The 144,179-nt window shown below is 32.2% G+C and overlaps 3 protein-coding genes across 4 annotated transcripts; 2 read left to right on the forward strand and 1 right to left on the reverse strand.

Moving 5' to 3' along the window:
* Positions 1 to 17,021: 17,021 nt before the first annotated feature.
* On the forward strand, positions 17,022 to 23,180 carry LOC143072984 (solute carrier family 2, facilitated glucose transporter member 8-like). The gene has a single exon (XM_076248186.1). The coding sequence runs from the start codon at positions 17,094 to 17,096 to the stop codon at positions 18,507 to 18,509; it is 1,416 nt and encodes a 471-aa protein (XP_076104301.1). The 5' UTR covers positions 17,022 to 17,093; the 3' UTR covers positions 18,510 to 23,180.
* A 9,197-nt stretch (positions 23,181 to 32,377) lies between these two features.
* LOC143072986 (BLOC-1-related complex subunit 7-like) lies at positions 32,378 to 42,331 on the reverse strand. The gene is made up of 5 exons (XM_076248190.1): positions 42,150 to 42,331; positions 35,364 to 35,426; positions 34,491 to 34,534; positions 33,609 to 33,629; positions 32,378 to 33,124 (listed from the first exon to the last, which is right to left on the reverse strand). The coding sequence occupies exons 1-5, from the start codon at positions 42,267 to 42,269 to the stop codon at positions 33,073 to 33,075; spliced, it is 300 nt and encodes a 99-aa protein (XP_076104305.1). The 5' UTR covers positions 42,270 to 42,331; the 3' UTR covers positions 32,378 to 33,072.
* A 249-nt stretch (positions 42,332 to 42,580) lies between these two features.
* LOC143072985 (protein SFI1 homolog) lies at positions 42,581 to 80,443 on the forward strand. 2 transcript variants are annotated; one of them, XM_076248188.1, is made up of 30 exons: positions 42,581 to 42,894; positions 46,456 to 46,634; positions 47,207 to 47,234; positions 47,564 to 47,635; positions 48,619 to 48,729; positions 49,113 to 49,207; positions 51,166 to 51,283; positions 53,634 to 53,736; positions 54,071 to 54,227; positions 56,058 to 56,219; positions 56,662 to 56,732; positions 57,403 to 57,495; positions 58,200 to 58,297; positions 60,931 to 60,997; positions 61,569 to 61,699; positions 62,957 to 63,038; positions 63,592 to 63,684; positions 65,771 to 65,856; positions 66,284 to 66,359; positions 67,567 to 67,739; positions 68,518 to 68,620; positions 69,211 to 69,307; positions 71,028 to 71,188; positions 71,971 to 72,120; positions 73,513 to 73,689; positions 75,812 to 76,155; positions 77,253 to 77,348; positions 77,767 to 78,552; positions 79,355 to 79,457; positions 79,793 to 80,443. In XM_076248188.1, exons 1-30 carry the CDS (start codon positions 42,659 to 42,661, stop codon positions 79,910 to 79,912), a joined length of 4,368 nt encoding a protein of 1,455 aa, XP_076104303.1. In that variant the 5' UTR covers positions 42,581 to 42,658; the 3' UTR covers positions 79,913 to 80,443. The 2 variants fall into 2 exon arrangements, with proteins under 2 accessions (XP_076104303.1, XP_076104302.1); XM_076248187.1 differs by lacking the exon at positions 47,207 to 47,234 and having other exon boundaries at positions 46,456 to 46,662.
* Positions 80,444 to 144,179: the final 63,736 nt, after the last annotated feature.

The following is a 144,179-nucleotide window of genomic DNA, read 5'->3' on the forward strand; positions in this document are numbered from 1 at the left end:
ATTCAGATTCTTAACATGTGAAGGTAAAAAAAGAGTACCGAAATAACTGTTTACTACAAAATAAGATAAATGACAAAGCTATTTTAGAATGAAATATGTATATGATACGAATGCAAGAAAAAGACAAATAATTTTTAAACATATATAGTAATTTTTAGATGATGCAACATAAAGACGTACACGTAACATGAACATATAATTCATTCAATGCATCAAACGTATACAGTGCATTTTCATTCCATAGAGTTGAATGTGGTATACCAATGTGGTCCCTCGTGAGCTTCTCCGGTAATTAAACCTTTTCCTTAAGCGTCCGTTTAGCTCTACGGAATGTTACACATGTGTAGTCATATCTAATTCGAATGTGGTTGTTTGATCCATTGATTCGTCTAAACTGATTTACGTGTTGTTTCCCCTAAGAAGACATTAAGCGGCATATTAATAAAATATTCCAAATCAACTTCACAAATAATGCTCTATGGTCATTCTGGGTACTGAAGTTGATTATTATCTAAAAAACGTGTTATATTATTATTTTTTTTTGTCTTTGTAAATTTTGTCTTTAACATGTTTTACTTTTTAGACTATTTTGGCGATATCCATTTGACCAGGCGCGGTACTAATACATTCCATCATTATGTTATAGTGATGGGGTAAACATTTCTATTCTTGTCTTTCGTTTTTGCTTATGTGCATTGGCCGACCATGGGGGGGAGGGGTCCGGGGATTAGAACCCCTCTTTTTTTTGGCCGATCAATGCATTTGAACGGGGACATATAGTTGGAATCCACCCCCCCCCCCTTTTTTTGTCCTGGGTTGGGACACCCCCCCCTTTTTTTTAAATGACTGGATCCGCCCCTGATGTGCATTGTCTATACACCCTTTTGTTAATCTTTGTGAGAATATTTGCTTGTTTTATACTGATAAAGATTATATTTCATAGTTGACCGCTGAACCCCTATTTTTGATATTTTAATTTAGTATGTCTGTTGGTTTTATTCACAAATCAATATAATCGAATTTCATTCGATTATCATACAAGTGAAAGGTTTAGCTAGCTATAAAACCATGTTAAATCAATCATTTTCAACAAAAGGAAATGCCTGTACTAAGTCAGGAATATGGCAGTTGTAATCCATTCCTTTAATGTGTTTGAGCTTTTGATTTTGTCATTTACTTAGAGACTTTTCGGTTCGAATTTTCCTCGGAGTTCGGTATTTTTGGTATTCTGCTTTTTCAATCATATACAAAACTGCACTTTTTATCTACAATCTAAATTTTGTCAAAATTTTACTTTCTAAAGCGCTAAAAAGTCTTTTCAAGAGTTGATACCAATTGATATCTAGTTCTCGATCCTTATGAAACCTATAATTGTTTAACCATAAGACTTTAAAAAAATTGGTATTCCGTCGGTCACGTTATTGAGCAGTCAACATCTAAACAGTTTACATCCTATTTATCAAACAGATTATGAGAATATTGGGAAAAAGACTATTCCTATACCTGTACTATTATTTGTCTGTCTGTCCTTTTATGTTTAGCCATGGCGTTGTCAGTTTATTTTCAATCTATGAGTTTGACTGTCCCTTTAGTATCTTTCGTCAATCTCTTACAGTTATGAATTATGTAGAAAAAACATATAAGGTAAGAAAATTTAAAGTATTACAGCAGATTTCAGTCAGTATGTAGCTAATGGTAATATCTTTGGTTAGCTTGCTTGTTAGCTGAACCGTGAAGCTCGGGGGGGGGGGGGAGCCGTGTATTCATTGTTAGGTAAGGTAAACTTCCCTCCTTTAATAGTAGACTAGCCCAACAGATAAAAAATCTATCTCTCTGTAGGACTAAGCTACTTTAAAAGGAGGGTAGTATACCTTACCTAACAATGACTTCACGGTTCAGCTAACAAGCAAGCTAACCAAAGATATTACCATTAGCTACATACTGACTGAAATCTGCTGTAATCTTATTGCATCACATGCGCATGTCGTCAATAAAAGTCTTTCTAGTGCAGCTCGGATAAATGGTGAAGTTGTAGCACGAAATTAATGATATTATGTGCCCATTGCCTCAACAGACCTACGTTACCAGACATTAAAATGAGTTTACAACTTAGTTATATGTTAATATTATTCGATGTACTTTTTAGAAACCGGTCATTTTTAGAAACCGGAGCCGTGTATTCATTGTTAGGTAAGGTAAACTTCCCTCCTTTAATAGTAGACTAGCCCAACAGATAAAAAATCTATCTCTCTGTAGGACTAAGCTACTTTAAAAGGAGGGTAGTATACCTTACCTAACAATGACTTCACGGTTCAGCTAACAAGCAAGCTAACCAAAGATATTACCATTAGCTACATACTGACTGAAATCTGCTGTAATCTTATTGCATCACATGCGCATGTCGTCAATAAAAGTCTTTCTAGTGCAGCTCGGATAAATGGTGAAGTTGTAGCACGAAATTAATGATATTATGTGCCCATTGCCTCAACAGACCTACGTTACCAGACATTAAAATGAGTTTACAACTTAGTTATATGTTAATATTATTCGATGTACTTTTTAGAAACCGGTCATTTTTGCTTTGCATTCATTTTTAATAATCTAACATAATTAGATTGCAGGTACTTTTTAAGATTACAGATTTTTTAACTTTTGTCAGATATTCGGATCGAATCCTCTGGTCTTATCAATGTAGTTTTAATAAAATTCTGCCCACTTAAATCCACTTTTGAAAATCGTATTAAATCCTTGTTAGTTTTTCATAGTTTGTGAGAAAAAACAGGTGACAAAATACATTTTATGGAAAATATAGAGAGATTTTATTCCCGCCAAACTGTCAAAAGCTTAAATCTCGAAAACAAGCATACTTAATTTTGTTTCTGCTTTTTTAGTAAATTTATTTATATAGTATCAGTTTTTAACAGACTTTTATGAAGCTTGTTATTTTGAAACCGAGGATGAACGGATGCCTTAAAGATATCCCGATTTGATTAAGGATATATATATGACGAAGGAGTATGTCCATCACAAATAATTGTATGGTTTAAATATTTGTTATATTATTAATTTCCGACCATGTTTGTATCAAAATCGTCATTTAGGTTTGTTAGAACTTTATAGATATTACATTGTCTTCTTGACAATAACAACATATTAGTTGTTATTTCATTTACTTTTTTTTTTGGACATCTTATGTATTTGAAGATTTTTTTTCGTCAAATAATCGATCACAGATATCATTTGTTTCAAAACGTTAAACAATATCCTGAAATTCATTACATGACGTCACAAAGTATATCGGTTTTTAGATATTCTAAAAATAACAGTGCAATATGCTTTTTGCAGGTCAATATGCTTTTTGCTATCCGCCGTTTTCTCTCTACCTTCGAAAATATAGTTTAACATGACTGTGACTATCCCTAAACGAATCAAATTTGTTAAACTATACGAATTAATAATATAATGTAAGATGTGTCATAAAGTTTATATATTACATCTTATATGAGATATCTTGAAATTCGAATAAATTTTAAAACAACTTGTCATACAGTCATTCTGCTGTTCTATGGTCGGGTTGTTGTCTCTTTGACACATTCCCCTCTTCCATTCTCAATTTTATGTGTTAATTGTTCTGCGTATCTGTTCTTGTATTCATTTGTCTATACTGATATCTTTTTTCCTTTCTTGCTTTCATTTTCTTCGATTCTACATGATAAAAGGGATAACAAAAACGTAACTTTCATATAGTATATCATTTTATAATACTCTTGATTGTAAGAGTATTACGAAACATGCATTCAGTAGTAAACTGCAATATTATATTCGTTGATTCTTGTTTCTTTGGACATGCATGAGTAGATGAAAATCTGTCAGATTTTGAAAATATGTTGATCTCAGGAATCACAAATCGCTGAATAGAAAGTCTTATAAAATTCTGAAACTAACTATACGGACAAATTTTATATTTCTACGTTCAAAAAGAGAATGTTAAAAGAAAAAGGCGGGGGAAAAAAAGACAAAGCTCATATATATATACTAAATATAAAAAAAATCGAAAATGAATTATTAATAATATCACAATGCAGGATACGATATAATGACATATTTTCAAATACAAGGGGGTTCGTCCCCTTAATACGCTATTGTCCTAGCAAATACGACAAACTTGATTGAGTAACAACTTTGTACAACAATATGAAATAGAAAGTCTTTTTGATTCCTTGATTTGGGGTATTTTACATAATTTGTTTATCATGTTTTCTAACTTTAAAAAATCTTCTCCTCTGCAACTACTGAACTAATGCCAACCAAACCTAAGCTGAATAGTCCTTAGAGTATCTAGAATATATATTTTGTTTTCTTTTCTGTTTCGTCAGAAACAAAATGGTCGTCATGGCTAAAAATAGAACATACGGGTAATATGCAGTCTTTGGTTTGTACCTCAAACACTTAAAGCATTTAGAGGAAATCTGACGTGAAGTTACAGTGTTCTTTAGTCAATGCTAAAGTTTTATCAGCCCGGATATTTTCAGATGAAACTAACAACCCATTGTTGGGTTGCTGCTACTAAATTGGTAGTTTTAAGGACATTTTAAAGTTTTTGGTTATCATCATAAATATATAAAAGAGGGACGAAAGATACCAAAGGGACAGTCAAACTCATAAATCTAAAACAAACTGACAACGCCATGGCTAAAAATAAAAAAGACAAACAGAAAAACAATAGTACACACGACACAACATAGAAAACTAAAGAATAAACAACACGAACCCCACCAAAAACTAGGGGTGATCTCAGGTGCTCCGGAAGGGTAAGCAGATCCTGCTCCACATGTGGCACCCGTCGTGTTGCTTAAGTGATTACAAATCCGGTAAATAGTCTAATTCGGTAGGTCATATTCATGAAAGGGAAGGGGATTGTAGTTACGACGTAAGGAACATATCAGATATCATTTGTGAAACGGTTATTCCATAACGGTCAACCAACTCGTGATGGCGTCCGTAAAATTTACGAAGGGATGATTTCAACTTCACCATTTGGAACTCTTGGTTTAATAGCTTCCTTGTGAGCAGCAAACCTCTATCAAGAAAATCATGATAGGAAATGCAAGCACGGGAATATCGTATCAATTGGGAGATATATACCCCGTATGCAGGTGCTGCTGGAATGTTGCTACTTAGAAATGGAAAGTTCACAATTGGAAAGCTGAAATCATCTCTTTTGTCGTAAAGTTTTGTTTTCAACCGACCCTCATTGTCAATTTCTAGATGTAAGTCAAGATATGAAGCCGACTTAACTGTATCTGAAGTATCCTTTATCTCTAGTTCGATTGGATAGATGCGTTCCACATAGTCACCAAATTTTGAATTGTTTAGTGACAGAACATCATCTATATAGCGGAAAGTAGAGTTAAAGGATATTGCTAACTTCTTATCTTTCTTCCTAAGAAGTTCCTGCATGAAGTCAGCCTCATAATAATAAAGAAACAAGTCGGCGAGTACAGGGGCACAGTTTGTTCCCATTGGAATGCCGACAGTCTGTTGAAAAACACGTCCTCCGAACGTAACAAATATGTTGTCAATCAAGAAATCAAGCATCTTGATAATATCAGTTTCAGAGAATTTTTTGTTTGAATCAGAGTGATTCTTTACAAAGTAGGATTTATCCCTCCCTAAGACAAGATACTTGTATCTACGTTGGATATATAATTAATGATGAAGATAAAGTATTTACAGCAATAACGTTCAAGAATAAGATCTACAAATAAGTTTTTATGACAAAATTTGTCAATTGATCCCCGAAGGAGTTATTGCCCTTTAAGGACAATTTTACGCAATTTGTGTATCATGTTTTATAACTTAAAAACAACTTCTTTGAAACATCTATCCCAATGCAAACTCAACGTAAGCTGAATAATCCATTTAGTATCTAGAGTAAAATTTGTGTTTTATTTTCTGATTCATAAAAAGACACGACCGCCATAGCTAAAAATAGAACATATGGGTAAAATGCAGTTTTTGGCTTATATCTCGAACACTAAAGCATTTAGAGCAAATCTGATGAGAGGGAGTAAAAATTTTCATTAGGTCAAGTTCTATCAGCCTTGAAATTCCCAGATGAAAGTATAACAGCTAGCCCATTGTTTGGTTGCTGCTACTAAATTTGTAGTTTGAATGACATGTTGATATGAGATGATCATTGATATGTTCATAATAATAAATTAACTGTTGACAAAATTTTATATTTTTCAAATACTAAGGCTTTTCTACCTCAGAAATAGATTACCTTAGCTGTGTTTGGCAAAACTTTTAGGAATTTTTGGTCCTCAATGCTCTTCAACTTCGTAATTTTTTTGGCCTTTTAAACAACATTTTTTATTCGAGCGTCACTGATGAGTCTTTTGTAGACAAAACGCGTCTGGCGTAACGAAGTTAACCAGGTGCTCCGCAGGGCGCAGCTTTATACGACCGCAGAGGTCGAACCCTGAACAGTTGGGGCAAGTATGGACAAAACATTCAAGCATGATACAGCTCTGAATTTGGATTGTGATCAAATTTTTGACATTACATGGGTTTTTTTTACACAACACAAATGCCAAGATTTTACAAATCAATTAAAGATTTCTTCTTCAAACTTTTTAAATCTAAAATTAAATAGTTGACACAGCATAGGTTTCTGACACAGAATGAATGTGGTCTAATGAACTTAAAAGGTTTTTTTTGCCTTTGAGCAAATCACTATGCTGTTGAATATTAATCCTCTCAAAAAAATGTTTGAAGAAATTTTCTTTTTATTTATGAAATCTGAAATGAGAAAAATTTAACCCCCCCCCCCTTTTTTTTCACATCCCCGTTTCCCTTTTTCAAAACTGATATCAATTCAAATTTCTAATGGAGTTTGCAACAATAACTACTCATTTAAATACATCATAAAATATTAAGATCTAAAAAAACTGCTTGTTATCACTGAATGGTAAAGATTATTTAAATTTATCAGTTGGTAGTAAAAAGTGTATATACATTGTATATTGTATATAACAAAGATTTAAGTTGATTCTGGACAAAGAAAGATAACTCCAATTAAAAAAAATTCTTGCTATTGCACAAATAGGATATTTCTTGCTTACTATTCTGGACAAAGAAAGATAACTCTAATTAAAAAAAAATTTGCTATTTCACAATATTGTGCAATTAGATATTTCTTGCCATTGCACAATACTGTGCAATTGAAAAGACTTGCTATTGCACAATACTTAATATAATAATTTTAGATCCTGATTTGGACCAACTTGAAAACTGGGCCCATAATCAAAAATCTAAGTACATGTTTAGATTCAGCATATCAAAGAGGCCCAAGAATTCAATTTTTGTTAAAATCAAACTTAGTTTAATTTTGGACCCTTTGGACTTTAATGTAGAATTTGAAATTTGAAAACAGGACCAAAAATGAAGAATCTACATACACAGTTAGATTTGGCATATCAAAGAACCCCAAGGATTCAATTTTTGATGAAATCAAACAAAGTTTAATTTTGGACCCTTTGGACCTTAATGTAGACCAATTTGAAAACTGGACCAAAAAAACTTCAATAATCAAGAATCTAAGTACATTTTTAGATTCAACATATCAAAGAACCCAACCGATTCATTTTTTGTCAAAATCAAACTAAGTTTAATTTTGGACCCTTTGGACCTTAATGTAGACCAATTTGAAAACGGGACCAAAAGTTGAGAATCTACATATACAGTTAGATTGGGCATATCAAAGAACCCCAATTATTCAATTTTGATGAAATCAAACAAAGTTTAATTTTGGACCCTTTGGGCCCCTTTTTCCTAAACTGTTGGGACCAAAACTCCCAAAATCAATACCAACCTTCCTTTTATGGTCATAAGCCTTGTGTTTAAATTTCATAGATTTGTATTTACTTATACTAACATTATAGTGCGAAAACCAAGAAAAATGCTTATTTGGGTCCCTTTTTGGCCCCTAATTCCTAATCTGTTGGGTCCTAAACTCCCAAAATAAATACCAACCTTCCTTTTGTGGTCATAAACATTGTGTTTAAATTTCATAGATTTCCATTTACTTAACCTAAAGTTATAGTGCGAAAACCAAGAAAATGCTTATTTGGGCCCTTTTTGGCCCCTTATTCCTAAAATGTTGGGACCAAAACTCCCAAAATCAATACCAACCTTCCTTTTATGGTCATAAACCTTGTGTTAAAATTTCATAGATTTCTATTCACTTTTACTAAAGTTAGAGTGCGAAAACTAAAAGTATTCGGACGACGGACGACGACGACGACGACGACGACGACGACGACGACGACGACGCAGACGCCAACGTGATAGCAATATACGACGAAAATTTTTTCAAAATTTGCGGTCGTATAAAAATGTTAGTCCTGGTATCTATGATGAGTTTATTTACAACCACTGGGTCGATGTCACTGCTGGTGGAGATTTATTTCCCCGAGGGTATCACCAGCCCAATAGTCAGCACTTTTGTGTTGATTTGAATTATCATTGATATGTTCATAACAATAAATTAACTGTTGACAAAACTTTTAATTTTTGAAATACTAATGTAAGGCTTTTCTCCATCAGGAATAGATTACTAGCTTAGCTGTATTTGGTAAAACGTTTAGGAGTTTTCGGTCCTCAATGCTCTTCGACTTCGTAATCTATTCAGACTTTTAAACATTTTTTCATTCGATCGTCACTGATGAGTCTTTTGTAGACGAAACGCGCGTCTGGTGTCAGTGTAATTTTTTTAGTCCTAGTATCTATGATGTGTTTATTTGCAGTTGATGGTTATTATCTTGAATATTATTAGTAATGATGAAGATAAACTGTAAACAGCAAACATGTTCAGCAAAGTAAGATCTACAAATAATTTTATACGAGTAGTAGAGACGGATCAGTTTGAGGCACCCCAAAAACACAGGGCGCTAGGGCGCTGACGTCATATGCGCATGCCCCGCCCCCAATATGAGATATGGGCATATACTAGCCCTAATGACGTCAGCGGAAGTAAGGAAGATGAGATCAACAGAAGTCATGACCTTTCGTTTCGATTACACATAAACTTATTTGGTCATAACGATCTGTGAAAAATCTATACATTCACACGTTGTATCCAAATAAGTTCATCGGGTGAGGCTGAAAAGATAGTGTTACCTCCTCGAACAACATTTGCCTGGTCATATAATCAAATTTGGATCCAGATCGACTACGTCATCGTGTAAAAGAATAGATTGATCAAATTTGGATTCAGATCGACTTATATATATTTGAACCTCGAGATTTGAGCGTCATGTCATTATATTAGTTTTTATAACAAAAGTAAATATATGAATAATATGCGTTGCAATTAAAACAAATGATCAAATAAATAATTAAATTATACATAAATGAAAACAAACTTACTTACTTTATCCGAACGTCACTTGTAGTCATTATATTCCAATCAACAAGAAATGCACGCGTGTACGTCTTGCTGTATCATAAAGCTGGCTTCCTTTTATAATTGAAAAATCACACATATGTTAGAAGACTGACCGATACATATCGCATTAGTCTTATCTTTTGATACATTGATCAGTGTGTGTATATATATGTCTGGGGATTGAATTTCACGTCTTTGTTGATTTATAACTAAGATAACTCGAGTGACTAATTAGATACACAGAACTTTCCTGCTAAATACAATTATTGTTCAATGAAGCCTACTTTTATTTGAGATGCGTGAGTTTCTCATTTATTAAAATCGCAATGTTGTGATAAATGACATTTATTAATGTATCCCTGTAAATAATAATTATTTATTGTTATTCTTACACACACACTTTTAAATTCATACCAGATGGACATAAGTGCACAGCGAGATAATTATATCAAATCCTCAAGGAATCACTTGCATCATCAATATTATTTTACAATAAATTATCTATGATCAAATTTAAAAGTTCACGGAAAAATGGTCCCAGTCTCGTGTAATTTCCATTACGTTTTAGAACGTTTTCATTTCACCCAGTGGTCGTTTCTAATCGCTTTCATTTACCAAGAATGTGTTTTAGTCGTTCAAAAAATGGAACTACACTACTGGCTTAGACAAAAAAAAAAAAAAACGACTGTATACAAACAGAACATTTAAAATGGGAACCCAATTATCTCTTCGCTACCACATCAAATTCCCGATTTTGACATCTGTCAGTGTTGTTAAGCCAATCAAACCACACATCATCACGTGATCAAATACCCTTTATAAACAGCGTTGGAATCCAACGTTCACAGAGTCTTCATAAACTATCGAGATGGAATCAACACAAACCATAACTGAGGGTAAAGAGATTCGAATGACGATTGATATATACTTGTTCTTATATGCTAGAAAAGTGGTAGAAGAAGTCAGACTTTTAACCAGAAAACATTGTTTTGGATGTAGAAACAATCATCCCAGTCAGAGAAATCATTCCTGTCTCATGATGTCCGAGTTAGAACAACTGAATATATACTTTGACGATGCCTTGGAAAATGTTGATTGCGAAGAACTCTTAGAATTGTGGAAAAGGGACACTAAACTTACAGACATATCATTGGAGTTGAAAAATACATTTATAAACCTTTTACAAAACTGTGAATGGCGAGAAAATAATTTACCAGACAAAGATGGATTCTATGAAATGACAAAGAAAATAATCCAACTTGGTGACCGCTTTACAAATTAACATTGCTAATTATTTTATGGATTAATAATATATAGATGATGTTTCTGGGTATTTTTTTTTTTTTTTTTTTTTTTTTTTTTTTTTTTTTTTTCAATTTGTAACTAATGTTAATAAATATTTAGTGTCTAATTTGCTTTCATTCATTTCCTATTATTTATTGTAGACTGGAAAGTCGAGAACTATTTTTCGTTATGACAAGGAAGGGAGGGGAGATAACGACGAAAAGTAGTTTTCGACTTTCCATCAGGCTATTATTTATTGTAGACTGGAAAGTCGAGAACTATTTTTCGTTATGACAAGGAAGGGAGGGGAGATAACGACGAAAAGTAGTTTTCGACTTTCCATCAGGCCAGATGCACGACAATATGAAACATACACAATATACATTTTATTATACACAATATACATTTATTGTTGACAAAAAAAAAATCTTTGCATGGTGTTATGTGGTTTTAATCGAACTTCGGTACTCATTCGAGACATATGAAATGTATGGTTACTTGTATAAAAAAAAACATGGTCATGCGGCGGCGGCGGCGGCGGCGGCGGCGATGGTTATAAGAGGAAGAGGATCGAATGCTTAATCAAAACCATGGACGAGTTTTACTTATTCGTCAATAGTGGAGACTCGCTCCAACTTTTTCCCCAGAATAGGGGAGGACAGTTCAGAATACGTTTACCTAGATCACACTTAACGAATGGAACGTGGGAGTGTGCCCTATTGGAAATGACGTTCGTGCCTACTTTCGAAATACCCACGCGCAGGGTCTACCTATGTTCCGACGTGGTGAGGGAAGAATCGTACGTCAGAGACACGTATTTACCACTACTTCAATCCGTAGCAGTGCGACGGGACGAGACGATGGAAGTCGTCTTCGAGAGACCACTCTACCGCACGACGAGAGGAGGCGAGGTGACACTATTGGAAATCACCGTCAGAGACGATAGATTACGAGTGTGCCGATTCAAGGACGATCACGTATTCTGCTTGCTGCATTTTAGAAAAAAAGTTATAAGAGGATAGCGGATTCGATTTCGAAGTACATGTATAAACATGGAATGTCCTACCTGCCATAGACGGTTTTCCAGGAGAGATGTCATGTTGAGACATTATCGCAATCAGCATGGTAATGGGGATACGCCGCCGCCGCCGCCGCCACCGCCCGTGTCTGCGGTGGTAAAACAGCCGCCGCCCGTGCCTGCGGTGGTAGAACAACCGCCGTCCGGTCCGTTCCTGTTTCGACACCCGTTTACTATGATCGTTTCGGGTCCGACGTCTTGCGGCAAGACGCATTTCGTGGCGAAAGTCCTCCGAGAAGCGGAAGCGATGTGCGAACCGGCACCGCAGAGAATCGTCTGGCTGTACAAGAGGTGGCAACCCCTCTACGACGTCGTACGAGACGGCGTGCACCCGCCGGTGGAGTTTGTGAGAGGCATCCCCGCCGACCTGGAGAGCGACGACTTCTTCGATCCGAGAGTGCGCAACATGGTGGTCCTGGACGATCTGATGACCCTCGCCAGCAAAGACACCCGCATCAACGATCTCTTCACCGAAGGAAGTCACCATCGAAATCTTTCCGTGATCGCCATCTACCAGAACCTGTATTTTGGAAAGGACCCCACCCAGAGAAGAAACTGTCATTACATGGTCCTCTTTGACAATCCGATCGATCGACAGCCCGTGGCCACCCTGGCACGACAGATGTACCCGGGTCGATCCGAACATTTCCTGCGACAATTCGACGAGGCCACGAGAAGACGACACGGTTATCTCCTTGTCGACGTCAAACCGGAGACCCCCGAGACGGAGAGACTGCGCACGAACGTCCTGACGGGTGCGGGAGAGGAGGAGACGACCCAAACGGAAGAAACGACCACGAACGATCTGATCGCCTGCGAAGAATGCGGACTGGTCTTTGTACACCGCCGCGGACTGGAGGAGCATGCGTGCAGCAGGGAGGAGGAGGAAAGGATCTCCAAGGCGAGGAGGCTCGACAGCAGCAAGGATACCTCCGAATACGACACGGACGAAGACATACTTCCCATGAGCGACGCAGAACTAGAAGAAGCGTTGGAAGGGTTACCGGTGGACGTACGTTGTGCCGAAGAGTTACCCGCAGACATCTCGCACCGACCGATGACCTATGTCGTCAACACGGATACCTGCGATGGACCGGGGAAGCATTGGGTGGCGTTTCACTTTCCATCCACGGGACCGGCAGAATTCTTCGATTCACTCGGACGTTCTCCGGAGTATTATCATCGTCGCTTCAGGAACGTGCTCATCGCCAATGGACCTCAATACAGATTCAGTACGACTCAAGTGCAACCGGGATCATCCGATACGTGCGGACTCTATTGTGTACATTTCGTGAAGATGAGATATAGAAACATTAGCATGGAAGACATTGTGAAAGATTTTTCGTCTAGAGACTTGATGAGTAACGACGACAAACTGCTTGCATTGTACGAATGAATGTAATAAATGTATATGAAACTGACATCTGCGTTGGTATTTTTTCTATTTGCCCCGAACACGATACGATTAATCGGTGATTGACGTTCACACCTTGAAGAGTTGCCTCCCTTTTTTTTACCAGAGTTCTTCGATATGATCATGTGACCTTGCCTCGAACGTTGAATTGTCAATCCAAGAGAGAGATATATATACAGAGTTGCTTCCCTTGTTTTGTACCAGAGTTAACGTTCCTCGATACGATCACGTGACCTGTTGTCCATATATGGACATGTGTTTTATTTTGATGTTTGAGTGAAAATAAAGTTTTTACCAAATTTGGTCATAATTTCCATATATGGTCATAGGGTATCTGGTCGGTTTCCATATATGATCGTGTATTTTATTTTGATTTTTGAGTGAAAATAAGTTTTTTTACCAAATTTGGTCATGATTTCCATATATGGTCATAGGTTGTTTTGTCGATTTCCATATATGATCATGTATTTTATTTCGATTTTTGAGTGAAAATAAGTTTTTTTACCAAATTTGGTCATAATTTCCATATATGGTTATAGGGTATTGTGGTCGCTTTCCATATATGGGATTCATCATATGGTGGTCCAAGAGTCATAATCCGACATCAGGTGCTTCCGTTTTGATATATAGCCCGTATTATCATGTAGTGAGTCATGCCCTGATCTTGCATCCTGATGATTCATGGTTGCGTCATGACCAAATATGACCTACAAAATGTACGTCCATTCGTCGTGACTCATCTTCCTTACTTCCGCTGACGTCATTAGGGCTAGTATATGCCCATATCTCATATTGGGGGCGGGGCATGCGCATATGACGTCAGCGCCCTAGCGCCCTGTGTTTTTGGGGTGCCTCAAACTGATCCGTCTCTACTACTTATACGACTAAAATTGTCAATTGACCAATAAAGAGTTATTGCCGTTTGGAGACAATTTTACACAATTTGTTTATCATATGAACAATTTTCTAACTTAAATCTTCTCCGCAGAAACTACTGAACTATAATGCCAACCAAACATAAGCTGAATAGCCCTTATAGTATCTAGAATACAGATTTTGTTTTATGTTCTGTTTCGTCAAAAAAAATAGAACAAAGGGGTAAAATGCAGTCTTTTGTTTGTATCTCAAACACTAAAGCATTTAGAGGAAATCTGATGTGAAGTAAAAATGTTCATTAGGTTAAGTTCTATCAGCCTTGATATTTTCAGATGAAACTAACAACCGGTTGCTGCTACTATTGATAATGTTAAAGTACATTTTGCAGTTTTTGGTTATTATATTAAATATCATTGATGATGAAATAAACTGTAAACAGCAAACATGTTCAGCAAAGTCAAATCTACAAAGAAGTTTTTATATAACCAAAATTGTCGATTGACACCTTAATGAATTATTGCCCTTTCAAGACAATTTTTCTCAATTTGATCATTCAGTTTGTTCACTTAAAAAATCTTCTCTTTTGAACTGCTGAATCTATTTCAGCCAAAATTTGGCTGAATGAGTTTAATAGTATCTAGTATAAAATTTGTATTTCATTTCTTTGTACGTCAAGAAACATTACCACTATGGCTAATATGGAACATAGGGGTAAAATGCATTGTTTTGCTTTTGAAGACAGATACAAAGAGCTCATTAATATATATTGAAAAGCAAAGATAATCATTTTTGAAAGAATTAAGCCTCTCGTTTTCTTTATCGTTTAAAGTTTTTTTCAAAATATGCAATAAAAAGTAAAAAGCCTGCGCATGCAAAAAAGTCTCGCCTGCTTTAGTTGCATTTTGTGTTTGCATTTATGTTGAAAATCTGTCATATATATGAAGGTTTATTTCCTAGAAAGATCATGTCAACATAATATTCTCGATGTTCTATGAAATAACAGTAATGTATCTCTCCAGATAGACATGAACACTTTATAATCAATCCCATATACACCAAATATAATTGTCTTGACCTATGGCTGATAGTATCTGATAAAATGACAAAAACAAGAAACTTTTTATTAGTTAACGGTTTTTATTGGGGTTTTTTTCACTACAGAATTTATTTATTATTGATGAAAAAGTCTGATAATTGGTTTCCTTAAAAGCTAATCAGTGATAATTTATGAATGCGTATTGTTAGGCAAATATCTGGCCCCGGTTCCATAAAACTTTCTAAGTAAATTTGTTTTGCTCAGTCTGGGTATTTTACTAATTTTTTTTACTATTTTTTTATGCTCAGCAAAATGCACTGGCCCCGTTATATTTATACAGATTCAACAAATAGAAAGTATAAAAACTTACGGACAATTGTTGAATAAAATATGAATCGGTCTTTTATTTTACAACTTTTTGAGTTTAGGTTCAACTCACCCAATTTTGAAGAATGAATGTCGACATCAAACTTACATATATATTTTGAAAATTTTCAGCTTTATCGTACCGGTGGTTAAATTGAACAGCAAACCCACACTAGCTTCAGTTTTGAAATAACAATATTTGTCCTGTTAGAATCGAAATAATTCATTAAGGGAAATATAAAAACATGAACTTGGCCATGATATTCTTTATTTTTATCCCTCGCTAACGCTTAGGATACAATTCCAATATCACGGCCCATACCATGTGTGAAGGGGGATAGGAGGGGTCCTGATCCCGACTGAAATCCCTGACTTAAAAAAAAACGAAATCCCGGGGTCCCGAATTTGAATAAAGTAAATCCCGACGTCCCGAAATCCGAAAAAAAGGATTCCCGGATCACGAAAGGGTCAATCCCGAAATCTCGAGCTTAAAAAGACCCGATCCCGGAGTCCCGATAAAGGTCCTATCCCCCATCATGTGTTAATTTCCGACAAATCTATGGCTTACATGATCATGATTTATTTCTTAAATATTTTGTTAACCATGCATGAGCATAGACATGCCAAAAGAGTACCCACTATTTTTTTAACTATAAAATTTAATGCAGTTGGCTTGATTTTCATTTTCTTCACTGTTAAATTTAAGAAACGTGCTGTGTTAAATGCTTAGGCTACTTTGCGATTCCACTATATATAGGAAGATGAGGTATGAGTGCCGATGAGACAACTCTCCATCCAAGCCTTTACAATGTATAAAAGTAAACCATTAAATCGGTCAAGGTTTACTCTCAGGGTTTACTTAATATATATCATATAGTAGATATAAGAAGATGTGGTATAAGTGCCAATGAGACAACTCTCCATCAAACTCACATATTTTATGTACATTGAATGACTGATTCCAATATCTTTTATGTATTGAATGATTGATTCCAATATATTAAATCATTGTCAAAGGAATTTGACAGTTGTTATCCATTCGCTCAGTTGAGGTTTTGATTTTGCCATGAGTGATTTTCCGCTTTGAATTTTTCTCGGAGTTCAGTACTTTTGTGATTTTACTTTATTTGGGTTAAAGTAAACCATTATAGGTCAAAGTACTATCTTCACCATGGAGCCTTAAAAATACTGAACGGATTTTAAAAAAAAAAGGGGAAGGCTAAACAAAACTAATTGTCCTTTTCTCAAGACTAGTACCTAATTTTGAATAATATACTGAATAGCTAAGCAAACATGTACTCGCCAAGGGTCCATGGTTTGTTTAATTTTATATTATCAAATGTCTAATGTATAATGTCGATGGAGTGAGTCAAGTGACTAGGAAAATATAAAAGTGTGATAAAGCAAGTTATCAACCGGAAATTTTGTTTTCCATTTCCGACATCGGGTTTTGATAAAAAAAAAAAAAAATAGTCTGCAAAACGATTAAGAATACGAATTACTACAATAAACTTAAAAGAAAATTTTGACAGCGAGTAAAATTATTGATGACGATTTTTCCACATATTTTTAGACAAAAATATAAATAATGGACATAGATTCACTTGACAGCTCGTCTGCGCGAAGTTCGCCAAAGCTCTCTAGCACAAAGTATGAAGGTTCACCATTTAGATTATATGTCACTGTTGCATTTGTTTGTTTGGGCCCATTTGCGTTTGGCTATACCATTGGTTACAGTTCCCCTGCTCTTCCCCAGATGCAGACATCAAGAATTTTAACCAAAGAGTATGCAGCTTGGTTTGGATCATTACTACCACTAGCTGCTATGTTTGGGGGCCCACTTGGTGGATGGATGATTGAAAAATATGGACGAAAATCAACGTTATTGTTTACATCTGCACCTTATATCATTGGATGGTGGTTGATTGCTAGAGGTGGCAATGTCACTATGCTGTTGCTTGGCAGACTTTTAACAGGATTAGCTAGTGGACTGATAACTGTTTGTGCACCTGTATACATAGCAGAGGTTTCAACAAAGTCACTTCGAGGTCTCCTTGGGGCTTGTAATCAGTTATCGATAACTGTTGGGATTCTCATGGTTTATGCCCTTGGACTACACTTTAAATGGGATACCCTTGCACTTTTTGGGAGTATTCCAGCTGCGCTGACAGCAATTGCTATGTGTTTTGTTCCTGAGACACCAAGGTATTTGTTGATGAAGGAAAGACGAATTCAAGCTTTGCAATCTCTTGTCAAACTCAGAGGACCGCATACAGATGTTGAAGATGAATGTCGAGATATTGAAGAAGGAATTGATACTAAAGACACTTTCACATATTCAGAGTTTAAAAAGCCAGAATTATCAAGGCCTCTCTATATTTCACTTGCTATAATGTTCTTTCAACAGTTCAGTGGAATTAATGCCATCATGTTCTATACTGTAGCAATCTTCAAAAGTGCAGGTATTCAGAACTCAGAATTCTCAACAGTTATAATAGGAGCTGTGCAAGTGGTTTCTACTGTGGTTGCATGCTTTTTAATGGACAAAGCTGGAAGAAGAAGATTACTAATTATTGCTGGATCAATTATGACTGTCACTTGCTTTACTTTTGGTGCTTATTATTTTGCTATCAAAGCTGGGAGATCTCCAGAAACCTTAAGCTGGCTGGCTGTTGGAAGTCTCATCATATATATTATTGGATTTTCATTGGGATGGGGACCAATTCCTTTATTAGCAATGTCAGAACTGTTCCCTGCAAGAGCTAGAGGTGCTGCAAGTGGAATTGCGATATTTGTGAATTGGCTTTGTGCATTTATTGTTACTAAACAATTTTCACTTGTGCAAGACTGGTTTGGAGAAGCAGTGACCTTTTGGATTTTTGGTGCATTCTGTTTGGGTGGTGTAATGTTTGTTATCAAATATCTTCCAGAAACAAAAGGCAAATCATTAGAAGATATTGAACTGTACTTCCTTGGACGAAGTATTACATATTCTAGTGTGTAAGAAAGAAACTACTATTGAAACTATAACAAACAACATCAACAAAGGATGCATATACATTTTGTACAGTGAAATTGGGTACTGCAGTAAATGGTAAATCACACAATGCTGTATCATTGCTTTGATATATTGAGCTAAATCTTTGGTCTCATCCTTAATGTCAAAATTCAAATGCACATTTCTATGATTTTGTTTAGTCCACAATAACATATGATAACAGGTGTATGTTATTTTCTTCTAATAACCATATAGACATGATCATGATAGTAGAGTTGACTTGTGAACAAGATTTGAACAATGGAGAAAAATAGATATAATTTTTAGAAACATTCCACATACTTGTTCATGTACAGTACATGAGATTACAGTACATTTTTGTATCTCAAATTATAAGTAGTTTATGAATGAGCATATACAATGTAGTTATTAAAAATGTAAAAGATAATTATGGTAATCTGGTAATAATTTATTACAGAAAAAATGAATTTCAGCATGTGTTATATATAATTAGAAGCTTTCCAACTGCACGACTACAGTCTACATTAACAATATATATCATACATACACATGTATCATGTACACATTAGAGAGAGAAATTTAGAAGTAAACATGGTAAATGGTAGAAAATCTAATTTGAAGTTATTTTGTGTAGATCTCTTGTTTGTCAAATGTATTTGTGCATGTACAGACAAATGAAACAATCAACAATGATCAATACTTTTATGAAATCAATGATCTCTTCAGAACAAACCTTTTTTTCATTTTTGTCAGAAACAACCTTTACAGTAAACAAGCTGAGTGATGATGTTTTAGTTCCCTTTTGATCTTGTGACAGTAAAAAGGTTTGGCCCAAATTGGGGGTCATCAAATAATTTTGCAAAGTTTTCTTGCTGATTTTTTTTTACCATGCATTAGGGAAAGTCAATTATATTTGGTATGCAGTTGTATTTTCAGTAGCATATCTCATATCCAGGGATATTATTTAGCTGCACAGGTTCAGTCAAGGTTCATTGACTAAATGTTTTGAGTAAATGTAGTTTACATGCATTTACATGTTGAAGTATTTAAATTTCCATTCAAAATTCAACATTTTCTTTCACCATGACTACCTGACTGAAATGTCTGAATTATTAAAGGTCCTTTGTTTTGTAGTTTTTGTAAGTACATACTACTAGAAGATGCCCGGGGAAATTGCGGTACAATTGGGCTTATGTTGAAACAAAGTTTTTTTTAAAGGAGAAGGTTCAGTAAGACCCCTTTTTGGCCCCTAAAATATAGCAGTTTTAGAAAATTGTGAAAATGTGATCTTTAAGCTATATTTTAGAAAGTAAAATGCTTCTGCTACATAAATATGAGCTGTTTTTGACAATACAATGCACAAATATCGCGTTCTAGCAGCATTAAGTCATGCTAAATTACTGAAATCCTCAAATTTTAGCTTTTTGGTTAATTTTTAGACGGTTTCTGTCTAAAATGAAAGTGGCTGCATTCATGTTCATTCATAATATTGAAATGTAAGTTGTAGTTGATGATAATCATGATAATACAAAACATATATAAAGGTTGAGGATGAACACGGATGCGGCCACTTTCATTCTCGACAAAAACCATCTGAAAAGTGCCATTTTTTTGCATATTTGATAGGTTTTTCATATTTAAGCTTGAATCAGAGCGTTTTTAATGACTAAATCAGTTAAAATATTTCACATTAAATAATAGAATCAATTGAAATAGACACTTAAGTGTTTAAAAAGTGTCCAAAAACTTTCGTTAGAAGAACCTGAAATTTGAGGCCAAAATCGGCCCTTAACACCTACTCCTTTCATGCGCAGTACGTGGAATGCAACCATTCATGAAAGCGTTTAAGACACCGATCGATAATGGTCTCTAAATAAGGTTATTTTTTGAGAAAATGGAGTTTTTCTGTAGAAAAACAAATGTTTCTTGTAGAAGGTTAGTATAATAGCCCAGATGAAAAGAAACAAACAATTCCTTAATTGTTCTCAGAATTTGAAAAAAATAGTTGATGATTCTGCATTGAAGCATTAAAACACAAATAAAGTCTCATTGGCCATGTTGACATACTTGCTGAAAATTTCTCTATAGTTTCGACATTTTTCGACTTTTCATATTTTTCTGTAAAAAATTGTTATTTTATTTTGATAACCATGATAAACTTAGCATAATATTAACTGACTGTAGATGGCACTATACCTCTGGTCACCAAACCTAGTTTGAAATGATGTGGAGACAAGATCATGACGATGTATATCTTTAGTATCAGATTATAATATATATTTTTATCAAACGTATTGTCTTTGAGCATCTTGTTTTGCATTTATTTATTTTTTTATATGTATTTCAGTTTTGCCATATTTGTTTACCATAGTGTTAGGACTATTTATATATACACTATCATGTAATTTTAATATTTTTCTAGATTAATGTTGAATATGTTATCATGGTTATGTTTATATATTTCAATCAGACATGTCAAAATCTTCTTGGTTGTATTTACATTTTTTATTAATGAATAATAAGTTGTTAATTATTAAATATGACATGTGAAATTTCAAAATTTGCAAAATCTAAAGCATGGTCTCCACTGAAGGGGAGTTAACTGTTCTTGCAAGAGCAAGATGAAAAACATGTATATATACATATAAGACATTGTACAACTATCATGACTATGTTAATTATTGATTGATCTACAGGTACATGTGTACATTTTTATAATATGTATGTACATGCCCAAATGTAGATCATTTGGTTTTGCGCATTACCACCAAATGATGAAACATATAAATAAATTGCCAAAAACAAATAATGTTAAATTTTTACAAAATAAATATTTATGATGTTTGTGAATGTGAATCTTTAACATGTTTAATAAAAACTGGTAATTGTATGTTTTTGTGTGAATTAACCCCAAACCATTTAAGATAATTTTAGTATTATTATTTTGCTAACACAAATTCAAACTACCGGTATATGCCTCATCAAAAGTTGAAATTACACTTACATTTTATTTGAATCTCTTATGAAGATTCATCTTTAAACTTAAATATGTTACCATTTTTTGGCTTTGAAATGAAAGATTGTTTAAAATAATGTATTAAATACTGTCAAAGAATATGAATTTCCCATAAAAAGGAAATCCGTATCAACTAAACAGTGTAAAATATTATTTAGTTTGTAATGTATTTAATTGACCATTTACTTTACATTGAAATTTTTTACAATTAGTCAGGGAGAGATAATAGTTTTACAAGCCTAATTTGTATTCTTGATAATTTATTAAAGTAATATGTTTATTCTTATAACATGTATAAGTAAAGTTTTCAGAATTAAATGTTCTTTTAACATGGTTAAGGCTCGGTTAAGGTTTGAATAATCTCCTCTTATATGAAGAACTACCAAAGTTTACTTACATTATTTCATTCAAGTCAGTTGTACTTCCAGGGTTTTGATTAAAGGGGACACGCTAAGGCAAAATTAACAGTAGGACTTATAAATAGTATATGCATTAACCATCAATGTAGCTCAAGGAAGGTCCATCTTTCTAAATCTGCCTCTGCAAGTAATTTTTGTCATGCCTTGGACAAATGCTAGACATAGGTGTTGCATATCAGGCAGTGGCAAAGTCCTCAAGAATTTTATATAGAGACAATAGTATCAGAGCAATGCAGTTCAAAAAAATAAAAAAATGAAAAATGACAATCTTACAAAAATCTGATTGTCTAAGGTAAATAACTCTACATGTATCTCCAAAATAAAGCATTTTTCCCCCAACTTGTTCTTCTTATACAATTTTCCACTTGATACTCTATGTTAAATATTATTTTGTATTTGTTTATTACTTTTTATATTTGTTTTCTTTTTAATTTTTTTCTTTTGATTTTTTCCATTGGAATCAACTTGCATAACCACATAATTTTCACATAGGGATAATACATGAGGTACAATTTGGATAATTAATACACCAGGCAGGGGCATTTTTTGGATTGGATAATATTTGAGGGACAATTAAGTATCATCAGTGTTGTTGTACATTTTAAGCATGTTTTGGTTCACTATTGTTTATCACATCAATGACACATTGAATTCCTTTCACTTATTATAGTATAAAAAACATAATACTCCAAGAAATATAGTTTAGTGCTTTCTGCCAACATGTTGAGGGACATTTTAATATGAAGGTATTTTCAATTCATCAAAGCATGTTTGTGAGAGCTAAAACCAGTACCTAACACCAGACATTGAATTGTTTTACATTTGTCATTTGGGGCCTTTTATAGCTGACTATGTGGGTATGGGTTATGCTGATGGTTGAAGGCCGTACAGTGACCTATAGTTGTCAACTTCTATTTCATTTGGTTTCTGGTAAAAAAAAAATGGAAATTATACCAAATCTTCTTATGTGTATATTGAACTCAGTTGTGTTATGTTCAAATAGAACACCTTCACATGTTTCAATCAGTTCTTGGCAAAATAATCTTGTTTGGTTTTAATAGAGAATTTAAAGCAGTGGATAAGATTGAATTCTAGAAACATAAGTGATACTCTTGGTTTTTAAGATATGCTTTGTAGGTATATTATTACTGTTCTATTAATTGTTGAAATGTATAAATATATAAATTGTTACAGAGTGGGAAATAAAATATAAACACCATATTGCTTCTTTATTTATATATCACTGTCAGTCTATGACAATGTATGACATTGGAAAATGCTTATAACATGATATTTGAGAGCTTGTAATTTTACCCTTGCTTTGACTGAAAAGTAGTATCCTAGAAAAGTACCTTTCTGTACAACAAAAGCTAAGAAATACAAGCCCTCCAAACCTTTACAAAACGTACATGACAATTTAGGAATGTTTTGATTTTGTTTATTACTTTTAAAGAATCTATGAATCAAAGAGTATTTGTCTGTTTTTCTGTTGGTTTTGGTTTATGTGATTTAAAGACACAACCAATTTCATTAGTTGATGAAATCAGATTGCTTTGGTTTTTAGTCGAGCCTTTGGCTTTTGTCGCAGAAAGATGATATGGGGATATTGATCCAGTGGCTCAGCATTAGCTAACTTCTTTTAAAAAAGCTTTATATTTTAGAAGGCAGAAGACCTGGATGCTTCATACTTTGTCTATAGATGCCTCATGCTAAGAAGTTTCTGTCTGTCACATGTCCATTGTCCTCATTTTCATGGTTCAGTGACTACATGAAAAAAAAAGTTAATATTTTTTGTAATGTTAATTTCATTTAGTATGAGAAATAGGATAACTTTATTTGGTCTGTGTGTACCTTACATGGTCCTCATGCCTGTCAGACAGTTTTCACTTGACCTCAACCTCATTTCATGGATTAGTGAACAAGGTTAAGGTTTTGTGGTTAAGTCCATATTTCAGATACTATAATCAACAGGTCTAGTAAATTTGGTGTATGTAAGGATTGTAAGATGTACATGCCCAACTGGCAGATGTCATCTGACCTTGACTTCATCTATATGGTTCAGTGGTTATAGTTAAGTTTTTGTGTTTTGGTATTTTTTCTTATATACTGTATGCAGTAGGTCAGCTATATTTGGTGTATGGAATGATTGTATGGTAAAGATGTCCAACTGGCAGGTGTGATCTGACCTTGACCTCATTTTTATGGTTCAGTGGTATAAGTTTTAAGTTTTTGAGGTTTTTTTCTAATACTAAATGCTAGGTCAACTATATTAGGTGTATGGAAATATTTTATGATGTACTGGTACGGATGATGATGTCAACCTTACAGGTTTTATTTTACCTTGACCTCATTTTCAGTTCATTGCTCAGTTTTAAGTATTTATGTTTTGGTCTGTTTTTCTTAAATTACATGTAATAGGTCAACTATAAATTGTTGTATGGATAAATTGTAAGCTGTACATGTCTGCCTGGCATGGTTCATCTGACCTTGATCTCATTTTCATGGTTCATTGGTCAATGTTTAGTTTTCTTAGTTAAGTGGTTTCTAAGAAATTATAAGCAATAGGTCAACTATATCTAGTGTGTTAAATGATGTAAGATGTACATGTATTTCTTTTTTAATTTATATGAGCTTGATTTTGTCCATCTGATGAGTTTTTTCAACTGATTTTTAATAGTTCGTTCTTATGTTGTACTGTTATACCACTGTCCCAGGTTAGGGGGAGGGTTGGGATCCCGCTAACATGTTTTACCCGCCACATTATTTATGTTTGTGCCTGTACCAAGTCAGGAGCCTGTAATTCAGTGGTTGTCATTTGTTCATGTGTTACACATTTGTTTTTCATTCATTTTTTATACGAATGCAAAAATTTTAATTTTTTGGTCGTATATTGCTATCACATTGGCGTCGTTGTCGTCGTCGTCCGAATACTTTTAGTTTTCGCACTCTAACTTAAGTAAAAGTGAATAGAAATCAATGAAATTTTAACACAAGGTTTATGACCACAATAGGAAGGTTGGGATTGATTTTGGGAGTTTTGGTCCCAACATTTTAGGAATTAGGGGCCAAAAAGGGCCCAAATAAGCATTTTCTTGGTTTTCGCACTATAACTTTAGTTTAAGTGAATAGAAATCCATGAAATTTTGACACAAGGTTTATGACCACAAAAGGAAGCTTGGGATTGATTTTGGGAGTTTTGGTTCCAACAGTTTAGGAATTAAGGGCCAAAAAAGGGCCCAAATAAGCATTATTCTTGGTTTTCGCACAATAACTTTAGTATAAGTGAATAGAAATCAATGAAATTTTAACACAAGGTTTATGACCACAAAAGGACGGTTGGGATTGATTTTTGGAGTTGAGGGCACAACAGTTTATGAATTAGGGGCCAAAAAGGGGCCCAAATAAGCATTATTTTTGGTTTTTGCACCATAACTTTAGTATAAGTAAATAGAAATCTATGAAATTTAAACACAAGGTTTATGACCATAAAAGGTAGGTTGGGTTTGATTTTGGGAGTTTTGGTCCTAACAGTTTAGGAATAAGGGGCCCAAAGGGTCCAAAATTGAACTTTGTGTGATTTTATCAAAAAATTGAATAATTGGGGTTCTTTGATATGCCGAATCTAACTATGTTTGTAGATTCTTAATTTTTGGTCCCGTTTTCAAATTGGTCTACATTAAGGTCCAAAGGGTCCAAAATTAAACTTAGTTTGATTTTAACAAAAATTGAATCCTTGGGGTTCTTTGATATGCTGAATTTAAAAATGTACTTAGATTTTTAATTATTGGCCTAGTTTTCAAGTTGGTCCAAATGGGGGTCCAAAATTAAACTTTGTTTGATTTCATCAAAAATTGAATAAATGGGTTCTTTGATATGCCAAATCTAACTGTGTATGTAGATTCTTAATTTTTGGTCCAGTTTTCAAATTGGTCTACATTAAGGTCCAAAGGGTCCAAAATTAAACTAAGTTTGATTTTAACAAAAATTAAATTCTTGGGCATATTTGATATGCTTTATCTAAATATGTACTTTGATTTTTGATTATGGGCCCAGTTTTCAAGTTGGTCCACATCAGGATTCCATATCAAGTATTGTGCAATAGCAAGAAATTTTCAATTGCACAGTATTGCACAATAGCAAGAAATATCTAATTGCACAATATTGTGCAATAGCAATTAATTTTCAATTGGAGTTATCTTTCTTTGTATAGAATAGTAGTTGATAATATATGTTGGAAATTTGCCAGACATGACTATGATGTCATTTTCTATTTTTATTTGCCAATAACTTTATGTAAATAACTTCATTGGAAATTTGCCAATATAAAATGTTGCTGATGAAGCTTTTTTTCCTTATCTTATCTAAAATGTTTTTAGATAATGTATGTTGGACATTTGCCAGACATGACTATGATGTCATTTTCTATTTTTATTTGCCAATAAAAATATGTAAATAACTTCATTGGAAATTTGCCAATATAAAATGTTGCTGATGAAGTTTTTTTTATTGTTTTATACAATAAACAATGTACATGTATATTCACTTTTACTACCAACCAATCTTTACCATTCAGTGATAACAAGCACTTTATTTTACATTTTAATATTTTATGATGTATTTAAAAGAGTAGTTATTGTTGCAAACTCCATTAGAAATTTGAATTGATATCAGTTTTGGAAAAAGGGAAACGGGGATGTGAAAAAGGGGGGGGGGGGGTTAAATTTTTCTCATTTCAGATTTCATAAATAAAAAGAAAATTTCTTCAAACATTTTTTTGAGAGGATTAATATTCAACAGCATAGTGAATTGCTCAAAGGCAAAAAAACAACTTTTAAGTTCATTAGACCACATTCATTCTGTGTCAGAAACCTATGCTGTGTCAACTATTTAATTTTAGATTTAAAAAGTTTGAAGAAGAAATCTTTAATTGATTTGTAAAATCTTGACATTTGTTTTGTGTAAAAAAAAACCATGTAATGTCAAAAATTTGATCACAATCCAAATTTAGAGCTGTATCACGCTTGAATGTTTTGTCCATACTTGCCCCAACTGTTCATGGTTCGACCTCTGCAGTCGTATAAAGCTGCGCCCTGCGGAGCACCTGGTTTATATAAATAAGGCCTATTTGAATGGTGTTACATTGTCATATCATGGCCTTTTATAGCTGCCTATGCAGTATGGGCTTTGCTCATTGTTGAAGGCCGTACGGTGACCTATAGTTGGTAATGTATGTGTCATTTTAGTCTCTTGTGGACAGTTGTCTCATTGGCAATCATACCACATCTTCTGTTTTATATTGACCTCATTTTCTTGGAATTATGTTAAATTTATGTGATAGTTGTAGTAAAACTTTCAATTTAGGGCTATCAACATAATATCAATGATTAGTAAAGAAGGGGCGACATTTTGTGCACTCTTGTTTATACTAATTGTCAGCAAGAAACTGAAAAAAAATCTCAATTTACCAGAACAACTATAGAATAAAAATATTTGTTTGCAAATGGCTGGAGAATTAAACACTTGAAAACTACTGTTGTTAAGATGTGATGACATGCTGCAGTGAATACTTCCCTAATTGTTGACCGACTGCTTATACTTTTATCCACCAAGATGGCATGGGTTAGATGTTAAGAAATAGTTATCAAAGGTACCAGGATTATAATTTAGTACGCCAGACACGCGTTTCGTCTACACAAGACTCATCAGTGACGGTCATATCAAAATATTTATACAGCCAAACAAGTACAAAGAGGATCCAAAATTCCAAAAAGTTGTGCCAAATACTTAAGTTATTGATTGTTTCCTTGACATTCTGTGACAAATATTTCATATAAAAAAGATGCGGTATGATTGCCAATAAGACAACTCTCCAAAAGAGACCAAAATGACACAGAAATTAACAACTATAGGTCACCATATGGCCTTTAACAATGAGCAAAGCCCATACCGCAGTCAGCTATAGAAGGCCCCTTAATGACAATGTAAAACAAGTCAAACAAGAACCAGGTGCTCCGCAGGGCGCAGCTTTATATGACCGCAGAGGTCGAACCCTGAACAGTTGGGGCAAGTATGGACAAAACATTCAAGATTGATACAGCTCTGAATTTGGATTGTGATCAAATTTTTGACATAACATGTTTTTTTTTTTACACAAAACAAATGTCAAGATTTTACAAATCAATTAAAGATTTCTTCTTCAAACTTATTTAAATCTAAAATTAAATAGTTGACACAGCATAGGTTTCTAACACAGAATGAATGTGGTCTAAAGAACTTAAATTTTTTTTTTGCCTTTTAGCAATTCACTATGCTGTTGAATATTAATCCTCTCAAAAAAATGTTTGAAGAAATTTTCTTTTTATTTATGAAATCTGAAATGAGAAAAATTTAAACCCCCCCACACATTTTTTTTTTCACATCCCCGTTTCCCTTTTTCCAAAACTGATATCAATTCAAATTTCTAATGGAGTTTGCAACAATAACTACTCTTTTAAATACATCATAAAATATTAAAATGTGAAATAAAATGCTTGTTATCACTGAATGGTAAAGATTGGTTGGTAGTAAAAGTGAATATACATTGTTTATTGTATAAAACAATAAAAAAAACTTCATCAGCAACATTTTATATTGGCAAATTTCCAATGAAGTTATTTACATAAAGTTATTGGCAAATAAAAATAGAAAATGACATCATAGTCATGTCTGGCAAATTTCCAACATATATTATTAACTACTATTCTATACAAAGAAAGATAACTCCAATTGAAAATTTCTTGCTATTGCACAATATTGTGCAATTAGATATTTCTTGCTATTGTGCAATACTGTGCAATTGAAAATTTCTTGCTATTGCACAACACTTGATATGGAATCCTGATTTGGACCAACTTGAAAACTGGGCCCATAATCAAAAATCAAAGTACATTTTTAGATAAAGCATGATCGAATTAATCAAATAAGCCCAAGAATTTAATTTTTGTTAAAATCAAACTTAGTTTAATTTTGGACCCTTTGGACCTTAATGTAGACCAATTTGAAAACTGGACCAAAAATTAGGAATCTACATACACAGTTAGATTTGGCATATCAAAGAACCCATTTATTCAATTTTTGATGAAATCAAACAAAGTTTAATTTTGGACCCCCATTTGGACCAACTTGAAAACTAGGCCAATAATTAAAAATCTAAGTACATTTTAAGATTCAGCATATCAAAGAACCCCAAGGATTCAATTTTTGTTAAAATCAAACTAAGTTTAAATTTGGACCCTTTGGACCTTAATGTAGACCAATTTGAAAACGGGACCAAAAATTAAGAATCTACATACATAGTTAGATTCGGCATATCAAGGAACCCCAATTATTCAATTTTTAATGAAATCAAACTAAGTTCAATTTGGATCCTTTGGGCCCCTTATTCCTAAACTGTTGGGACCAAAACTCCCAAAATCAAACCCAACCTTCCTTTTATGGTCATAAATCTTGTGTTTAAATTTCATAGATTTCTATTTACTTTTACTAAAGTTATGGTGCGAAAACCAAGAATAATGCTTATTTGGGCCCTTTTTTGGCCCTTAATTCCTAAACTGTTGGAACCAAAACTCCCAAAATCAATCTCAACCGTCCTTTTGTGGTCATAAACCTTGTGTCAAAGTTTCATAGATTTCTATTCACTTAAACTAAAGTTATAGTGCGAAAACCAAGAAAATGCTTATTTGGGCCCTTTTTGGCCCCTTATTCCTAAAATATTGGGACCAAAACTCCCAAAATCAATCCCAACCTTCCTTTTGTGGTCATAAACCTTGTGTTAAAATTTCATTGATTTCTATTCACTTTTACTAAAGTTAGAGTGCGAAAACTAAAAGTATTCGAACGACGACGACGATGACGACGACGCCAACGTGATAGCAATATACGACCAAAAAATTTTAATTTTTGCGGTCGTATAAAAACTAATGGCCTGATTTATGTACAAAAAATGTACATCCCAACATCAATTAGACACTAAGTACAGATCTGAGAGTACTCACAGTTACTGACATCTAGTTCAAAGCCACTTACAACTAATAAAACCAGATGCTCCACAGTGCGCAGCTTTATGCGACCGCTAGAGGTAACCCTGAACAGTTGGGGCATGTATGGACACAACATTCACGCTTGATACAGCTCTGAATTTTGATTGTGATTAAATAGTTGACACAACAAAGGTTTATGACACAGAATGAATGTGGTCTAATGAACTTAATTTTTTTTTGCTTTTGAGAAATACACTATGCTGTTGAATATAAAAGAAAATCTTTTTAATTCTTGAAATCTGAAATGAGAAAAATTTTACCCCCCACCCCTCCCCATTTTTTCATCTCCCCAATCCCTTATTCAACCAGATACTCTGCAGGGCTCAGCTTTATATGACCGCAGTGGTCGAACCCTGAACAGTTGGAGAAAGTATGGACACAACATTCAAGATTGATACAGCTCTGAATTTGGATTGTGATTAAGTAGTTGACACATCATAGGTTTCTGACACAGAATGAATGTGGTATAATGAACTTAAAAACTAATTTTTTGTTATTGAGCAATACACTCTGCTGTTGAATATTAATCCCCTAAAAAAAAATATTTGTAGAAAATTCGTTTTAATTTCTGAAATCTGAAATGAGAAAACTTTTACCCCCCTACCCCCCACCCCTCACACATTTTTTTCACCTCCCCTGTTTCTTTAATAAAAAAATAATCTCAATTCAAATTTCTAATGGAGTTGGCAACAATAAATACTCATTTAAATACATCATAAAATATTAAAATATAAAATGACATAGTCATGGTTAAAATTAATATTAATAAACAGTAACTTCTAAAAATAAATTTACCGCTACACATCTCAAGACAATCATCATTTCTTAATACATAATTTTCAAGCAGTGTAATGGAGGTAAACAAGTAATCAAACATATATATAACAGCGTTCTTTAAATTTTAATTGGATTACCTCCCCTTCACTGCTTTTAAATTTTCTAAATTGTCCTTTGACCAGAAAAACCCTTGTTTTCCCCCTTTTTTTGTCCCTAATTGCTTGATGAGTGAACCCCCCCCCCTTTTTAACCCTTTGGGGTATGAAAACTTGTGGTATAATTTTAGAGAGATTTATACACTTAAACACAAGTTATTGACTGAAAACTAAAAAAAATGCTTATTTTGGCCCCTTTTTTGGCCCCAAATTCCTACACATTTGGGACCATAATCCCCCTAAATCAATCCAAACCTTCTACCTGTGGTATTAAACATTGTGGTACAATTTCAGAGCAATTGAAATGCTTATACACAAGTTGATATCCTGAAAGTAGAACAATGCTTCTTTTGGAACCCTTTGTCTTGAAACTAGATAAATGTATGTTTTGGGCCCCTAATTGCTAAACTGATGAGACCATTACCCCCAAATTCAATCCCAACCTTCCTTTTGTGATTATAAACATTGTTTTGATAATTTTATTGATTTCTATTTACTTATACTAAAGTTATTATCCGGAAACCATCTGTCTACGGACGACGCTGACGACGACGTGATACCAATATACGACCGCAAAAAATTTTGTTTTTGCGGTCTTCTATAAAAATTATTCATATAAGACTAAATGTTTATACAGGATGGAAACAAATAAATCTTTAATTCAATCACAAAGTTCTGTAAAGTGTGCAGGAACATAAATATTAGATACGGTACTAGTAGTGTGTCAAACAGAATGAAGGGTCAGGAATTTACAACAGTAAAATTAATAAAAAGCCCTTGATAAAGAAGATAATCATGAGCCTAAATATTGGTTTTGAAAATAACATTTCATAAATTATGTTTGTCTAATTCACTTTTCTTGATTTACCTTCAACAGGAACATTAGCTAACAACTAAAAACATTTGAAAGTCAAGAATTTATACATATGTAGAAACATGAGCAGCTATGAAACCTAAGGACCTCAAAAGAATAGCTATTTTCTTCATAAGAAGATGTGGTATGAGTGCAAATGATACAACTCTCCATCCAAGTCACAATATATAAAAGTAAACCATTATAGGTCAAATTACGGTCTTCAACACAGAGCCTTGGCTCACATCAAATTGCTAGCTATAAAGGCCTCAAAGAAGACTAGTTTTAAACTATTCAAACGAGAAAACTACTGAACATCACATTCCTGATTTAGGACATGTGCAAACAATTGCAGCGGGTTTAAACGTTTTAAAGGTACCAAATCTTCACCCTTATCTGAAACAATAGTGTAACATCACACCATAGAAAGACATTTGAACTTTGGTGGATTGTTGTCTCATTGGCAATCATACCACATCTCCAAGTATTTTCATATAAACAGAAATTAACAGTTTTGACTACTGATGCTTAGTGATTAGGGTACACCATTGACACTTTCTAAGTAACAAAAGTTTTACTCTTGTCTATAAATAATAGTATATTTTATAATAATATATTAATTTGATACAATATCACATTTGAATACTGTAAATTCACACATTATTGCGTGCATTTTTTATTGCGATTTTGTCATTTTAGATTAAAATACAATTTCAATTTTTGGGACATTGGAAAAAATCCTGTTTAAAAGAGGGACAAAAGATACCAGAGGGACAGTCAAACTCATAAATCGAAAATAAACTGACAACGCCATGGCTTAATTTATACAAATAATTTCAAAATGTCAGTTTAAATTATTGCAATTATCATGATTATAATCCTGTTGCATTTTTCGCAATAATTTCTGAATTTACAGTACATATATAAGTATTACTATTGCACATTAATTAGATATCACATACATAAAAAAATGGGAGAATTTGAACATTGAAATATGTCTATTCCATTTTGTGACAAATAAAGATGTCCATACATTGTATAATGTTCTTCATATGGCTGAAACTTCTTCTTTTTCCAAAAATAATTAAACAAAATCAGAACCTGACTGAAATAATAAAGCAAGTTATCTCCCTTCATCAGCACATATCAGTTTAGTTCTACTTCATCACAATTGTAATTGGAATGGTCAGTAAATCATGAATGTCTTGTTTTAATTCCAAATGAATTACACTTCAAAGTCCACCATAGTTTCACCTCTGTATAGTTTTCAGTTGATCTTGAATGTCATCAATAGTACTCATACTGAAACAGAAGATATATACTGCTGTTTCAAGGAGGTAAGTTACTGAGGGGTTCTTACGTACATTGATTATTTTAATTGGTAATCATTTTTTATGTTCAGAAGTTATTTAAAAGGGTTAACCCATTGTCTAGATGAAACATAAATATAACCAATATTCTCAAAGGTTGAGTTTTCAACCAACCTTATCTCATTTGAACTACCTTAATCAAAAATGGAGGAACTGACATGCTGACAAAACAGATTTTTATTTGTTCCAGAAAAATTCTACATGCAGATACTTGTGTTCTTTTAAAAAAATATTTTGTAAAGTAGAATTTCATCATTAAAATACATCAATTTCTAATACTGAGGTTTTTGATTGGCCTTACAGTATAGAGAAAAATAAACAAATAGTATAGAATAAAGGACAAAAAGAATAGAATAAAATAGGCACCAAAAATATAAATGTTAAATTGAATTAAGGACACCAGAATACAGACTTACCTTCTCTCTACTGCTGATTCTCTGAAAAGTAAAAAAAATGTCAACATGATTGTTTCTTCCCGTTCATGACATTACTGTAAGAAATCTACTTGGAAGTAAAGCGACTGATCCATGTAAGGTATGACAACAAGTATTTCATATCAGCAGGTTTATATATATAAATTCTTTGATCTTCAGCCTTCAGAAACTGACTGGTATTATTTATATTTCATTATGTTTTACTGGTATTTGTGATTTTATTTATGTTCATGTATCTGTCCCATGTCAGGAATTTTAATCTTCTTTGTAAGTGTTGAAACATGTATTACAATAATATGTGTTATTTATAACAATTTTGCTACTTCTCTATCATGTTACTAGTAATTTGTTTGGTTTTCTAATTAAACAAGAATGTGTCCTCAGTACACGAATGCCCCACTCGCACTATTATTTTCTATGTTCAGTGGACCGTGAAATTGGGGTAAAATCTCTAATTTGGCATTAAAATTAGAAAGATCATATCATAGGGAACATGTGTACCAAGTTTGAAGTTGATTGGACTTCAACTTCATCAAAAACTACCTCGACCAAAAACTTTAACCTGAAGCGGGACAGACGGACGGACGGACGAACGAACGGACGCACAGACCAGAAAACATAATGCCCCTCTACTATCTTAGGTGGGGCATAATAAAAACGGTAAAAAGGCATGATTACATACTACATGTACCAATATCCATTAACTGTTGCAAAAATATGCTACCTATGCCAAAACCAATGAAAAAATTGTGACCGAAGATATGTCAATACTTATTTTTTTTAAGGGACTAAGATCATTTAGTATGCTCAGCCATATAAATTCTTGTTTGCCTTGTAGTTATTAATTTTTAGTTTTATACTTACTGGTATTCCAACTGTGTTGTGATATTCTGCATTTTTGTTAAAGACTGAAATTTAAAACATAAAGCTGTATTATCAGATACATGATTTTTAACATATTTGTACTGAATCTGAATCTTTAAACAAAAATTGAGAATGGAAATTGGGAATATGTCAAAGAAACAACAACATGACCAAAGAGTAGACAACAGCCGAAGGCCACCAATGTGTCTTCAACACAGTGAGAAAATCCTGCACCCAATGGTGGTGACCTTTACACACTTTTGAGGGAGATTCAGGGATTCTGCAGGTTTGTCTTGGGTACTTTTCTTCAGATTTCAATGTAATTATTTATTTTTTCCAAAGATTGTATTGGTGTCTCGAACTTTATCTCCTATTGATCAGTAACTTGATGTTGTACACACATGGAGAAATGTCAGTAAACAAATGATGTTATAGTGAATATACAACAATCTAGCTAACCTATCTTCTTTAATTTGAATAGATGACGATGTGTCCAAAGATTTATCCCATTTTTTTTTAGAATTAATTAGTTGGTTAAAGGGAGATAATCATAGGTTAAACATTAATGATAAAAAAAAGTTGTCCCCTCAAAATAGCATTTCTTTTCTCTTAACCACAAAAATTTATGCCAACTGTTTTTGATGCTAAAGAACTACATTGTAAATTACATTTTTTTATTCACTAAAAGATTGTATTTTACCTATTCAAATTGTATTAATATACAAATGAAGTGTTATGTATTCCTTCTCAAATCTAACCTTTTACTTAAAAATCTTCAAAATAAACAAAAGTTAAAAAAATTTCTACTATTTGTCATTATTGACATGCCTATACATTTCTATATTGTAATGCTGAATACAAAATTTAACTTACATTTGCAGAATTCTGTATTATTTGTTCTTGGCAGGAAAAATTCTTTGCTGCTTGTGCAAGAAGCTAAAAATGAAAATAATAACACCATTGCTCTATCATCATGATCATTAGTATAAACATTTATGTCTTTTTTATAATTTTTGTGAATTTCTTAGTTGTTTTTTTTACAACATTACATGTATTAAATAAGGTTACACTAGATATATATTGCAAACCCTAGTGAGGTGACAAAATCAAGACATAAAAATCTGGCCAGAAGTTTAAGGGAGCTCGCTTCTCAGTTTCAAAGTAATTAACTTTTCAAAACACTAGTTTATATTGATAAGGAATTAATGAAGGAATCCAAAAAGCAAAAAAATATATATAGGTCACCGTGCTTGTTTTCGAGATATGAGCCATTGAAATTTTGGCGGGAAAATATTCTCTCTTGACTTTTCATAGCTTTATCATTGGCAAGTTAAAGTTCTCAAAAACTGTTAAAAAGTATTTAAAATTTTATAAGACTTTTGCAGATGGCTTATCATTATACATGTTAAAGAATTTCAAAAAGAAAAATGGGGGTCACCGGGCAAATTTTTTCATGGCATTTAAATTGATAAAACCAGAGGATTCCGAAAATCTGACAAAAACTCCAAAACATGACAAGCTAGCTTCCTTAAAAGTCTTAACTGAAATTCAATAAATATGTAATGGTTGGAAAGAATGAAAAATGTTTCCTAATTATTTTTCCTGTGATAATATAGAACTACTGTGTCACCATTGTAAAATAGAAACTGGCACATCTTCCAATATCGGAAAACATAAACTTTGTTCAGTTTTTTAAAATTCAGTCCTGAATCTTTCAAGGCTCTGTCAGCTCCATCAGTAAATTAAAAGACATGTTTTTATTTGCAACTGTTTATAAATTACACCCAGTTTTTTTGTTTATTTTTGTATTCAATTTTAAACTTGCTTTCCTGCCCGCACTAAAAAAATGTGGCAGGATATTCAATCAATTGATGGTGGCCACTTACTGGAAGATGAACATATATATAGACAATATCTAAAAAAAGTCTAATTTTTGGCAAAAACCAAAAAAAATGTCTTTAGACCCAGTATTTTTATAGCACAAATCGAAGAACACACATTGAGGATCTAGGAACTGTTGTCTGTAATTCAAACAATTGTTAAATGTGGTATCAATGGCAATTTTTAAAATGTACAAAAAAAACTAGTTCTTTCCTGCATGTTACCAAAGTGAATCAATTTAAAAAAGTTTCTAATGGGAATAAGGAATAATTTAAGACACTATTTGTGGTTTACTTGTATATATCCTGCAACAAATGCCAATTATTGATTTAAGCATTTGCAATACAAAAGGTTTAGAATTATACTAAAATATAGTTAGATATGTCAGTAACTTGAAAGAATTTTGAGTAACAGGACAGAGTTGGCAACAGAAAGGAATTTTTTCTCAAAAAAATGCTTTATTTTATAGTTTAAGAAAAATACATCATTTCAGATTGGTAACAATTGGAAGATAACAGCAAACAATGTCATTTATCCTTTGAAACTGTATTTGCTAGGTGAAAAATCTGTCTATGTAATGAAAAATTCTAAAATAAATTCCTTTCTGTTACTATCTACTATACTAGAATTGCACAATGTTCTCTGTTGTTATCAAAAGAAAAAAAACGAGTTGTTCATTCAATATACTGTATAAATTATTTTGAAATTTATTTAATATGGTGATGATAACTTATATTAAATGAAATGGTTGGCATATAGTAGATTAACGTTTTGATTCATCAGTGAAATTGTCTTGAACATCCTTCCTGTTACTGATTATGGTTATGCTGTTACTTTTTATAAAGTAACATGACAGAACGTAACAGAAAGGAATTACACAGTACTTTTTGTTCATTTACTCAAATTGTGTAGAAGTTTACGTCCATTTACATATCAATTTGATAAGATACTATAACCAGGTGCTCCGCAGGGCGCAGCTTTATACGACCGCAGAGGTCGAACCCTGAACAGTTGGGGCAAGTATGGACAAAACATTCAAGCGTGATACAGCTCTGAATTTGGATTGTGATCAAATTTTTGACATTATATGTTTTTTTTTTACACAAAACAAATGTCAAGATTTTACAAATCAATTAAAGATTTCTTCAAACTTTTTAAATCTAAAATTAAATAGTTGACACAGCATAGGTTTCTGACACAGAATGAATGTGGTCTTATGAACTTAAAAGTTTTTTTTTTGCCTTTGAGCAATTCACTATGCTGTTGAATATTAATCCTCTCAAAAAAATGTTTGAAGAAATTTTCTTTTTATTTATGAAATCTGAAATGAGAAAAATTTAAACCCCCCCCCCCCCTTTTTTTTCACATCCCCGTTTCCCTTTTTCCAAAACTGATATCAATTCAAATTTCTAATGGAGTTTGCAACAATAACTACTCTTTTAAATACATCATAAGATATTAAAATGTAAAATAAAGTGCTTGTTATCACTGAATGGTAAAGATTGGTTGGTAGTAAAAGTGAATATACATTGTTTATTGTATAAAACAATAAAAAAAACTTCATCAGCAACATTTTATATTGGCAAATTTCCAATGAAGTTATTTACATATTTTTATTGGCAAATAAAAATAGAAAATGACATCATAGTCATGTCTGGCAAATGTCCAACATACATTATCTAAAAACATTTTAGATAAGATAAGGAAAAAAAGCTTCATCAGCAACATTTTATATTGGCAAATTTCCAATGAAGTTATTTACATCAAGTTATTGGCAAATAAAAATAGAAAATGACATCATAGTCATGTCTGGCAAATTTCCAACATATATTATCAACTACTATTCTATACAAAGAAAGATAACTCCAATTGAAAATTAATTGCTATTGCACAATATTGTGCAATTAGATATTTCTTGCTATTGTGCAATACTGTGCAATTGAAAATTTCTTGCTATTGCACAATACTTGATATGGAATCCTGATTTAGACCAACTTGAAAACTGGGCCCATAATCAAAAATCAAAGTACATATTTAGATAAAGCATATCAAATAAGCCCAAGAATTTAATTTTTGTTAAAATCAAACTTAGTTTAATTTTGGACCCGTTGGACCTTAATGTAGACCAATTTGAAAACTGGACCAAAAATTAAGAATCTACATGCACAGTTAGATTTTGGCATATCAAAGAACCCATTTATTCAATTTGTGATGAAATCAAACAAAGTTTAATTTTGGACCCCCATTTGGACCAACTTGAAAACTAGGCCAATAATTAAAAATCTAAGTACATTTTTAAATTCAGCATATCAAAGAACCCCAAGGATTCAATTTTTGTTAAAATCAAACTAAGTTTAATTTTGGACCCTTTGGACCTTAATGTAGACCAATTTGAAAACGGGACCAAAAATTAAGAATCTACATACACAGTTAGATTCGGCATATCAAAGAACCCCAATTATTCAATTTTTGATAAAATCAAACAAAGTTTAAATCTGGACCCTTTGGGCCCTTTATTCCTAAACTGTTGGGACCAAAACTCCCAAAATCAATACCAACCTTCCTTTTATGGTCATAAACCTTGTGTTTAAATTTCATAGATTTCTATTTACTTATACTAAAGTTATGGTGCGAAAACCAAAAAAAAATGCTTATTTGGGTCCCTTTTTGGCCCCTAATTCCTAAACTGTTGGGACCTAAACTCCCAAAATCAATCCCAACCTTTCTTTTGTGGTCATAAACCTTATGTCAAAATTTCATAGATTTCTATTTACTTAAACTAAAGTTATAGTGCGAAAACCAAGAAAATGCTTATTTGGGCCCTTTTTGGCCCCTAATTCCTAAAATGTTGGGACTAAAACTCCCAAAATCAATCCCAACCTTCCTTTTGTGGTCATAAACCTTGTGTTAAAATTTCATAGATTTCTATTCACTTTTACTAAAGTTAGAGTGCGAAAACTAAAAGTCGTATAAAAACTCATGTACTGTTATAGTGCTGACAATGAAATATTCTCAGAAGGTACATAAAAAGGCTGTAACAGGAGAGAACAACAAAATTATTTTTCTCCAAAGTCTGATCTTTTGGGAGTTCAGATTTTTCAAACTGGCTGCTTTTCACCTAAACATATGGAGTCATACATTCAGGAAATGATGTTCTTCACATTGCATTACAAGAAATAAATTTTTGGTCTTTCAAACGTTACACCAGTGACTATGTTGACCCAGGTGGAAAATACCCAGCGGTAACAGAAGGGAAATTACCCCTGGGGACAACGTTTAAAAGACCCTTAAAAATGCAAAATTTTCTTACATGCTTTAGTTATAACAAAATCAGACCAGTAATGGAGAAGTTTTTTATATAATCTATCAGATTTGTGAAAATCAGAAGGCTGTTTACTTAATATAGATGTTCTTTGAATGATTTAATTTTCAGAAAATAACAGGGGACAACATGATTTTTTGGGGGTTGAACATTTAAATTATAATATTTTATTAGAAGAAATATTAAAGAGAATGTTTAATTGGGTGCAGTTGGTGCATTATGTACTCTAGTTAATACTGAAACTTAAAATTTTCCATAAAGATGCCTGAATAAAAAAATAATTAAGAATTGAATGCTGCTTTTTGTAACTTCATTGGGGTGTAAAAGCGTTGACCGAAGTACATTTTGTATGAAGCGCGGAAGTGCTTCATTCTAAAAATGTGTGCACGGTCAACGCTTTTACAACCCTTGGAAGTTACAAAAAGAAGCATTCAATACTTATAATTACATTTTTTAGCTTGGATCATGAAAACATGAATTTTATCATTTTTTAAAATTTAATTCACCTGTGCACTTTATTGTTGTCCAGACCTCGTGTTATCATGAATGATAAGTTTTATTGAGTAATGCAATTGCCTACGGAATAACATGTGATGTGCAGTTAGCCAATCAGAATAATGTATTATAATGAAACATACATCTTATGTAATTATTTGCTGGTGAAAGACGGGACATGGAAATTAGACTTTTTCAGATATTGTCTCGTTAATGTTTGAAAAATGTGCCAGTTATCATGTTTATGATAGTACAAATACAGATATTTTTTTTTTATATATATATATATACTTTTACGCAAAAATTTCTATTAAATGCATTTGTGTTTTAGACAAAAAATTACATACAATAATTAAATGTTGTCCCTCTATTATCCATGTAATGTGTTCAATACATCAATTTCAAGTTGTTTTTTAAAAGTGAGTTACACCAGTGACTATATGTTGACCCAAGGTCAATAGACATTGTTTACATCACAGAACAATTAATTACTGTCCTAACTGTGGTGTGATAACATAAGCATTGTTACATGGGAAATCTACAGGAAAGTGCTTGAAATTGAGTCATATATACACAATATTAAAAACAATACCTTAAGGGGGAAATTTGAAGATTTTATCCAACTTATATTATATATAAAACATCGGTAGCAACAGAAAATCAAAGTAATGGATATCACTCATGGAAAGATTGGAAGAGTAGTTTGAATAATTTCATATCAAGGTATGGTGGGGACCAAAAAAACAACACTAATAAAGCACTAATGCTGAAAATTACATAAACAGCAGGTCTTTAGAAGGAAAAAAGCTTTTCCAGTATGAAGATATAATAAGCTCAAATTATATAACATGGGTCTCAAAAAATTGCAAATATAAAATTCTTCTAGTAAATTTCACCAACAATCCTTGTAAGACATAAGACCCAACAAATAAATTTAAAACTAAGAACTTTTAAGTGTCAACAAAAATTATCTAAAAATGTTGTTTTGAGGCATTTTGTAAGTTGAAACATAGGTTATATGACATTGAAGATTGAAAGTTGTAGAGTGCATTTTGATCTATTTATGAAGCATTTTTCAGGACAGAGCATTGAAAATATACCCTTTCAATGTAAACAAATTAAAAAAAAACTATTTTTATTGAAATGTGGATTTTATCTTTCCTGATTGCAAAAATATATATTCACTTCTTCTAAATATTCAACTGACTAAAATTGTTAATAGACATTTGAGGGGAAATAAAATTTAAAAAATAAAGTGTTTTGTTATCATGCAATCAAAAGTTTTCAAATTTTACCAACTGTTTCAAGCCAATTACTGATAAAAAAAAATATCAGTGAACTAACCTAAATTGTTGATTAATTACAGATGATTATTGGAAATTTATCAAGTAAATGATAGACTTTACCATGTTTACTTGAATACCTTTTATATATTCATATTTATATTTTTATTTACAGTTTTTTTTAAAGATCTTGTTAATTCTTAAATAATCATTCATCTTTCAGACATAATTCAGAATCACTTTATGTAGTGTAGATCAAAAGTAATAGGCAATGGATAAATCTATCATCCTTATATATCAAACACCTAATATAATATGCATTTGTGTATTCAATTATGAGGTCAAATATCTGTGTATTGAGATGTATATTAAGTCTGTTAAATTAGGTAAGACTGAGGTTCATAAGTAATGTGGTCAATTTGATTGGCAGTTTAGGAGGTGGGACATTGTAATTAAAGGTCCACCTTGTCTCTGGTTGTTTGGTGATAATGACAGTTGTCAATCATACTAGTATTGTATCAATACTCAATTACTTAATCAAACTAATTTAAAAAGCCTGCACATGAACACACCTTAATGACATACATTCTTGAATGAACTGCTCCAAAAATATACCCATTTTTCACAGTTTATATGTGTCTTATTTGCTTTTCGTTAATCATGTCAACAAGCAATTACCTCATTCGATCTAGAAGATCTAACCAATTGCCTTGCCAGAGATGCCATATCCAAAATGTTTGTTGTCACTTTCTCGTTTAATTTAGTTTTTGTCTCTTGGTTCCATTGCATTGAAGACATTTTAAAATAATTTATGAAGGAAAAGAGAAAATGAAAGTAAATCCGGATGTTTCAAAATTCCACGAATAAAAAAGTCAGATGAGAAAAAATGATGAATTTATTCCGGAAAAGAGTTACTAAAATATGTATTTTTCAACTAATTTTAGTATAACTAGTAAAAAAGGGAAGGGATCTATGAAAAAATATATTCCGAGAGACTTACAGCGTGCACGGAAATTCCTTCATTAAAGAAACAATTGTCACTTTAAAAAAAAAAAGAGTCGGAATTTCACGACTCAACCGGTGGACGGTCTTGATATTATATTCCAATGTTTACAAATGGCGCCAGAAATGTGTCTTGACTTGATAACCATTAATGTTTTTTAAGAAATAAGTCGTTTTAAAGGCAGATGTCTTTGCATAAGCTACACCATGGAACAAATCAAACAGAAAGACAGGATCAACATGACAGGAATGGGGAAACAAGTCAGCCTGACACAGCAAACAAGGAAAATTTATTGTCTGATTTCAGCGCGCACCTGGCAGTTCATGCAGAAAGAATGAAATTGCTGAAAAGGGCCGAAGAAGGCTTGGAAAAATTGAGTGCTGATCCTTTCATAGTAAACACAAGTGAACATGGAAATCGGTTGGTTTGATTGATTACAGTATCAAGTTTAATTTGTTTGTTTATAAAACACTGTCTGTTCGCACCCTAGCTGTGGAACCGTAGCTCATAGACCTATGAGCTACGGTTCTGCAGCTTTTCGCACCCCAGGTCCTTTGTAGGTTCGGCATACCCTCAACTGTTTTTAAAATAAACTGTAATATGATCGGGAATGAAACGTGAAAGATACATGAATATTATGAATGCACGTTAGAAGAATAAAATTATACTGCATTTGAATAAATATATGTTAGAAAAACTTGATTGTGAAAGTTATTTTCTAATGAAATTCCAAATTTGTGTGTATCTTTCTATTTCACATTTCATTCCCAATTATATGACAATGTATTATAAGATTGGTTACCTGCAACCGATTTTATAATGAAAGATACACAAATTATCGATTATTTCCTGATTTTGTGAATTCAGTGAATAGAATGACAAACAATATTTTTTAATTTGTATTTAACATGTTTAATGTATTACATTGTATTAGTCAGATAAATGTAAATTAAACATGTTAAATGTAAATGCACATTTATTTCGTTTGAGTATACATTTAAACTGTATTTTTAGATGTTCTAAAATTATTGTTTCTGGTTCAAATTTGATTAGAATATAACTTTCACATTCAAGTTTTTTTAACATACAATGACACATATTTGTCCAAATCAGTAAAATTTTATAATTTTAACGTGCATTTATAATTTTCGTGTATGTTTCACGTTTCATTCCCAATCATATGACAGTTTATTGGAAAATGAAGCTTTCAGCTGCATGTTTCCGATACCATTGACCAGAACCGGAAGTCGATTATATCTCCGCCTACCGCACTGGGTTTCATATTTATTATTTTACATACTAACTGGAACCTGCTTGTATTACGATACACTCGAACAAAGTGCTGTAGTCGGATGGGAACTAGTTTACATACTTTATTTTATTTACAAAAAAAAATCTTGACCTGTCCATAGAAAGGCTTGTATACATGTACATGTACATGTAGTCCGCGGTTTTATTCTCCAAAATTGGACCTTCCAGAGGGGGTGCGGACTATAGAGTACATTAAGCAAGAAATAAGAGAACAGGTTCAATTTCGCGGCGAGGTAGTTTGTTTACGTTCCACCATCTTTGTTATTGATATTGTAGAGGGCGCTCTCATCAAATATACTAATAATTTTAACTCTTCCATATTAATCATGTTAATAAGTTATTTCTATTCAATATCAAATTAATACTGATAAATATAAAAACTAAAACTTTCTTTACAAATTTCTTGTTTCTTTTCAATGCATTGGTTGAAATAAACTGGTATCTGCTTGGTTGAAACGATACAAACATTGTAAAAAAGACAACCGTAAACCAGCTAAGAATTTTTACACTACAAAATGTAATCAGTTATTGTTCATTCCGTTTTGGTGTTTCATACTGACTAATATGGTTTGTATTCGCTTAAGACCCTTCAAACATTAATGTGATACAAATGTAGGTATATTAAAGACTGTTTTACTAAAAGGATGGAACTGTTTTACTTTCAATGTCATATTCTAGTGATATCTGTCATGTACATGTATGGATTTTGACTCTCACCGGTTAATTTCTCCTTTTACACATGCGTTTTAAACTTCATGTTTAACATACACAAGTTTCTAAATTGTTTTTTTAAGTGAATTAAACTTATTTTAACAATCATGAAGCGTTCTAGAATCATTTACAAGCAGTTTCAGCTTCTGTTTGATGATGGAAAACAGATTTTCCCAAGAAACGGAACTCTTCAGAAACATATATCATGTATATAGCAGAATCTTCAGTTTGTTGAAGGAGGCTATTATCCAACAGAAACAGAAATTACCGGAGTTTCATAATACCTTTTCTGACAGTAACAAAAAGTTTTTTTACCTAAAATTTCATTGGGAGAAGGGGGTTTGGACTATGTACCAGTGCAAACTATACAAACCGTTCTACAGTATTTATTTGTAAACAGCCAGTAGTCAATGGATACTGTAGATCACAGGGATCTCCATGGATGAAAATTGAACGATGGATGAACTTTCTTCATCACAAAACGTGTCTACACTGTACAGTGTAGTGTGATGGAAAGTATTTCATCCCTCCACGTAAGGAATGTTGAACATGCTAATTCATTGCTTATTTAAATTATTTTCATTAATTGCTGTTTTTTACTATTCAAATACCAAGCCTTCATAACTTTTATTTGGTATTGTTATGTGATTTTTGTAAAATACAAATGCAAGTAGTTAGATTGCATGGTAGGAGTAAAAATAATGAATATTTTAAATGAAAAAAAAATGAAAGATAATTATTTTAAAAGATCATGCAGATTGTGATGAGTTTGATAGCCTTTTGGAATCTTTTGCCTTTCTTTTACAAGTCTTAGAGACAAATGACTTAGTATTTTGTTAAGCATGACAATATTCATAATTCATTTCGTCAAAATAATTCGCAAAGATTTTTTTTTTATGTTATTAGAATATATCACTTTATTGCAAAACAATTAAAAAAAACTTATTTTCTTTATTTCATGGCAAAACATATCGAGTACACCAACTTTAGCATGATTAAAAACATATTCAACACAAAACCTTTAAAAAGGGTTCAAACAGATCCATTGTGCAAACGAAATAGGAAGCCAGTGTCAATTTTGGCAAAATTTCATTACTATCATTTGAATTGTATAGAATTTAAACCTGATCCTGAATTGTACATTGAATATAAATCCAAGTTATTCAACTTATTGTGTAGACACATAAAACCTTTATCATAGTTTTAGTCTTGCTAGTGCATATGTAGATGGAATTTTTTTTTGGTTGGGACTGAGAATACAACTGTATACATGTATGTACTCCCCATTGTATTCTTTTGTTGGGGTTCAAATTGGACCATCTATAAATTGACTTATAATGAAGACAATTTGGACCATCAATTGTATGATAAAAAATACTCTTATGATGATGAAAAAAACTGTGATTAAAGGACTTTTATATGGTTTCATGTACATGTATCATATAAGTTGTATATAATATAACAATCTTCATTTGATTTTAACTAGACTTGGACCAAGATCCTCAGAAATTGGTTTTATACTCTAAATGTTGCCAAAACAGTAATAAATAACGTATAATTACAGGATATTTGCTGTCTTGACCATACATGTAGGTACTTAGGGGCAGGAGAATCTTTTTAAGCCCTCCCCCTTTCTTTCCGAAATCCGTTATTTTTATGTTTTCTATTAATTTCATTTATTTTCACATTTTTTCTGTATTCTATGAACATAATTAAATTAATTATACATTGTACTATAAATAACTATTTACTATCAATTTCAAGTTTAATATCCACAGCAGTCACTAACATTACCTATCTGTACAAAGAGAGATACCATTTCCATGACTCATTGATTGTGATTCTCTGATTTGTATTCTTTTGTATAGTATTATCATGTAACTCTAATTGTACACTGCAGTATTGTTTTGTTTATTTATTTATGTTTATTAAATTTATACGTTTTCCTTTTTATTTTAGGAAAGATAAGTTAAGTGCAACACAAATAATTGAAATAAAGCAAGATAAAGTTGCCAATGAGCAAAAGAAATCCAAACTTCCAATATCTGCTGCAAGACAACGTAGAAGAGAACGAAAAGATGGTGGTAAAAGTAAAATTCAGATTAAAAACTACAAACCAGGTTATACTTGGAACAGAGGTGGGAGAGTAAAGGAACTAAGAATAAGGTATATGGTGTATAATTTGTTATTTTATACTTGGAACAGAGGTGGGAGAGTGAAGGAACTAAGAATAAGGTATATGGTGTATATTTTGTCATTTTATACTTGGAACAGAGGTGGGAGAGTGAAGGAACTAAGAATAAGGTATATGGTGTATATTTTGTTATTTTATACTTGGAACAGAAGTGGGAGAGTGAAGGAACTAAGAATAAGGTATATGGTGTATAATTTGTTATTTTATACTTGGAACAGAGGTGGGAGAGTAAAGGAACTAAGAACAATGAAGAATAAGGTATATGGTGTATAATTTGTTATTTTATACTTGGAACAGAGGTGGGAGAGTGAAGGAACTAAGAATAAGGTATATGGTGTATATTTTGTTATTTTATACTTGGAACAGAGGTGGGAGAGTAAAGGAACTAAGAACAATGAAGAATAAGGTATATGGTGTATATTTTGTTATTTTATACTTGGAACAGAGGTGGGAGAGTGAAGGAACTAAGAATAAGGTATATGGTGTATATTTTGTTATTTTATACTTGGAACAGAGGTGGGAGAGTGAAGGAACTAAGAATAAGGTATATGGTCTATAATTTGTTATTTTAAAGTATATAATGTATATTTGAGCTTCTTCTTCTACAAACATGTGCATCTATAAGAAATCTACTCCTAAGCTAAGCTGTTTCATCAAAATTATCATCTGTCCCAATGATATAGATAATTTATATGATACTGATAGATACAATATATCAATTTTAGAAAAATAACTACAAGTATTACAGTTTGAAAAATTCAAATATTTGGTAGCAGCAAAGTGATTTTCAGTTTAAAATATATCTTATTTTAAATATTGGACAACATTTCAATAGTTGAACTGTTCAAAGCTGACTAATATCCTTTTTTTCAGATGCTTGGCAAGGAAGTTTTCTCAGATATGGAAAAAGCAGACATTTGGAAGAGTGATGCCAAGTACAGCTAGGTTATTATCCTCGTTTTATGTATATTATAACATATATATATGATATAAGTGTATTGGATTTTATGTTTATATACAGTTTGTGGCCAAAAGATCCAGATACCTTTTTATTAAGATTGGACATTAATGGTAGTGTTTTTGAAGAGTTGCCTCAGTGACTCTTTTTACAAAATCTTTCAATCAAAAGGGATTGTAAGTTATACTGAAATGTGTAGAACTTATGAGTATTTTTACTATTAGGATTTTTGTGAAAGAGCTACACAACTGTATACTGAAATACAGTTTATTCTTCAAGCAATCAGGAATTTGATTAACTTGATTAAATTGACAGTGGCAATCTTCAAAAACATTACTGTTGTACTTATTACCATTTTTTCCTAGTTCTATTTTAGTTAAAAAGGATAAAAACATATTTTAACAAGAATGTGTCCCCACTACACAGATGCCCCATCCGCACTATCATTCTCTATGTTCAGTGGACCATGAAAATGGGGTAATAACTCTTAATTTGGCATTAAAATAAGACAGACGAACGGACGTACAAACAAAAGAACAGACGGATGCACAGACCAGAAAACATAATGCCCATTAATGGGGCATAAAAACAGGGCAGATCATTATATATATATATATAAAATGAGACACAACACTCCAGTGTAATAGGATTTGTAACTGGTTTACTCAATTGACACAAAATGCTATTTTTAAATGATGTTGTTGCATGGCAACAAAATCAGGGTAAGTTGGAAGGAAGGCAACAGGTAAATATGATTTTTTTTAGGCTACCAAAATTGGCCGAAATTGTAGCACATATCAGATCACTATTCTGTTTGAAAATTAAGTGCTCAACTTATTTCATATGGTTTACTTGTCCCAAGGGTACACAGAAATTTCAAGGATTTGAAGAAAAAAAAACACTATGAAAGTAATTTGCATTATCGTTTCTTAAATCCTGGGTTCAGTAGCTTTGTATTGGTTTATTTCAGATATCATCACCAGAAACACCTAATGAAATTAGCCTTTGATGAATGGTATGATATGTGGTGGCATGTTAGAAAAGAGTGGAGACTCATGGTTAGAGCTGAGTGCCATTTCAGGTATCTTAACAATTTCGTCAACATTGGTCAATTGTTAAACTCAGTCTTGGTTCCATTGCATTGTATGTTAAACATGATTATAATGGTTTACTTTTATAAATTGTTACTTGGATGGAAAGTTGTCTCATTGGCACTCGTACCACATCTTCCTATATCTATGGTTGCCTATATGTGGTGCCAGTTTGAAAAAAATACAATATGCATGATGAAAACTCTTGACATGTAAAAGCATGAAAATGTTGGGGTAGTGAAATATAAACATTTAAAAGCTCTGGGCTTGTGAGGTTTGGTAGAAAATTTCATAAAAATTGCAAGTGATGGCCATTTACTCTAAACATATAATAGAATAATATCCTTTAGTGTCTGCAATAATCTGTTTTCAGATACTTAGCTTGGACAAAACACTTTGAAGCATGGAAAGAATTTATAGTTTTCAAGAAGGAAGAAAAAGGGAAAGAGATAATTGCAGTTAAACATGGTAATTTTATATATGCAGTCAACTCTTGTCTCAAACTCACATGACTTGAAATTTTAGATGAGTTGAAGTTTTCTCATTGTTTTCTATAGAAACATGTATTTCAACTCCAGAATCAAGTCCTGATGAGTCAAAATTTCGGTTGACAAAAACTAAATATACTGTTTGAATGTAAACTGATGCATTCAAAGTATTATCATTATCATCGAACTAATACACGTAATGTCAAAATAAGTTTCTGGTAACTGACCACTGTATTGATTTATGAAATTCTTTTTCCAGGACTGTTTACCTGAAATTATCTTTGATGATCATGTTAAATGATCAATTATTCTCTGTTATAGTTTATGAAAAATTATTATACCCCCGCTTTAAAAAAGGGGGGGTATACTGTTTTACCTCTGTCTGTCAGTCCGTCCGTCCGTCCGTCAGTCAGTCCGTCCCATGAAACTTTCGTCACATTTTTCTCAGGAACTACACATCCACCCTTTCTGTAATTTGGTATCAACATTTATATATGTCAGCCATACCGTGTGATGCCTTTTCAGATTTATCACTTGACAACTTCCTGTTTACCGAACACTTGTCTGATTTTACACATGATAGCCAAGTTGAAAATTTTCGTCACATTTTTCTCAGGAACTACAATACAAGGATTTCTGAAATTTGGTTTCAGGATTTATATAAGTCAGCTATACCGTGTGATGCGTTTTCAGATTCATCACTCGACAACTTCCTGTTTACCGAACACTTGTATGATTTTACACATGATAGCCAAGTTGAAAATTTCCGTCACATTTTTCTCAGGAACTACAATACAAGGATTTCTGAAATTTGGTTTCAGGATTTATATAAGTCAGGTATACCGTGTGATGCGTTTTCAGATTCATCACTCGACAACTTCCTGTTTACCGAACACTTGTATGATTTTACACATGATAACCAAGTTAAAAATTTTCTTCACATTTTTCTCAGGAACTACAATACAAGGATTTCTGAAATTTGGTTTCAGGATTTATATAAGTCAGGTATACCGTGTGATGCGTTTTCAGATTCATCACTCGACAACTTCCTGTTTACCGAACACTTCCATATTTTTACACTATTAATATTATCCACTTGCGGCGGGGGTATCATCAGTGAGCAGTAGCTCGCAGTTTCACTTGTTTAATATGCTTTAAATACATCTAACCTTAATCATACACTTGTTACCTTGGTTATGTCTAAAATGGGATTAAGATTTCTGTTGTTGGTCAACTCAAACTTTTATTTACCATCTTTATTTTTTTCATATTTTCTTGTGCAGAAACAGATTAAAATGAAAGAAAATGACAAGAAATCTTTATTTTGTAAAATCTATTGTATAAGAGAATTCACTATGAAGAATTGGAAATTACTTTTTTGGCTGAAACCACATTAAAAACATGTAACTTTAGAGAGAAATAAATAAGAGACAAATATATAAAATGTTATTATAATAAAGGCCATAACATTCAAATACATCAATTTTAGACCAAAATATTGATCCCCTACGCATATTCATCCTGATTCATTTTATCCTGACCAAGTGAAGCAAAAGTTGTGTCCCTTGATCTGTCAAACTTCAGATTTTTGAGTCGAACTACTTGTATCTCAAAATATTTCTCTGTTCTGTCAACTGAGTTTTAGAACTAGCGTCCCTCGAAATATTTGCATTGTGGTATTTTCTCAATAAACTTTTAAGGTGTCTTTGAAATATTTTGATTTCAAACTAAATTTTGAGACAATGCCGCATTAGTACAGAAAGTATATATTGCGGCGAGAACTTAATAAAAGTTTATATTTTTTAAGTTAACTGGAAACAGCATCACAAATCTTAAGGTACATGCATAATAATGATTTCTTCAAATCTAATGCAACACTGTTAAATCACAGATTTAAAATAAATTACACAACTATATTTTCTTTTTCGTTGACTATAGATACTAATCAAACTCTTAAGAAGGCACTAAACTTATGGAAGGGATCTACATTGTCACAGAAACTGAAAAATAAGAAGAACATTGAAGCTACTCAGTTTTATGAAAATAGTCTTGTAAAGTAAGTACATTGTAGTATGATTGTAAGAAAAACACTTACTTCTTGTGTGTTTATCTCTTTATTTAATGATAGAATTCTGTATCTATCCAGCAGCACCTACATGCTGAGCTGAAGTTTTAACATTCTAGTTTTACAAATAAGCAGTATGCAGGACGACAAGATACCCTACCATATCACATTATTTAGACTCTATTCTCAATTTTATCTGAATACGGCCAGTCTATGGTCTTACTCATATGTGGCCCATGCTTAGCTAAGAAACAGAAAATACCAATTTTTGATTCCTTTTGATTAGACCCAGCTGTGGTGTGGGCCCATGACCTCTTACACTCCAGGAGAGCAAGCTACAATGAGATTACAGAGGCATTTTGTCTCTTTAAAAATGAACATTTATCTATATTTAGGCTACATTTAATTAATTTTCAGATTCCTTTTATAAAGATATGGTGACGTAGGTAGGATTACATTTTTAGCTCACTCGTCGTCCGTCGTCGTTAACTTTTATAAAAATCTTCTCCTCTGAAACTACTGGGCCAAATTAAACCAAACTTGGCCACAATCATCATTGGGGTATCTAGTTTAAAAAATGTGTGGTGTGACCCTGCCAACCAACCAAGATGGCCGCCATGGCTAAAAATAGAACATAGGGGTAAAATGCAGTTTTTGGCTTATAACTCAATAACCAAAGCATTTAGAGCAAATCTGACAGCAATAAAAGTGTTTATCAGGTCACGATCTATCTGTTCTGAAATTTTCAGATGAATCGGACAAACTGTTGTTGGGTTGCTGCGCCTGAATTGGTAATTTTAAGGAAATTTGGCTGTTTTTGGTTATTATCTTGAATATTATTATAGATAGAGATAAACTGCAAACAGCAATAATGTTCAGCAAAGTAAGATTTACAAATAAGTCAGCATAACCAAAATGGTCAGTTGACCCTTGAAGGAGTTATTGCCCTTTATAGTCAATTCTTAACCATTTTTTCGTAAATCTTAGTAATCTTTTACAAAAATCTTCTTCTCTGAAACTACTAGGCCAAATTAAACTAAACTTGGCCACAGTCATCATTGGGGTAACTTGTTTAAAAAATGTGTGGCGTGACCTGGCCAATCAACCAAAATGGCTGCCACGGCTAATAATAGAACATAGGGGTAAAATGCAGTTTTTGGCTTATAACTCAAAAACCGAAGCATTAAGAGAAAATCTGACAGGGTTCAATTGTTTATCAGGTCAAGATCTATCTGCCCTGATGTTTTCACATGGATCGGACAACCCGTTGTTAGGTTACTGTCCTGAATTGGTAATTTTAAGGAAATTTTGCCGTTTTTTGTTATTATCTTGAATATTATTATAGATATAGATAAACTGTATACAGCAATAATGTCAGCAAAATAAGATCTACAAATAAGTTTACATGATCAAAATAGTCAATTGACCCCTTAAGGAGTTATTGCCCTTTATAATTAATTTTTAACATTTTTCATAAATTTTTGTTAATTTTTAGAAAATATTTTCCACTGTAATTACTGGGCCAAGTTCATTATAGATAAAGATAATTGTAGCAAAAAGAATGTTCAGTAAAGTAAGATGTACAAACACATCACTATCACCAAAACACAATTATGTCATGAATTTATCCGTGTCCATTGTTTAATATGCACAAGACCAAGGTGAGCGACACAGGTTCTTTAGAGCCTCTAGTTACATTTTTGTAACCCTTGACCATCCTTCTTTCTGTCTGTTCCGTTTTTTTCCGATCTTGACGGGGGGATTTGTGTCTCAATCACATCCTTTTTTTTTTATTGAAAATAATATTCACTCATATTGCAATAGATTGAAATAAGTTATGAAAAATGTAATATAAAATTGAAGAAAAAAATGATGGAGAGAAAGGATGGGTTTTAAAGTTTGTATTTTATGTTGTTTCACTGATTTTTTAAAATCCTGTCAATATTAAGATAGAAAAGGATACATGTCAATGAGACAGCAGTCTAACAACAAAAAAAAAAGTTTACATATAGAGTACAACATATAATTTCAACAGTATTTGTGAGATTTGATTTTTAAAGGAAACTTAATTTAATAAAACCAAACTTGTAAATATAAATGGAATTAATGATCATAACGAAGTATTGAAAGTACAATATTTCATTCATGAATATTTTCGTTCATTGTTTGTGATAGGTTTTTGATATGAAACAATTGTAAAAAAAATATTAAACCAATCATCCAAATCAAGAACATTAGAAATCTACAGTATTTTCTAAATGCATATGGTTCAAGTTCAAATCAAGTTAAAATTTTGTGTCATGTTAATTTATTTATTGATTTTTTTTTTAAAATATTTCAGAAAAAATTGGCATGCTTGGAAAGAAAGATTTGATATGAAACAACACAGGAAGAATATTGATGTTATAGCTCTTCAGTTTTGGGCTTATCGTCTTCAAGTACAGGTACAAGACAATGTTTGGACGTGTCATTTGAATTAGTGTAGAAATTCAATGATTTAAAATTTCAAAACAATTTAAATTTTATTATTCCTCTTGAAAGTTCACTTGTAACTTTATATCTTTGGGAAATCACTACAATATGTAAGAATGATATGATTTTAGAATGAAATCAGAAAATCAGATATACTTGTTTTGCACCATATTTTTGTGAAGAACATAAAACATTTTTGAGGATCCCTTCTTTTTTTCAAACTCTGTGTCATGAATCTGATTATATTTATCACCTAATCAAATGTTATAGTTCATGTGTAAAATACTTTGTTACTAATTTATTCAGCACTGGTTGATTTGGTGTGATGCTTACAAGAAAAGACAAGTTTTACACAACAAAGCAAAGTTGGCTGTAAGACATAACAAATTTTATACCATGCAAAGAGCACTGACAGCATGGATGGCTTTCTGGACCATGAAGAAAGAAAAGCAAAAAGAAAAAGGTGGGCAATACAAAATATAATGAAAAAAGAAGGGGTAGAAGTTTATGATGCACAATAACATTAATTGATAATCATTAATTTTCTCATGATAAAAACAAAAGATGTGATAGGAAATGGTTAAGTTGGACCCCTTTTCCAAACTGTTGAAATTATTCACACTAGACTCATAGATTCAAGGAACTTGTGTTGACCGTTTCATTGGATTTATATTTTCAATTCATGAAATTTCTTATTCTTGAAATTTCTTAATGTTTTTCTAAGCATTCAAGAAGTGTTAATGGAATGCAACAGTTTAAAATTGAAATGATTTAGACGCAAAATAGTAAATTTCTGAGGCGTTGATAAGGTTTATTTAGATTTTGAAGTCGAAATTAAAACTGAAAATTTAAAAAAAAGTATAAGTAATTACCCTATGGTTATTGGGAAGGCACTGGGTTTTTTCATACTATGCCAAAGTGGCAGTTTTATTATATAGGAAAGACATTATGAAACAAAAAATTGCAAATGGTGAGTAAGAAAACCTATCTCAATTAAATGACCAACTTTATTTCTGTGAACAAAATTTATTTGGCCTAAATCCCAATCTGCTGTTTAGGACAAATAGCTTTCAGTTTAGGACATGAAAGGCAAAAATGACTATTTCATGGTCCAGTAATAAGGAAGCTTGCTATGCTATGATAAGGACACAAGGTCTGATGGAAAAAAAGGAAATACTATCAAGAAGTGGAACTGATGAAAGATATTGTTAAGATTATGAATTATTATTTAGAATGAAATAATATTATATTACCTTCGAAATTTCATCTCAGCTAATTTTGGAATTATTTTTCCTGAATCCTTTGCTGTTATAAGGCATTGTGTGGGAACTGTATGACCTGCAAAACTATATGTTTAAGGTGAGACATTATCATAAAAGAGAGATAATGCGCGTGTTAAAAAATTATAAACCAAAATTATATGCTCTAATTTTGATATTATTATTAGTTGGAAATAAACGTAAGTGTTTATATTTTTTTGACATCTAGATTTCCCATGTTTTCATGGTTTCATTGTTACAATATCTTTGCAGTTGTTTGTTTGCATGGTTTTATGTTTATGTTTATGTTTTTACATGAGTCTTCTACTTAAAATGCTTCTTTGAAAGGTATCCATTTTATAGATAAGAATTATTAACATGAAAATCAGTAATTATATGACAATTCATAGTTCATTGCGCTGATTGCTAGTTGAGTCTTCAAAGAATTTCACCAAATTATATAAATTATAAGACAATCATAATCACCTGACTTTTCTTTCAGATTTTGTCTGTTTTTCTGTTGGTTACACATTTCTTTTTTCATGTTGACATGATTTGTAATGATTGTTTAAAGAATGTTGGATATACAAATAGAAGTTGTAGAACAAATTATGTTTTTTATGGATTTTGAGAATTATACAGTGTAAGTGCTGCTGTAAATAAGTGCTTTGATCTTGGGCCATACAAAAGATTAGGTTTGTTTGGCCTAACCCTACCTATACAAAAAGTAGCTACCTACTCAAAATCTTTTATTGTCCTGATGTGAAAACGTTTTTTTTTAATCAGATAGGCATGGCGTCTAAAAAACATTTGACACTTTAATTTCTCTTTGTTGAGAAAAAAAAGAAATTGCCTACCTACCTACCTACCTACCTACCTACCTACCTACCTACCTACCCACTGTTTCAACCTTTGGGTAGGGTTTGGACAAACCAAACTATTTTTGAGTGTGGCCTTAAAAACTCAAAACAAAAAAAATGCATTGTTCACCCCTTTCAACCACCATGTAATATAGGACATGTTTTCTCATGCAGAATATGCCCAGTCGCTGTACCATAGAAGTGTCCTTGTTAAGTGTATGAGAGTGTGGGTGAACCATTATAATAGGAGGATGGTTATACAGAACCACCAAACCCACATAGATGAACTGGCAGATAGGTTTACAAAAAGGAGATACCTACAAAGATGGTTACAATGTATCCTTATCTAATTTATTTATATGTATCAGTTTGTTTTTAAAAACCTGATTTTTAAAGTTCTTTGAATAAATCAGATGATGTTAAGTTGCTGTTGAGAATATTTTTATTTTGAAATATCAAATGAGCCTTAAAGTATATTTGTAATTGTGATCTAGCTTTCTTGAGAACATTTTTATTAAAATATTTTTAATTAATAATATCTCTAATAAAAATTGTATTTAATTTGTTCATTTCATACACATATGACATAAGATTTTTTTTACAGGACCTTCTTATTTTAAGACATACCTAATACCAGATATTTTTCATGACCTTGGTCTTTACAATACTTTCTCAGGTCAGAGAAAAGCTCCCTTACAACTCTAAAGATGAGATAGAGTTCTTTATTAAATGTATACAAAAAAAACAAACTGTTATGATTCCTTAATAATTGTTAAAGATGTAGAATTACAGCATGAGAAGGAAGAAAAAGATGAGCTGGCTGTAACACATTATGTGAGAAAATTAAAGGTGAGAAGGGAATGTATTTCTTGTTTTGTTAAGTTTGTTCAAATTTCTCCTTCTTTCTGTCTTTGTCATTTAGCTTCAAAAGGCAATCAGGGGACTTAGTGGGTAAGTGGTCTAAGTAGTCAAATTACTGTATCACTAGCCAGTCAACACTGAGGTTGTGAGTTTGAATCCCGCATGTGGTAGATACATGCAAGGCCAATCTTAATTGACTAGCATTGTCAGTTTTTCTACCAAAGGTACCATTTCTCTCCTGGAATTCCTACTTTCTTCACAAATAAAAACTGACTGCTAAGAAATAGCAATAATGCAGAAAGTGGTGTTAAATGCCAATCATTCAAATCAAATTGGTAAACAGACTTTGAGCTGTACAGATGGAACTTTTTGTGAACATATAAGGATAATAACTGGAGTTATAAGAGTTGTTGCATACATTTATTATTGCTATTGTTGATCAATGAACAAAAATGTTATATTGATTATTACAATATTTCAGAAATGCTTTGTACAAACAATGCTATCAAAATTTGAAATGTGGGTTAAAATTTGTAAAACTTATTCAATATTATTTTTTGCAATACTAAAATTATTGCAAAAATATCAGATATTTACATTAGATTATACATACTAACTAAATATTCAACAAACTTGAGCATTTTTTATGTTTTTGTAGGTTATTGGGCTTTCAGCATTTAGACTCAATCTTGTTCAAAGAAGAATGAAAGAAATGCGGATGGAAATGGCTGCCAATTTTTACATAACCATGGTAACACAAAAGTTTTGTTATAATTTGAAAAGATGAAATTGTTATTAATGCCCCATTTATGGGCATTATGTTTTCTGCTCTGTGCGTCCTTTAGTTCGTTCTTCTGTCCCGCTTAAGGCTGAAGTTTTTGGTCAAGGTAGTTTTTGATAAAGTTGAAGTCCAATCAACCTAAAACTTAGTACACATGTTCCCTATGATATAATCTTTTTTTTTTTAATGCCAAATAAGAGTTTTTACCCCATTTTCACGGTCCACTGAACATAAAAAATGATAGTGTGTACTCGGGACACATTTTTGTTTTATTATCAGACTTATAATGAAGTTATAATTTAATAAACATTGAAAGAACATTGAATTGCTCGACATAATTTCACTATTTACCTGAGTCTAATGACCTAAACAAAAACACAAAGATAATAATTATTAAAACTGATCAACAATAAGAGACCTGTGTTCAGAATCCAGCATAGGAATATGTGAAGGACATTTTTTTTTTTAATTTATACCACCACTATAATGGTTTTGAGGTTCCACAAAGGTATAGTTAACCATGACCATAGGAATGGACCAGATCAATATTTCAAATTATTTATAAATAATATAAGCTAAACTTATGTACATGTAGAATATCCAAGAGTGAAGATTCCATAACACAATATCAATTCTTAATGGCCCCATTGGTTCATACTTTTTATTTTTTATAGTTAACAAAGAGACATTGGAATCGTTGGATGGCAAGATGTGAACACAATGAAGAACTAGCTATTCATAGTTTAACTGTCAAAGCTACAATACATTACAGGTAAGATGTGAACACAATGAAGAACTAGCTATTCATAGTTTAACTGTCAAAGCTACAATACATTACAGGTAAGATGTGAACACAATGAAGAACTAGCTATTCATAGTCTAACTGTCAAAGCTACAATACATTACAGGTAAGATGTGAACACAATGAAGAACTAGCTATTCATAGTTTAACTGTCAAAGCTACAATACATTACAGGTAAGATGTGAACACAATGAAGAACTAGCTATTCATAGTCTAACTGTCAAAGCTACAATACATTACAGGTAAGATGTGAACACAACGAAGAACTAGCTATTCATAGTCTAACTGTCAAAGCTACAATACATTACAGGTAAGATGTGAACACAACGAAGAACTAGCTATTCATAGTTTAACTGTCAAAGCTACAATACATTACAGGTAAGATGTGAACACAATGAAGAACTAGCTATTCATAGTTTAACTGTCAAAGCTACAATACATTACAGGTAAGATGTGAACACAATGAAGAACTAGCTATTCATAGTTTAACTGTCAAAGCTACAATACATTACAGGTAAGATGTGAACACAATGAAGAACTAGCTATTCATAGTCTAACTGTCAAAGCTACAATACATTACAGGTAAGATGTGAACACAATGAAGAACTAGCTATTCATAGTTTAACTGTCAAAGCTACAATACATTACAGGTAAGATGTGAACACAATGAAGAACTAGCTATTCATAGTTTAACTGTCAAAGCTACAATACATTACAGGTAAAATGTGAACACAATGAAGAACTAGCTATTCATAGTTTAACTGTCAAAGCTACAATACATTACAGGTAAGATGTGAACACAATGAAGAACTAGCTATTCATAGTTTAACTGTCAAAGCTACAATACATTACAGGTAAAATGTGAACACAATGAAGAACTAGCTATTCATAGTCTAACTGTCAAAGCTACAATACATTACAGGTAAGATGTGAACACAATGAAGAACTAGCTATTCATAGTTTAACTGTCAAAGCTACAATACATTACAGGTAAGATGTGAACACAATGAAGAACTAGCTATTCATAGTCTAACTGTCAAAGCTACAATACATTACAGGTAAGATGTGAACACAATGAAGAACTAGCTATTCATAGTCTAACTGTCAAAGCTACAATACATTACAGGTAAGATGTGAACACAACGAAGAACTAGCTATTCATAGTCTAACTGTCAAAGCTACAATACATTACAGGTAAGATGTGAACACAACGAAGAACTAGCTATTCATAGTTTAACTGTCAAAGCTACAATACATTACAGGTAAGATGTGAACACAATGAAGAACTAGCTATTCATAGTTTAACTGTCAAAGCTACAATACATTACAGGTAAGATGTGAACACAATGAAGAACTAGCTATTCATAGTCTAACTGTCAAAGCTACAATACATTACAGGTAAGATGTGAACACAACGAAGAACTAGCTATTCATAGTTTAACTGTCAAAGCTACAATACATTACAGGTAAGATGTGAACACAATGAAGAACTAGCTATTCATAGTCTAACTGTCAAAGCCACAATACATTACAGGTAAGATGTGAACACAATGAAGAACTAGCTATTCATAGTCTAACTGTCAAAGCTACAATACATTACAGGTAAGATGTGAACACAATGAAGAACTAGCTATTCATAGTTTAACTGTCAAAGCTACAATACATTACAGGTAAGATGTGAACACAATGAAGAACTAGCTATTCATAGTCTAACTGTCAAAGCCACAATACATTACAGGTAAGATGTGAACACAATGAAGAACTAGCTATTCATACTTTAACTGTCAAAGCCACAATACATTACAGGTAAGATGTGAACACAATGAAGAACTAGCTATTCATAGTTTAACTGTCAAAGCTACAATACATTATAGGTAAGATGTGAACACAATGAAAAACTAGCTATTCATAGTTTAACTGTCAAAGCTACAATACATTACAGGTAGACAGAGGATGTTATATTTTATTCAAAGTTGACTTTCATACCTCTTTTACTTGAAGGTGCATGAAAATTACTCAAAATAAAATATTGATATTTATATGACTAAAATCAGGAATAGTTATTTGGTTGGCCAAGCTTTTTATTCTTTTTTTATTTGGAATTTTACTCGGGGCTCATTTTCACAATGATTCTTAATGCTTATGATTAATCAAAAGTTAATGCTTACAACTGATTGCAAGCCATACCACATTTCACAAGCAGATACTACTTTCTTAGTTTGAAAATCTGTACAATTTTAGAAATGAAGTAATGATTTCAACCAAGTCATGTAAGTCAGAAGGTCTTTCAAAAATACCCCCCCCCCCTTTGAATACAAAGTAAAAGACAACCTTTTCAGAGTTTGCAGACTTTAACATTTTAAAACATTGTTTCCCTTCTATCAGCAATATACTTTGACACTGTAAATTTATTGTTTTTATTATTGCAAAAATTGCAAAAGCATGTAAAAGATGTATTAAAAGGGAAACATTTGAAGATTTCTTTTTAAAAGTTTGAATCGTGAGACTGGTCTGACAATGAGAGGTTTTATCAATTTTATCCAAATCCTGTTGATATCTTGAGATAAGACCTTTGGTTATAATTAAATTATTCTTTTTAATAGGATGGTTGTTTGTAAAAAAATGATAGATGCATGGCTGGACTATGTTGAATGGAGAAAACACAGACAGGTATTTTAAATACTTTAGAATAACAGTAGTAAATACATTAAAATGACTTATTTTATTGAAAGGGATATGATTGCAGTTGTGAAATAATAATTAGCTGACTTTAAAAAATACAAAAATAAATTTACATACTGCAGTCACATAAACTTAATAACCTTGTATTGTATTAATTCTGGGTAAAATTTTTGATAAAAAATGAAAATTTCTTAATGCCTTGCACATGTTAAAGTTGAAACTTAGTAAAAGAACTAGTTAACTCTAAAACATGGATCTGCAAAAGAAGCTTAAAATTTTTAAAAGATGGTTGTCAAAAGTTTAGAAGGTATGAAGGAAATTGCTTGTTTTACATTCTTGCTGTATCCTATTTCATTTAGAACTATGAGAATCACACTATTTTTTTCAAAATAATAGCACCACATTAATAAACATTCAAATATAAAATCTACTTAGATAACACCATTGAACCTTTGTTCCAAAAATCTTTTTGATGAACACTGACTAATTTTTTTATTGATAACTTGCTGTCTATCAGCCTGGATGTAGCCAGATTTCCAGATTTGACTTTATTTTTCAGGCTCAGTATGATAAGGCTGATGCCTTCTTCTATGTGAGAGCTATGCCTGTTTTCCTTCATCACATTAAAGCTCATGTTGAGTTACAGAAAAGAAACAGACAATATGCTGAAGTGGCAGTACAGTTCAGAAGGTATGCCATATCTGGTTTATTTTCAGATTATTTTTGTTGGTCTTATTTTCAACGAACCAACCCTTGCAGTAAAAGTTAAATATAGTTTGTCCATTTCTGCATTTAGAATCTTCTATGGACTCAGTCCTTGTCTCCCACCTTTCTCATTATGGTTTTAACCAAATTAGTATTATTTCCTTTTACATTAATATAAAAATAAATTTGTTAAAGCTTGAAAAACTGATAAAAAAAACATTTTGACAACTGGTAGCTTTAAAGTCAGGGTCGGCAAAGTATTACCCGCCCAGGAATTCCCGGGCTGGGCAATACTCCCAGAAATGGGTAATACTGGGCATTACTGGGCAATATGATTTTTTAAGTTCATTTTAACACAAAATAGTTAAGACTTGGTGTAGTTTCATAGTATTACAGCTAAATATATACTTTTTATACAGATAACCATTGAGTCCTTTCTGGAAGAATGAAAAATTCAATTTCATTTAGTTCTTCATAAATTCTATATGTAAGCAGAATGCAAGATTTACACATTTAAGGATACCGTGTTAATTACCAAGCATTGTTTTGATAATCAAATCTTTGATAAAAATGCATTTTTTTGAGTGAATTGTTATTTTAGTTGTTATACATTCATATTGCTAAATAAACAACCTAAGGGTTATGCCATTAAAATTTATAGAATTGAAAGGGCTGATTATTGTTACATAAACAAATCTGTGTTGTAATCTGAATAATTACTTTAATACAAAAATTTAAATGTATTTTTTTCTTACTTCTTAATAAGAGTTGTACTTATTTTTTTGCCTTATATTTACAGTCTGACCAATCTAGACAACTAAAACAAGTTATATATATCTTAAATGTATTACATTTGTGTTTGATCACTGAATCCTCTATGAAATTTAGACCAGTATTTTATATTACCCAGTATTGCCCAGTATTACCCACTAAAACCCAGTAAAACCCGTGTTTTCCCACTGGGCTGGGCAATACTCATAAAACCCAGATTTTTGCCAACCCTGTTTAAAGTGGAAATTATTCTAAGATTAAGGTTGAAACAAATCTACTTTCATGTTTTAATGCCCCACCCACAAAAGTACAGGGGCATTATGTTTTCTGGTCTGTGAATCGGTTTGTCTGTCTGTTTGTTTGAACGTCAGTTCCTTTGTCCGTGTGAAAAAAATACAACATTTGTACTCATCATGAATGTATCTCTTGAATAAATCTGCAACTTAATCATAAAGATTTGTTATATTTCAGAGAAAACCTTTCTGCCAGATTCTTCTATATGTGGTTCAATAACTTTGAACAGAGTCGAGAAGATAGGATGAATGAACGAATGGTAAGATTAATTAGTTAATTTAAAAAAATAACTGGCACATGTGTATCAACTGTTATCATAAATATACTCTTGAAAGCTTAACAGTAACATAGATTACTTTAATTCTGTTTCACATAGTCCTAAAAAAAGTATTGATCAGATCGACTATTAAAACACATAGCTGATTTACAGACTAATATCCCTTAAGTCAGAAGACTTTTCAGTGGGAATCCTTGTTAACCGCTTTCTGCTAATCCAAATTTTAGATTGTTATGAAACATATATGAAATGTTTTTATTTGGGTATAAACTTAAAGTAATATATAAATTAAATCTGTTGATTATCAAGATAAAAATTTGAGGAAATTACAAGCAGATGGTAAACATGAATTGAATTGATTATATGAATAATGATATCATTCACTGAATTAAAGGATAGTTGAAACATACCATTGTTATTGTGTGTCTTTTGTGAAGACTTGTGGGCATGAGTTTATCGAAATTATGTATTACATTTTGGTATTGGCAATATTGTACTGATATATCTAGATGATTAAAATATTTATTCATCACAGGCAATCTTACATTATGATAGCTGCATCTTTAAGAGACATTTTTGTAACTGGAAGAATAGATATCAGCAAGCTTTGGAAGATAGCCAGAAAGAGGTGCGTAATCTCGTTGATAGTACACAAAAGTACAGATCCTTATGTCCTTGCCTTGCTTTCTAGTATCTGAAAACAGTCTGTTTTTATTATACCCCCGCTTTGAAAAAAAGGGGGTATACTGTTTTACCTCTGTCTGTCCTTCCGTCAGTCCATCAGTCCGTCAGTCTGTCAGTCAGTCAATCCATCCCATGAATATTTTTCGTCACATTTTTCTCAGGAACTACACTACCAGGATTTCTGAAATTTGGTTTCAGGTTTGATATAAGTCAGCTATACTGTGTGATGCGTTTTCAGATTCATCACTCAACAACTTCCTGTTTACCGAACACTTGTATCATTTTTACACCTGATAGCCAAGTTGAAAATTTTTCGTCACATTTTTTTCAGGAACTGCACTACCAGGATTTCTGATATTTGGTTTCAGACTTGATATAAGTCAGCTATACCGTGTGATGCGTTTTCAGATTCATCACTCGACAACTTCCTGTTAACCGAACACTTGTATTATTTTACACATGATAACCAAGTTGAAAATTTTCGTCACATTTTTCTCAGGAACTACAATACAAGGATTTCTGAAATTCGGTTTCAAGATTTATACAAGTCAGCTATACCGTGTGATGCGTTTTCAGATTAATCACTCAACAACTTCCTGTTTACCGAACACTTTAATATTTTTACACTATTAAAACTATCCACTTGCGGTGGGGGTGTCATCAGTGAGCAGTAGCTCACAGTTTCACTTGTTTGTTTCTGCCAATGAAATATCAGCCTTCAAATCTTTGAAGGTGATAAATCCAATAAATCCAGAGATTCCTAAAGGTTCTTTAAACAGAACATAGTGCAGAGTGTTTTCAGACCCTTGTAGTAAAGCTTGGACAAAGGGTCTGTATTTTAATTAGACTGGGTATGGCTGTAAAATATTATATTTTCTAAATGCCAAATGTCATATTTATGGAGAATAATTACATGTTTTTATATAAGTTTGCCATTGATATTTTTTAGGAAGATTATTGGCATATATCTTTTCCTTAATGGAAAATATTCTGAAGAAAATTTAGTACTATTTGTCATATTGTTTGAAGGACTGTTATCATCAGCTGAAATAATGAGTAAACTTTTATATAAATTCCTTACTTTTCGAATACCAATATAACCAGATTAAGTTTTTTGACTTACATCAAGCTTTAACTCTTAGCAAAATCAATTTTCATTAGCTTTTTTCATCTTGCATGTGAGAAAAATATTTTGAATATAATGCAATGTAAACTATAAACACAAGTGTGAAACAATGATTTTATTATACCCCCGCTTTTATAAAAAGGGGGATATACTGTTTTACCTCTGTCTGTCCTTCCGTCAGTCAGTTCATCAGTCTATCAGTCCGTCCGTCCCATGAATATTTTTCGTCACATTTTTTTCAGGAACTACACTACCAGGATTTCTGAAATTTGGTTTCAGAGTTTATATATGTCAGTTATACTGTGTTTTGCGTCTTCAGATTTATCACTCAACAACTTCCTGTTTACAGAACACTTGTATCATTTTACACCTGATAGCCAAGTTGAAAATTTCGTCACTTTTTTTTCAGGAACTAGACTAAAAGGATTTCTAAAATTTGGTTTCAGGCTTGATATAAGTCTGCTATATTGTGTGATGTGTTTTCAGATTCATCACTCGACAACTTCCTGTTTACCGAACACTTGTATCATTTTATTCATGATAGCCAATTCAAGTTGAAAATTTTTGTCACATTTTTCTCAGGAACCATACTTAAAGGATTCTAAAATTTTGTTTCAAGATTGATATAAGTCCGCTATACAGTTTGATGCTTTTTTAGAGTCATCACTTGACAACTTCCTGCTTACCGAACACTTGCATATTTTTACACCATAAATATTATCCACTTGCTGCTGGGGTATCATCAGTGAGCAGTAGCTCACAGTTTCACTTGTTATATACAATTTACTCAAGTTTGATTAATTTTGAAATGCCCAGATCTATAGAACTATAATATGGCCACCTGTAGATCATACTTATGGTTGTAAGAATTTAATTTTGTATTTTATCTTAATTTTTTTTTTAGGAACAAGCCATTAAACACTTCAACAAAGTTTTATGCAAGAAACATCTGAAGGCTCTAAAACAGTATATAAATGACTTGAATCTTGGGTAGGTGAAAAAAATATCTATAATACATTTTGTTAGCTTTGTTTATTTAAGTTTATACAGGTTTCCTGTTATCATAGACTTCAGGTGCTGAAATCCATGGTTTATGGTTGATATTTGTCATATTCACTGCTTATTGATATTCATACCACATCTCCTTATTTTTATATTAATCGTTTATATTTATATCTACTAATATTTTTTTTAATATTTGTATGGACTTATTATTTTAATTGTTGAACAATGACATAATTATTCTGATAGGATTTCAGGAAAGGCGGCAAACAAATGATCCAAAATTCTAAATGTAAGTTTTACTTTTTGCAAAATCTTTCCTGTCACAATTCTTTCAGAATAAAAACAAATCGCAAATATTTCTGAGTTTGTAATATTCCTTCAAACTAATATAATTATCTTTTCTCTCTTCCAGTGAAATCAATGATGCTAAGGCTACCAAGCACAACTATCTACATCACATTTCTGTTGTGTTTAAGACTTGGAAACAGGTAAAGATAAATTTATTTATTATATATACTTAGTAGTAAATACAGATAAATTGTTTGTGTAATACAATCAATGGCAAGCGTGCTGTATCAGCCACCTGTGATGATATCGATATCAGCACGGTTGCAAAAGCTTTATTACACCTTTAATCTATATGACTTTACGTCATCGATTGCAGTCACTGTTACAAAGGCTTTATCAAAACCCTATTGGTGCCTTAAATACATGTGAGAAAGCTAAACAGAACTGTTTTTGTTAAGGCGTTGATTTTTACATCCGAAAAAGGTCAAGATAAGGCATTGTGGTGGAATTTGACAAAATGAGCTGGATTTCAACCCAATTAATGACCAGGAAACATAGAGCGCAGGCGTCGACAAACTTTAATATTCAAATAAGACATGTGAAATGTCTTCACAAACATTATTTTAAAAGATCTTTGTTGTTGACGTATGCGCTCTATGTTTCCTGTCCAATAATCTATTGAAATTTACCTATTTTCATTGATTTTTTTGTGAAAAATCAATATGAGTGCAACTTGTAGAATTTGAAATTTACGCTAAAAAAAGGGGCCAATTTTGGATTTTACTGAACATACTCCTTTAATCTTAAAGATTAACATGTTTTAATCAGAGATATCAGTAATTCAAAATTTCATAGAGGCCTTGGTGCCTGAGTGGTCCAAATTATTGATGTACTGTATCCCTAGCCTGTCAATACTGAGGTTGGGAATTTGAACCCAAAATATGGCAGTTCAACTCCAATCTTAATTGACTCTGACTGTCATATTTTAGGATATTTAATTTGTTTTCATGGTTTTCCCAAAATCTACATATTATTATTATCCTATAAAAAATGTGTACCTCAATGAACATTAAAATTCTAGGTCTATCTATATACTTACCAAATACAAAAAAAAATGATACTCCTTGAATATTGACAGTGAATGCACAGTAAATACATTATTTCTTCAATTGTTCTTTACAGTTTAACATACTGCAGTGGTATGCAGAATCAGTAACATTACCAATTTGCTGAAACTTGATCATAAATGAGATTTCTAAATATTGAAAAAATTACAATTAATACTAAATATAGTTTTTCCAAGTATATCATCATAAAATATTATGAACCTTCTTACATATGGTATATCTTTTGTCCAATTTGTAATATAAAAATTACTCAAAAGCATTGATCATCTTTTTACTTCAGTATGTTTTGTATAAACGACAACACAGAGTCAAGAAGTCTAAATCAGATATGTTTTATAAAAGGCATGTTTACCAAAAAGTAATGAATAGATTAAGAAACAACCTGATTCAGGGGAGACAATTTAAACAGATCGCTGAAGAACAGTCCAGCAAAAAATGTCAACAACTTTTAAGGTAGGCAGTCAGTATTTTGTTAATCATCTTACATATCTGAGTGACCTTGCAACTTCATGTACAATGAAAAGGTCTCCTCAAATCATCAGTCATTATCATTGACCCTCGATTCATTTACTTTTGTCGGTACCAGTTTTCTTGGATTAAGAACACTTTGCTTTTTCCTTGATCTGGATCACTGATTTCATGATTTTCAGGAATATGACAGTTCTTGTCCATTCGTTTTTGATGCGTTTTGTTATTTGATTTTGCCATGTGATTATGGACTTTCCGAATTGATTTTCCTCTGAGTTCAGTATTTTTGTGATTTTACTTTTTCCAAAAGTCTGCATACATTTCTATAAAAAATGTAATTCCTTGAAACTTTAAATTTGTGGTTCCTCTGTACCAACAAAATCAATGAAAAATTAGTATGCAGCAAATTGTAATGTACATGTAAATTGATTTAAAAAAAATAGAAATATATACATTTACTGGTGTTTTGATGGAAGCAAATTTAAATTAGACTCCAGATTTATTATCCAGTACTCACTAATCGGATGATTTCATATACTTTATGATGAAATTCATTAAATTTTATAAAAGAATTCTCATTTTATCTCCTTTCTGTTTGAATAGAATTAAAAAAAATATTACCTAGTACCTAAGTAACAAATTTTACATCATATTTTTGAAATGATCTGATCCAAATAAAAATCTTGACAGTTCAAGACATTTAGTACATTGGATTATAAATTCCCTTTGTGATGAATTAAAGAATCTTTATTAAATTATTCAGATGGACTTTACATAGATGGAGAGATAATTGTGAAGAACAACAAGAAGATAGACAGACTGAAAACATTGCTATTTGTCATTACCACAGATGTCTACTGACCAAGGTATGGGAACATTCAAATCAACAAAATGTCATGCTATCAAATATGGCAATACAAATCGTATTGCTTTAAAAATACATTTCTTCCAAACATATGACTGTATTTATTGTTTGTTGCTTAACCAAATATGTGTTGTATTTAAGCGAAATTAAAAAATGTCTGTGAAAGTCAATGCTGGATCAAGTCAGAACTCGTTCTGAAATAGACTGAATTAAAGTCTGATTTTTTTAACTGGAACACATTAGAAAAGTGAAATGTTTAAAGTCAAATTACATTTTTAAATCTCAAAGACAAATACTTTTCAGTCACACATTATAAACATATAATCGTTTTGTTTTTACCATGTTAAACCTTTAGATTATTAACTTTTTGGCAATATGCTCAATGGTGCAGATCAGAAGTGTGAAAAATGACTAAGAACAAAATTTAACAGTACTAAATAGATCATATTCACTATAAGCGCTGACACTGACAGGTCAAAATTATTAAACATGTACTGTATTCTTCTTTGATAGAAAAAATGCATATTATTGTTGTATGAGATAAAGAATTAAAAAAAAATATAGATATTCAGCGATTGTTGATAATTACAGGTTACAACAGCTTGGCACAGATATTCAGTGATACATGCATACAAAAAATCGGAAATGAGGCAATGGGTAGAAAATACACAGAAAGTTCTCAATCATAGTAAGTAATGAATAAATAAAACACAAAAATCATTACAAAAACAAAAAAGCTACATGCATGAATGATTCTATTAAAATTGAATATTTTACCATTTGAAACTAGACATTTTAGCTGGGTTTTCCAAACCAAGGTGACTTGTCCAAAAAAATTTAAAGGGGAAGTAATACAGATGCTTTTTTAATTTTTTATAAAGATTTATCTTTTCAAATTAAAATCCCTTATAAAAACAAATTTATTAAGTTTGCAGTAAATTTTGTTATGTTTAATTACTGTGGATTCATTAATATTCGTTGGATACCCATTTTTGTGGATTTAGTGGGAACAGAGTAACCACAAATTTACATGGTCAACTAATTACAAATATTCTGAAGGAATGTATGCAGACTTTGTCAAAACCACAAAATTTAATAACCGCCAAATTTAATATCCTTAAGAATGCAAGTTTTCCTCAATCCACGAATATTGGTACCCACGAAAATAAATGAATCCTCAATAATTGATATTCAATTAAAACGGGCAAAAGATACCAGAGGAACATTCAAACTCATAAATTAAGGAATAACAGTACTGTAGTTGAAGAGTTGCCACCGTCAATTGTAGATTTGACGCAAATGCAGTTTTACTGGCGACGCATAGCGGAGACAGTAAAACGGAGATTTGCGACTGTCAAATCAAAATTGACGGAGGCAACTCTTCAACTACAGTACTGTTATTCCGATTCTAATGCATTACAAAAAAAAAAAAAATATGATAAAACTTGAAAAAAATGTCTAAATTTGTCAAATAAAAAAAAAATCCGTGAAATTTCATGAATGATTTTGGCACAAAGACGTCATGGCTAAACGTGACGTCATACATATGAAAACTTACAAACTTGAGATTACTACGTTACCTTTATGCTTCAAATTCCAATGAAAAAACATTAAAACGGTTAATTCGAGGTAGGTGTTGTTTTATTTTCGATTATATAGAAGTAATCAAACATTTGTTGATTCATCAATTCAAAATGGCATGTCCCTCCTTAGTTACGTCTGGTCAACTGTGGATTTGACGGCAACTTTTAGCCAATGAAAAAAATTGTTACATCCAAATTGCATTAGAATTGAAAATAAATTGACAAGGTCATGGCTAAAATAGAAAAAGACCAACAGACAAATAATAAGACACAAAATACAACATAAAACTAAAGACTAAGCTTCATGAATCCCGACAAAAACAGGAGTGATCTCAGGTGCTCTGGAAGGTTAGGCAGATCCTGCTCCACATGTGGCACCTGTCATGTTGCTCATATCATGTTTGTACAACCCCAATAATAAGTCGAATTGATGTTGAAGTGGATGAAGGGAATTTCTTATTTTGCGACCTTAGTTGTAGGACATTTATATGTATGCAAAATTACACTAAGAACGTGTGTGAGCTGTGTGGATTTTAAAAGTCCACTCAAACCCTCCTTCATATATGTAATGTGGAATCATTACTATTCTTTGAATACCAATTTTTGAGGATTTCCTAGGTACAGGTGAACCAAGAAACTAAATGTTCAACAAATGACATATTTTCTATAGGTTTGTATTCAGACTTTGCCAAATCCACAAAATCAAATATCCATGAACATAAGTTTTTCCTAATTCAGTAAAAATGGTACCTATAAAAAGGAAATGAATCTGCAGTAAATGAAAAAGCCCCAAATATTTCTTAATTATCATACCTCACATTTTAGATAAGCTACAGAGATATTTCAGTTTTTGGAGGTCAACAAGGGACGAATCTATTCTGAAGAAACTGAAGACTGAACAGGCCACTCAACATTACAATAGGGTGCTATTACAAAACTTGATTTTCCAATGGAAAGAATTTGTTCAGTATTCTATCAAGAGAAAGGTGATTGTGATAACATAAACACAATATTTTGTAAACTACATATAATATTGTTATCCAGAAACATATGAATTATAAGTATAGTATTTGATTAACACATACAGTTAATGCTTGATGTTTCAAAGTTTCGAATGAGTCTAAACTTTCCCTGTGGTTGGAACTTTGTTCCATATAAGTATATTCATTTCTACTCCTGATGATTTGACATTTGATGAGGCTTAAGTGGGGTTTTCTATTTAAGGAATGACTGTAATTTTTTTTCTGACTATGAAGAAATAACATAAAAAATGTGGTGCACACTTAATAACCTGCGTAGCTGGTTATCATTAAGTGTGCACCACATTTTTTATGTTATTTTGAATAGACAGAAAAAACAGTGCAGTCATTTCTTTCTAAATTTGATTTTAAACCAGCGTAAATCATGAAAAAACATTGATGACGTCACGGTCACATGACAGAATTATGTCTATGATATGATAAACAAAACGACGTCAGCCAATCAGAAGACGTGTTACATCCAAAATTTAATTATAATTAAATGTATGGTCCTTAGGTTAACAGAATCATTTCAATTGTATTATTTATGTCGAACCAATTCACTGAACTTGTACACATTTTGTTTAGGGGCCAGCTGAAACCCAACTCTAGATGCTGGATTTTCTTACTGTGTTTAAAGACCCATTGGTGGCCTTTGGGGTGTTTTCTGCTTTTTGATCTGGTTGTTGTCTCTTTGGCACATTCCCTATTTTCATTCTCAATTTTATACATTCTCACTATATTTTTAGCTATTGATGAAACAGTCAGTGTGGTTTAATGAAGTTAGATTGAAATCTTGGTCCATAGCCACATGGAAACAAGAACATGCCAAAACCCAAGAAACTGCTCAAAAATCTGCATTAGCTATGTGGCACTGGAGTCTAAATTTACAGAAACAGGTATTGTGAGATTTAACAGTAATGATGTTTTATTGTCGAGCCTACGACTTTAGTCGAAAAAGCGAGACATAGCTATCCTACATTCTGTTGTCGGTGGCAGCAGCGTCAACAAATATTCACTCTGTGGTTAAAGTTTTTGAAATTTTTATAACTTTCCTTGATTTCTCCCCAAACTTTGACAGAAGCTTGTTTATGATCATTAGATATTATCATGAAGTAATTTTGTAAAAATAAAATTCTGTTTTTTCCGTATTTTACTTATAAATGGACTTCTTTTTTTTCTGCTGGGAAACATTACATACACTCTGTGGTTAAAGTTTTTGAAATTTTAATAGCTTTCTTAAACTATCATGGATTTGTCCCAAACTTGGACAAAAACTTGTTTATGAGCAAAAGCTAGTACATGTATCTAGAAGGAAATTTTGTTAAAATTTTAAATTACATACAGTCTGCAGTTAAGTTTTTAAAACATTTTTGTGATTCATAAACTATGCTAGATTTTTACCAAAATTGGACAGAAGCTTCTAACAATCAAAAGATAGTATCAAGAGGAATATTTGTATTGAATTTTTTCCTCGTTTTTGTTGAGTCTGTGATTAACATCAAAAGTAGCGAGAAACTGGGTTCTGCAGAACCCTTACAAATAGTAGAACATATGTTTATATTCTGCCATTGAATTTCAATTCTATCAAATTTGATATCTATGAATAAAATTTACATTTGATGTTACAAGTTAATCATCTTTCATTGAATATTCATTTAAAAAAAGACTGTAGAATTGCTACTTTTAGGCAGTTCTCAGCAGGGATGGGGTAATTGAAAATGTAATGGTAATTAAGTGTAATGCATTACAATTTTCCATGTAATTGAATGAAATGTGTAATTGAGCATTTTTTTTATTTACATGTAATGGTAATTTAATTAAGTACAATGAAAAAGCATGTAATGCTAAATTACTTTTCAATTACATTTCAATTACATGTACTTTTATGGTGTTTATGATAAGAAATTGTGTTATTAATATAATATTTTTAATTTATTTATAATTTATTTATTTATATTATGTTTAATCAAATGGCTTAATTTTTGAGTTTTCAAAATACCCCTTAATGCATTGGCAAGTTAATAGGAACACAATCCCTCTTCTATCAACACATCTTTTGATTTAGCAATACCTGCCACATCAGCCTGTTCTGTCCAAACAAAGTGTTCAGACCAGAGAGATGCAGAAAAAATGACAAAACATTAAAGAAACAACATAAAAAGTTTATACAGGCTCAGAATATATTTAAGTTGACTGTTAAGTAATCTGGTTTATACAGGTTTGTGATTTAGTCAGTGTACAATTTGAATATGTCGAACTGTAACTTATGATTTTTTTTTTCATAATAGGCACTTATTGCTTGGTATATGTATGCACAAGAAAGAAAAAGAAAGAAAAATTGTATAAATGAAGCTTTAGAGAGAAGAAGAAACAGACTTGTGAGAAATGGCGTTACGCAATGGCTTAGTGTGGCTAATGATTTGTCTGGTCTTAGGGCAAAGTTTGCTGCTCAACAGCATGCCACTGTAAGATTATATACTTATAAATTAAAGTGATAATGGTAAAATATTTTACTGATGTAAATCCAAACTTGAATTAAATTTAACTTTTCTTTTACTTGACTGTTCAGTAAAATGCAAAAAAAACACCCAAAAAAAACAAACTTATAAAACAAAACAGAAATCAGCTGCTGAAACAGGTGAACTTATTTGTATTTGTTTAAAATGTTTATGAACCAGCTGATAGTTCAACCAATTTTAAATTTGCACTGTTCTAGGTATATTACAATAGTAGCATTCTGTATGTGATTCATACACATTGATGATTCTTTGCTCTTGTATCAAAGACAACGAAATATTAAATATATTAAGGATATTGTAGTGCTGTTTCACTACCATGGTATTATTTTCAGCTCACTTGGCCCACAGGGCCAAGTGAGATTTTAACATCACTTGGCGTCTGTCGTCCGTCGTCCTGTGCCATCATCCGTAAACTTTTACAAAAATCTTCTCCTCTGAAACTACTGGGCCAAATTAAACAAACTTGGCCACAATCATCATTGGGGTATCTAGTTTAAAAAATATGTCTGATGACCCGGCCAACCTACCAAGATGGCCACCATGGCTAAAAATAGAACATAGGGGTAAAATGTAGATTTTAACTTATATCTCTGAAACCAAAGCATTTAGAGCAAATCTGACATGGGGTTAAATTGTTTTATCAGGTCAAGATCTATCCACCCTGAAATTTTCTGATAAATTGGACAATCCCTTGTTGGGTTGCTGCCCCTGAATTAGTAATTGTAAGGAAATTTTGAGGTTTTTGGTTTTTAACTATTATTATAGATAGAGATACACTGTGAACAGCAATAATTTTCAACAAAGTAAGATCTACAAATAAATCAACATGGCCAAAATTGTCAATTTTTAACCATTTTTATGCCCCATCTACGATAGTAGAGGGGCATTATGTTTTCTGGTCTGTGCGTCCGTCCGTCTGTTCGTTCGTCCGTCTGTCCCGCTTCAGGTTAAAGTTTTTGGTCAAGGTAGTTTTTGATGAAGTTGAAGTCCAATCAACTTGAAACTTAGTAAACATGTGCCCTATGATATGATCTTTCTAATTGTAATGCCAAATTAGAGTTTTGACCCCAAATTTATGGTTCACTGAACATAGAAAATGATAGGGCAAATTTCAGGTTAGAGTTTTTGGTCAAGGTAGTTTTTGATGAAGTAGAAGTCCAATCAACTTGAAACTTAGTATACATGTTCCCTTTGATAAGATCATTCTAATTTTAATGCCATATTAGAGAATTTATTCCAATTTCACGGTCCACTAAACATAGAAAATGATAGTGCGAGTGGGGCATCCGTGTACTGTGGACACATTCTTGTGGGTAATCTTTTAAAAAGATCTTCTCCTCTGAAACAACTTTAGGTAGACAAATTTAACCAAACTTGGCAACCATCGTCTTAAGGGTATGTAGTTTTAAAAATGTGTCCAATGACCCTGTCGACAAATCAAGATGGTTGACATGGCTAAAAATAGAACATAGAGGTGAAATGCAATTTTTGGCTATTTAATAATCTCTGAATTCAAAGCATTTAGAGCAAATCTCATTCATTAAAATATGTTCATTAAGTCAAGATCTAACTGCCCTGAAATTTTCAGACAAATCAGGCAACCCGTTGTTGGGTTCCTGCCCTTGAATTAGTAATTTTAAGAAAACTTTGTAGTTTTTGGTTATTATCTTCAATATTATCTTGGATAAAGATAAACTGTAAACAGCAATTATGTATAGCAAAGTACGATCTACAAATAAGTCAACTTGACCAAGTTCATAATAGATAGAGATAATTGTAAGCAGCAAGATTGTTCAGTAAAGTAAGATCTACAAACACATCACCAACACCAAAACACACTTTTGTTATTAATCCATCTGTGTTCTTTTTTTAATATGCACATTGACCAACGTCACCAAGGTGACTGACATAGGCTCTTTAGAGCCTCTAGTTTTTATTACAATTGTTTATTGATTATTTTTTTTAGCCAGCACCACAAATTTTATATAAAGGGAATTATACCTCTTTAAATTGTATTCCGAAAGGTTACAAATACAAAATTTAAAACACTTAATCATTCTTATTTAAGAATGCTTTTAGTCTGCATCAGTTGGTACAGAAGTGTGCCCTCCATTGGAGACATTGGACTGCAAGGCGTAAATCTCAGAGAGTTCCAGCATCTAATTTTGTTACTTTTCACCAAGTCAAACCAAAAATTGATTTCATGTTGAGGCCTGAACCATCTGTGCCTGAGATTTTGAAACAGCCAGCAAAGCAAATAGTCCCTGCTCCAGTTTTGTCAGCTCCACCTGCTGTATCAAAAGGGTCGCTCCAAGAAAGGCTAGTCCCTACAGTATCAGAATCACCAGTAAGATCTAGAGGACTTGTTCCTGAGGGGTTGCCTGGTAAACATGTGGAATTCAAAGTAGACAGGTATTTTTACAATTCTTTTGATGTTTTGTTTTTGGGTTAGAGATTTAAGAGAATAGGGTCAGATAAAATAAGACTCAAAATATAGAAATATTAGTTACAATTTGTTGTTTCTGTGTAATTTTTAAGGTTTCTTTGTTGAACTTTAAAATTGTGCAAGTTGGTATTAAGTGGAAAAGGAAGATATCGATAAGTATAACTACATACATCCCAGAATTAGTTTCCATTCTCTTACTTAAGTTTGCTTCAATCTAATGTTATGAAACTTATACACATTGCTTATTACCACAAAACACAGATCAAGTTTGAGTTTGATGGCATCAGTTTTACCATTTTAGAGTTATGCCCATTATAAATGGAAAAATTGCTGAATAAGTCGATTCTGTTCTCTTACTTTAGTTTCCCGCAACCAAATGATATGAAGCTTATACACAATGCTTATTACCTCAAAACTCAGATCCAGTTTGAATTTGTGATAATTCCTCTCTTTTACTGTTCTTGAGTTATGTCCCTTTATAAAGTTATATGCAAGATGGTGGCTTTCCACTGATTTCTGCCTTGGTTAGGTGGTTGTCTCTTTGACTTTCCTCATTTCCATTCTCAATTTTATCATCTGTGTCCCATTGACATATTCTCCATTTATTTTAATTAACATTTTTAAGATATCCGTAGCCCTTTTCACAAAAAATCTAAAGTCTTACGATAAAAATATTTAGTTGAATTGTTAAGGAATATTTTAAAAATGATAAATTTTACCCTTAAGATTTTTATGAAAAGGCTACAGAAATGTTGTTATTATAAAGCAAAACAGTATTTCTCCCCAGACCATGCAAATTATATAAGCATAGCCAATATCTTAGTTTCTGGTCTCTAAGTCTTTTGATTCCACATTTACCGAGGAACTACAATGACAAATATGTGCCCCATGAAAAAAATTTCCCTTAGATTGGAACTCTAGAGAAAGTCTGAAACTATTTGAAAAAAAAGAAATGAAGCTAATTTTATTACTATCAGCACTAATTGCTATAATATTTATAAAATAGTACCAACTGTTTTAATAATGGGATAATTTATTTTTTATATTTAATACACTGTTATAGAAATCTTCCATCCAGAAGAAAGCCAAGACATCCATCCTTTTTAGCAGAGTCATTAAAGAGAGCTGGACTGTTTTCTGTTGACCAACAAAACTCAGAGTATGTATTACTTGAACCTAAAGAGAGATAATGTTTATATTCATAATAGCAACAGAAGTTTTAGTTATTTCTGAATAACTGTTAATAATGATAGGAATTTGTGTGCATTATTGGAAAAAAGATTACTAGCAATTCAGAAATTTTTGAAATGATTTAACTATTGTGAAAATTTGATGTGTTAGATTTTGCTAGAATAAAAAGCCTTTCCTGAAATCCTAGTCATTAATCAAACATACTAAGCCTGATTTACAAAGGAAAATGTTGGTTATTTTAAAATTTGGCTGGTAAGCAGGCAACTGCAATTTGAAATTTGCACAAAAATATAAAAAAAGACACAGAAAACAGACAAAATGTGTAAATAAAAAAGGATTCAGAAACAGAATTTTGATATTGATTGACAAAACGATTGTATTTATAGGTGTGAAAAAATAGCAGAGAACAAAATAGTGGTACAAGAGAACTTTGATCATACAAGCATACCTACAGAAACTGTATTTAATATTTTTGATGTACATAAAGAATCATCAAGTGAAATGTTAAAATTAGATGACAAAAATAAAGAGAATGCAACATTTAGCATGCTCAAAACTGAACCTACTTCTACGACAATAGGGTCCAGCAGTACCGGGCAGACCTCAGGGCTGATAGGATCAGACCCTACACTTCAAATCAGAGGATTTAGTGAAAAAGTTTCAACTACAGAGAAAAATCAGTCAGATATTGAAAATGTAACACAACGCAGTGAAAAAACTTTGTCTTCCATAACCTCAGATGTTAATGTTATGGAGAAAAATTTCAAAGCTCCAAAACAAGGATACAGAATGTTTGAGACAAAGTTACTGACACCTGCCGATTTCTTAGCCACAAAAATGACAAGTACCTTGACAAAAGACATTGCAGGGAATTTACCACATGTGGGTGTATCTCCGCGTGACAGAATTGACGGAATCTCATCTATAAATAGTACTTTAAAAACAAAAGAATCAGTTGATCTTTTGTCGTCTGCAGATAATTCAGGGAAATTGAAAGAAAGCTTTGGATTTGTTAAATCCCCTGATGATACTGCAACAAAAAGTGCTGATTCGTTACTTCCAATTAATATTGATTCTCCTAGGGTAGAGAAAAAAGGAACTGTATTAGCTAATCAAATTACTGATATAAGAAATAGACTAAAAGGATTCAATGAAAAGAAGAGAAGATTGAGGTATTTACATGTAGATATTTTTTGTTGCCAATTGACAAATTTTTATATTATTGTATATCATTCATGCTAGTCTTTTAGCTCACCTGGACAAAATTACTATTCATTGGCTAATGAATATCGATATTTGTTTGTAGTCAATATTCTAGTCATCACACATCTGTTTTCTTAAATTTTATTTTAATCTTTAAATTTCCTGAACCAAATTTTAAAAAGAAAAAATTTAGCAATGAATTATCTGTAGTTTATGCTTTCAAAAAATTTAATATTGTATTGTCTTTTCAACTTACCAATATGGCTTCATTTATTATAAATATAAAATATAGATAACCAGGTGAGATGGTCATATTTTAAGACGATCTTCTTAGAATATTTAACTGTTAGTTTATTGTGTAATTATTTGTTACAATCCTATAAAAGTTTCAATATAGATTTTTTATGCCCCATTTATTATGCCCAATTTATGTGCATTATGTTTTCTGGTCTGTGTGTCAGTTTGTTTGTCCATTCCTCCTTCTGTCCCACTTCAGGTTTAAGTTTTTGTCAATTAACTTGAAACGTAGTACACATGTTCTTTAAGATATGATCTTTCTAATTTAGTGCCAAATTAGTTTTTATCCCATTTTTACAGTCTACTGAACATAGAAAATGAGTGTGAGTGAGGCATCAGTGTACTAGGGACACATTCTTGTTTCTTTTTTTGATCTAATTACTTTTCTGCTCACTTAAGTACATACACCCTCATCACAGACAAAAAGGTTACATAATTAAAAAAATATTAATAATTATGTACATAATTTTTCAGAAAATTACAGAAACAACATGTACATCTTTCTGATTGGTTAGAACAAGAGGTCAAGAAAAGTGAAGAAACAGAAACAGAGGATATAAGGAAGGAAATTATTGAGGTATTATTTTATCAGTACTAGCCAATATATTTAATGAGGAAGTGATATGTTGTTAAATTCTAACCTATCCTAGACCAAAGCTGTGTGGCTAAATAGTGCCAAGCACTTTTCCTAAAGTGGTGTTCAAAGGTGGGATGGGAGGGATGATGTATTTATTACATAAACGGAAGAAATCTTTTGACTGACATAAAAAACTAAAAATGAGCCAATGATTATGATGTTCTATTTGACTAATTAAAGATAAATATATGTAGATTCGATGGTTGTATAATATTTCTCCACTTGAGACAGTAAATTTAAACTATATTACATTGCATATGTGTTTTTTCTTCCAGATTGAGGCAGAAATGAGAAAACTTAATCAAGAAATAGACATTGAGAAGCCAATGTGTGCCAAACTAGTTTCTGAAGTACAGATCTTAGTCAAACTCTTACAGGGTAGTGAAACAAACTGATATATTATATATACACTGTAATACTATTTATTTTCCATGATAGTTTATTTATTATTTGTAGGGTGACTTCATTGCAATCTCTATTTATGATTTTGTTAACCTTGTTGATGCATTCATATACTTGAATGTCAAAGTTTAATATATTTTCAGAGATATATATTCCTGTAATTTGTTATGCCCTGCAGTAGGCTATGGGGGCATTCAGTGTTACCCTGGACTTTCTGTCCTTCTGTCTTTCATTCTTTTTGTTGAAAATGTTTTGAAAAACGAATTCAAAATTATGGAACAGTTTTCACGCAAAAATGTCATTTCAGCTTCTTGTTTCAGAATGAAAAAAAATAGATTTTTTTAGCTCAATAATCATGATAAAATTGCGATATTGACATTTTATTACATGAAAAAAATATGTCAAATTAATGTATGAATTAATAGAAATTCACTTTATCTGTTGTTATTAATATTTATTTATTACTTCTGTTTGTTATTTATTTTATGATATATAATAGTAAATAAATACTGATATAAAATGGAGGTATTTTATTTCTACCCAATCTGACTGTAGACATTATTTGTGTCATACAAAATTACTTTGCAAAAAGTGTTATTTATGTATGCATAAGTGGTTATTGCTTGTTTATTTTCACTTGTTGTTGTTACATGTACTGTAGATTCATTATTATTTGTTGGATACCAATTTTCCTGGACATTGTGGAAACAAATGTGTGTATAGACTTAAACAAAACCACATAATTTGACATCAACGAAAGTGTAAGTTTTCCTTAAAGAAAATTGGTACCAACGAAAATAAATGAGTACACAGTATTCTTTTGGGTTACTAGTCATATCATATGTATTCATACCTGACCATTACTATTTGGTATAATTACCATTTCATATTATTCATAGCCATTGAATACCATATAGATCAACTGTATTTTTTCCATTTTTCATATCATATAGAAAAACACTTGTTTATATTTTTTATACGCCTGTTTTTAAAGAACTGACGTAAAAAATGTATTCTGAAAGGTTGAACGGTCACAATGATCCTGCCATATTCTGTATGCACCTGTTCAGAATCGGGAGACCACAATAAAGTGGTGGTTGTTGGCTGCTGTCTGTAATATCATTTTTTTGTTTGTGAAAAGTCCTGGCAGTTAGTTTTAATCCTTAATTCCAAAGGAAAATATCGGTTATTAATTTGTTGATGTACCTGGGTGGGCAAGCAGCCAACAAAATGACTGCCAAACAGTGCCTGTGCAATAAAAAGTGAAATCACAAAAATACTGAACTCCATGGAAAATTCAAAAAGGAAAGTCCCTAATCCTATATATGACAAAATCAAAAGCTCAAATGCATCAAATGAATGGATTACAACTGTCATATTCCTGATTTGGTACAAGCATTTACTTATTTAAAAATGGAGAATTAAATCTGGTTTTATAGCTTAATCTCTCACTTGTATCACAATCACATCAACTTCTATTATATTGACAACAATGCATGAACAAAACAAACAGACACAATAGGTAAGAATGCCAAAAATAGGATTACAGCAGTCAACACTGTGTTATCATTTTAATCAGTATAATAACAAATGTAGCAAAGAAGCACGAAAAAGAATACTGTAAATTCTGAAATTATTGCGGTATTTTCATTATTGCAAAAAATGAGATAGGGCCATAAACAACAACAATTCAAACTTGCACCCCGAAACTCCAAATATGAATTAAACAGGATTTCCCTCAACATCACAAAATAGTCCAAAATGACAAAATTGCAATAATAAGAACCGCAACAACCTCCAAATCTACAGTATATCAAACTTAACATCCTCATTTTGCATTTTTATTAAACAATTTTTAAACTCGTATTATATTGTTGTTATTGGTTGGTAGGCAGCTTACTTATGTAGTAATTAAAATATATTTTGTATATATACTTTCAGTCCTTAATTTATTTTTAATATTACATTTTGGCGAGTGATTATATGAAACTGTGGCGAACATGGTTGACTGTGTTACAATAAAGTATTTATATGTAGAGAAAGAAAAAAACACATAACAGAAGGCACATGAAATAGGAAAATAAAAAAAAAGCAAACGATAGTTCCTAATGAAATGTACTTTATTAGTTGATAGGTATCATAAAATTGTTTAGAAATTTTATCTGGTTGTTCACCTTTGCGTCGTCTGTAATATGCTTATAAAAAAGTATATTTAGAAACCTATAAGAAGACATGTGCTAGTTAAATGCTACCAATGTAAGGACGTCTGCCACGATTGGTGTAGTATATAAAGAATCCTTAAGTAAGGATTGATTGTAGTTTTTCCTTTTCCATAACAGCAAGTTGCTTTTTTTTTCCAAAATAAATTTCCAAAAACATACTTGTAATAATAAAATTAACGGTATCAATTTTCTTGCACCAGATGCGCATTTCGACAATACATGTCTCTTCAGTGATGCTCGTGGCCAAAATATTAGAAATCCAAAGCTTATATAAAAGATGAAGAGCTATAATTCAAAAGGTCCAAAAAGTATAGCCAATTCCGTAAAAGGAATCAGAGCTTTGCATGAGGGAGATACATTCCTTAATTTATAATAATTTCTATCATTTTGTAACAGCAAATTTTAATAACACCAAAAAAATCCGTATTTTCATGCCAGTACCGAAGTACTGGCTACTGGGCTGGTGATACCCTCGGGGACTAATAGTCCAACAGCAGAGGCATCGACCCAGTGATAGTAATAAAATTAATGGTATCAATTTTCTTGCAACGGATGCGCATTTCGACAATACATGTCTCTTCAGTGATGCTCATGGCCAAAATATTTGAAATCCAAAGCTTATATAAAAGATGAGCTATAATCCAAAAGGTCCAAAAAGTATAGCCAAATCCGTGAAAGGAATCAGAGCTTTGCATGAGGGAGATACATTCCTTAATTTATGATAATTTCTATCATTTTGTAACAGCAAATTTTAATAACACAAAAAATATCCGTATTTTCATGCCAGTACCGAAGTACTGGCTACTGGGCTGGTGATACCCTCGGGGACTAATAGTCCACCAGCAGAGGCATCGACCCAGTGATAGTAATAAAATTAACGGTATCAATTTTCTTGCACCAGATGCGCATTTCGACAATACATGTCTCTTCAGTGATGCTCGTGGCCAAAATATTTGAAATCCAAAGCTTATATAAAAGATGAAGAGCTATAATCCAAAAGGTCCAAAAAGTATAGCCAAATCAGTGAAAGGAATCAGAGCTTTGCATGAGGGAGATACATTCCTTAATTTATGATAATTTCTATCATTTTGTAACAGCAAATTTTAATAACACAAAAAAAAAATCCGTGTTTTCATGCCAGTACCGAAGTACTGGCTACTGGGCTGGTGATACCCTCGGGGACTAATAGTCCACCAGCAGAGGCATCGACCCAGTGATAGTAATAAAATTAACGGTATCAATTTTCTTGCACCAGATGCGCATTTCGACAATACATGTCTCTTCAGTGATGCTCGTGGCCAAAATATTTGAAATCCAAAGCTTATATAAAAGATGAAGAGCTATAATCCAAAAGGTCCAAAAAGTATAGCCAAATCCGTGAAAGGAATCAGAGCTTTGCATGAGGGAGATACATTCCTTAATTTATAATAATTTCTATCATTTTGTAACAGCAAAGTAATAAGTGATTCCTCCTTCCCTGACGAGAAAAAAAAACCCACTTCTGTCCTTGGATGAGAAATCACCCCGACCGACACCCTTAATCGCCATATTATATACCAGGATTGAAATTTTGTATTTGCATCTGGAACAAGTTTCGTTTTCACAAGACTCATCAGTGTTGCTTGATTCCAAAAAAATTTAAAAGGCCAAATAAAGTACGAAATTGAAGAGCATTGACGACCAACAATTCATAAAAGTATTGCCAAATACAGCTAAGATAATCTATTCCTGTGGTAGAAAAGAAAGGCAACAGTTCAAAAGTAATAAATAGATTGAGAGAAAACATAGCCGGGTTACAAACCAGAACCGAGTGAAAAACATCAACTATTAGAGGAAAACAATGAAACAAAAGAAACGCTGTAGTGCAACAAAAAACAGACAACAATGCAACTTACATAGAAACGAAATATTATATAACAACTGTCATATTCCTGGCTTGGTACAGGACATTTTAAGACAAAATGATGGGTTGAACCTGGTTTTGTTGCTAGCTAAACCTCGTGCTTTATGGCAATGTTAAATAAACCGCCAAAATGACAACATTACATGACAAGATTACACCAGCAGTGGCATCGACCAAGTTGTAAATAAACCCATCATAGATACCAGAATTTAAATTTGGTCTTTGCGCCAGATGCGCGTTTCTTTCAAAAAAGACTGATCAGTGGTGCTTGAATTAAAATAAGTTAAATAGTCCAAATAAAGCACGAAGTTGAAGTGCATTGAGGACCAAAATATCCTTAAAGTTTTGTCAAATACAGCCAATGTAATCTATTCCTGAGGTAGAATTAAAGCCTTTGTGTTTCAAAAACTGAAAGTTTTGTAAACAATTGATTTATAATTATGACCATATCAGTGATAATTCATGTCAACACAGACGTGCTAACTACTGGGCTGGTGAACACTTTTATTTCTACATTTAGTTTAGGAGTTATAATAATCCGGTCGTAGGCAGAAAGGAAAATCAATGCTTTTCATAGCAATACTTTATCTTTAGTAGAATGTTTTCGATAGAAATTTTAAAGATGAATATGCCAACTCCAAATCAATTTGCATCTACTCAATTACTGTGGATTCATTTATTTTCGTGGGTATCAATTTTCGTGGATAGAGAAAAAAGACGTTTCGTGGTATACGTAAATTCGTGGATCACTGATTACAACAACAAAAATTAGATACGTAATTCGTGGATTTCTTTTTGATTTAGGAGATTATGTAACATCCTTGGTTCGATCAATAATAAAAAAAAAACAAAAAAGAAGGAATTCATTGAAAAAGTTTTGAATTGTCAAAATCCTCGCTTAATTGGTCATTCTAGGTTAAAGTGTTCATTGATAACAATAATGGGCAGAGACAACTAATTACTTGTTACTATACTATATATAAAAATATTAATTTTCGCGAACCATTTAGGTCACGGAAATTCCAAAATATGGCATCAGTAAGGAGAGTTGTGCAAATAATGTGAATACACAGAACCCCCATCCAAATTATCTCCAGTTAAAAGTATTCATCTTTTTCTATTTTATATGTACTAACAATGTTCCATTTTTCTATAATTTCGATTAAAATATTCCAAATATTTTCGTTCAGTATATTGTTTCTCGGAACTCATCTAATTTCCCGCGTTTTCAGGTGGAGTTATCCTTCTTGAGCTGAAGACCACACAGATGTCGTTGTTTTGTAACTTCCGTTGATCGAAGTTGAATGGACAAAAAAATCGCAACACCGCCAGCGAAAAAATTAATTAAAAGTGTTTAAACAGTTATATATTATGTCTGGATATTGATATTCGATAAGGATAATTATATGGGAACAGCAAGTACTCGTTGATTAGACCGGTAAGTGACATTTTATTAGATTTTAAAACATTTTTTCCCGACCATTGCCCCAATTTCTTGAAACGAAGTTGGCAACCTTTCGCTTCGCTCTATAGTCGAGATTCACGTTGATAGTAAACATGCATATTTAGAGTATAAATATGGTATATTAGTATATATATGGTACAAATAAGTGATATATATCGAAAAATCTGAGATTTATGATAATAAGGGGGAGGGACTATATGGGGCTCATACAGGATCCTGTCCTCAAGCACCTGTGCCTCAAATTAGCTTAGCTGTCTGAATGACGTTTACTTTTAATTTGTATTAACAAAAACATAGTTCAAATGCGAATGTAAGTGAATTGTTTGTCTATCTATGGTCAATTTTTAGCCACATTGTTGAATTTTATTTATGGAGCTTACTTTTCATTTACATAAATTTAAGATTAATATTTCTGAGTGGTACGTTACTTATAAAGGGGGTGGATTCCCAGATATTTAATGAAATTGTATTCAGTTTATGGTTTGTGGGCCTCTTTAGGTATTTAGAAATCCAAGATTCAATAAAAAATGAATTCTTGGGAATATGTAGAATTATTCACTCAAGGTGCAATCAAACTTATTTATTTCACTTTTTGATTTCTCTTTATTTCTTGGTCTCTTAGTAGGTGTTGCAGATTAGAAGTATTTTCGTACCATAGTATTGTTAGTGTTCCGGATCCTGTTCAGTAGTTAATAGTGAAAATTTAGGTAAGTTTACATTATGTTTATAAATAAACTAAGCCCATGCTAAACTAACTCTAATCTTGCTGTATTTTCCTCAAAATTTTTGAAATACACTTGCATAATATAATAAGAGATTGGCATAAGCTTTCTTCTTCACACTGCCCTCAAAACTCAGTGGCAAAATGACTAGTCTTAGGCAAAAAAATAGTATATGTTTGTTTACCGTTACCTGATGACCTACCCTAATTTTAGCGCTAACCCTAAGTCATTTATTTTCCTCTTAAAAGTGAAAAATAAATAGAACTTGTGTCACGAGGGTAATAAGGGTTGCCAATAAATAATATAATAAGAGATTGGCATATATAATTATAATAAGCTTGCTTCTTCACACCACCCTCAAAACTCATTTTAGAATTGATAGCAATACAGTTTTTGTGTCTTTTATTAAACTTAACATTTATACGTTATTCACACACTTTAACAGTGCTTATTGAAAATTGTACCAAAAAAAACGTTAAGTAGGCGGTACTAAGACTGGAAGAAAATTAAGACGCTTAACATTTTTTTATATGACCAGAACAATTTCTTTGCGTTGTATATAATGCTATCATGTTGTCTGCGTCTTCGTACTGAGACTTATTTAGTTTGCTGCAGTAACTTTAGTTCTGGTGAATGGATCTCTGAAAATTTTATACTTGGAGGTTGAATACCACCATAGGAAGGTGGGGATAGAACTTGGGGGTTATAGTCTCAATAGTTTTGGAATTGGGGGCTACAAAAAAAAGCCGAAATGAGCATTTTTCTTGGTTTCCGCATATTTACTTTAGTATAAGTAAATAGAAATCTGTGAAATTTAAACACAAGATAATAATGAACATAATGGAAAGGTACATCAATGGATTGTTTTTATACGCTCGTCAAAATTTTGACAGGACATATTATGGTACAGAAATGTCTGGTGTCTGGCTGTCTGGCATAAACATGTCTCACCATAACTTGAGAATGACTTATCCAAATGCCATGAAATTTAATATAGTTGTTTCTTATGATGGTCAAATGATCTGTTTTTGGTGAAAATAAAATTGTTGAGTTGCTGCACTTTATAACTAAACAGGGGGGGGGGGGGGGGGGTCTTTATCACACTGTATCTCAAAAACCATTCTTGATTATGACTTAAAACTTTAAACACTTCTTAGTTATATTAATCTCAATATCTGTGTACTTTTTGGTGATGATTCAAAATTTCATTTTTGAATTGTTGGGTATTTTGTAAAAAAGGGGGAGGTTTTATTCCATGTCGGCCATATCTCAAAAACAAATTATGATTTTTGCTTCAAACTTTACACATGTCTTTGTTATATTATCCTAAAGATCTGTATACTTTTTGGTGATGATTCAAATTTTGAGTTATTAGTATTTTAATTATATGCGTGTTTTTAACAACACGGAAAATCAGAATTACGCAGTATTTATATTTAGTGTTTTTCTAAATTTAGAAACACGTTAGAGGGAATTCCCAGTTTGATAAAATGCGAGAGTTCTCTGAATTCCGATAAATCTATTTCTGTCATATAAGAACTGAAGTGGAGTTTTTCTTATATTTTACCTTTATGAAACTGATATTTGAGATTGTACTTCCATAAAGAAATAGAGAACTATCTAGGTCGTTTAATAAACATTTAATATACGTTCTTGCTCCAGGTTTTTTTTGGAAATTATGCGCATGCGTATAGTTTTCTTGACTTTGAGGGGTTTTCAATTGAATGGTTGCTCTGGATTCCCCACTCAATTAATTAATTTTAAACTCATGGGATCTTTTCTATGTATGTCTGCTATTGAAGGTTATTATTGTTGCATAATTTTAAATCATATGCATCATTTAAATGAAAATAAATATAGTCCACATCGTAGAACACCCCTTCAGGCAAAATGGAGTCTTCCATATTATTGTTTCCAATTGTCTCCCTTCTGGAAGTAACTTCCGTGAATTCTGAATTAAAACAATATGTCGAGTATTAGCTCGTTCTGTCAATAAAGTGTATTATATTAAAAATGATCGAAATTTAAACCGATAAATGTGTACGGAAAGGAGTCATGATCACTGACCGAAAGGAAATTAAATATTTAAAGAGTTAGGAATGGGGTTCCTCCTAGAATTAACGTAGGAAAATAGGTGATAAGATACGAAGTGAAATACCTTCTCTCACTCTGAGTCTCAGTGACTGCTGTGGAAAGTAAACTTGGAATTGATAGTACAAAAATAAAACACAATAGGCCTAATCGCATTGTTCATACACTTTTATACGGAATTGGCTATTTTGTAACTATTTTACATGTGCAGTTGAATTAGTTTTGAAAATAATATTATCCAGCTACATGTATACATGTACATGTGTCAACGAAACAACGGCAATCGTATCCGTCAGAGCAATCTGCTCTTTGATTTTTTTGGGGGGAGGGTTCCAAACCTGTTGTTTATAAGTTGCAAATCAGGCCATTACATTAATTGTTGCTTACTTAACATGTCTAGACTGTTTTTTTCTCACTTATTAAGGCTGTATGGTTGCCTATAATTACTTTGTTATTTTAACCTCTGGAAAGCTGTCTCATTGGAAATTATACCACATATATACAGATTTTTATATGGATTGTAGACCTGAAAAAGATTTTCAAAGTTGAATATGCTGCAAACTTCAAACAACCTACTACTTATTTACCATGCATGTCTATCATGAAACTTTTGATCAGAACTATATATAAGTGATTTCACCATTTCTTCATATGTGTACCACTATCAATCAACAGAACAAATGCAAATTATTTTTTTAATATTTGCATATGGTTTCCTTTAATTTCTCACATCTATTTTATTTGAATTTAGGGAAATAAGTATTATGTATATAAACAAATCTCATGTCGATACATAACATGTACAACAATCAAACATCAACCCACACCAAACTGGCTGTAGTTGAAAAACATCAAAAGGGAAAATACAGTGAAATCTGGAGAATTTATATTATCACATATACATGCATTTGAAATATATTTAAAATATTTTTTTCAAATTTTTTAGTTTTAGGTTCCACCTAGCTACCATATTAGAAAACTGGGATTTAAATGCTAGTCTATTAGAGGGATATTTCTAGTGGCGAATCCAGAAATTTTCATAAGTGCGGGCCCACTGACTGCCTGAGAGAGGGCCCACTCTGATCATGCTCCAGTGGTCCTCTAAATAATCAACCATATTTTTCCAGACAGGGGGGGGGGGCCTCTTTTAGTCTTACATGTATTTATGTGTACATATATCACTGATTCAGTGGCGATGGTGAATAGCTATATATAGACACTGACAAGTCTTGGATAACATTTTATAGTTTTGAATGTTTCTTCATCAGTTTACTAAAATTAGGTGGAGGTATGTTTTTATTTCCAACAGAGGGCACTCATGCTCAACCTATATCAGTTTGTGCATGAAGCGATTGATAGTTGCTAGACACTGAATGATTATACCTCAAATTTGTGAAAGTTTTAACCTATGCATATATACTTTAAATACGATAAAAAAAAAAATCATGTCTTTTTCAGGACTTATGATCCAACCATGTAGAATGGCATGTTATTGAGATATGGTTCTGGTTGATGGATGTTCACGAAGGACCTGTAGTACAAAGTATATCACTGGATTAAGCTCTCTGTCTAAGTGTATTATTAAAGTGCTTTGCTTTGAGCTCGGTTCATTGTTATGCAATTCATTCTTTGTGAAGTAAAGATTTTACAGACAACTCTCATGTACAAGGATGTCTCCATGTATTATCATTTCTATGTACAATGTAAGTAACAGGGAGATGAAAGCATTTTATTTTTTGTTTGAACCAAACATTATTTGTCCATTGACCAAATTTGTTTTGCTTTCACCAGCTTTGAAGGAGATATTATCAAAGAATTGATAGAAAACAGCACAGAAGCTTACTTTCTAGCTCATCAGGCCCAAGCATCATGTTAGGCATTGTCATTACTAAAATCCAATAAATTTCTTCTAATCTGAGGATCAATTCAACATTTTAAAGTGTTATACTAATGATACTGACAAGCCACCACAAAGATATACTGAGTGCCAATGAAAACGCAACACTTTTGTTTTTCAAAAAAGTCTGATAATTTTTATTTATTTTATATTAGAACTTTGTAAAGTTGGTTGAAAATGACTTTAAAGACAATTGTCGACAACTTTACGGTTGGGTGATTTTTGGAACAAATGCGAAGTAAGGGTTATTTTGAACGGACATAAACCGAGTTCACCGCTTTTCAATATACGCACCATTTTCACGATTTTGTCATTTAAAGCTTGGCTAATGTCGTGAATTTTCCCGCCCTTATTGTAAGGAAACTGCAATAAACATCTGAGTAAATGCCAGGACTTTCTGACAACCAGCGACATGCAGTTTCCGGCATGATCCAATGAAGCCTTTCACAGCATACAATTTCGAGAAGACTGTAGCCTCTACAATAACCCAAATCATCCACAAATTCAACAAAAATGGATCAGTTAATGATAAGCCACATCCCGGGGTTCAAAAAGCAAGAAACGCTCAGCAAAACCGATACATTTGGTCTTTAACATATCCGATATCGACTCTGATGGATGTCCAAAGGTCACGAGAGTTCAATGGTAGTCAAGGTAGATCCTCTGAAGCAATTTCAGTAAAGCACCATTTGCGCAGAAATTCAACAGTTAAAGAACACCACAGCCGACATCTTAATGGCCGTCTGGCGTAAACATCGAATTCTGTAGACCAAAAATCATTCATTATGTACCAAAAATCGTCAGTGGTGGTTACATAGACGTTTGGCACCCGCCTTGGCCAAAAGTCATGCGTTTCGCCAGATTTAGGTCCGATAGAGCAAATTTTGCATCAGATTTGACATGGTTTAGACGATGAAAACCACCACCAATATCAAAAAGTCAGCTTGAGTTTGCTTTGCGGGACAAGTGGAATAACATTCCTCGAGATCACATTAAACGTCCGGGATGATCAATTCCGCGGCGCTGTCGAGATTGCGCTGCACAACAGGGTTGTAACATTTTTTGTTAGGACTGTGATTTGATGATTCTTCATTGGATGTTTCGTTTATCTATTGCGCCCGAAAGATGACAATGAAACATTTTTGTTTGATATCGATCTATTGTTAGAATTGTTAATTTTCAAGAACAATTCATTTTGAAAGATCATGATTTCTAATATAAATTTTATTTTTGAAAAACCAAGTGTTGCGTTTTCATTGGCACTCAGGCCACGGTTTTTTAATTTGATGGTTTACGGATTTTCCCAATGAAAAAGTTGGGTCGGTCGGTCGGGAAAAAAAAAAGAAAAAAAATCATCTTTGAAGACAGAAAAATATGCAAAATCAATATATATTTCACCTTTCTAACAATATGTTTGTTATGCTATTTTATCATCATTTCTTAAATTTTAGTTCGATGAAATATTATTGCTCAAATGTTATAAACATCGCATGACATTGTCTAATAAATTACAGTAAAAAAAAGGGGGGTGCACGGACAAAGACGAAATTAAATCGTCATATCAGAAACAAGAAAAATAAATTCGCGTAGCTCTTTATCAATTCCAGAAAACTTGGTGAATAATGATCTTCAAGCACGAAAACTGATAAAGAAAAAAATGTAAAAACGTCGTACGAAAATAAGTTTCAACACACGTGTTAAAAACCTAATAGACTCGTCCACTGGAAAACGAGATTATCGGGTTAATCTGTTGTCTCGCATTCCCGTTTTTTATCCAAATGGACGATAATTTTTTCATTATCTATGAAACAAGAAAATTCCAAATGATTTGTTAATATTCAGTACTTCAACTTGATGCCTTTACCCTGTCCACATTTGGACAAGTCTATTTCTATGAGATGATGATCTTACGGACTGATGACAAATAAGGGAAACGAACTTATTGTGTAATTGGTTTTAAAAACAAGTTTCGTTCCGCAATATTATTTGCGCAAACGACATTTCAAGGTCAGTTATAATTGATTTGTCTATTTTTAGAAACGTAAACTGGAAGTTTTATTTTTTCACAACAGAAAGTGTTATCAATTTTGTTAGTGATTAATGCATTTCATTTCATAAAAAAAAAATTATTTAATTATTTTTCAGGGATAATGCATTTGCTAGGGTCGGCGGGAATAAAAAAGCATGAAAAGTCAATTTTATTTTTATTCTGGAAATCGGAAAAATCGGGTCGGCGGATCCGTAAACCAACAAATTAAAAAATCCTGGCCTTAGCAAATACATATAAAAAAAGATGTGATATGATTGCCAATGAGACAATTCTCCACAACACACCAAAATGACATAGAAATTAACAATTACAGGTCGCCACACACCCTTCAACAATGAGCAAAGCTAATGCAGCATAGTCGGCTATAAAAGGTCTCAAAATGACAATGTGTAACAATTCAAAGGAGAAAAATAACGCTTATTTATGTACAAAAAATAAAGAAAAAACGAATATGTAACGCATAAACAAACGACAACCACTGAATTACAGGCTCCTTATATCATGTTCTCAGATATCATCTCCCAATTTAAAAAAATCACGAAAAATTGAACCTATTATGTGTTGCTCTCCTAGCTATAAAATGTATCCAAAATCAAAGATGTGGAACATATTCTATCATAATCATTTGGTAACTAATGCAATTAGTGTCTCTTCCATGCCTGTCTTGAACATAAAAACTAAACTACATATAAAATAAACAATACTCCTAATGCTCCGGTTGGTTGTCATCGTGCAACACAGTTAAAAACACATATAGGAAAATCATAGAACTACATTTATCATAAAACACTGTCAAACATTCAAACATACTATCCACACTCATCTGTGTCCACACTTGTTTGTTTTACAATTTATATAAATTCTTGTCTGAATTCTATAAGGCATTCAAAACTTTATGATTGAAAGCTAATTTCCCTAATCACGATATAATAAACAGTGATATAAGCTAAAGTATAAGGTGTGAAAATAAATGTTCCTGTCATAAACAATATTACCTACGGGCAATATCCCCGTACTTAATCCTATTGATTTTTAATCACAGGTAAACCAAACTATGACACGGTAATTAACAACTTGCAGTTATTTTCCATGAACAGTTTTAATCAATTTTAAAAAGTAAATTATAACTGATATTCGATATATTTATTATAGATTTAACAGGGCCGTAGCGTAATGGAGGCAAATGAGGCAAATGCCTCATTTCTGAAACGACGACCAAACTTTAGAAGTGTCATTTTTTTTTAATTATTTATTTTACATTATCAATATTCGAGTTCTAAACTATCTACCGGCACACTACATACAGTGTATCCAATCTGCAGCAGCGATTGCAGCTTTTACCATAGCGGTGACGGTAAAAAAATAAGTGTTCCGAATACAAATCAAAATAAAAAAAATGAAACAAATCTAAATGTCGTTACAAAACTGGTTGAAGACGGGTTCTTTAATTAAAGGTGTCAGACCACCAATTACTCCCTCCAATTTAGAACGTATGTAAAAGTAGCCCTTCTCTGACACAGATAGTGCTTTTGATGTCCTTGTTTACTTAAACTAACCAACAAATTTGCAGAAATGAAACTTTTGGTGAAAGAGAAATATATCTAGATCATTTTTGGCCAAAAATTACTTGTCTATGAGTTTGCATTAAAAATTGAGGATTAATGCGCTCCATAGTATACTAATTTTAGATTCCAGAAAACCAGGTTTTGTTTTTGGAGTACCTCTTTTTGAAGGTCAGTTATTTTGTTAGAAGGCTTTAAAGGTATGGTGAAAATTGGCATGTAGAAAGCTGATACATGTACAATTAAGGATATATCTGGTTTCTTTGAAGTTAAACTTAAGGTAAAATATTTAGAAAGCTGTGGAAATTGCAAAATTTGGTTGAACAGATAGGGATTTTTAATTGGTGGTCTGACACCTTGAAGAGAAAAAAAAAGATGAAAAAGGTAACTCATGAGTATAAACACCCCCTATAAGTATGCTGGCTTATTACTTTCCTTGGTTTATTTTTGAATCGATAACGCTATAGTTACCAATGTTTACACTATCAACTAACTGAAACAAATGCTAATCGATAAAATAATTCATTGACCAAAAATATAATAATTATTTATAATTAATTTAAACGAAATCATGAAGCGCCTTTCTATGGAAGTCTTTAATGTATAAGGCAATTCATGATTTTTTTTATCTTTAAACAAGTATGAAATATATTTTTGGTATTGTTTAAAAAAAAAAAATCGTGTTTCTTTTTCTGATTATGATCAACATTATCTGGTTGTATGCTAGCGTGTTTCATTGATTCTAGTGCGGTAGGTCGTGGGTTCGAACCACGGTAGGTCAAACCAATGACTAAAAAATTGGTAGAATAATGTGTCCAGGTAGGTTGACATGTATTTCAGCGGAATGTTTACAGATAACTTGTGATCACTTGTGACATTCGAACGTCAAAAATCCGGTTAAGTAACAATGTTGGTCTAGTCTTCTCTGTACCTATTCTTATGGTTAATGATTATGTATAATAATATATCCTAATTGATGATTATAACATGTTCTCGTCTTTTAGAAGCTTATAACTTGCTGTTGAACATAAATATATGGACAAAATTGTGGACGTTAAAATTATATATATACATATGAACGTGTGTTGAAGCTTTTCGATAGTACAGGTCACAGGAGAATCGGAAAGTTTTGGTTGACCAATAGAGATTAACTTTAATATTGAAACTTGTTTGTTATTTACTAGGCTAGCTAATAAAAAACCCGCATTTCTGTTCTATTTTTTTTTGTTTTTTATTATAGATAGTAATGCTGATATAAGATTCTCCTGTTTCAGGCACCCGAACCCCCCCCCCCCCCCCCAAAAAAAAAATTGCTTTGCCTCACTTCAAATAAACATGCGCTACGGCCTTGTTTAATCAAAAAACTTGTATCTTCTTTCAATAAAAATCACGTGTTATGTTACAATGTTTATCGCTAGTCAACACTATACTAGAACTGCATAACATAACCGGAAATAAACATCCAACTCCATACACATTTCTCGGGATTATTATTCGTTGAATTCTTAAATTCGTGGTTCGCTGTGACCCACGAAACCCACGAAAATTGGTATACCACGAATAAAAATGAATCCACAGTAGATGATAATTTGTGGAATTACTTTTATGCATTTTCAACTTATTTTTCTGTTTGGTTTTTTAAACCGTTTTTCGTCGAGCATGGACTTCTGTCGCAGAAAGCTCGACATAGGGATAGTGATCCGGCAGCGTTAGGTAAATTCTTATAAGCTTTATATTTCAGAAGGTGGAAGTCCTGGATGCGTCATACTTTGTTTATAGATGCATTATGTTACGAAGTTTCCGTCTGTCACATGTCCATTGTCCTTGACCTCATTTGCATGGTTCAGTGACTACTTGAAAAAAAGTTAAGATTTTTTTGTAATGTTAATTTTGAGATTGTGACACAGTGATGACTGCTGAACCCATATTGTGACTATTTTACCTATTACGTCTGTTTTGTGTACGCATCGTTGTAACTATAATGGAATTTGATGCGACTGTCATACAAGTGAAAGGTTCAGGTATGAGTGCCAATGAGACAACTCTCCATCCAAGTAACAAATCATAGAAGTAAACCATTATAGGTCAAGGTACGGCCTTCAACACGGAGCCTTGGCTCGCATCGAACAGCAAGCTATAAAGGGCCCAAGAAATATTAGTGTAAAACCATTCAAACGGGAAAACCAACGGTCTAATCTTTATAAAAACCAGAAACGAGAAACACGTATGAACTACATAAACAGAACAACTACTGTACATCAGATTCCTGACTTCGGATAAGGGCAAACATTTGCAGCGGAATTAAACGTTTAAATGGTACTAAACCTTCTCCCTTTTCTGAAACAATAGTATAACATCACAACATAGAATGTTCACATGAATGACTAAATTGTCGAAAACCTTGAAACATTGTGTCATTATAATTGAAATAATTGCACTTTAAGCTTCTACTCAAAATGAAGAAAACGCATTAGAACCAGCAGAAACTACTGCTTCCTTATATATTTTACTACTATCAGCAATATATAATACTAGTAATCAAAGCTCTTAATCCAATAAATCCAATGCACTTATAACCAGACCAACATGATGGTACAAAAGACCGAGATAACCACATTTAGGTACACGTCTTTAATTCTATTACAGATACCAGTATAAATGAGAAGAGTTGCATGATCTCTTTGTTTCAAATGGTAGAGACATAACTCGGAAATGTTACTATTATAAATACACATGAATAGGGACGAAATTAAATTCTGAGGAAATTTCAATGTGAAGGGTTTAGTACAGAATTTTAATCTAAGTTATAACTCTTAGAAGTTTAGGACATTTAAAAGTTGAAAATATGCCGCTCAGTCATATATTTTGCCTTTGGAGAAAAAGTAGTGCATATGAGTTTCCCATCCTATTTATTTTTATCTTATTTTAGAAAATTCAGAGTAAAGTTTTACACTTTCTGTCGTTAAAGTATAAATAAGCTCATCATAGATACCAGGACTAAAGGAGTAGGGGCATTAAGGCCTGGTTTTGGCTCAAGAAAATAAAACTTTTGATAACTTTTTCAAATTGGCACATAATGTTTAGAAATGCATAGGACCAAGAAATATCAATGAAAAACATTAAGTCTTTTATGTGATGACGTCACAATTACGTCATTATATGTACTGTTGTCACAAAAACGATGAAAAATACAGAATTTATGCTGTTGTGGAAACATCGTGCGCAGCCAAGAAACAACAAAATTATTTAACAGATGCTTTATTATAACTATTAACAAAATATCACCAAATATAAAGTTGTTTCAATGGTGCGCACATACTTTTTCAATCTTAAATATTCTTAAAATTTTACGAAAAACAAAGAAAATCACGAAATTTTACAAATTATGCAAATCAAGTCATGATTTGTTGCCATGGTAACTTGTTCAATGTCCAAAATTGTTTTGTTTTTCTGAATACCTTGTATCTTAGATACTGTACAGTAATTTAAAAATATGTATGATAACTTTTAAATTTACAGAAATTTTTAGGCCAAATCAGGGCCTTATTGCCCCTACTCCTTTTGTATATACGCCAGACGCGCGTTTCGTCTACAAAAGACTCACCAGTGACGCTCGAATCCAAAAAGGTTAAAAAGGCCAAATAAAGTACGAGGTTAGAGAGCATTGAGGACCAACATTCCTAAAAGTTTTGCCAAATCCAGCTTAGGTAATCTATGCCTTAGGTAGAAAAGAAGTTCATATGGGAAATTACATTGTCTATATCTACAATAGTCAAGCCTGAACAACATTAATACCCGAATATGTATGTCAAATATGGCTGAGGCAAACCTTGATGCAAAAATCGTACTCAAAGTGAAATAAATCCTAGTAGGGATTGTTATAAAATTTTGATCATGTTGCACTTTTGTAGATCTTAATGTGCTGTACCCTTTAATTACATCTCTCCATCCCCTAGAGTTTCTAAAAGAACCAAATCCCTTTGTTGCATAGTTTCAAACATGAGTCAAAATAGTCTTTCCACGGCAAAACTCCTTTGTGTTTAGAGTGATAATTTCGGCCATTTCTAACAGGTTTGAAGATCTTATTTCGCTGTGAAATTTTTTTATTTTTCATTTAAAAAAAGTTAACGACGACAGACTGGCCGTGATGGCATAAGATGATATGGCAAAAAAGCTAGGTGAACTAAAACTGAGACAAGATCTTATTTTAATGGTGACACATTGAACAAATTTATAAAGTAATGATTTTATGTTTTAATTTCATTAAATAACTGATTCAACGGGAAAATATTAAACTGAATTTTTGAAAATCTCTTTTGTCTAATTAAGCATTAACATACGGATTTAGTGTTATTCATTTTTTTTTTGTTACAAAATCAAGAAATGTATTTCCCTAATGCAAAGTTCTGATTCCTTGCCCGGCTTTGGCTCTATTTTTCTGTGCTTTTGGTTTAAAGCTCTTCATCAATCTGATCATCAATGAAGAAAAATTGATTGTTGAAATGCGCATCTGGTGCAAAAAAATTGGTACCGTTTATGTTATTAGATCTTTAATTTCCTGTTGATTTCATTGCAATTTCAATAGGTATCTCACTTTTTTTTATACATTCTATTAAATTAATGACTAGACAGATAATTCAAAACCAATCCTAATGAAGGTAAATCCAGAAAAGCGATGTGGACGCATTTCATTTTAACGTTGTTTTTATTTTTTGTAGATGTTAGCAATTTTACATATAAATATCTAATCAGTGCAGATAAGGAAATCCTTACAATTAAGAGTGTAATATACCCAGAAAACACAAGTAGTATAAGCTGTGAAATAGGAAACGTTATATTCAACAGGAATGGCGAAGAAAGTTATGTTAGAAGTTATGCCTATGCTTTTCTAAGGGTAAGTCAAATCACCGATAGTTTCCACAAACAATGTAAGAAAGTAAAAAATGTGTGGAGCTACTTTATGTATTGCCATGTTATGGTCTTAAGCTGTCAATTGTCCACATTTAATATTTTGAACCGCGGATGTCTTTTGCATCCTATATCAATGATCGAATAATAATAATGTTTGCCAGTTTTTTTTATAATAATTACGTTAAAACTTATATCCGCATACTCTACTATGTTTTAAGGGCAATAAAATCACATTAATTTTAAAATTCATTAAAAGTGTTTCTCAATTGCACCCTTTCAGGTTTTCCTTATGAACTTTTCAATAATGGAATAGACCATTTTCATATTAATGACGTTTGACTCCGGGTTCTACAATTATTCAACAGGCAATTATTTTTTGTGGTAGGACATTATTTTTTGTGGTAGGACATTCTGATACTCGGTCAATTACAAGCATCCAAAAAAAGTAAAATCAAATATTATATGATCGGTGCAATATTTTGGGGGAAATTTATTATTTCTGATAATGTAGTCCTGAATAGAAAGCAATTTAACAGTTAACTTTCCCCAAAAATTCTACCAACGATGATCTTGAATTTTTTTATTTACGTTGGTCTTGCTTGACCAAATACCAGGATGTTCTACCACAGAAAAGGTAACCTGTTCAAAAAATTATTAATTCTGGAATTAAAAGTTGGTAATATGAAAATGGACTATAAACCATGGTTTTGACCGGAAAAGTTTTACAGGGAATTCAATATAACTCATTTATATTTGTTTTGGGACCTTGGAAATTGTTCTTCCGAAAAATATTTTTTCGTCGTGCTTTTGCTAAAAAAAGGAGGAACAGTCAAACTCATAGATAAAAAAAAATGACAACTTAAAGGCTAAAAACTAAAAAGACAAACAGACAAATAATGTTACATAAGACAAAACATACAAACATAAAGCCTAATCAACACGAACCTCACCAAAAACTGGGGGTGATCTCAGGTGCTCCGGAAGGATAGACAGATCCTGCTTGACATGTGGCACTCATTGCGTTGCTCATTTTATTACAAATTCGGTAAATAGTCATAATCGGTAGGTCACATTCGTGGTGCAACGGGATGTAGAATGATATTACGACACAAAGAACATATCAGATAACATCTGTGAAACGGCTATTTCATAACGGTCAACCAACTCGTGATGGCGTCCGTAAAATTTACATCTACACCATTTGGAACTATTGGTTTAATAGCTTCCTTGTGAGCAGCAACCCTCTATTACGGAAATTATGATAGGAAATACAAGCCCAGGAATACTGTATCAATTGGGAGGTTTATACTCCATAGGCAGGCGCTCAAGTATACAGCAATCAGTGATGATTTCTGTTGCGTTGTAAATTGATACAGAACATTGTATGATTGAGAGTATTGAATAATTTTTTTTTCAGCACGTCCTCCTGGTTTTATATTGACAAACGGTACTAATTGTGAGCCATGTACTGAAAACTGGAATGGGAATGATTGCCTATGTGTTTGTGAATGTAACTCTCGTCAAAGGTTATATTTTTTCCCATTGTTTTCAAATTGTTATCAAACCATAGTTTTAAAAGATATTAAATGACAAGAAAAACCCAACAACATAAAAACGAACAACAAAAGTGTTTAGGTAGTCTAAACTTATTTATGATTCAAAATATTTGCAATTAAAAAATAAAAAAAACGTGTAGGTAATCAATACCGCCTCCAATAATCTTAATGTTTGAAAATAGCGTAATATTAACAGCATTTGGCAAAGAAAACAGTCTAACTCGGATAAATATGGGGAGGTGTTTTTTTACATAATTTACTGAAATGGCTTTCATATAGGCAGTCATGTAGAAAATCTAGACTTTGAGAACTCGCGTAGAGGGCTACACTGTTTGCATTTAAACAGCATAAATTTGTCAATACTAGACAAACAACAAAAATACAGAACTCAAATGGAAAGTTCATGTAATTCAAAAGCTCAAGTAAATTAAACGAATAGAAAACAACTGTCACATTCTTGACTTGATACGGGCATTTTCTGATGTAGAAAATGATGGATTAAACCTGGTATTATAGCTAGCTTAACATCTCACTTGTATACCAGTCGTATAAAAATCAATGTTTAAGCAAAATTTACAGACATAAGGTAAACAAGATTTAAGGTCCACATCGTGTTATAATCTTTACCGACATAAAAACAAAAATAAAAGTATGTCAAAAAGGAATGACAAAATGATATGAAGACACTCTATGTACAAGGCAAACAAGCAAAACTAAGAGCAAGAAAAAAAATATAAGCATACCACAATATCACAATGGCGGGCTTTATAAATACCAAGCTGCGCCAAAAGAATATTACAAAAGAAATTTGACTTAACAGTAAAGGTTGATAATTGAAAAAGAAACAAAATAAAAGAATATTATGATAGTTATCAAAGGTATCAGGCTTATAATTTGATACACTAGACGCGCGTTTCCTATATATAAGACTCATCCGTGACACCCAGATCAAAGTAGTTAAAAAGTCAAACAAGTATAAAGTTGAAGAGCATTGCGGACCCAATATTCAATACAGTTGTGCCAAATACGGCTAAGGTAATATATGCCTGGGATGAAAAAAAAATCCTTAGTATTTCGAATAATTTATACTTTTGCAAACAGGAAACTTATAAAAATGACCACATAATTGATATTCATGTCAACACCGAAGTGCGGACTACTAGGCTGGTGACACCCTCGGGGACGAAACATTCACCAACATAGACATCGACCCATTGGTGTTAAAAGTTATCAAAAGTACCAAGCTGATAATTTGATACGCCAAACTTTACATCAGACTCACCAGTGACGCCCAGATCAAAATAATTAAAAAGCCAAACAAGTATAAAGTTAAGACCATTAAGGACCCAATATTCCAAAATGTTTAGCCAAATACAGCTAAAGTTATCTATGCATGGGATTAAAAAATCCTTAGTATTTCGAATAATTTATATTTCTGCAGTAAATTTATAAAAAAAAATCAATGGCTCATATTTCATGATTAGAAGCACACTTTTCTTTTCTTTAAGTTTCATAATTTAAATTATACTATCAATTTTAACAGTCTTTTAAAACGCTTGTTATTTGAAACGGAGTGTATAGAGAACATCCTTATGAAGACATAATTTTCAATCAGTTTAATTGAAGTCTGGAGCTGGCATGTCAGTTAACTGCTAGTAGTCTGATGTTATTTATGTATTATTGTCATTTTGTTTATTTTCTGTGGTTACATCCTCTAACATCAGACTCGGACTTCTCTTGAACTGAATTTTAATGTGAGTATTGTTATGCGTTTACTTTTCTGCATTGGCTAGAGGTATAGGGGGAGGGTGAGATCTCACAAACATGTTTAACCCCGCCGCAAGTACTCAAGTCAGGAGCCTTTGGCCTTTGTTAGTCTTGTATTATCTAACTTTAAGTTTCTTGTGTACAATTTGGAGTTTAGTATGGTGTTCATTATCACTGAACCAGTATATATTTGTTTAGGGGCCAGCTGAAGGACGCCTCCGGGTGCGAGAATTTCTCGTTGCATTGAAGACCTGTTGGTGACCTTCTGCTGTTGTCTGCTCTATGGTCGGGTTGTTGTCTCTTTGGCACATTCCCCATTTCCATTCTCAATTTTATTAATAATCTGTTATGCGATACAATTGTTTTCTTCAGTCTATGATGCGTTACGTTTTGGGTTAAACCACTTAAAAATTATTTAATTAATCCAAAAACTTAATAGACTGACAAAAATCAATTGTTTTGCTAATTATGCGTTTAGTGTTTGGTTAATAACTTATTTCTCAAAATATTTTTTATTTTTGTTAGATGTGACAATGTTCTTGGCTGCGTTAATACATGCACATCTTCAAAAGCGATCACTACACAATCGTATTCAAATGCGACAAATACACAATCAACGATTCCGAACACAAGTAAGTTGACGTTAAGAACTCCGCGGCAAATTGAAAACGGGGAAGTCCACAAATTCTAACAAAATCAAACTTAATCAACCAAAAGAACAAGTGAAAATATCTGTCATATTCCTGACTTCGCACATGCACTTTCTAAAGTAAAGATTTGAATAAACCTGTTGTATAGCTAGTTTAATATCCAACTAGTTTGATAGCTGTTGATAGTTCCGTTATATTGACAAAATTGGGTAGACAGATATGCATAGAAAAAAAAACTTACTAAAAATTCAAAACAAAAAATGTAAATAAATGTTACAAAGATGCCACCAAAATACATTTTATCAGAAAGTTAAAATACTTTAGTCTGAAAGAAATAATTTATTGATTAGTTGTAATTGGCTTTGAACTAGCTTTCAATAACTTCAAGTACTACTTTTTCGGTGATTTGTGTTGATTGGTTGTTTTTTTTTTATGTTAAAGCAAAATATGATACTTACTCAGAAAAAAAAAATCGACACGCAACATTAATATATAAAGACACTTTGATTCTTGATCATTTCTTTCATGATAACCAAATATACATTAAATGATGATTCAGGAGTTTTCAATAGGAACTTAGTTGTATACTTTTTGGTAATTTCTTGTGATATGATATTGTTGATAGGTCTTTTCGCTTGCAAGAAAATATGGACAAAGGGTGATACCAGAAAGGTTCAGACTATCAAGAAAGATAGAAACTTTAGCCAAAGAGATATTAGAGTCATTTCGTCTAACGGTATATATGATGCAATCGAAGAGTTGGAGATGGAAGAACATTTTGATATAAAGCCCGTTCTGATGAAAAATACAGCTAATGCAAATAAGGCAACAGGCCATTCTGACGACACCAATGACGCTGTCCTATGAATTAAGAAAATATAAACAGTACCACTGGAGACAACAATTACCTCTGTCCTGTGTATTCAGAAGATAGTAACAGTACCTCTGATGCCCAAATATTTGCTGTTCATGCAAGTTGTCGTTTAATTCGTACATTCGATCAAAGCAATTATTTATTCGAAAATGATGTTGACACGCGTGACAGTAAAGGGTATGAGAAAATATATGATGTTACGCATGAGCCATGCGAAGATTCGTACAATTCACCTAAAATCCTTGACCAAGACAACAAGAAAATACATGATGAGACGCATGCACCATGTAAAGATATGGGCTATTCACCTGAAATCATGGACCAGGACAACATGAGGGATAAATATTCCAACCAATATCAACTTCTGCAAGAAAATTGGAAACAAGATTCGCACACGTTTGAGGACACTTTAACTCGTCATCCTTGGACTCATAAATCAATCTCTTCGTCGGACAAGAATGACGAAAACAATGACCAAGAAAATTATATAAACGGGAATATGCAGTACTCATATGCAGATAATATAGATCGTCTATATGAAAACCAGGACAACACCACCCATTCTTATTTGCAACTATTATCAGCGGCAGATACTTCTACAAACAAAGAAGAAACAATATGCTAAAATAAGGTATCAGAAATAAAAAGAACTAAGCAACATTTAGCTGAAACTGTAGACAAATAGCGTTAAATATATAATGCATGATTTAGAAGGAAGAAAATTTTTAATTGAATCAACAAAAGCTCAGAAAGTTGTTGTACAAAGACATCTGTACATTTGTAATGTAGACATTTGTTATTTGTTTTTGAGTATGTTGACGTGACCTTTTAAATCGCTTTAATTTTTGTGTTTTAGAATTTATCTTGCATAGCGTAAAATTGTGTTCACATAAGATGTTTTATCTAATTTTAAATTTGTATAATGATTTACATTTATATTTTTGACATTCACTCTTGTTTGCTTTTTTGTAATTTAACCTTTTTTCATTCTAGCTTAACTGTTTCACATGAAGCTATTCTAAAGTCTACATATCTGTTATTCATCAAATATTCCACCAAGCCTTCTACCCTCTTTATCTATTATTTTAGAAATTTAAATGTGACGTTACTTTGGGCGTTGCATTGACTATTGCTAACAGGGCTATGATTTTGTAATGTATTCGTTTTTATGTTATAGCTAGTCACCACTTCAGTTCAATCATGTATATCTATTATATAGTCATTTTATAAAATTTACTGTTTGCTAATCTATGTATTATTCTTGATAATAAAGATGTTTTTGTCCCAGGCGGATAACACTGGCCTCACAACTTTTTGGAAGTGTTGGTCCTCGACGATCTTCAACTTTGTAGTTGTTATGGCTTTCAAACTTTTCACATCTGAGCATAGTTTTGCTTGGACGTAGCGCGCGTCTGGCGTATACAAATATTTTTTAAAATGTTACCTTTTGATAGCTATTATTCGTTTGATTCTCTGTCCTATATTTTCTCCCATGTATCTGTTTATTTATTGTAACCCTGTCGTGTAATGTTGTCATTTTAATGTTATAATTAACACTACCATGAAAACCAGGTTCAAACCACCATTTTTTCATAAAATGCCCGGTACCAAGTCAGGAAAATGGCCATTGTTACATTTTAGTTTGTTTTTTGTGTGTGTTACATTTCGCTGCTGTGTCTCTGTTGTGTCGTTGTTCTCTTATATTTGATACGTTTCCCTCAGTTTTAGTTTGTAACCGCGGATTTGTTTTTTCTCTATTGATTTATGAATTTTGAACAGCGGTATACTACTGTTGTCTTTATTTGTTATATGAAAATGTGTTTTGCCTCAATCTTAAAGAGAAGCGAGGAATACTACAGGGGTATTAAAACTCAATCCAAAAGCAAACTGACAATATAAAAAAAAAATAAAACCAAAAAAATGACACATTGACGAACAAAAGTTAACAAAACAAAATATAGAAAACTAAAGTAGTTTAAAGCTCAACAAAACAGGTGCTCTGGAAAGGAAAATCAGATTTTGTTTAATATATGGCACCTGCCATCTTGTTCATTCTGTAGGTCACATTCGTAAAAAAGATTAATTAAGAATATCTGATGTTATCTGTGAAACAGATATTTAAAAGATGTCAACCATCTCATGATGCTTCCGTAACATTTTCAAAGTAAATACTTTCAACTTCAGCACTTATAATTTTTTGGTTTAATAGCTTCTTTGTGAGTAGCAACCATCTATTAAGAAACCCAAGATATGAAATGCAAGGTTTTGAATATCAACTCTGAGATATTTCATATGCAGACGCTGCTGTGTTGCTACATTGAAATGAAAAGTTTTCAATTTGGAATCTGAAAGGACATTTTTTGTCGTAAAATATTTTCACAAAGATTCCTCATTGACAATCTCTAGATGTAATTCAAATCCGTCGAATCATCAATTTCAAGTTTAATAGGGTGCATGCATTCAATATACTACTAGCATTCACCAAACTGTGAGTTATATGACGAGTGGACATCATCTATATAGTTGTAGTGCAATTACATGATAATGTAGGGTAGTAAACAATCAATTTAGTGATATTTTTATTGTTATCTCTGTATACAATAAGTAATTTGGATGTAAACAATGAATTGATTAGTACATTTACTGTAAAAAAAAAATAGGAATGTCTTTTTAATGTAACTTACATAAAACAAACAAATGAGCCCCTTTCTCGTCACTGGTCGATTTTTGATTTTCAAAATATCCTGTTCACACAATTTCTTCAAAACTCATAATGAGATTTTTTTGCAGATCAAAAGTGATTTTGTTAAACCGACCGTTTTGTTAGTTTCTTATAAATTTGGCCCTAATTTTGATGAATAAAAGATCTAGATGATTAAGAGTGCTCTCTAACCTGCCATCGTTTGAAAACAGCTTGCAATATGCGTGTACTACTCAAATCTCAATCGAAAATAAATAAAATGACATAGATATACAGCCAGCAAATCTTCACAATGATACCCTCGATTATTGAATGGTTAAACCCCCCCCCCCCCAAAAAAAAATCATTCAGATTAATTCAGAAGAAATGAAATAAAAGATTGAAAGTACATCATGTAAATGATTCTATTAATATTTTACAGTCGTTTGTTATGCAGTTTTGGACCAATTACAAATAAAAAAGAAGGATAAGAGGACGGTCGAACTGACAAACAGACCGACTCCTGTTTAACTTTATAAATCATCCAATTGAGAAAGCGGAGCTCAAAATAATGTTGTCTGATCTGGGTTGCAGTTAACAAACCATGTTTGAGATAACCGATATAAATCCCTCATTAAATGTAATAAGAAAAGAAATGTTTTGAAAAAATAAAACCATGTTTTTTTATATCATTAAATAATTGAAATTCTCTTAGCATATTTTTATTAAGAATTGAATGCTTTTTTTTTTTGTAACTTCATTGGGGTGTAAAAGTGTTGACCGAAGTACATTTTGTATGAAGCGCTTCATTCTAAAACTTTGCGTACGGTCAACGCTTTAACAGCATTATGAAGTTACAAAAAGAAGCATTCAATACTTATAATTACATTGTTTAGCTAGGATAATGAAAACACGATTTTTATCAATTTTTTATTTGATTTACCTGTGCATTTTATTGTGGGACCTCGTGTCTTCATGAATGATAATTTTTGTGTAATAAAGTTGATTAAGAAATAACGCGAGAGTGCAGTGTAACCAATCAGAATAACGTAGTATAATGAAACATACATCTAATGTAATTATTTAAGAATTAGAACAATTTGCATATACGCCAAAGTCTTATCATCTAGTAATTCATAATATGCAGTAGTTTATAACAGTTAAATCAATAGCTTAACTCTATGAAGATACTTGTAACTGCACTGACTTTTTGTTATAAAATATAACATATTGTGCTTTATTGGCAATTCAAGCAGTCTGTAAATTTGAATCACAATGGATCTATTTCGTCCTACTTGTTGTTTGCTGCTGAGCATATTAAAAAAGTAAATGTAGCATATTTATTATTTATTTATTTAAAATTAAACAGCTAAACATTGAAATGGAAATAAAATTGACTTGAAAGGGGAATAAACTCATCCTAGATACCCGAATTAGAATCTTGAATACCATACGACGGTGGTAACTTAAAACTGATAAGGATTTAAACGCCAATAATAGACCAAGATAAAACAATATCATCCAGTCTAAGGTGATAAAATTCCCGGTTTATGGAGAGGGTTTAAATTTAGAAATCTACCCGAAAGTGTTTTTATATTTTGTTCTTGCCTTTAATTATTTAGCGTACCAAAAAAACGCGAAATCATCGCTCGTAACAGTACCTGCAAGTTCTGAAACAATCTATATATCTCCCAATTGATACGATATTCCCGTGCTTGTATTTCCTATCATGATTTTCTTGATATAGGGTTGCTGCTCACAAGTAAGCTATTAAACCAAGAGTTCCAAATGGTGAAGTTGAAATCATCCCTTTTGTAAATCTTACGGACGCCATCACGAGTTGGTTGACCGTTATGTAATAACCGTTTCACAAATGGTATCGGATATGTTCCTTACGTCGTAACTACAATCCCCTTCCCTTTCATGAATGTGACCTACCGAATTAGACTATTTACCGGATTTGTTATCACATAAGCAACACGGCGGGTGCCACATGTGGAGCAGGATCTGTTTATCCTTCCGGAGGACCTGAGATCCCCCTAGTTTTTGGTGGGGTTCGTGTTGTTTATTCTTTAGTTTTCTAAGTTGTGTCATGTGTACTATTGTTTTTCTTTTCATTTTTAGCCATGGCGTTGTCAGTTTATTTTCGATTTATGAGTTTGACTGTCCCTTTGGTATCTTTCGTCCCTCTTTGATGAGATGAAAATCTCTAACACTAGCAGCCATGACAGTTAACAAACATGAGAACTGGTGCTTTGACAATGTGACCTTTACATGCTTTGTATATTTTAGATGTCAGGAAATTACAAAGATGTACTAATGTTTATGGTATCGAAATATCAAAACATTCGTTTAAAAAAATAAACAAGATACTGAGTGATCAAAATAGCAAGTTAACTTACACACAACGTCATGGACAAAGTAAAACGACAGATTATAATTATAATTGAAATATCGTATCAACAGACACTACTTTCAATACAATATTTTAATCAACGTATATGCAGAAATATGTGAATCATATGGAACGCCAAAACTGTCTTGTTATGACCATTTTTCATTATATGATGTACATTTACCTTTATATGATGTGCACTTGTCATTATATGATGCGCACTTACCTTTATATGATGTGCACTTGGACTTATATGATGTGCAAACACCTTTATATGACGTGCAAATATGCTTATATTATGTGCAAGTATCTTTATATGATGTCCAAACATCTTTATATGATGTGCAACTACACTTATATGATGTGCATACATACTTATATGATGTGCATACATGCTTATATGATGTGCATACATACTTATATGATGTGCTAATGTACTTATACGATGTGCAAATGTACATATATGATGTGCAAATGTACTTATATGATGTGCAAATGTACTTATATGATGTGCAAATGTCCTTATATGATGTGCAAATATCCTTATACGATGTGCATTTCCCCTTATATTATGTGCAAACATCTTGATATGATGTGGTTGTGTCATTATATTATGTGCTTGTAATCTTATATCATGTGATTCGGTTAACTTCATTATATGATGTCGAAACGTCATTATATGATGTGCTTTCATCGTCGTTATGGTCAATGAACATGATTACGATTAGAATGATTACTGTCTACGTCATAACTGATTCCGATCTGCTTCTGCAGAATTGATATAAACCCGGATCAAATCTGAGGTTATTTAAAAAGAGGAAAACCTTGACATGTTTGTTCCTCGATTTTCAAGATGAAAAAAATCACAACAAATATTGATGGAAAATTGTCAAATTATGAATTTTTATCGATGGGTCTACAATAATGAATATACGGGATCTACAATAATGAGCATACAGTTAACTTATTACGTTTTAGAAATAAATCTTTAATCTTTTAAGCGAAAGTGCATTTTTAAGATAAAGTGAGACAGTAAAATTGAGAATGGAAATGGGGAATGTGCCAAAGAGACAACAACCCGACCATAGAGCAGACAACAGCAGAAGGTCACCAACAGGTCTTCAATGCAACGAGAATTCTCGCACCCGGAGGCGTTCTTCATCTGGCCCCTAAACAAAGTGCATTTTAACAAAAATTAAAGTTTCAAACATTTCGGCGGAAGATAAAGATCAATTAATGCAGGAACTAGTTGAAGTATTTCCCGGCAGCGGCGAAAATAAAATAAAACAAACTGTGTGGCTCTTGTTTATAGCTTGCTGTTCGGTTTGAGTAAAAGCTCCGTGTTGAAGGCCGTAGTTAAACCTATGATTGTTTACTTTTTACACATTATGACTTAAATGTAGAGTTGTCTCATTGGCACTCGTATCATATCTTCCTATTTCTATTTATTTCAAAAGACACCAGTGAACTCAAAGTCAATTTCAAAAATATTTTATAACGATAGCTACAATATTATCCTCTCTTGCATATAGAATTATACCGGTATGGATGATTGGTTGATTAATTTGTTGATTGATTGCTTTTTAACGCCACTTTTAACACTATCATGCTAATTCGTGGTGGTGAGTTTATATTGATGGAGGAAGCCGAAGTCCCCGGAAAGAAACACCGATTTTCGGTACGAAAAACTAATAATTCTATTCAATTGTGATTGGAGTCGAGCTTACCTGCCACGTGTGGGATTCGAACTCACAACCTACATTTAAGTGTTGACATGCTAGACACTTGGACCCCTCGGCCACCGAGCCCCCCCACCCCCTCCCCAAAAAAAGGAATGAAAGGAGATATGGGATGACCTTCAACTCGTTGCATGACATTTGCTTGCATCTTTTTATTTTTATTCATGCATTTATTGCACACTTACATGATTATGAATGTATGCTTGGCGTCCAGCGGAAAATTGATAAATAAAAGACTATGTGGTATGATTGCCTATGAGACAACTCTCGACAAGACACCAAATGACACAAAAATTAACAACTATAGGTCACCGTACGGCCTTCAACAATGAGCAAAGCCCATACCGCATAATCAGCTATAAAAGGCCCCGAAATGACAAATGTTAAACAATTCAAACAAGAAAACTAACGGCATAATTTATGTACAAAAAATGAACGAAATTACCGGTATGTAGCACATCAACAGACGACCACTGAATTACAGGCTCCTGACTTGGGACAGGTGCATATTCGTACGAGAACATATTAATGTGAAATGAATATTAACCCTGTTTTGTATTAGACCGGCACCCTGAGTCGGATTTTTAACATGCTACTTCGCAGAAATCCATTTCACCTTACGGTGTAACCCGGACAGATTATTCTGATTCCGAGCAGAACAAGTCTTTGATTTTACTCCTTGATTTAGCAGGGAAGCAGCAAATACCAATTTTAAATTCTTTGGTTTTGAACCGGCCGGAATTCGAACCTACGACCAGCAACACTAGAGGCTAACTAACATGCTACCATGAAAGCACCGCCACTAGACAGTTACCCGTAAAATAAAAGGAAAGCCGTTCAGATATACAACTGCGTAAACAGGGCTAACATACTGACCATTGATTTTTTTGGGGTGATTGCAGGGGAAATGGGGGCATGTTTTTTTTTGTAAATGTTTGATTCCAAGTTTCTTGAAAGATATTTTATCTTTTTCAGGGGGGAATCAAAATAATTGTTTCCATTGAAAATGAGAGAAAAAATAAAACAATAATGAAATTAAGAAAAAAACTATATTATTTTTAAAAAAGAGTTTTTTCATTAAAGTCTAAAAATATGTTTGTCCTGGAACAAGGAAGTACACGTCCTCATGCCCACACTTCATGTTTACATCACGTTGACCGTGAGGGCATTCCGATGTATTGTCGCAACAGAGATTTGACTTTCGATTTTGACTGGTACATGTAATTGATCGTATAAAAACGCAGACATAATCGAGTGCAAAATAACATTATTTGTCGCTTCAAGTAATACTCATAAAAACATTTTTTTAGAACATATAATAATATAAAATGTTGTGTCGTTAGAAATGTATTTATACATTTGTAAGTAATATATATGCACACGTACAGAACAATTGTGTTATCGCATGCGGAAATAATATCTCCAGAACGTTTATGCTGGGAAAATGAATGCCTACATAAATCCAAACTATTAGAAAATCCGAATTATTACAGAAGAGTTTTCACTATGCACTTGCACTGCACTATTATTAGAATAGTAGAATAGCATTTGGATCAAAATTATGTATACATGTAACTGTCATATACAAATATTAATTTAATATATAACAACAAACCAGAGTATACTGATTTGTATCACTACAATATAATTGTGAATACGGTGAGGTTGAATTCCCTGTTGTTTATTCATCATCCAAGCACGAACTTGTCTCAAAAAAAAATATATCTCTGTAAGTTAACCTCACTTTCAGGTATTGAGATGTGATTTTCTTTAAGACAAGTGCTTCTGACCATCCACGAGAACTTGCGGTCATCTGATGTTCAGTACTTCAGTCCTTTGATACAGTTTGTTCTAGTAAATATTACATCAGCCAATGAAATTCGGCCTTCACATTTTTGAAGGTGTATATAAATCCGACAAAACCGAGAATCCCAATGGTCTTTAAACAGAAAATAGAATGGAGCGTTTTCAGATCCGCGTAAGCATAGCTGGGACACACAATATCTGTAATTTAATTAGATTTGTGTCTGAATGAACATAAACACACTGTATTTATTTTTTGTTTACTGAGGCCTGGTGGTCCCTGACAGATAGAGAGTTGTGTTTTTAATTTTTCTAAGTATAATTTTGGGCCATTTTGGCTCTTATGAGTTTTATTGTTTTATTGCATATTATCTTGATACTTATTTATCGAGAAACCTTGTCTTAGCAAAATAGTTTTCTCGTTTGAATTGTTTTACATTGTCATCATGGGGCCTTTTATACTGACTATGCGGTATGGGCTTTGCTCATTGTTGAGAGACTTACGGTTACCTAGTAGTTAATTTCTGTGTCATTTTGGTCTCTTGTGGAGAGTTGTCTCATTGGCAATCATATCACATCTTCTTTTTTTATATTATAAAAACAGATTTAAAAAATAAGTAAATTATAATTATTGTCATTTTCAATTTTCACCATTGGTGGTGGGGACGGGATAGGAAAGATGGGAATTCCTCTAATAATTTTTTAACGTGAAATAGGGGGAAAACACAATAATTCCAAAGACATATACTTTACACTCCCCCCCCCCTAAAAAAACCCACCAGAGAACAATTACACACACCTTTTTCAATACATTTGTTCGTAATAACAAACAAAAAAAAACGCATTAAAATCCTTTTGCATTATATAAGTTTGAAATAGCACGTCAATAGTGGATCTAAAACTTCAAGTGTGGAAGTTGTTTGCGACTTGGAATTTAATTTGGATATGCCGGTTATGGTCTCATTGATATTTATCACACCTTCATTTAATATTACTAGCTTCAGATTAAACATACTCAGCTGGAAGAAATTATTTGTTGAAAAAATAAGGATTTAGATTTTAACAGACGAGGCTAGCGGAGCTAGGCGTAAAATTGACGTCTTTCGAGTCAAAACTATTAATTTTTACGATGAGGGTCGAACCCTAAACAGTTGAGGCAAGTATGGACATAACCACTCCAGCATTATACAGGTCTGAATTTTAATTTATTCATTATTCAATATCTGACGCATCATAGGTTTGTGACACATTACCTTTTATATTGTCCAATATCCGAAATCTAAATATATTGCTAGATTCAACATATCAAAGAACCCTAAAAATTTCTTGTTTTAAGTGCCGTTTTGGCCCCTTATTTCTAAAAAGTTTTCGTCTGGCAACAAAGTATTTACGGACAACGAACACATCGCAAAAACATTATACTGCGTCAAATCTATAAATATAAACAATTGAATACCACCATTTTATTTTTAAAAAAAATCAAAATTAAAGGCTCCCTTAATTTCTTCCTATCCCCTCTTTCTGGGGGTTGCAAATGATCGGTCCATTATATTGGTCATTACCCATTTTTGTGTCTTTTTTCAGAAAAGTGATATATAAAGACAAACTTCCACAGCTAAAATGATCAGCAAAGCAAACTTTACAAAACAATGAACATACTGGAAATTCATGTACTTAGTTCTTTAAAAAAAAAAAAAAACGCTAACGCAAGATAAAGATATTGCCAAATATAAGCCTAGTACAATGAGCATAGAGCATGGCATAAAAGAATCATTTCTTTAATTTAATAACTTTAGTTAACTGTATGCCCGTTATTGTAGACCTGGTATATTCATTATTGTAGACCCATTGTCTAAACTTTGCAATTCACAATTTTCCAATAATATCTGGTGTGATTTTTTCATCTTAAATCGAGGAACAAACATGTCAAGGTTTTTTTTTATTTTTTACATCTCAACCATTTTCCAAACGATAGCTACAGATTTGATCCGGGTTTATATTAATTCTGCAGAAGCAGATCGGAATCAGTTATGACGTAGACAGTAATCATTCTAATCGTAATCATGTTCATTGACCATAACGACGATGAAAGCACATCATATAATGACGTTTCGACATAATATAATGAAGTTAACCGAACCACATGATATAAGATTACAAGCACATAATATAATGACACAACCACATCATATCAAGATGTTTGCACATAATATAAGGGAAAATGCACATCATATAAGGATGTTTGCACATCATATAAGTACATTTGCACATAATATAACTAAGTATATGTGCACATCATATAAGGATATTTGCACATCATATAAGAATGTTTGCACTTCATATAAGTATGTTTGCACATCATATAAGAAAATTTGCACATCATATAAGTATTTATGAACATCATATAAGTATTTATGAACATCATATAAGTATATTTGCACATCATATAGGGATGTTTGGACATCATATACAGATACTTGCACATAATATAAGCATATTTGCAGGTCATATAAAGGTGTTTGCACATCATATAATGACAAGTGTACATCATATAAAGGTAAATACACATCATATAATGAAAATGGTCATAACAAGACAGTTTTGGCGTTCCATAGAATCAGCTGTATATCTTTTTTTATACCGATGAGAAACATTCGTATAGCCTGATCACCAGTCTATTTATCGGCAAGGGTGCTCCAGAATATATCATAAATGTTAGAAGGGCGATAAAGGTATACACCGCTATAGTATAAGCAGACACTCAACAACCTCGCCAGAGATAAAATTATTTTAAGAAGTTTCTTTTCAGGGTTTATTGGTAAATATTCTATAAAATATTCTGACTTGGGACAGGCGCAAAATTGCGGCGGGGTTAAACATGTTTTTTTTTAGATCTCAACCTCCCCCCTAAACTTCTAGATAATATTTCAGGAATTATTTTAGACTTTGTAATAATCGAATTCCGGTATCAGTCTGTTTCAATAAATTTAGTGAAACAAATAAAGATTAAAGTGGTCTTTGTACTTTGTTATCAATTATAGAATTATCATGAAACCTCCATATATGTAACAATGAAATATAAAAAACCCAGACCTATTATATATATTAAAGTTATCATAACTGTTTCTGGCGGCTTTTCTCAATGATTTACAGGATGAAAAGTTTAATGTTACTAGCAATATATTATGTCGTGCAGATAGCATCAAATTTTGATTCAGATTTAGAGAAAGTGCACCATGAGATTTTGGCATTTGAAGATGAGTATGCTATTTTATTTATTTTCTATTCTAGATTCGATTTTACTTTTTGGAACGAGTTTTCATTTGATGAATGTCACCACTGGTTAATTGAAAGGCACATGACGCTTGTGATTTTGATCCTCTCACACAATAATATATTTTGCGCTCCAAGAATTTGCAATTTAACATTTATTACACCTATACAAAATTAAAGGGATATTTTTACCTATATAAGTTTACCAGTAAAAAGATTTATTGCGTTTACATGTATGACACATTGAGAGTGTTTGTTGTATGTTTTAGAATTTCATGCATGAAATATTTTAAAATGAGAGGCGAAAGGTACCAGAGGGATAGTCACACTTATAATTACAAAGAATAAACTGACAATGCGATGACAGACAAACAATAGTACACAAAATACAACATAGAAAAATAAATACTTAGCAACACGAACCCCACCAAAAACCTAGGGTGATCGGAGGCACTCCAGAAGAGTTTGTAGATCCTGCTCTCTATGTTGCACCCGTCGTGTTGTTCATATTAGTACAAACCCAGTAAAAAGTCTTATTCGGTGGGGCCCATTCGTGAAAAGGGAACGAGATTGTATTTACGACATGTGGAACATATCCGCTATCATTAAAGGTTGCCATCAACTGTACAACAGATGTAATTAAAATGGACATTGTACTCGTTTATTGTTGAGAAAGGCATGCTTGATAATAGACATCTTTTTCCATCTGCCATTTTAAAGCGTTTTTGTTTCATATTAAACAATATTTCGGTAAAGGTTCTGTTATAAGTACACAGGGATTTATGTCAGAGATTTGTTAAGCTGTATGCCTGTACAAATGTTTTTCTTTACTCAAAGTATTTTTACAAGCAATAGATATATAAAATGTTATGTTGATAAAGCGCAAATGTGTTGTAAAAAAGTGATTTTTCTTAAATGCTCAAATGTCATTAAAAAAAGCGTAAATGTCCAATTAAAACTGCAGTCGTCCAATGCCGGAATTGGAAACTGAATGAGGTAGATAAATACTTGTAACCAGTTAACTGAAATGATCCTATATTTGACAAACACAGTGCAATTATTTTTGTTATCGACACTAAAAAAATAAACTCACTATATCTGAGTGTATGTTTCCTTTGCACAAAGGTAATTTATATACAAAAAAGTAAAAAAAAGTGGTTTGATTTCCAATGTACAGATCTTCCACCAAAGACTGCATGACCTTGATTATATAGACTATAACTTGTCAAATACTTCATAGCTGATTTTGACGAACGATTGAGTTAGCTTTAACATATAACACTTTGATTTGAAACTTACTGAACAAGAGAAAATTTTCGAAATGTTTGTAGATTAACTTTGATATATCAGAGCTTTATTTTTGTAAACATTTGTATCATTGTTGCTATATTGATAATTTGATTAATGTATCATTTTTTTTTTTATCTTTATCTCAGTTCGAGTAGAAATAATTCGAATGAGGCGTTGACAGAAGAGTGCTGCCCTCCAAACTGTAACAAAAACAACAGTTTGTGCAAGCGTAAGTGAACAAGTTTCCACACGATTATTTTAACTAAGACAGCAAAATGATATTATCTAGAATAAATTTCACAATGGGTGAGGTTTTAATAAAATATTTTGTATACGTCATTGAACGAAAACGAGTGAATTTATTATGTCAATTATTTACATTTCTGTACTAGAATGAATTTTATTTGTCGTTTAGGTATGGAATCAAAGTTAAAATTAGGCAAAAAGTATTTCATTTCATTAATTTGAAATTTAAATAAAAGTGTGAAAAATATATTCGAGACTCAATCCTATGGTAAATTGCTGAATTATCTTGCAGGTCTAGTTATCGGTGTTTGTTATTTGATAAAAAGTTGCCATAGGGATTGATCTTATCTTTTATTTTATTAACTTATCACCATTCATATAGACGTCTAGCGTTTCATTCTTGTTTTGATTTCAATGTAATTGCAATTCTTTTGATGGTTATTTCGCATTTCAAACATGCTATATATAACCCAACACGTGTAATATTAACCTAGGTTTGAACTTTCTATGTACTAATAAGACTACAAAACCTTTCATGGCGTATATGCTCTTCTACAAAATATGCGTTAGATGTAGAGTATACATCACATTTTTTTTCGGAATAGGAAACAATTTTGAGTTTGAATAAATGCAAATAAGAATTTCCTATTCTTTCAAAATTAAAATATTGATTATCGTTGATAACATGACTTCACAAATAAGACAACCTATGATACTTTCAGTGTTGGTGATGAACTGATTTCGATATTTTCACGTCTTGTGATGATTCTCAAAACGATGACCAGTTGTTTTATAAACCAATGATGATAGCACCCACTTTTTTTCGGAGGCCTGTTTGTTTAATGAGAAAAAGACATGTAGATTTTAAAATTGGGGTTTCAAATCTTTTTCCCGTTTTTTATTCCTTAAGGTAACAAAGGTACATAAATAATGCAAGAATAGAAAATAGCATTATCTGAGTACAGCTATCATTATTAATATTTGATTAAAATAAGTAGTGATAAATTTGGTTATGTGTACATCGTATATGTAACAGATTTTTGTTTTTATAATTTAGACATTTTGTAAAAAGTCTGAAAGCTTTATGTATTTTATAGAATGACTGCAAAATGAAGGCAACTTGTATATATTGTCTATTTATTTCAGGCATTTTTCATAAAACCTAGAACAACACGAACAATTAAAAGAGATTTGGTGAATGCCTGAATTGTTTTATAGAATGAAATGTATACATAAACTGAGCCATCGAAAGTATACACTACTAACTGCTCAGAGTCTGAAAAGACCAGTTTTTGTGCTCGACCAGTAAAATCGAGCACACATTTTACTTGATTAGTCTTGACATTGTCTCGACAGTACTTAACTGTACTTAAGTGTACTCGACTAGGTCTCGACTTTACTTAATTAGTCTGATTCAGTAGTTGATGATCTTGGTGTAGTCTGAAATGGTCTCGACCAAGGCTCAAACAGGCTCGACGAGTCTCGACCTGTCTCGACTTGTCTTCAGTCTCAACCAGTCTGGACCTGTCTCGACTAGTCTGGACCTTCTAATTTAGTCTTGACTGGTATAAATCAGCGCATTTACCTACATTAAGTATAGATCTTACAAAAATTCCAACTTGTTTGGCAGTTTGATTTATTGCTGTGAAATGAAAGAATTTTATCTTACAATGGGTAAAAATAATGATAATAATGATGATTCAATTCAGATAGGCTTTTTTTTATAACTTTTTCAAATCAACTTGGATTTTCATCAAACTATGCAGCTATCTGAGTAATATATTAAGCTTCCTGAAACCCAGGTCATTGTGTAGTTTGGTGTATTGCTGTCAAATTTAAGAATTTAGTTAATGTAGGTCAAAATACTAAGATTTGCAGTTCGGACAAAATTCAGATAGTACTTTTTAGTTTTTTTTTATAACTTTTTCAAATTAACTTGGATTTTTATCAAACTATGCAGCTATTTTAGTAATATATTTAGCTTACTGAATCACAGGTCATTGTGCAGTTTGTTGTATTGCTGTCAAGTTAAGAATTTAGTTAATATAGGTCAAAAAAGCTAAGATTTGCAGTTCGGAACAAATTCAGATACAAAATGTAGTACACATAAAAAAAAATATATAACTTTTTCAAATCAACTTGGATTTTCATCAAACTATACAGCTACCTTGGTAAAATATTTATCTTACTGGGTCCCAGGTTGTTATGAAGTTTGGTGTATTGCTGTGGAAATTTAAGATTCAAATTAATCGTGGTAAAAAAATCTAGGATTTGCAGTTTTGACTAAATAGAGATAGTACACTTTAATTTTTTTAATTACTTTATCATAGTTTGTTGAAAATTCAAGTTGATTTGAAAAAGTTATAAAAAAAATGAAAGATGCCTTTCTGAATTTAATCATTTTTATTTTACCTATCGTAAACTTAAATTCTTTCATTTCACAGCAATAAATCAAACTACCAAATAAGCTGGAATTTTTGTAAGATCTATACTTTATTTAGGTAAATGCGCTAATTTATACCAGTCAAGACTAAATTAGAAGGTCCAGACTAGTCGAGACAGGTCCAGACTGGTTGAGACTGAGTCGAGACTATTCGAGACAAGTCGAGACAGGTCGAGACTGGTTCGGCCTGGTCGAGCCTTGGTCGAGACCATTTCAGACTTCACCAAAATCATCAAGTACTGAATCAGGCTAATTAAGTAAAGTCGAGACCTAGTCGAGTACACTTAAGTACAGTTAAGTACTGTCGAGACAATGTCAAGACTAATAAAATGTGTGCTCGATTTTACTGGTCGAGCACAAAGACTGGTCTTTTCAGACTTTGAGCAGTTTGTAGTGATATAACAACGCATAGTTGTGTCTAGAATAATATTCGATGTTTCAACGCGTGCACTAAAAGATATGTAATCATTAAAAAACAATTTTACTGAATTAATTAAGATTTCGACAAGTCCTGATCTCGACAAATATTTGAGCTGAAACCTCATAATATCTGGGTCAGTGGTGTAAGAGCACAACATAAAAATTCTTTCATCCAACTCAGCAATGCTCACATTAATTTCAAAGATTTATTCTTAGTTTTCACGAGGCCAATAAGAACTGTTAACATGTATTTTTTGGTTTTGTCCGTGCATAAGCAAAGCATGTTTTATAATACAAACGCGGCTTGAATTGACAAATCACAGGTTTTGAAAAATATCAATTTATAACTCTTTTATGGAAAAAATTAACTATTAATATAACAATCAATATAACATTGAAACAAAACTAACCAGCTAAAGCATCATGATGGTCATTTCCATAGTTGTCTGACAAGACATTTTTTTGACAACTCTAAAAAAGGGGCGAACGATTCCAGAGGGACAGTCAAACTCATAGATCGAAAATAATCTGAAAACGCCTTGGCTAAAAACGAAAAAAGACAAACAGACAAATAAAAGTACATAAGACGCAACAAAGACTAAACAGCACGAACAAAAGTAGCACAGGATTAAGAAGTTTACAACGATGTGGTACGTTAGTATCGTGATAAAAATATTAGATGCCAAATAAAACGGATTTAATAATGCGGTATGGGCTTTGCTCATTGTTGGAGGCCGTACGGTGACCTATAGTTGTTAATGTCTGTGTCATTTTGGTCTTTTGTGGATAGTTGTCTCATTGGCAATCATACCACATCTTCTTTTTTATATATCAATAAGTGATTTTCAAGTTTCTTCATTTCAAAAGGTCCAGCTCAAGTCAAATATACCGTATATGAGTTAGCGTTGGACATTATTATTTTATCATTCAGCTTGCGCCGCAGGTTATCATGGAAAAACCTGCAAACACCAATGCTTACCATTATACTACGGTGAAGAGTGCAAATCTAAATGCAGATGTTCTATTTTCCAAGATTGCCACAATGTATTAGGGTGTGTTTGTAAAACAGGCTATACAGGAGACAACTGCCTTGAAGGTAGTATTTCACACTAATTTTTGTACTTATTTAATTTATAAAAACAAAGATAATGTAACTGTGTGTTAAATCAGATCCATTATTGTTTTTTACATTATTTGTGTTATCGTATTCACATCAATTTTCAATTTTCTAGGGTGAAATCATTACATAACTGAGTATTATTTTTTTTGTTTGGTAACTGTAGCCTCAGGTTTGGTTTTTACAAACATTGACCTCACCACGGCACAACACTTGACAAAGGACAGTCGAAGAATATATTCAGGATCACAACTTCCTGTGATAAATATTAAACTATTCAATCAGGTTTTATATGATATTTAACTACTCTTATGTTTGAAGTATTCCTTTGTTACATTCTGTACAACGCCGTTTTGATTCTCAAAGTCTTGTCTTTTATCAGGTAACCAATAAAGTAAAATAACGATGGTTAAATCACTAAACTTTCACTATGTCTATTAATTTACCCATGAATTTCTTTGATGTTAAGTTTTGGCGTGAGACAACTACAACGGTGGAATGGTCGGTTAAGGAAAATTAAATCATCTTAACTTTTTAGTTTCAGATCATTTTAAAGAAATTAAGCATTGATATTTATTTATAAAAGGTACGAACCAGATGAATTGATGTGGAATTACGATGGCCTTAAATGATAATTTGAATAGTCATGAAATTGTCATCAGGAAATTTTGCGCTTGTTCATCATGCATCAACCACTTAAAAATCTTTACTGGGAATGACATGAATTATAGGACAACTTACTTTTTTAAACGTAGTTGATCATCGGTCATCCTATTAAACTTGTCGAAAGCTCTTTTTTTAATGAAACAAACTCAAGACTGAAAAACGAATTTAACAGTCCTTGACACAATTTTATGTTCTTTTTATGAAAGGAAATTTGATTACTTAAGACGATAGGCTTTATTCTTTATATAAACTTATTCGTGTTTGCTATGTTCCTGAAAACGAAAAAAATATTCTGTTGGATTGTAATATATATACATATGTATATAAAAATAATAAGATGTATTTGATATGTTACACGAAAAAAATATATATATCTCTTTTTCAGCAGCAAACTATTGTTAAATTAAATGTGAAACTAATCGTACCTTTCTGCAGTCGGTAGAAATGAGGCCAGAAGCAGCTCAAGGGCAAATTTTTCTTTAATGAACATACATGATATCTATACCTGTAAATGTATGTTTGTTATATATATTTCTTATATAGTTATTCGCAATTCTATGAATATTTTTATTTAAAGGCTTTTATGTTTAAAACTATCAGCTTCATAATTATCATATTTCGATTACTAATCAAAATAACATTCAAAAATAAATATAAGTGCTGGAAATACAATCATATTACATTTCACTTATTTCAGTTGAGGAGCCACCTCTGATTACAAGTTTTTTCGAGAATTCTTACTACATGCAAGAATGGGGCGATACACCAAAAACATTTCAATGTAGTTCATCTGGTAACCCTGTCCCAACGTAAGTTGGTCTTTTTGTTTTCTTCATTTAATATCAGTCGGCTTACAATAACAAAGGAACTGGAAATCAGACAGTATGATTATGTAATAGATGACGGTATATATTATGTAATGTGCAATAAGTAGACATAGTTATAAGCTAATAAAGGAATTTAATTTGACTCTACTTGACTGTTCAACATCGAAGAGAAAATAAACTCATTCAAATGATGTTTTAATGAAGGTAAATAATTTCACCCAAAAATATGCTTCCTAAAAAAATTATTAAACTTTGGGTAAAAATTGATTATTAATAAACAGAAAGAAATTTCAGAGTGAGGCTTATCATAATATTAAAAACTACATTTCATGAAAACGACTATTAGCAATAGTTTGCGAAGCTGTAAAACAATGTTGTCGTTCTTCTTGTATTCTTTAATTGATGTTTATTTAATCCTTTGAATCTTTTTTCCCTTTTATGAACTATAATTTACCTAACTGTTAAAATAAATATATAATCATGCACGATTTCATTTTCATTAAGTCTTGCTTAATATATACATTTTTGTTGGCTTGTGATAATTGGGTAGCAGTACACAGTTAGGGGTTTAGTTTTAAATTTTTGCAAGGGTGAATTTTTCAAATATGAAAGTTATTGTGCAATAACTGATTTTTTTTTAATAAAATAGCCTTCAAAATGTGATTTATAGGCTAATTTTTGTTTGACAGTTTTTATGTATACATTGTAGTGTTTTCCAAAAAAAATTACGCTCGAACTTTTCGATTAAACTTAATAGAAAAATAAGGTAAAATGCATATGCTTTTTTTTTTGCTTCTCAGTAGATACTTGTCAACGATTTTAGAAAAGGTGAAACTCAATTGGATTTAAATTCTTCGTTGGACAAAATTATATTTACCTCCCCCTTTTTGCAATGTTTTGTATCAATTAAATGCAAATTGATTTTATGGTAAGACAACACTATAAACTTTAAGACATTATATTTCACTATTTCTACTATTGACATCCAGGATATCAAATCTTTGGAATATACAGTATCAATACATATGCACATACATGACACAAACACAGCCTCATTTGTTAGAAAGTATGGGGAAGAAGGGGATAAACAATTGTGAGCGCCAATTTTAAGTTTTTATCTAACTGTGTATTGTAACCTTAGAATATATAGCTTGAATGAGTAAAGGTTTTTGCAATAATAGAAAATATATAAATACAGAACAACACGGGACGTCTATACACGATAAAACAATACATGCAAACAGTATATATATTGCAGATTTCAATGGACCTATGACGGTAAAGTATTGTATGATAGTCAACAGGTTTCATCAAATCGATACACAGGACAACTGACAATAACGAAACCCTCGATACGTGACTTCGGTACATATCAGTGTTCTGCTACAAACAAATATGGAACAGCAGTCTCTGCAGCGTTCAAGATAGAAAGAGCAGGTAGGTTTTTTGTATGTAAATATATTTTTTGAATGTTCTGTTTTTTTATAGACTGTGACTGTTTGTCGCAGAAAGCGAGACATAAGGATAGTGATCGGGCGGTGGCGGCGGTGTTGACTAACTACTTGAATTCTGAATCGTTTAGAAGATGATTCTTATTTTGTATATAGATGTGTCCATTGTCCTTGGCCTCATTTTCATAGTGAATGAAAGTTACGATATCTTGTAATGTTTAATTATCTCTTATTATTGGCAATCGGATAAATTTGTGTACTTTGCAAGGTCATCATGCCTGTCAGATACTTTTCACTTGGCCTCGACCTCATTTCATTGATTAATGAACAAGGTCTATAAGTTTTCGTGGTCCATATCTCAGATACTATAATCAATAAGTCTACTATATTTGGTGTATGGAATGATTGTACGGTTACATGTCCAACTGGCAGGTATCATCTGCCCTTTACCTTATTTTCATGGTTCCCTGGTTAAAGTTTTAGTGTTTTGGTCTGTTTTTCTAATACTTTATGCAATAGGTCAAATTTATTTAGTGTCTGCAAATATTTTATTGCGAAGTGCCGGAGAGCCCAAAAGGAAACGTCTTCTTACATCTACACAACAATAACAACTACACACTGCTTATTCATTAGCATGTTCTCACTTTGCTAATGTAGAACATGGTTACATTTTTTATCATTTTCATTTTTGTTGTTCAACTTAAGTAAAACTGTTCCATTCGGGTTTTTTTGTATGTTTTGCATCTTTGCTATCTTAAGTTTAGATAAGAATGTCAAACTAAACCACATTGAAACTAGTTTTTTTTCTTCTCTATATTCATATGCGTCATAATTTATACATCCTTGGCGTCCGAATGTTTTGGTTTGAGCTTTAACTATAATCATATTTTGACCCAGGTTCGAGCTATAAGAAAACATAATTGTATGCTTCATTAAACTGCGATAAAATATAAAAATGAAAGTAGATAGGCATGGCTTTATGTTCTTTGTACTTTCTCTAACCTTGTAAACTGTTTTGATTTAAGCACCAATGATGACGTTTGTTGTCATTCAATAAACGCGAGTCACACATAATGAGTTTCTAGTAATTTAAAAATAATTTAATTACCAATAATTTCGTTCAGAACTCATCATTTCAATTCATGATGTGTAAAATTAAGGATTTAGTGCTCATATCAACCTTATTATCAACCTAATTCAAAGTCCTGTTATTTTCTATTGTAAATAAACGCCTTGGAAAATAGTGTGTAGCAATGCCAGTGGTATCCATGTTGATGAAACATAAATCATAAGTAAAATAAAACTTTTATTTTATATTTTCATCACTACTCCGTATACTAGGAATTCTACACCCTCTCCCCAAACCCGACCAGATGTGGCTCCGAATTTATACTTCCTATTAAATTAAACAGACATCATACTTTAGCAAGGGTTTTACTGTCGGAACAGGAGAAGTCAAGGTCGAGACCGTTTGGTACGCTTGTTTATTCCCTGAAGGAACAATTTCTCCAAGGGAAAATTGGCAACGGCTAATTGATATTGAAAAAAGTCTTCAGTGGTAAGATTTTCTGATGTCCAGATGAATATCCCTTTTGATGATGCCTTAATACAAAAATATATATAATGTGTATATCATGATACCTAATAAGAGGAGTAAATCTCTTTTAACATAATGACTATCTTTGATGATGCCCAAAGGAAATATACATGTATCTTTTCTTATGGGAATCACTCGAAACAAAACTCTAGTATTCAATGATACCGAAGGAAAGCATGCGTTCTATAATGCCTTAATAATACAATAACATGAATAATGCGCGAGAGAAATAATGAGGCAACAATGTCAAGAAAAATGTCAATGTGGCCTGCAGTTATATTTAATGTTATACACAGGAAAAGCGTTGTTTTGCTCTCGTGAACATGAACATGTTTTTTAACTCTTTCTTTTTTAGTTATTTTAAGTTTTAGCGACACAGTTGAAAGGACATTACCATATGCTCGACAGTATCGGAATCTTTCTATACCATGTACGGGTAAACCAAGATGTAAACCTGATAGTGAATGTAGGGTTGAATGGAAGTTAGGGGAGGGGACCAGTAATACTATTCATGAAACCAAACGAATAGCTATTGATAAATATGGTAAGTTCTTTTCAGCCAGCGACAAAAAGCTTAATTTTTATTTTAATCTCTTGATATTCCTTTTAGATTCACATTTATTTATTGATTTATTCAAACTGTTTCTTTTATAATTTTTGAACGACAATTTTGATGTGTAAGTTATTTCTCGATACGACGCTTTTATTTTGTGTTATTTAGGTAAAGGTAGTTTACCTAAATTTTAATTAAAGACAAATTATGAATCAGAGGCAATATAGATTTAGCAACTATTTTTATATCTCATAAATTCATTAAAAAGATTATAATTAAAATTAAATTGCAGGAATCACGTGAAATCTAAAAGGGGCGCGACCGGCTATGTCTGCAAGATAATCTTTTCATATATAGTGTATGCATCACCCGCCATGCAAATCAGCATTCAGTCAGAATTTCTTCATCGTTATTAATACACAGTGGTTAATTTGCTATTCATTAACTATTGTGGTATCAACAGATCTTACACCGAGAGAAAAAAACATGCTGGTGATCAGTTGAAAACTAATTCATCACGAGTATGATCAGTGAACCAATAAATGATAATGGTGAGCAGAGCGGCTATCACAAAAGAAACATCGAAAATGCAGATAGCAAAACACAGATGAGCTAGCAAATACACATAGACAGTGAAATGACACAGAAAACATATTAAATTAAGTAGCGGTTTGGGCAAAGAAACAAATGAGAATGAGTCTCTGTGATTGTGTCGTACTGCTTTCCTCATCTAAGAACATAGGTTTACAATTCAACGCTATACCTATAGAAAAAATCTAAGAGGGAAGAAATCTTCAAAATGTTCAGGTCACCGTTTCACAAAGCCTTCTTAACTTACGATGATCGTATCAGTTTACGATCGGTTTACGTGTGGTTCTACGTTCCCGTTACGTGTGTTTCGCAAAGGCATCGTAAAGAACTACTAAGTTGATCACAAGTTACGTCGTGTGTATCATCGTAAGTGTATCGTAAACCGAGAAGAGTGCTTTCTTTCACGTCCGCACTTTTATCGAGTATGGCATGCCAAATAAACATTTTAAAAATTAATTATTATGGATGGCGAATTATGGAGATATTTTTATATCAATATTAATACAACTAAAGAATTTTAGTCCGTTTTCAATATTAATTCAAGATATATGACGCTTACAGTCATAGGACAAAAGTGAGTTCCGACTCAAAAAATGTCCGATCATTTCAACTAAAATCGGTACTTTTCAAAAAAAATATAACCAAGTAAGTCTATGAGTGATTTTTATAAAATAGAAACCATAAGATGCAGAAATGTCCGAAGTTTAATTGTTTATTTGGCCATATTTTTAGTGAGGTTCTTTTTCATTATTGAATGGGTTAAACACATGATTTTTTTTTACGATTTTAATTTGGTAAGAATACATAGCAAACTTTACCGTGAGTCAAGCAATATTTTTCTTTGTGTTCACCTCTTCGGTAATTTAAAATACATATATTAACCACACTTTGTACCAATATTCTTTTTGGAGGCAAAAACAGTCAAATATATTCAACAAAACTATCCGACACAGTGAGGGTCTAGATTAGGGGCAACGAGGGGTAAAGGGGGGGGGGGTTGCATTTCTTTCTTTGTTCTGTAATTCTTTTAGCCATTCTTATCTTTTCAGCATTAAAATATGCTTATACTTTAAATTATGTGCCCCTTTAGAATTTGCACTACACAAATGAAACCATTTATCAATTTTGTTAAATGTCTGATTGAAACGAAACACAGAAAAATATAAATATTGTAACTTAGCTTATTTGTAATAATTTGGATATATGGGATAACAATTTAAGCAGTAGATTAGATGAAATTAGTTATATTTGATCTTATCTAGTTTGTAATATATGAGGAAATAGTAATGAGAAGCTAGCGCTGAGCATAATGTTTTATAACATACAAAATGTATACAGCATTATTAGTTATCCGACATAAAAGTTATCTGAATTCTGACAAAGTAAAAATTTTATCAACAGAACAGGTTAGATTTATTATTGATAGCCTAATATAAAAAAAAATGCTTATCAATATAATCGTTTTGGAGGATTTTAATTTTTTTTTACTTTTATTTGTAGTGAGAGAAAAATAGGTTTTCCCCAACCCCCAAAAAATAAAAAAAACAATGTCATCCGTCTTCGAGCATTCGTCTTCCAGACCTATATAAAAAATATATATTGGGTTTTTTTTGTTGTTGTTTTTTTTTAAATTGGAATGAATTATGGATCTCTCAAATATGAAACTGAGGACGTAGGAATCATTCCGGCGAAAGAGACGTTTGTATTCTGCAACTCCCTTAAAATTATCCATAAATTTTGAAATTATAAAGAAACTAAGGTTTCAACTCCATTAGACAAAGTTGATCTTGTTTGCACGATTTGGCTATTTATTCGGTTCTATTTGGTCTGATAGCTCTTTAACTGTTTCTGTTTTTTGTGCATGCTTCGTTCCAAAAATCGAGAATTATAGCTCTTTGATTGTATGACTAGTTGTTGTATGTTTTTTTTTCCAGCTGTACAGAGCTTTTTGTTGTCAATGGTTATTTTTGTCGAAACTCTTTCACGAAATTTCATTGTGACATGGATGGTAAATTTTCTTTTGATCTTCTAGTGACTTAACTCGGTTATTTTTAGCAGAGTGCGTTAACTGAATGATTTTTTAGTTATTTCACTCTCCAATCCCGCCGTAGAGAACTTCTCGTTTGAAAAGCAAAGAATGGGAGGAGTTCAAACCAGTGCATTAACTACCATCTCAAAATTTGTTTATGCACAGTCTAGCTCCGCCTCCTTGGAGTAGTATTTAGGGAGCAACCATTTGAACTTCATGGGGGCTATGTTTTTTTGTCTCAGTCGGAAACTTGTTTTCGCAAAAAGAGCGATCAATCTTATTTAGTTTTTCAACGCTTTCAAATTTTTTTCCCAATATTTAACACTATAAGGTAAGAGGAAAATCTGGATTCAGAATTTATCTTTTGTCATCTGCTTGACCAGAATAAAAAACAAAATGTTTATAAAATCTGGGATAATGTGTTAAAGGTTAAACCCTAACCCTGTAGCCCATTAATGTTACAAATCATATATAGACACGCCTTACTCATTATCATATTTAATCATAAGTTAATTCGTAAAAGGCGTGCTATATATATATATATAACTTGTTGTAACTATTATTGACACAATGTAGGAGAAGGATGTTAGGTTAACTAAGTCTGCAATAGTGGTCCGGACGAAAATACCGACGCTTATTAATGAACATAATTTGCATGGCTGAAATCATTGAACCAGTTCTGATAAGGACCAGTTCAACATTTCATTCCAAATGATATACGTATATCAATTTTTAATTTGGTATGCAGAAAACGCAGAGTTTAGTTATTTTGTCAACTATACTTTATATTCTCTCTCTTTTTTCTCTTTTTTTTTGGGGGGGGGAGGGGCATTATTCTCTATTCTGTAAACCTCATTCACAACCTCATATATCTTGAGTTATTTCAAATAAATATCTGGTATTCAAGCGCCTATTAATGGGATAGGATGCTTAATACTATAAGAGTATCCACAAGTAGAGTTTTAATGGTCTCTTTTAAAAGTCGGTGCATGAGAATATTATGCTACAACCAACCAACAAAAAGGGTTGCCTACTAAGTATATAAAAGCTAAAGAATATGCAAAGCATGTAATTTTTACGACGCAGGAGTTCGGGTTAAAGGGGTTCCCAACCGTGAATATTAAATAATATATACCGATTTGATTGGTCAATAAATGTTTTAACACACGACGCCATCAATTTACGTAAATATTTTGGAAATATACAGACGATATTTCGCAATCCAGGTCTAAGTTGCCGTAGAATGGCGGTCCATTTTGGGGTTAACCACACTGTGATTATCAGGCTCGTGCAGAGATACCGACAGACAGGGTCAGTTGAAGACCGCCCTAGAGCAGGCAGACCACGTAAAACTACTCCCAGAGAAGACAGAAATCTTTCCCGGCAAGCAAGATTGAAACCTTTCTCGTCTGCTGATCAGCTTCGTAGACTTTGGCCTATTGGGGGTAAAGTAAGTGTGCGGACTGTGATACGTAGGTTGCATAGTTTCCGTCTAAGGGCTCGGAGGCCAATAAAGCGCCCGGAATTAACTTTAAGACACCGTAGAGCAAGACAACAGTGGGCTAGGAACCATCGCAGATGAACTTTACGCAGCTGGAGAAGCATTCACTGGTCCGATGAAAGTCGTTTCTTGCTGAAGCCCGTCGACGGCAGAACACGTGTTTGGAGGGAAAGAAACACCGCATATCGGGACAATTACATTCTTGGTACAACAGCTTTCCGTGGCGGCGGTGTAACAGTATGGGGATGTTTTTCCCATGACTGTAAGCTTGATATGCATGTTCTTCATGGTACCCTGAATGGACAAAGGTACCGGGATGACATCCTGAACACCATTGTATCGCCTCATTTTGACAATCACGCGTTAGCTGATAGACCGGTCTTTCAAGATGACAATGCGAGACCTCATCGCGCACGAATTGTCAACGCATACCTGACGTCGGAATCAATAGACACTTAACCTTGGCCGGCCATGTCACCTGACATGAACCCAATTGAACATGTATGGGACTTTATCGGCCGTAAACTTAACCAGAGACAACCAAAATGTGTAACAATACCAGAATTGAGGGTCGCTTTGGTACAAGAATGGCAGAGATTTCCACAGTATAGGCTACGACGACTTGTGCAAGGAATGAGGAGACGTGTATTGAGTCTCTACCGGAAGCGCAGAAGCTATACACGATATTGACTTTATGAACCTTAATTGACAGTAAATAAATACTTGATTGTTTTCCAAAAAGTTCAAAACTGTATCATTATTTGAAATTAATGAAAATGATCAACAAATTAAAACATTTTATAGGGACTTTAACTTGTTGTTTTTAACGTAAAATTGAAAGTTCCCTTCACACAGCAGAACTTTTATTTTTTTTTGATACTGCACAATATTTACATTTTATTTAACCAATGTCAACACGATTTTAACTCTTATTCAAAAATATTGAATTTTTGGATTTGAAAATTTCTTATTGATAAAAATATGGGTGGTGCTTAACTTATGGCGGAGTGTATATTAACAAATAGAAACGCATGAAAAATATACAAAAAGATAAACATCTATGAGTGCAAGTCTGACAACTCACTTATTTTTCATGAGCTCTATGATGTTGTGGTGATTTTTTTTAAGGTCAAGTTCGGTAAACCTTGGAATAGAACACGAAAGTAAATTAGGAGGGACAGTTTTATCAGTTATGGAGACGTATTTGATTTACACATTCGTTCGTGCATTCAGAACTAGGTCTAGTATATATACATGGATTGGTTCCTTAATGAATAATGTCCAGAACATACAATTCTAAAAAAATCGTTTCAGTTGGTCAGTTTATCAGGTACTATAAGCAATAGGTCAATCATATCTTTAAATGAAAGTACTCGAAGGTATACATGTCTGTTTGTCAGTGTTAATTTGACATTGACCTAATTTTCTTCATGGATTGGTCAATGAGAAGATTTCGTTTGTTTGTCAGTTGATCAGATACTATGAGCAATAGGTCAAATAATTTTGGTTTGTGTAATGATTGTTAAGTGTACATGTCTATCTGGTGGAGTGCATATGACCTTAACTTCATTTTCATGTTTCAATGGTCAATGTAAGACTTTGTGATTCGATCTCTGTCGAGTGTATTATTAACGATAGGACCACTATATTTGGTGTATTGAATTATTGTAATGTAGACTTGTGATTGTGATGCTTGTAGTAAAGCCTTCATATTACAGACTTTCAACCATAAGTAAAGCAGTTCAGCGTGTGCACTCTTGTTTAAAGAAAAGCTGCCATTGTTGGAGATGCAGTTGACCTGAAAGACACTTTAGAGCCTTTATTATTTTATTCTTAAATTGATAAATTAATCTGGTGGACTTAAACTGTAAGATTGTCCTGTTCAGCACTGCATGCATTTTTGGTTACATAACTCTGTTGAAAAGGACCACTGGACCAACATCCATTGATTTGGAAATCAACGTTTAATGAATTATAAATATCTAAGAGCGTTAAAGGGCAGATTGTTACCTTGAGTAAGATTCTACAATCTACAATATGATACATTTAACCGAAAAGTTGAAAATAGTTGAGGGGTTTTATCATTTCTATCACCCACTCAATTTTAATTTGTTTAAAACGAGAGGCTTATATCAAAAATGTTACAAGTTGGGCAATTTGTTCAAGTGAATGTGACCCTCAAATTAACTTATCAACGCATAAAAAATAGCATATTAACATAAAATATTACGATAAGAACAGTCCTGTGTTTGTCAAACTGCATTTGTCCATTTGTTAACAAAACTTTGAACGTTCAACTCTCTACTTTTTGGTCTGTGGATAGTTATTGTTGCCTCGTGACAATTATGTTAGTCGTGCTTGTTTTTTTTTATATTCTAAAGTTTAATGAGAAGAACTTGAACCAAACTTTTTGAAACTTAACTTTTTTTATTTTTTTGTTTTTGTTTGATGAATAGGTACTCTACACTTTTTGTACGTTGAACTTACTGATGGGTCTACAGCAACTATGCCTTATGCATGTGGCGTCAACAATGAGCTGATGAGAGCATTTTACAAAGGCGGCAATGTCATCGTTACAGTCTTAAAAGGTTATCTATTCAAGCTAAACATAATTTTATTTAAAAAGATGTTTATGATGTTATAAACAAACAAACAAACAAGTTCAAACTCGATAACTGCAGATGACTTCCTATCTTAATTTTACCAAAAGCTATTTAACTATTGAATAGCGATTTGAAACACGTTGCAAATTTGTAGGGCACTTGCTATATCTCTCTGTGAACAATAATACATGGAATGGGATTTGCTCCTTGTTGAAGGTGGTACGGTGACCTATAGTTTTTTTCATTTCTATGTCATTTGGTCTCTGTGGAGAGTTGTTTCATTGGCAATCATACATAATTTTTTTTTATAAAAAGCATTAATCCACACTTGATTCGTTGCACACATCTTGCATTTTAAAAGCAGCTTAATAATATTTCTTTATATAATTACAGTTTACAACCCTTCCTCAGTTAGACCACTGGTAATTTTCTCTCAGGATGTTAAAGGTTTACTTGGAAAAGATGCTGAACTACAGTGCATTTTTTCCGGATAGTAAGTTTTTTTTTAATTACGACGAAATTGTATGATCGCAAACAAGACAACTTTTCTCATTAGACCATATAACGTGGATGTAAAGAAGTGCGATAAACTGTTAAAAGCTGTGACATTAAAATGCCAATAGTTATCAAATGTACCAGGCTAATAATTTAATACTCCAGCCGCGCGTTTCGTCTATATAAGACTCATAAGTAACACTCATGTCAAAATAGTTAGAAAGCCAAACCAGTACAAAGTTGAAGAGCATTTATGACCCAAAATTTCACAAAAAAGTGTGCCAAATACGGCTAAGGTTATTTATGCCTGGAATAAAAAAAAATCCTTATCATTTCAAATAATTCATTCTTTTGCAAACAGTAAATTTATAGGAATAACCAAACGTTAAAAATTCACGACCCCAAATGATGATCAGACAACAAATGTACTTGCTGTTACTAGTTCAAAGCTAATAACAAGTAAAATTATGTTTTCAATATTTTTATAACTCCTTATACAGCCACATCAATGCATTTATGTAAACATATAAAAGTAAAATAACGAACTGGAAGGGGGAGGTCCGTTACACCTGAAAAAAGCATACGGCCGATTATATCAACATTTGACACGATTTGAAAACAACTGTCATATTCCTGACAATGTACAAGCATGTTTCGAAGAAAATAATAGGCTCCATGCGTCACAAAAATTCATCAACTATGGACTTTTGATGAGGTGAATTCGGTATACATGGACCTGTTTAAACTATTTTATAATATAACATCATACTGTTTTTCATTTAAAAAAAAAAGACTGCTGAATTTGTCACAACATTTTTACAACTCAATTTTAAGACAAATATTATCTCTCACTAATAAAATGAAGTATGTGGACCCCGCCATAGGCCGCCCCCCCCACACACACTTTTTATTAATCTTCAATAAGAATAATAATAAATAAAAAAATGTAGCCACTCTAAATCTTATTGGCAAAAGTCCTATCATAAAGTATTTAAAAATAAAAACAGAAAAAGTATGATTAAATAATTATCATTTTATACGGCTGTCAGATTAGATCTGTGTAGTTATCATGTTGACTGCTTCGTCAAAAGACAAACTCTTCATTGCCATGAATGGGTCTTATAAATTGTTTTCTACTACACAAAGTACTACATAATGCACAAACTTTACATAATTCAGAAATATATTTGAAAGATGTCTTCTCATGTCAAAAATTTGACTAAAAGAGAAATTGATGACAAAATATGCTTCCAAAAACAAACAAAAATCATTAGATAGTATAAAAAAATCTCCAATACTCATTTAAATAAAGAGATTTGATATCATGTGAGCATTTAAAAATCATGAGGCCAATTAATAGAGGAAATACCATGGCGAAAAATATAAACATCGAAATGACAAATAACAATAATAAAACATCGAATGGAAATTAAAGACTGAGAAACATCTCTTTTTATAAATGTCGATATTGTTTATATATCAAACTAGAAGAGAATAGTACATTGTAACGGTTAATTTAAGAAAAGAAAACCCATTATACGAAACTTACTTAAGGAAGCTGGCTTGTCCTGTTTTGGTTTTTCTGTCAGATTTTCGGAATCCTCTGGTTTTATCCATTTGAATGCCTTGAAAAAAATTGCCCGGTAACCCCCATTTTTCTTTATGTAAATCTTTTACATGTATAATGATAAGCCATCTGTAAAAGTAGTATAAAATGTTAATTACTTTTTAACAGTTTTTGAGAACTTCAACTTGTCAATGATAAAGCTATGAAAAGTCAAGAGGGAATATTTTCCCGCCAAAATTTCAATGGCTAATATCTCGAAAACAAGCACGGTGACCTATATATTTTTTTTGCTCTTTGGATTCCTTTATTAATCCCCTATCAATATAAACTAGTGTCTTAAAAAGTTAATTACTTTGAAACTGAGAAGCCAACTCCCTTAACAGAAGCTTCAAACATTTGTAAGTGATTTGTAAAGGTTTTTTTTCTGTCATCAACATCCAATTTTAAGTGAACAATATTATTACTTTACTGCCGTCAACAATTCTTTATTCGCAGATATTGACAAATGTTTAGGAGTACTCATTTCTATTCTTTCAAAAATTTTAAATTATACATATTTTAGTTCCTCCACAATATTTGTTGCCCTCTGGATTGTAAATAACATTTGAGTTTTCCCTAATTTTCTCTTTTCAATTATTATCATCTTTTCCCATGATCAAATATCCAACATTTTAACTATAACACAGTTATATATTATACTGTTTATTTCATGGTAGTCCCCTACCAGATATTGAATGGTATTCACCGAATAATTCCATAATTAGGCCAAGTAGCAGATATCAATTCACTGATGGGAGAGTCAAGAGAAACCTAAGAATACATCGTTTAAGCATAGGAGATGAAGGAACTTATACCTGTGCTGGTACAAACATACTTGGAAGAGCTCTAGGTAGCCTATATGTCAATGTAACATGTAAGTATCAACCATCATTGATCTAAATTAATTCATGTTATAAAAAAGAATATAACAAAGATTTGAAGTAACAAACAAGTTAAAAAATGAAGCAATGCATAAAATGGCTATTTACCACCGAAATAAAATGATAAAATGTCAAACAACATTTTAATACTTCGAAAAACAAAGGTGGAGCAACACGAAAAGAAATTTAAAAAAAACTGTCCAAACAGTTATTTTTTGGAATGTATCGTTCCTGTCTCAATCCAGTCAAGTGTTAAACTTGATTAAATAGCACTATTGAATGAAATGACCCTTATATATTGTGAACGTGCGGAGTGCTTTCGTAGATTACCTCTACCAGAAACGTTCAAAGCCGAGATGTAAAAATCCTGTATAAGTACTTAAATACGTTAAAAATTCGACTTGGTATAATTCACATTTTTAAAAGATACTTTTATATTGATTAGCAAAACCGATTTTTCGAGACGGTGAGACACTAAAATCCCAAGTTATCTCAGATGGTCAAAATGCTGTGTTTGAGTGTAAAATGGAATCCCTTCCTTTTGAAGAACCTCCTTCAGTACCTATTTGGAGACAAAATGGAAATGAATTGTATCATGGACAATGTAAGTTTTCTGACATTTTCTCAATAGGCCAAGCAATTTATGGACATATAATGAATAAAGGGTGGGGAATGCAACTAATGCATATTTATTAGATCCACTTCAATACTCAGTCCACTAAAAACATTATTATGGTAAAACACTCGCTTAATTTCGTGCGTCAAAAGTGGTTTTCCGTTCCCTATTCGTCTTAGCTCCAATAAAATTGGTTAAAAACAGCATTCAATGTTACTAGCCCATAAAAAAATTAACTTACGATTTCGGTCATGTTGACTTATTTGTGGATCTGATTGGTATTTACATTTGATGTGTATCTCGTGAAATTTCTGCAAATTGTTCATATCAGTCATCTAAAATAAGAGTAGGAGTTTTAAGGGTCGAAAAGGGCTCTATGTCAAAAGTAAAGGATTTTTCTCTAAAACTGTCTTAAAGGTGTCTGGTAGTCTGGTTTCCAAAAATATATCTTTTTTGCATACATTACTTAAATTCACGTTGTCAAATTGTATCCCTAAATTAATACAAAACATGCAGTTTTGATCAGGCTCTTATAATTATTTCACGTATTTGAGCTGACAACTTTAAGCAAAGAAACCTTCTTATATACAAAAGGACGTGTTAGTAATCAATATCAGAACAATATCAGTATGATTACAGCTTATTGTATTTACCATAAAAACCGAACTATTGATTCAAAAATACATTGATATATGTCAAACGTTTTGTCAATTTAAACAGTGTATGGAAGTTTTGTTTCAGAATAAAGAATCAAAAATATATTCATGAGTGCTTTTTCTGAAATAACAGTTACTAACAAATTGAAACGCACTTTTCAGAATAATGTTATTTTATGTTTATGTAAACACAAATTATCCAATTGCTTAGTACCATAAAGAAATATTAGCTATTCTATATGTTATTTTTTTATCTATATTAGTTTAAAAATTATGTGTGTATATGTGTGTGTGACTGACTGAGGTCCGGTTACGTATGTAAAAAAGAACTACTGTATAAAACACAGCTAAACCAATTAGTACGATTTAACTATTTAAAAGAATTGAGTATTTGAATGAAATCTTACAAATATCATAAAACTATTTGTTTCGTAACAAAATTGATGTTTCTATAGTAACTGAAACAATCTACATGTATACATTACATTATATATCTTTTACAATTATTACTTTTGTTTTAAGAATATGAATATGATAATGAAATGCACTAAAATTAGGTTCACTTTTTTTTCCCACAATTTTGCATGTGTAAGAAATCAACTCTTCAAATCGTGATAGGTGTTATACATGTACACCCTTTTTGTTACCGTAACTCTGACCAAAGAAATATTCAGCATAATGGATTGTTGATATTATGAATTACAGTTAAAGTCATATGAAACTTAAAACTAAAAACAAATATGCAAATGTTTTTATAACTAAATGGCTGACTTATGTACATAAATTCTTCAATTTATCCAAATTTACTTTTTTTTAATTGTTGGCTTCCCAACAACTCAAAATTCGCCGATATGTTTCCCGTATGCAGAAACCTCAGCGTGACCTCTCTCGTAAAAAGCCGGTGACCGCAATACGTAAGTACAAAGAGAAAAACCAACGTGGCAGAGTGAGTCAATAAACGTAAACTTCGCTCCATCATCGGAATATATTATATCTTATTGGACATGTTATACACAAGTCCATGCTTTTTTGTTGATTGTTTACAAAAGTGGCAATCGGTAAACTTCGGCTTCAAAAACGAAAATTGATTAGCTGTCATATTTAAACATCAAAACTGACCGACTGAAATATTTTGTTTTACGATTTTACGATATGGATGCATAGAAAATGATGAAGTTGTGCACAGAAGACGAAGTTTATGTTATATGCAGGCATTGGTTCAAGAATAGGATAATCATTATTTTTCACAGGTCAATCGTTTCGTATGACTTTAATTATATGTCACAAATCTGATTACGTTAATGAGATATGTTTAAAGTAAGCTATGAAATCACCACTCATTGTGGTCTAAATACGAAACATGTTTTTAGTTTTGAAGTTAAAGTTAAGATAATTTAATATAGAATAATGCAAAAATAGTTTTACTAGAAGAATCTCTCAGTAAATCCAATATCCTAGCCTTTTAATGCACCGCTCGGATAAAAAAAAAACAAGTTATATTAAAATATCGCACCAAGCTTGCACAAAAAAGATTTTTTAAGTTACGTTTATAATGTACGCGCTTCACAGTATATTAAAATATCATGTTGGGCATGAGTGATGTGTTGATCAAAATAGAGAAAGAACATAGTAAATTTGTTATTTTATGTACATTTTTGTTATTTGACTTCATACAACATTACTACTATGAATTCATCAATATGTATGCTTTGTTATTGAAACAACATAATTATTAATATAAAATACTAAGGATTTTTGACTTCAGGAATAGATTACCGTAGCTGTATATGGTGAAACATTTCGGAGTTTGGGGTCCTCGAGGCTCTTTGACTTCGTACTTTATTTGGCCTTTTAACTTCTTTTATTCGAGCGTCTCTAATAATTTTTTTTGCAGACAAAACACGCGCCTGGCGTATTAATGTATAAGGATGATTTCTTTCGTGAGCTTATATTGTTGTTTTCCATTTATCTAATATGTTTGAGCTTTTTGTGAAGTTTCTACAAAAAGGGATAAAATGCATCGTTGAATGGCAAAACCCTGAGTCTGTTCACTATTTTGCCATGTTGATTAATTTGAAGATCTTGTTTTGCTGATCCGTTTTACTGTAGAAAGGTTCTGTCTAAAAATTTGGCTACACATTCCAAAAGTCTTCCTTCAAGGACAAATACACCTTAAAGGAATCAATTTTGTATTTCGAACGTGATTGAGTTGTTTAGTAGATCTTATTGTTCTGAACAATTTTGCGGGATACAGTTTCTCTCTGTCGTTAATTGTTTTTGCAAATAAGTGACAACTTAGCTATTTGAATTTTGTACAACTTGTTGTCGTGAAAATTACCAGACAGCTATTCCATAACAATGCTAGGTGTTTAAATTTGAACTTGAGGCTAAAGGATATGCCACTTTCTTACAAATCTTTTGAAAGCCCGTGTATTTTCAGTGACCATTAAAACAACCATAAAACCATGTATGTATGCAGAAAACTGTTTCTTCCTGAACAAGATATGTATATCTATAGAGGCATTGTTATAAAACAAAGGTAGAGTATTTGATTTAATCTGTCTGTACTGTTTGAGTAAAGTGTTTTGTAGCCATATTGTTTCATATAGATGAAGGTAAATCAAGAAAAGCGCTTCGGACGCATCAAATTTTAACGTGATGTTTTCTTTTTTGTAGACGATAGCAATCTTTCACACAAATATCAGCTCAGTTCAAATAAAGAAACCCTTACCATTATGAATGTAAAGTATCCAGAAGACACTAGTAGTATAATGTGTGAAACAGGAAACGTTATTATTGACATAAATGGCGAAGACAGTTATGTTAGAAGTTATGCCTATGCTTTCCTAAGGGTATTGGGTAAGTCAAATCATCGACAGTTTTCATTAACGATTTTAAGAAGAAGATAATGTATGTAGCTATATACATATTGCCAACTAATGAGTATTTTGATGGCCTTTAACTGTCAAGCGTCAATATGTATTAATCAAATGTTTCTCTGTCTCTCAAGTACACCCCTTTCAATATTGATTCATTTTGTTTTCCTTATGGGAATTTTAAATTATGGGATAAACCATGATTTTGATCGGGAGTGTGCCGTGGGAGTTTCAGTTTGATTTATTTTTATATGGGTTGGAACCTTGGACATTTTTCTTCATTTAAAAAAGAAATATGATGTTGATTTTTTGTGGACTTTCTCGATGACTAGGGTTTTACTTGAGTTCGTAGACCTTATGATTACCTTAGCCGTATTTGGCACAACTTTTTGGAATTTTGGGTCCTCAATGCTCTTCAACTTTGTATTTGTTTGGCTTTTCAACTATTTTGATCTGAGCGTCACTGATGAGTCTTATGTAGACGAAACGCGCGTCTGGCGTATAAAATTATAATCCTGGTACTTTTGATAACTATTTACACCACTGGGTCGATGCCACTGCTGGTGGACGTTTCGTCCCCGAGGGTATCACCAGCCCAGTAGTCAGCACTTCGGTGTTGACATGAATATCAATTATATGGTCATTTTTATAAATTTTCTGTTTACAAAACTTTGAATTATTCGAAAAACTAAGGATTTTCTTACCCCAGGAGTAGATTACCTTAGCCGTATTTGGCACAACTTTTTGGAATTTTGGGTCCTCAATGCTCTTCAACTTTGTATTTGTTTGGCTTTTCAACTATTTTGATCTGAGCGTCACTGATGAGTCTTATGTAGACGAAACGCGCGTCTGGCGTATAAAATTATAATCCTGGTACTTTTGATAACTATTATGCATTTGAACACCTCCTTGGTATCTTCATCCAAATTGTATTAAAAAAATGCCTGTAATATATAAATTGGTATATTCTCTTCCCGATATGAAATCAAATATTGTAACATATATCGTGCAATTCTTTACAGAAAAAGCACAGGAATACTTTGTTTTTTTCGTGTGAAGTTTTTTCGAAATGTCGCGAAATTGTTTTTTTTTTTTCATAAATAAGTCTCTTTGAAAGCATCATTGGGGGCAGAAGTTTATATTCAATCCAAATTTAGTTGCATTTTGGATTATAGTCATTATTGAAGCAATGAAACAATCGATTTTTAAGAAGAATACACATAAACACAAAAAAAAAACAGTTTTCAGTACATTTCTTTGACACAATACGAAGACTATAGTTTTTTAAAAGCAACATTGCTACTTTTAAACATGTTTCAGCTTTAGTTTTCAGATTTCTTTTTTTATGAACTAAAATTAAATGATGATTTTTGAAATGACAGTCTAAATCATGTCTTGTCTGTGGGTTAGAAATAAACTCATCATAGATACCAGGATTTAAATAGAAGAGTGACATCAAAATATTACCTCCATGCAAACACTGAAAATTTGATCTTATCAATGTGTGGCTTGTTTACGCTAGTACTTACAACTCATATATCCCAGTGAACTAAAAATTAAGGATACTACTGATAGTAAAAGGACTGCTTCTTACCTTGTTCTCTTTCTCAATATTGACACAGATTGACGCTAAAATATATTACAAATGGGACGATTCCAACTTCCCAATTATCAATTTCCCAATTCTCAGCAGTAACATACCCTCTGCCCCCTCGTTTGGTGTTTACTTATCCCAGTTGATACGTTATGCTCGTGCATGTTCACACTATATGGACTTCATATACAGGAGTGTGCTCACTACGCAGAAACTGCTCTCACAAAGTTTTGAGGAGAAAAGATTAAAAATGAATCTCCATAAATTTTATTGGTTGATCCATACGATGTGTCTGTGTCTCAACTAACTAGGGACATGTTTTCCACGTCTTTGATTGTGTTTCACCATTTACGTCGTCTGTTCTTTTAAGTATCGAACATGACTTATTCCCGAATATGACTGTGTAGCTAAGTTTTGATTACAATTTCTATAAGATGTGTTTCGGTATTTGTTTATCTAGCGTACATGTATTAAGTTACGAAGTTGTATTCGTAGTTATGATCGGACATTGTTTGGTGTCTTATCGTTTGTAGTTGTGATTCTATTTTTTTTCTATTCGTATGTAAAAGTATAGATTATCAATCACACATTTCATTTGTATGATTTTAGTTTAAAGCAACTGTGTGCACAGGAAATCGTTTTACACAGTTTGATTTTGGAAGAAAGACCGACACAGTTAGCTGCAATATTACTTACATAATTCTATATAAACATTCTTGTAATTGTTAAAAAAAATACATTAAATAACATATGATTAGAAACCCAATCTTGTTTTATATCCAATTTTTAGAAATTAAACTGTGACACTACTTTTTATGGCGTTGGTGCATTCGTGTGACAGACATGCAATTCGTAATTCTATTAAGCTGTTTTCGTGTACTGTCCTAAATCAATTTTAGTTATTCGTTGATATTCTGTGATTAACATGTCGAAATGTACTATTCTACTATTTATTTATGTATTTCTCTGTCTTAGGTGTTCTAGTACTTATTTGTACTGTATTCCCGTCATGAAATGTTGTCATTTTAGTGGTATATTTAACATTGCCATAAAGTTTTGCTAGCCACAAAACTAGGTTCAACCCACCATTGTTTCTTGAAATGTCCTGTACTAAGTCAGAAATATGGTAGTTGTTATATAATAGTTCGTTTCTATGTATGTTGCATTGTCGTTTGTTTTTGGTTGCACTTGTTCTGTTGTTTCGTTGTTTTTCTCTTATATTTGATGTGTTTCCCTCGGTTTTTATTTTTGTTTCTCTCAATGAATGTATGACTTTTGAACAGCGGTTTACAACTGTTGCTTTTATTTACGCAAGGTTTCTGTTCTAACTTCTATCCTAATAATGTGGTAACTAGTAACAATAATAAAAATTCAATTTAATTTAAAAAAAAATCTTATAACAGTCCTTCTATTATAGGAAACAACGATTACAATAGGCTATAGGAGCTTTGTGTACAGTTGATATAAAATGTTGCTATGCAAATATTGTTTATGAAGTTTTCATGGGTATATTTCGAGACCGCAAATACATGTACAGAAATTGTGACGATCTTTTCTTAACATTGTACAAACAATCCTTGAACTAGTAGCCTTCTTTATATTTTTTTTTTAACCTGCACAGACCCAATTTTTTAATCCATATTTTCACGAAAAGAAAATATTTCTATATTTTTTAAGTTCTCTTGACAAGAGCACACCGGTGTACTCAAATGTTTTAAATTGTAAAAAGGTATTAATTGGGAAACTTTTACATGACTAGGAATATATTGAATACAGCGGAAATAAATGACCGAAAATATCTTTAGATTTTGTGTTTACATGATTTATTTTCTATTTTTGTTTCATCAATATGCAGCAAAGATTCACAGTGTTTAAAATTTCAGTTTCAAAAGTTTCTGATTGGTTGTATCAATACTTAATGAACATAAAACATCGTGTATTTTCATATGGTTTCTAAAATCACAGTTCAACAAATACATGTTTTGAAATGTACGATTATTGTTCAGAAATAAGAGTGTCATAGGCATTACTTTACTATTGATTTTTTCCATTTCTTTTCAAAAGAATTATTTTTCTATTGTTCTCGGTTTGTCTACTGTTTGTTAAAAAAAATTGTTAACATAATTACAATGTTTAAAATCATGATAATAAACACAAAACGACGTTCACAAATTGTGTTATTAAATTAAGTAATCGTTAGGTCATTTTCTATGATATTTTTTCCAACCTTATTATACAAACCTGTAATTCAGTGATTGTCTTTTGTTACTGTACATCATATTTGTTTTTCGTTTATTTATTTTTTTTGTACATAAATCAAGATGTAAGTATAAGTTTGGAATTGTTTACATTGATTAATTTTTGTTCTACATTTACCATGCCATAGATGCTGTCTTTAATCCATATGTTGAATGCCGAATACTGTAGTTTTCTTGTAATCGTCACTACCGCACCATGGATACGCAAATTAAAATTGACACCGAAGGAACATTTACTACTGTTGAAGAGAAATTGTAGACATCAAAATTACGCACAACAGTATATGATGATGATACAGAATTGATCTGATCCACCGATAGTTTTTTTTAAAGAATGTGAGGTGCTCGGATATAACCTTTATCCAAATCGGTATCCCGTAATCA

The sequence above is a fragment of the Mytilus galloprovincialis genome, chromosome 4 (assembly GCF_965363235.1).
Source record: "Mytilus galloprovincialis chromosome 4, xbMytGall1.hap1.1, whole genome shotgun sequence".
Classification (NCBI taxonomy): Eukaryota; Metazoa; Mollusca; class Bivalvia; order Mytilida; family Mytilidae; genus Mytilus; species Mytilus galloprovincialis.

Bases quoted from the DNA above. Each gene is read 5' to 3' on its own strand.
- LOC143072984 (XM_076248186.1), top strand. From the start codon at position 17,094: ATGGACATAGATTCACTTGACAGCTCGTCTGCGCGAAGTTCGCCAAAG.
- LOC143072985 (XM_076248187.1), top strand. From the start codon at position 42,659: ATGTCTTTGCATAAGCTACACCATGGAACAAATCAAACAGAAAGACAG. The intron at 53,737-54,070 runs GTACAAGACAAT...TAATTTATTCAG, and splicing joins CTTATCGTCTTCAAGTACAG to CACTGGTTGATTTGGTGTGA. The intron at 56,220-56,661 runs GTATCCTTATCT...TAATTGTTAAAG, and splicing joins CCTACAAAGATGGTTACAAT to ATGTAGAATTACAGCATGAG.
- LOC143072986 (XM_076248190.1), bottom strand. From the start codon at position 42,269: ATGTCTTCAATGCAATGGAACCAAGAGACAAAAACTAAATTAAACGAG. The intron at 34,535-35,363 runs GTAAGTTAAATT...TTTAAATTTCAG, and splicing joins TAATACAGAATTCTGCAAAT to TCTTTAACAAAAATGCAGAA. The intron at 33,630-34,490 runs GTAAGTATAAAA...TTTACTTTTCAG, and splicing joins ACAACACAGTTGGAATACCA to AGAATCAGCAGTAGAGAGAA.